Source organism: Rhipicephalus sanguineus, chromosome 8, assembly GCF_013339695.2.
Source record: "Rhipicephalus sanguineus isolate Rsan-2018 chromosome 8, BIME_Rsan_1.4, whole genome shotgun sequence".
Taxonomy (NCBI): domain Eukaryota; kingdom Metazoa; phylum Arthropoda; class Arachnida; order Ixodida; family Ixodidae; genus Rhipicephalus; species Rhipicephalus sanguineus.
In genome coordinates, this window is record NC_051183.1 from 152,374,543 (window position 1) to 152,518,721 (window position 144,179).

General features: G+C 46.9%; 2 protein-coding genes and 1 pseudogene across 2 annotated transcripts; 1 reads left to right on the forward strand and 2 right to left on the reverse strand.

The window, feature by feature from the left end:
• Positions 1 to 11,362: 11,362 nt before the first annotated feature.
• On the reverse strand, positions 11,363 to 16,400 carry LOC119403005 (vacuolar protein sorting-associated protein 4A-like; annotated as a pseudogene).
• A 3,975-nt stretch (positions 16,401 to 20,375) lies between these two features.
• On the forward strand, positions 20,376 to 45,811 carry LOC119403597 (vacuolar protein sorting-associated protein 4B). The gene is made up of 3 exons (XM_037670523.1): positions 20,376 to 20,677; positions 36,334 to 37,378; positions 45,677 to 45,811. The coding sequence occupies exons 1-3, from the start codon at positions 20,376 to 20,378 to the stop codon at positions 45,809 to 45,811; spliced, it is 1,482 nt and encodes a 493-aa protein (XP_037526451.1).
• Positions 45,812 to 46,397: 586 nt separating this feature from the next.
• On the reverse strand, positions 46,398 to 90,875 carry LOC119403598 (vacuolar protein sorting-associated protein 4B-like). The gene is made up of 3 exons (XM_037670524.1): positions 90,796 to 90,875; positions 55,166 to 55,646; positions 46,398 to 47,009 (listed from the first exon to the last, which is right to left on the reverse strand). Exons 1-3 carry the CDS (start codon positions 90,873 to 90,875, stop codon positions 46,398 to 46,400), a joined length of 1,173 nt encoding a protein of 390 aa, XP_037526452.1.
• Positions 90,876 to 144,179: the final 53,304 nt, after the last annotated feature.

A 144,179-nucleotide genomic window follows, 5' to 3' on the forward strand; every position in this document is an offset into this window, starting at 1 on the left:
AAACATGGACACAAGAGAGAAACCAAGACACCACTAACACCAACTGGAAAGGTGGACAGTGGCACAAAATAAAGTAGACACAGAAACTTATCTGTGCATGCCCAGGCAAGAGGCGATACCTATCAATCTGGCACGCGCGATAGTCTACGTGAGAGATAACTGCTCAAGCATTTGATTTCTTCTTTATGCTAGTTAATCGACGGTTGGCTCTCTTGTGCACTGCCATTATCGATATGCCAGGCCTCGACAATTGGACGCATTTCTTCATTCATGTGCTTGTACAAAACTGCATTCATCGAATTTTGGCGTGCATTTACGCTCTCAACAATGTAAAGGTAGATTAGGTGATGAGCCTCCAGTTAGTGATCTCAGCGTTTTAGGTGTCTTGACTCTCTTGTGTCCATGTTTGCATGCCCCATCTTTTTAACATGTATTCATATAGTGCGTAAGAGAAATAGGTTATCTAGTGAGTTATTTGGAAAGTAAGTTTAGGGCGAACACCAATATAGCAGTGTAAATTAAATTTAAGCGATGAATGCATCGGGCTGGATTAGGAAACAATATAATGGCGAAATATAGCCGTTTGCTCTTTGCTTATACTTGTCTCAGTTTCTTGTCTCGTATGCTTTGACAATGACCAGGTGTCGTGTTGGATGCTACCTATTGGTTATGAGCTATACATAGACAAAGCAGAGGCTGTTTGGATGCTTTCTAAACAGCTACCTCATGGGGAGAGAAAAGTTCATTTGGGTTATGTGAGGCATGCTAAAAAAAAAGTCGACTTGTTTCTGATGTTTTTGTTTTCCTGGCAGACATTCTACACGAACTTTCCCAAAGGCGGAAGGAAGGCACGCACAGATGGACGCACAGAAATCATGGGGCTGCCGTAGAAGCTGTGAATGAGCATTAACCTGTGAGTATGTGTCTTAAACATTTTGCTGAAGCCTTTTATTTTGGCTGAACATTCTTATCGATGCTTTGTATTCCCTGATTTGTAGTGCAATATTGTTACACCCTGTTGCTTTCACAACAGAGCTCTTTAGTCTGGTACAAGGCCCAAAAAGTTCGACCTAGATGACCAAATTGCGGCAGCTAGTTGTTTCCACAATTAATGCATTAGTGTAAAAAACGCAATAGACGGAGCACAAGAAAAAGGAAGACACAAACACTGCTGTGCTCGTGTGCCTCAGTCTTCTGCACTGCTTTGTTTACGCTCTGTCATACCAACACACACAAGCATCCATTTTAGCTTATGTAGTAGTCCAGCTCATACACTTGGTAACGTTCTCCAACGGCAGGATTATCGGATATCTGGCTTGTGAAGTCAATCTAAAGTGCATGCCTGTTCGTGTAGACTTGTGTGCATCCACCATTGAGATGGAAATGCAGCTGTGTTTTAATATTTTAGCCAGTATAGCTCGTGAATGGAATTTGGAGCTGTGACAGCAACACTTTTATAGGGGGTGAGTTACTAAATTATTGTAGACTTGTGTGCATCCACCATTGTGATGGAAATTCAGCTGTGTTTTAATATTTTAGCCAGTATAGCTCGTGAATGGAATTTGGAGCTGTGACAGCAACACTTTTAGAGGGGGCGAGTTACTAAATTATTGTGTATTTCTCAATGTTTGCATGTTATAAAAACATAGCTGGTTAAAATTAGTCCAGATTTTACGCTATTTCTTAACATATGACCTTCCGTACTGTTCGAAGGCATTGAACCATATGAAATGCTTTGTGCCTTTGTGTGTGTGCCGAAGGTTAGGAGTCATTATACTAGAGATAGATAAAAATAGGTCAGAGGTTAAAGTAAATTTTTCGCAATCAACTTCTTGTGGGCAGTTATTGAGAGCAGGGTTTTGAAGTAATTTAGCAATACAAGCAGATTAGTTCTTCATTTTAGTGTCTGACAGTGCACACTGTTTTATTTTAGTACCTATTTGGGTCATTTCATGCCAGTGTGCCAGGTCGTTTTTTGACCATTTCCAATATTTTGTAAAACTGGTGCTGTTATGTTTCAGTGTGGGAAGTAGTCATTCAAGCGTTATTTTCGGGGAAAGAATTGCATGATGCAGCAAAGACCTTTCAAACTTCGCATGCAGAAATGAAGCTGTGTCAGGCAAATTAATTGACACATGGCTATTGCGTCGAGCTATTACTACAAAGCATTTGTTTCTTTAACATAGTCATCAATCTTTCATGACTATGATAGTCGAATTTATTTTGATTTCAATTTATTCTATTTGCAGTCGTGAGGAAACATTGCAAAATGCACCATTTTTAAGTATATTGTAAAAAAGACAATGTTTCATGTGAAATATATTCACAGTATGCGTTCAGTGCATATACCAAGGGTTGAAAATGCTGCTGGCAAAAAGAAGCAAAAATGTCTTCAAATTGGCACTTGGAAGAAGTAGTGTTTGAACCCATATTGCGGGCTCTCTTTCACTGTGTAGCAATCCCAGCTAAAATGTTGCCTACACATCATAGTGTGCTTTCCTCGTGCGATAATTTAGACAAAGTTTTTAAGGTGTAATATTATCTTCAAGCGAAAAATAATTTTTTCAAATGAAAAATAACAAGGCTGTGGGAAGTTTCTTGGAGCTTTGCCTTCACTGCACAGCACATCATTGTTCTTGCATGGTATTTCAGACAGAAGTATTGCTTAAATCTGCAACATTTAGACTTGCACTATATGAGCACAGGGGCACCCGCATGAATCCTGTGCCAATGTGCTGTGCAGCGAAGGTCAAGGAACGAGACTCTGTGCAGGCTAGGGATTATTCACTTCAGTAAATTTTTCCTTGCTTACAACCAAGCAGCATATATTTTTTTTAAATGGAATATAAATTGCCAGCAAAGTATACCACACAATAATGTCTTGGCAACATTTCTGTTTGGAATGCTACTTAGCAAAAGCTAAGCTGCAATATGGGTCAAAAGCTATTTTTTCCGACTGTCCCTACTGAAAATTCCTATATATACAGGACCCATACATATGATGTTATTGGATACAGGTCGTATAGGGGATACAGGTTTATAGGTGATATAGGTTGTATAGGTGATATAGGTCGTATAGGTGATATAGGTCGTATAGGTGATACAGGTAGTATAGGTGATACAGGTAGGTGGATTATATGGGTGTTACAGGTGATATGGGTAATATGGGCCGAATCAGCGATTTGGGTCACAAATGACGTGCAGCAAAGGAACATATTGATAAGGACATGCCAGTTTATGAAGCGTATAATAAAAGCAAATATATACAGCAATTCAAGCTGTAATGATATCTCGCAGCAGTCTAATTATAAGAATGTAAGAATTCACTGTTGCACTTACATATATACTTAAAGAAAAACGATCAGGCAAGAATATTTGGTAACTGATTATTTATTTAAATCTTTAAGCATTTCAGCAATAAAACGGTTCATCTTTTTCAAACGTTCAGCTCCCGGCACTTCGTTGGGCTTCTCGGCCACATACTTGTTGAAGGCATCTGTGGAATAATGAGCAGGAATGTGAAGGAATTTTAAGCACTCATAAGTCCACATGTATGGTAAAAATGAATGTCATTACATTAAGCGAAATTAATGAAGCATGAAATACTCGCTTGCATGAAATACTCCTTCTTAGCCCCTAGTTGACACAGTTAGCAAAAACAGGTGGTGTACACTATTGTGTACATAGCGTGTCATAGGGTTAGAAGAGGACGGTTTAATGATGTAAACCACAATAGTTACGTAGTTTCATACTGATACAACATCCAACGCACAATACTTTTTTTCAGTTTTCATGACTTTCGAGTAGAACGTACGAAGGCAGTGAAAATGATAAACTTACCTTCAAAGATAATCAACAGAGGCGCGTGATTTGGATATCCAGCAAATACAGAAAATGTTGATGGCACATCATGGTGACGGTATCTGTCTCGGCAGCTTTGCAGAAGGGAAGCTGCGATGGAGTCTTGCATGTAGGCTGTGGTGTCCATTTTTCCGCAGGAAAGTTGCGATGCTAGGTCTGGTGAACAACCGTTCCGCCGAAACAAACTTCCATGTACGGCCACAATTGCAGCACATGAGTGAAGTATGTTCTTCACTCTTTCGCTGATAGCCTGTGCACATCGCGGTACTCGATGTCCACGAAATCAGAGCAAGAGAGATCGCAACTTACGAACACGTCCGCACTCGTGACGCTGGTGAGCAATTCTGAAGAAGGAAGTGCGGCGCGGAGGGATACACAACAAGAACTAAAGTGACCGTCAGAAATTTACACTGGTGTAACTGCCAATAAATTCTGCGAAGCTTATTTGTGAACTATCAAGTTTTCATGGCGAAATATTAGCACCCTATAAAATACAAATTGATCTTTTCTCGCGTTATTTTCTTGATCGCAACAGTAGACGGGCCTCCTTGCACCTGTGCAGCGAAAGTTTGCGACATGCGTTCTCAGAATTCTTCTCTTCCCCCCTCATGGTCTCGCCACGTGCAAAGACTACCGCCCGCGACTTACCAGACAGGCGAGTTTCGGAACAATAGGGCGCGCCTTTTCCCCCCACGGTCGGGAGAGCAGCTTAAAAATGCACGACCGTTGAAAGACGCGTTTGTCGAATCCGCATTCTTTTCGCGTAAGCCGGCTACCACGACGTGTTTTATCCCCATTTTTATCGTACTTCTCATGAATAAATAGTAATAAAATAATAATAATAAAGACACTGCCTGTCAAAGCATTGAATACACATTCCGATAAACATTGAATCAAGGGTACTTTTGCTAATTTTGGAAGGCAGCATTTTAGCGAATCATTGAAGCAAATGCACGTGTCGCACTTGACCGCGACACGATCCGTCTACACAGTTCAGAAACACGTGCGCCGCACAGTCAGTGCCTGAAAGCATATGCTTGCATGCAGTTTTATGTAATGCAATGCTGCTCCACTTAGTGCTGTAACTGTATCCTCAAGTTTGGTTTATGCCTAATTCAGGACCCTTATTAACGAACGTGTCTTATAAAAAAATGGAAAAATATGCGTAAGAGAAAACTGCAGCCAATAGTGGTGCTGGCCATATGACGCGCGCACACACACACACACACACACACACACACACACACACACACACACACACACACACACACACACGCGCGCGCGCGCGCGCGCACACACGCACGCACGCACGCACACACACAATAAGTTTTGTGAATTCTACCCCAGAAGCTAATGTAGGTGTCAACATCCCTCATTGAGAGCGCTCAATACTAGGTCAATTAAATGTGTAGTGACCGTGGGTCAATTAAAACTTTCTTAATGTATGTCAATTAAAAATAAAATGAGTGAGAGTCAACTGAATATTTCAAACCTAATGTCAATTCAATGTTTATTGAGGGCACTCATTAGAAGCTGCCGTTTAATTGACCAGCTATTGAGTCAAAAAGGCCTCGGTTCGGGGTCAATTGACACGCAAAGTGCATTTTTGTAAGGGGTGCGCGTGCAAAAAGATGTTGTACGAGGTGTAGATGAAAGCAGATGATAATGTGCTGCACTGCCACTTGTCAAGATAAAAAAAAAAAAGCCAGCTGGTTCGAGAGCTAGAGTGAGATGAAAGGGAATTTGAAAGATAACATTGAGAATTAGGTGCTGTCCTGCCACTTATAGAGATAAAAAGGCGAACTATTGATCAGGATGAGATTGTGACAGGTTTGAATGAGAGCGGATGAAAGAAAACAACTCCTGTGTTGATCCTATATGCCGCCATATAGGTCCTGGCCGGCCCTATCTGTATCCTATAACCGCCATATGGGTCCTCTGGAGGTCCTATTTGAGTCCTATATACCGCCATATGGGTCCTCTGTAGGTCCTACTTGCGTCCTATATACCGCCATATGGGTCCTGTTTAGGTCCCATTTGGATCCTATATACCCCCATACGGTCCTATACAATTCCTATATTTAGTCCTGTAAGTCCTGTATAAAACCATACGGATCCTGTATGAAACCATATAGGTTTTTTCAGTATACAGTTTGGGTGGAACGTTTCTGATTATTTTGTTTTTATAGTAGTTTTATGACAAAGTGGATATCTATTTACTTAATTATTTATTACTTGACAATACTGCTGACACCAGTAAGCAGTATTGCAAAGTGGGCTACAGTGATAAGTTACACATAAAATGATCTTGCTAAGCAAAAACAGGAGCATAACATATAAAAAACACAAGATAAACCAAGAACATCTATACAACCGTCTTAAGGAAAATGATAAGGGAACAGCACAAAATACAAAGGCAGTGAACTTTGGAAATCAACCTTTGGTATTCCATACGAAAGAATTAGTCTTTCTTCTGATAAATGTTAACATTAGAACTTCAGCATTTTGCAGTGTTTCCTTATGGCTGAAAAAATGTAACTTGAAATGCAAATTAGTAAACTATTTTAGCCATGAAACACTGCCACCTTCAGATTAAAGAAAGAAATATTCTGCATTAAAACGGGAACAAACAGCGCTGGACACGGGACGAAGAAAGAACAATAGACGAGGGTGCTGTCGCCTTCGTCTACCTTTTTTTTCCGTCCCGTGCCCAGCGCTGTTTGTTCCCGTTGTAATCATGTACTAACCAGCCCAGTTAGGTGCTATCCTGAAATATTTTGCTCTAATTGCTCAAAGCAATAACTTTGTATAAGTTATCTTGCATGACGCAGTTTCACATCTGTAGATGGATGGATGCTATGTGTGTTCCCTTTAAAGCGAAGCATTGACATGCAAGTGGCCAAGCTCAATTTTTGAATTGGCTTAATGCCTTTCCTACCTGAATTAAATTTCTTTCCTTAAAAAAAAACTTATAATAGGTAGCTTATTTTTCGTCATTGTACAAAAGACCCTGCAAGTTTGTTTTTGGCTGTTCTCGCTGCTTTTCCACTACCAATCCTCCATCTGTCTTTTACTGATTTCTCTTGTGGATGTGTTCATCTTTATCAAGCTTTCTCTAAGCCTAGGGCTTCATGAGAGCTAGTTCCCAATACGTACATGGGTGGACATTTTTACATTTATTTAAAAGGTGGTTCGTCATTTCCATATCTCTCTCACAATCAGTGCATGTGACGCCTACTTACTGGATCTCACTTTATGACTGCATATTCTAAGACAAGATTAACTCGCTTCAGACATTGCACTAGCTTATCATATGCTTCCCTCCTTACTTCGTCCTTATTCTTGCGATAGTTACTCAGAGCTTTTCATTTTTAGTATTTGCTATCCATTAAATCATCTCCACCTCTCTTACATTGCACCTAACGCTTATCGTGCATAAAGTTTAATGCATGCTCTCAGCATCACGAAATTTCGTCCTGGAAATTAGCACTTGACCACAGGTATGATCTTTTTAGCAGCATGATCTTTTTCAACAGCAAAAGAGTTCGTTAAAAAACCACCTTTTATACTTAAAATGGGGATGACTAATTCCATACCTCGTTTATTAAAGTTAACCTCTTTCAATTTCCTTACGCTTGTTCTTTGTGTTGTGCTTGCCTCATGGTTTGCAGTCTTTATGGATCTGGTATATTTAAAGAGTTGAATAGCCGGTCACCTGCTTATGACACTGCAGCTTAAGTATTGCACCCACTATCATTGCCATAGTAGCATTTGGTACAGTAGAGGTTTGTAATGAATGTAACGAGATGTGCAGCTCATGAAATAATTGTTGAACAACGAATGTTGTTGGAGCTAGTGATTCAACAAGAGGACTCCTCTTCAGAGGGGCAACGAATTGCATCAAGGTTGCTGCAACAACTTAGACACATCAATTTGTTGAAACATTGGCTCCAACAACAAGCTTTGTTCAATGGTTTGACATTTATTCAAGCCGCCATCTTCAGCTCAACTTTTGTCGCGTTAAGATGTACAGGATATACAACTGTCATGTTGTTTTCTGATAGAATTCAAGAGCTATTGACAGCAAGCCTTGCTTCTCAATTTAATTCTCATCCTTTACGTTTACGCTTTAATCTTTGTCATCTTCAGCCTTATTATATGTGCACTGCAGCAGTAGCCCTTCGCAGTGGTCTACAATTTGCCTCGTCTTGTGCGAGCCGATTCCATTTTATACATGCGCAATTCTTCATTTCTTCACCCACATAACTCTCGGCTTTCTCGGCAGCATTAAGTACGAAAATTGTAACTGTTAAGACTTTTGCTTCAACATCATGACAATAATTGAATATAATTGGTAATGCACGTAAATAAATACTCTTGCAGTTAGAACGTAGTGTGTTTAACCCTGAGTTCTTGTGTACTATAGCAATAAGTCTTCGTGAAATCATGCTGCTTGTTCTTCATATAATTAGAACGAGTCCAGAAATATCTGCAAAATACCGTTTCTGCTTTTTTGATTTCTGAAACAGTGATGCTAAGGGAGGCCATGTGCACATGCACCATGGCAATGTTTAAATGTGTATAAATTCTGAACATTGCTGTTGCTCTAGGTGTTTTCTTTCACTTCCTTTTCAGACGTACAGAAAGGAGCGAAGTGGAGCTGTCCATGGGCCGTGCACACAGTTTCATAAGCAGGCTTGCAACACTTTTGACAAATATGTTCCTGAATACATCTGCCAAAGTGGCATTTAAAGAAGCATGTAGTAGTGTACTTCACTGTTTATTTGGCATGAAGCAGCAGGTATGCTTCCGTCATCAGCAAGTTCACACAGTACAGTGCATCTACACATGGCATGCTACCCCCACATCTACCAGCTCGGGATGTGTAGCTTGATTGTAAAATGTTTACTTTGACTTAACACAACAATTATTAACAAAATGACATGAAAGTTTTGCCACCTATGCAGGCGACATTCTCAGTATACGCTGCCAAATATAAGCGGAGTTTGACCAGTCCATTAGTCGCACATTTCCTTGTAAACATGTCGTAGAGGGCTGCTGTTGTTGTTGCAAGCCAATGCGCCGTGATGAATGAACCATGATTCCAAGATTTTTCTTTTCCTCCGACCTTTGTACACGAGGTAGCATCGTCGAATTGATTAGGTCAAAGTTATGCCTTGTCATTCAGCAGCGTTCAACAAGCTCCGTCTTAGAACATGTTGCATGGGTGGTTTTCGCAACATCCTCTTTGTGTTCTTTAACCTTCGATTACCTTCTTCAACCCATTTCGCCTATGCAAGTTGTGTCGCAATCCCCACATTGTACTTCATAGATGATCCCGCTCTAATCTTCGGCGGTGTTTGTGTATACCTTGTCCTTAGGACATGTGTTCACAAAGCCCAAAGACCGCACACCTGCGGATGATTAGAGCAGGGTATTCTACAGAGTACGTTGTGGGGTTCATGACACCACTTACATCGGCGAATTGGGCAGGAAAATGCCAAAGACGTTCAAAGAACACAAAGTGGGAATGTTGCTAAAGCCACCCATGGAGCGCATTTTAAGACAGCTTGTTGAATACTGCAAGATGACAGGTTATAGCTTCGACCTTAACGATGCGACGATGCTGGCTCAGGAACGAAGGTGGAGGAAAACTATTGGAACTATGGTTCATGCGTCATGAAGCATCTGCTTGAAACAACAACCACAGACCCATACCGAACGTGTACGTGGACGTATGTGGCTAGTGGACTGGTCGACCTCCGCTCACTTGTTGCCAGTGTATACCGAGACTGCCACCTGCATAGGTGGCAAAGCTTCTATGGGATTTTATGGTGCAGTTGTGGTACAAAACAGTTATTTTGCATTAAGGAAAATGTGCCGTATTATATTGGACAGTACGCGCAGACCATTCTTTAGTATCTTAACGTAGGAGGCACGTAAGAAGACCTTCTTTGAAGGAAATTGTTTTATTCTGGTCACGGAACAGTGCTCTCATTCAAACAAAGTGACGGAGTGCTTTGTTTTATCTGTGGTAACGAAAGCACTTCGTAAGAAGACTCCTTTTTAGAGAAATCGTTTAATTCGGATCGCGGAAAAGTGCTCGGCACCGCTATACCTTCAGCTTTGTCCGTGTTTAGGGGCCAGATTTTTTGCAGTGTACTGTTTCTTTTGATTCTCTTTTATCTAGTGCCGCGTCACTGCATACGTCATGGCGAGACTTTTGAATTCTTTAAGGTCGATACGCCACGTGGTGTCGTTCATGCGAACTAGGCCGCTGGTGTCCAGAAAAGCTGCATATGAACGTAATGAAGCCTGCAAAAAATTTGGGGGACGCTTAAGCTTCGTACTGAAGAGATGCACGCGATATCCGGCATCATCCTCATCGCGCTCCGTTTCGCTTGGCACTATGTTCAGTCGCCCAGCTATGACATACCTACAGTGAAGGTAAAGGTTTCCCCCCTCTTCAACAGCACTTTTAGGACAAACACTACGTGTGTGTAAGAGTATGCGCGCACTAATGTGTATGCCCTTTGTAATGGGTGGCATGCTTTAAACCAGCAGCAATTACGCGCGTGATACTTTTTCGAAATTGCGACGCACCCGCTACGTACTCGCAAGGGAATACGCGCAGTGTGCCTTTTGTAATGGGTGGCCGGCTTTAAACCACCAACTCGCTATGCAGTTCAGATTGTGTGACGCCCGATGGCAATGTACGCTTGTACCAGATTTTACTGCGATATTACGTCTCGTACTGTGACGCCTGTACGCTGGACGCGTATATGTGTGAAGCACGAAAGTGAATTTGAGTGCAGTTCCAAGCAATGGCGTAGCTCTGATAAAGAAAGAAATACAATGGCATAGCTCGGTGGTAGAGCCCCTGCTTGCCATGCAGACGGCCTGGATTCGATTCTCACATGAACCGAATATTTTGTATTTATTTTATTTGCATTTTTCTCGATTTTCTGGTCACGGACAAGACGAGTTTTCGCTCACAACCAACGACACTGACACCGACGCCGACACCGGCATTTCTGCGAAAAGAGTTCTTTAACGCTATCGCGCTAAAACTGCCTGTGGTTCCCGTTTTCGACTTGCACCGGCACTACAATCGTCATCGCGTCCACCAACCAGTGTTGTGGGCTTCCGACATCAATGGAAGAAGACCGAACGCGCATTAAAAAAATTCCTTTTTAAAAATTTCTACTCACTTTCTAGAGAAATCTGCAAGGTTGGACACTTCCGACGGTACGCTTTCTATAGCGATAAAAAGAGAAAAGCGATGAAGGGCGGCAGACAGGCTCTTTCATAAACAAACCACAGTCTTGTGCACCGGCATGTTATAGAATTTCAATGGAAGAATAGAAGCTGCGCGGGCTCATTTCGTTATTATGCCATTTCATAACAAACAAAAAGAAAGCCGGGATACGTTAGACAAATTCGATGCTTTTGTGCTTTCTGTTCAGACGTGCGCATTTATTTTGTTCATCTGGCCTAATCCGCATGCGATTGTGAGTTCACGACGTTTCGCTGTAGCCATCTTTTCTGACAATTCTTAGATTTTTTTAGCTCTCGGATGTGAAGGCTTCAAAAAAGAAGTGAACTACGAAGCTGTTGGATTTTTCTGTCGCGCATTCGTTTTTTTTTTCTCCGTCTAATTTATCTTCCATCAGTAAGATGGCGCTGCTTGTACACTCAGCGAGCCACCTCCTCTAATTGGCCGTGGGATTCGCCGCAATGAACGCCTTGTGCTTCGGCTCGTCTTCTTCGGAGAGGTCAGGCTTGATGATTGCGCTCACCTTGTCCATGTCTTCTTTGACCATGTGGCTGAGCCGCTCGGCGTCTTCCTTCATGGGGATGTTTTCGACGTTGTTGAAGTTGCGCGCCAGTGCGTACCGGATGATTCGCAGCAACTGGTAGCGAGAAAAGCGATTCGTGTTCTTCGCCAGGTTCTGGATGTCGCCATCTTTGTACGTGGGCACTCGAAGTTTTCCAAGCTCCGCCTTGATGATCGCCTTTTTGTGCGTCCTCGCTATCTGGAATGGGAATGTTGATCTTGGCCTGGAACGTTCCCTTCATGTCGTCCGTTATGAGCCAAGGCATGAAGGACGTCGCAATAACGATCTCCTTATATTCCTTCTTATCGGCCAAATCCTTCATGTATTTTTGCAGCTCTGTCTTAATGGCTTCCACTACGGGCTTCTTCGCGTCCGGGTACTCCGCCAAGTACAGCTGGTCCAGACCGTCCAGAACCAGCACTCCGGTGTTGTGCTTCTTGTAGTTCCTCGTGAGCATCTGTGTCATCTTAGCAGGGTCGTGAGACAAGCCGCCGATGATAAGCTGGTCGATGTCGACGATGAAGATGGACTTCTCGGGGTACTTGACGTAGATGGACTTGGCCAAGAAGGACTTCCCTGTACCGTGAGGTCCGTGAAGTAGGATCGTCGATGCGGACTTTGCCTTCGGGTCATTCAGAATCTGGGTGAAGACAAGCTTGGTCGCGTCAATGCCCTGGATATCCTTGTCGAAGTTCAGCTTCTTGCCGGCAATGACAGTTCCAGCAGCGGTGCACCATGGAGGCAGCACCTACGAGGGGAACATAGAGATTACTCACTCCTATACATACCTAGTGCTGCTAGAAATCCGTTGCGTTCAATACTTGAAATCGGTCAACTGCTCATAAATTTTAGTACCTTTGTACCTGAAATCAGGCTATCTTTTACCGACAATGATATAACTAGAAATTTTCAGGCGGCATTGTGCTCTTCATCAATGATGACTTTTGGAAAAAATATTATTCAAGACTTATGCAGAGCAAGTCCAAGGATGAATATGCAATGGAGAAAGATAACGTTGGGAGGCCCAACAAAAGGAGAGTTCGCGATTGGCAACCACATACTGGAATTTGTACAAGAGGTTGTTTATCTAGGTGAGCTGCTAACCTGCACATGCAAAAGCTAACTGCTCATGTGACTGCTTATTTTCGAAGTCTCTGTAAGAGCTAACCTGCTCATTCACCGAACAATTCACCGAAAGAAATTCAGCGAACAATAAGGATGGGCAGGTGCATATGCAGTAGTAATTCTCAACTGATGATCGCAAGTCGCAACTATCAGTGTAGCGGGAAGCGTACAATGATTTCATTTGGTCACTTGTAATATATAGGGCAGAGACTTCGAGAATAACAAAGAAACTAGAGAACTAGTTAAGGACACTGACACTCAGAACCATTACTATGAATAGTTATGGACCACGCAACGTGCTATCCAGCGTATAACAACAGGCGTGAGATTAAGACATAGGAAAACAGCAGAGTGGCTCAGAAAATAAACAAGGGCAGTCGATAACCTACATGACATTAAGAGCAGTAAGTGGGCCTAGGAACCTCACTTAACGAGAAGGACAGATAGCCGATGTTGAGTTAGGGCGACGGAACGGATACCAAGAGATGGCGAACGCAGCCGAGGACGGCTGAGTTGGTTGGTTGGTTGGTTGGTTGTGTCGGGTTTTCTGGCGCAAAAGCGACCATGGCCATATTGCGCCAAACACAAGGTGTCTTTAAATGTACATGGAAAGTTATGAGAACAGGTTCTAAAAGCTTTTGCTGAAGAGTCTTAAAGTAGTTGTAGTTCATGTACAGCTTTCAGGAATCTGATGAGAATTTTAGAACGAGAGCTTGGACATGTTGGTAATCCATCTTAACAACTATAGCGCACCGAATGGACAGGAACACAATGGAACGACGTGGATGGAGTGCTAACTCTAACAAATTATTTATTTACGAAGCAGACACATGAAAATATAGGAAAAACTAAGCAACGCACGCAGGCGTATATGTACGAGATTATTAATTATCATGACACTTGTGAAGGACGTGTAGCCAACGATAACATGAGAGTACAAAAACATATTTATAAGATTACCAGGCCATGTGGATGCAACCATCTCCCTCAGGTCACCCTTCCTATCACCTTTAAAAAATCGAATTCTTTTCTTGTCAGCTCGATTGACGGCGCGCTCACACACATGTTCCCCAAGATCGCCATCTTCGCCACCTCGATGATTTCCCGTGTTGTCTGCGCTGTGCTTCGCCCTGTGACACTGCGCTGTGAATACATGGGGACGCATCCACAGTTTCTGCAATGAATAGCGAGATGGCCCGCACTTTCAGTGCGCACGTTACTTGCGTGCTCACGCAGCCTGTCATTCGCGCACCTTCCCTGTTTGTCCGATGTATTTTTTGCTACGCGAAAAAGGAAGCTCATGCACGACGTTTTGCTCGCACTGAATAGGGCATTCTTTGTGCTTTTTCTAGCAAGTGGGCTTCTCAGAACCGTAATAGCTAGCCAAGAGGCTATCGACGCTTATGATGAATTGAAATTTGCCAGTGCCGTCTGCACATCAGCGAAGGGTTTTCTTGAATTTGTGTCCGTGTATCTGTAGAGTGTCCAATCTGTGCAAGGCGTTTAAGACAGCAACGGAGCGCAGAATAATTATACAGAAACAGCAGCTCCGTACACTTACACAAAGCGCACGGGCGACGTATACACACTAACGCAGTGATGGTGCCGCCACGTGTAAGGTCGCTCTCGCGGCCGATAAGAGGGCAGTTTCCTTCGTGATTAAACAACGTTAGAAGCATCACGAACGTGCAGCGTCTTTCGTGTTAATATAATAATATCTGGGGTTTAATGTCCCAAACCACGATATGATTGAGAGGCGGAGGGCTCCGGAAATTTCGACCACCTGGGGTTGTTTACCGTGCGCCTAAATTTAAGTACACGGGCCTCCAACATTTTCGCCTCCATCGAAAATGCAGCCGCCACGGCCGGGATTCGATCCCGCGACCTTCGGGTCAGCAGTCGAGCGCCATAACCACTAGACCACCGTGGCGGGGCGCGTGTTATATGAGCCACGGCCGCTATATGAGGCTTAGGCTGGCTAAGCGAGGTGTTGTGGCGCTGCTGTTATATAAGAAGCTTCCCATAAAGAACACATATACGACTAGATCGCATCCTTCAACGAAACATAAAACACTAAGCAATCTAAAAAAAGGGGGAGGGGGAGCGCTTAAGCTTCGGCTTTAAGAGTTGAACGCGATTGCGATATCCGGCCCCATCCTCATCGCGCTCTGTTTCGCTAGCCATTATGTTCAGTCACCCAGTCAGCCACACACACACACACACACACACACACACACACACACACACACACACACACACACACACACACACACACACACACACACACACACACACACACACACACACACACACACACACACACACACACACACACACACACACACACACACACACACACACACACACACACACACACACACACACACACGCGCGCGCGCGCGCGCGCGCGAAAGGTAAAGGCTTCCACCGCCCTCTTAAAGAACAATCTTACAACATTGTGCCCAATACATGTGTGTAATTGAATGCGCGCCCTAATGTGTGTGCATGCTTTAAACCAGCCGCAGTTACGCGCATGATATTTTTTCGAAGTGGCGATTCACCAACTAACTGTTCGTAAGGGAATACTCGAAGTAGGCTAATGTGTTTGTGCCTTTTGTTATGTGTGGCCAGCTATAAACCACCAGCTCGTTATATAATTCACATGGTGTGACGCCCGATGGCAATAGGGAACCCAAGCTCAAGTTTGGGCGCGACGCTCGCGTGGCTGCGCTTTGCGTTACTGGGGGCAGATGCTGCCCGCGAAGGCGCTGCCAGAAGGATTTGCCAGCGGACACGTGCGCGCATGCGCTCCTCATTCGGCCCAGAGCACTGGTAGTCAGCAATAGTTATATTGTGGCGCACCACAGATGCAATCCGAGAGCTCTGCGCGTGCGCGGAAGCGGGTGCGGCAGTGTCGTGGCCGTGGATGCCCCCAGTTGCGATAAGAGCAGTGGCGCCGCTCGACGTTGCTTTGGAAGCCTATGCACGCTTCTAACACGTTTTACTGCGATTTTACATCTCGTACCGTGACGCATGTGCACAGGACGCGTACGTTTGTGACGCATAAATGTTAGTTGCAGTACAGGTGCAAGCATTGGCGTGGCTCTGTGTTAGAACACCTGCTTGCCACTCCGAAGGCCTGGGTTCGATTCCACCTAGGGTACATCATTTTTTTTTGTTATTTGCATCCATGGAAGTTTTCCGTCACCGGCAATGTTGATTTTTCGCTCGACGAACAACGTCGACACCGGAATTTCTGCGACAACGGCTCCTTAACGCTCCGCTCACCTGTGAGAGCAAGGCGGTCTCAAAAATCCTCTTCAGCTCGGCAATTCCCTCTCCCACGACCTCCTGCTCGGCGGCGTCGCCCGAGAACTCCTTCAGCTTCTGAGCCCTCTCGACAAACGGAGCGCACGTGTTGCGTATGAGCAGCGCCGCGTTCAAGTACGACTCCATGGCCTTGCGGTAGAGCCGGATGGCGTTGGCGAACTGCTTCTTGCCATCTTCGACATTCGCCTGGTTGGACAGGTCGACGGCCGCCTTGATGTCGTTGATGAGCGTCACCGGGATCACCATGGCTGTGGATGCCGCGCGATGCTTGCCCTCGCTGCATGTCTAGCAAGACGCGACGCGGTCGCCGTCGGTGAATTCTGGAGCCACGATGCCGCAGTCCTGGCTCATGACGGGACAGGGCGCGTTTCGCACTTCGTCGTTTTCCGCGAGTAATGGTGCTGCGATAACAGAGCGCTTACAGCAATAATTTGACAGGCGTTAATCGGCCAGCGCTTTCCTATAAGCTGTGATTTTATTTATTCTTTTCTATTACGCAGAATGGCTCCCATAATCAGTAGGCAGTACGAATAAAGGGATTATAGGTGCCCCACGTTTGCTAGTTGCACAAACGTGAGGAAGAAGGGCTCAACTACTCAAGGCATATAATTATTAGCGGTCTGCGAATACCACATCTTCAACGTGGAACACATTCGAGTAATGAAAATGAAGTGTGCATCGACTCGAACATTTTTCGAATGTTCTCGAACAGGAATACTACAACTAAATGTCGCAAAAACAAAAATTGTCACAAACCAGAGAAGAAAAAGTTTGCACAAATTATGCCCTCTACAACACTATGCCTGGCCCCATATACAGTAATTCAATGAAGAGTTTTAGTGTGAGGCAAGCCCGTAGCCAGGAACTTTAAGAGCAAAGCCGTCCTTGGTCGAGCCTTTCATGTCCGGGATCCGTGGTAACGATTCTGGGCATCATAAAAAGATATGCGCCACATACATTGGGAAAATCCCACTACTCACCACTTGTCCACTAAAAATGAAGGCAACAGCCCAACAAACGGGTATCATCATCATAAACGCGTATGTGCAACGTAAATTGGGTAAATTCCACTACATACAACTCCCACTAAAAAGGAAGGAGGCGGCAGTTAGCCCAACAAAGGGCGTGCGCGTTACCACAGTCACACCACTGTGACGTGATACCTTGTGGTTATGAAAGGTTGTGGCTATACTACAACCTGAAAGCTTAAAAAAGCGTGTTCAATAAAAAGCAGTGATGCAACATATCAGAACAATCTAAGCGAAGGCTTCTTTGTAAACCTGTCTATAAGAGTGGCATGGTCAATATGCAATAACAATACTACGAGCCCAAAGCTGAACAAGGTGTTTACTAAAGAGCAGTGATACAACATACCTGAAAGACTTGCAAACATAGAAATGCATTAGCCTGACGAAGGGAACGCCACGAGCTTCGCTGTAACATCGGTGTTCGCGAAGCGGAGCTGGTTGAACATTATTTGGGGGAGGGGGGGGCACTTGCTTAAGGTCTTGACTGTTTGAGACAAACGCCTATTTTCAATTAAAATTTTCGGTAAAACACCCCCCTCATCACCATTCCGGGGGTTCGGGGTGGGGGGGGGGGGAGCCCTAGGCCACCCCCTCTGGCTACGGGCCTGGTGTCAGGTGCCCCAGCGCTCAGGGCCCCAAGCACTTGCGTACGCGCCGGGTATCGTACACAAGAAGACATGCGCTATATGCGTGTGTCCCGAAACGAAAGCCACACGAAGGTTGCACGCGCTGCAGCGCCAAGAATCATGAAGTCGTCGACATACCGAAAGACCTTCGCCCAACCGGTCACGCCGACGGGATTTTGCAGTTGTCTGTCATAACGGACCGCAAGCAGGTCGCTCGGAATCGGGGCGACGCACGACCCGATGCAGACGCCTTCTTTCTGCACATATTAGTGGCTGTTTGACGACGATCGAGCTGAGGTACAGGAAAAAAAAAGTCGAGACACCTGGAAACACTTGCGCCGACGGAATTTTGGAAGCGCGTGGCTCGGTAACTTTCTATGCCGGATCAGACTTCTGGTTCTAGCTAGCTAACTCGCACGTCATACAAGTAAATCGCAAAATGTTGGTCGTGACCACCTTCAGGTTTGTTTTGCCTGTGGCCTCCGCGGTTGCCGCAGCTATCTCGGAGGCTACGGTTTTGCCTTTGATTGTACCTCGCGAAAGTGGACACGCACGTATCCCCATTTGCAATACAAAACGGAAGACGACCATCGAGAGACCATTTGAGGATGCGAAATGAAACAACTCCAATGCACAGGAAACGGGATATAAATTAAGGGAGAATGCAACTGAAAAGGCGAAAATACCGAGGCCATTAGTCCCTGATAAAGCGAGGTTTGTACCACTGATCGTAAGATACGTAGCGAAGTAAATTGATCGTGTAAGTACTTGATCGCTTTGACATTACGTATACACCCGATTTTAACGCATTTAGGCGCTAGAAAACGGACGTCGGAGGGCTGGCCTCGAACTCGATGTCGTGCGATGCTCGCTTTTACTTGCGAGTTGCAGCGCGCCGGAATAACTAAAACTTCTTTTGTATTGTACTCGCAGTTCGTTTTGATCAGCTTCCTGTGTTTCTGAAGCGTGGATTGGCGCAGGAAGCTTTCCAGGTCCTTGATTTTCAAGAAACCGTGCCTCGACACCAACGAAAAAGGGGGGGGGGGGTAATATTGTGGCCTATGCACATTCGCTTGCGGATGGCTCTCTTTGTACTACCCAGTTATCCCCAGGGTTGCGATGAGGGCGCTGTTGGCGGTGTTTTTCGGTGTTTTTGGCGGTGTTTTTCTCTGTTGGCGGTGTTTTTCGCTATTTTAGCCCTTCAAAAACTTCCAGCAAATTATTCGACAGCTGTTATAGTGACTGATTCATTATCTGTGTGTTCATCCCTCACTTCAAGTTCGGAGTCAGCTATTCTAAACACATTCAGATCATTAATCCCCATAAACATTCGCCTAGTGAGGCTCATATGGGTTCCAGGTCATCGTGGTATATTTGTAAACGAGATGTCTGACTCACTCGCGAGAGTATCCCTTGAAGGCCCAGTTTTGTCAGTTATGCTCCTTACAGCTTGTGTCACAGCGGCGAGGTTCAGAAAACTTTCTCTTTTTGAAGATTCAGAGAAGATTAACATACCGAATTCAGAATATTCGCACTTGCATTTTGCATGGAATAATAAATGGTTTCCCACGCGTAAATTGGAAGTATCCATCACTAAATTAAGATGTCGTATTCCACCGCTTAATTACTACTTAAACAGGTCTGGTCTGGTCCCATCCTCTTTGTGTCCCAACTGTAACGAACGCGAAAATATCGACTATTATCTACTAAGATGTCACCGTTTTAAAAATAAAAGAAAGAATGCTTTGAAATTTTATTCATAAAATTAGGAATACCACTAAGTACTTTAAATATCCTCTACTTTGGGGCTGCTTCATTGGAATTCAGTGAAAGGAACGTCTGCGGGGCCCTCTGCGTATTCCTGATTGACACAATGAGATTACCTTTCTAATCCATTGTTTATCAATTTATTGTTTCTCATCCGCCCTCACCCCCAAACCAAAATCTTACTTAATTCTTTATTTCTTTTTCTCGTATCACGAAAATCGCCTTATTCTACTTGAAAAAAGCCACTTTTCCCTTTCCCTGATTTTTTTTTACGCAATGTCCCAATTGACTGTAACCGCCGGCTTCTTGGCCAATCCCCCGTTGTGAGTGTGAGCCAAATGCAAGAAACAAGCAAGCAAGCAAACAACCGACTGTTAGCCCATCCCGCTTAGTGGGTCGGTGCCAATCGTCCCAGGAGCATCATCAACATCAAGCTTTACACTGCCCAGGTAAATTCGGTTGCATGCAGCGAAGAGCTTTGTCTGGCGAAAATTATTTAATATGTCCCCCAACATTCAGTTTATACTCTTTCGCATAATTATGTTTTGAAGGACGTTGATCGCTTCTAATCGGCTTCAAATACAATAACCGCCAATCCCTTCCAATAGCAGTCGGTCAAGATGCACGTTAAACAAAGCTAGGCACTTTAATTTATACCAGAGCCCGCAGCACTAAGGCGTTCCTCCTCATCTACCGCGCTTTTCACGACACAGCACCTGCAGTTAGGGGTTTTGTTTCGCCCTGCGTCTCAGTTCCGGAATCGCAGATATAAAGGCGCAGAGGACTTACCTGACTGCAGCATGAACGCCGAAGAAGCGGTTCGAATGGCAGTCGACTACGGCCGCCGAGCCGAGGCCGAAGAGGAGGCGCAGAACTTCGCCGAGGCCTTCCGCCTCTACAAGCAGGCTCTGTTCTTGTACTTTGTGGCGGCACGAGAGATTCGCGTCGAGAGCAGCGGGTACCTACAGCGCACGCACGAGTTCATCCGCTTCCTTGGAACAAGAACCGACGGCGAGTACTCGACGGCCAGTTCGAGTCCGTCGCCCACGAGCCAGCCGGCCCGACTGCTCAGCAGCGGGAGTAGCCTCACTCTCTTTCCGGCGTAAGTCGCACTTGATCGACCTTCTAAGGGATCACTTGACAACGTAGACATAAACGGGCTCTGCGACACATAAATTAAGCGTGCCGTTTCTTCTTCTGGTACTCTGTAGCGCTTCGATATCGCACTGTGATTTAAGTAGCCGAAAAGAAAATATACTCTTATTTTGAATAGAGTAAAACCTTTCGCTTAGGGTGCCGCGATACACTCGATCGCCTCGGCGCGCAACGAGGCACTCTACTTGGATGGATGCTATGAGCGCCCCGTTGATAACGGCCCGGTGACGTGCGCCCCCAGGCTCGACAAAAAAACAAAAAAAAACACTGCTATTCTGTCTCATATTTTTTATTTTAGTTGGCCTAATAGCCCATTTACTTCGTTTAATTCGATCTTACCGTAGGAAAAAAACAAATTAACAGCCCAGCATTCTGCCCGTTACGGCAGAATGACCTTATGTTCCCACTGTTTATCTTTGTCCTTTTTGGCTACTTTGCTGCCACCAATACTCTAACCGCCTCGTACTTATTTCTATCGCGGACGGGCTCAGCTTTTCATTATTGTCTGTAAAACCCAAAGCTTCATGTAGGCTCCTGCCCAAAAAACACATGAGTGGATATCTCCACATTCAATCAGAGCATGCTGCATTGTTTACTTAGCTTCCCGCAGCATGTACATTTTTCTTCGTATTTACTAAATGTCGCTTTATAATTACGCGTTCTAAATCAACCCGACCTCGCATCAAAGAGTGAAGCACTTCCCCTAAATTATTGTAAAATGCATCCCTCCTTATTTCGTTTCTGCCTTTTCGGTAGTTACTCAGAGCCCGTTTTTTCTCCACAGCTGCCGTCCAGTAAATCCTCTCCGCCTCTCTGACTTTTCGCTTAACGCTCTTTGTTGACATATTGCTTACACTACCAGCCGTATATTTACTAGTGAGGCTCCTAGTTCTTTTTCTCCACTTTGTGTCCACGCTCTTCCTATACAAATAACGGAACACGTTCTCTGCCCATCTACTCTCCTTCATATTCCTTAGCCTTTCTTCGAACCTTATTTTGCTCTGAGCCTCCCTTGTTTCAAAGCCTGTCCATCCCATATCCACCCTTACAGCCTCATTTGTTGTCTTCCCGTGAGCACCCAACGCGAGGCATCCCACAGTCCTCTGATTTACATCCGTTCCTGATTGCACATCTGCCTTCATGCACACAACCGGGTTCCCAAAAGTAAGCCCCGAAACCATTATACCTTTCCACAGACCTCGAAGCACCTCGTACCTATTGTATCTCCACAACGCTATGTGCTTCATTATTACGGCATTCCTCGTTCCCTTTTCTGCTGAGGCATTTCCTGTGTCTCCATGTACCTATCACCCTCATTTACCCATACTCCGAGGTACTTATATTCGCTTACCTTCGGTACTTGTTCGCCCTGTATTGACACCACCTGATCATTGGGATCATTGAATACCATCAGTCCACATTTTGTTCCACTAAAGGGACGCCTTCAGCGTCCCTTTCGCATGTATCCATCAGCCGCTGTATACCTCCGCTGTCCGCAAACAGGACATCTTCAGCATAAAATAAACCAGGAAGCTGCTTGTACTTTTTCTACAGTGACACCTAGTGGCGTTTCCGGACACCAGAAGTACTGTTTGGTCATGTGACAGAGACACCAGTGGCTGGCGTTTTGATTGGCTTGGTAAGCCAATTCGGATGTAACACTGGCATGGTCCCATCTACGACACACCGTTGTGCGCTAGCACATATAAAAACATTGTTTATAGTTGATCAGATACTAAAGCGTTTCCCAAATTAAATATCATGTTTTCAAACTACGTCCGATATGCAACGGTTCGCGAAGGCCACCATGAGGCGAGATTTTCGGTATATCTCAATAAACAGCAGTACTTAATAGCAATAATAGCAGTACTCAATAAATAGGGCACGGAGATTGGAGGCGACCAGTGAAGTCGCTAAAACAGTCAATGCGAAATGAAATGTTTTGAATCTTAAAGACTAAAAACTCACACGGTCCCTTATGCATTCGCCTAAGAGGACTGGAAGGTGAAAGCTATCTTCTTCTCTTAACACGAAAGTGTTTAATGCCGGGGTCCACGAAGACATTGATGAAGTATTTCCGTCAGGGAGATACGTCATCAAAATTAACGCCATCAAATGGCAAACAAAAAGTTCCGTTCACAGGAGTCGAACCAACGACCACTAGGTACGCAACGATGCCTGGCGGGCGTTTAGCCCACTGAGCTATCGCCAAATACAGCGGAGCCTACATGAACGCGCCTTTTATCTTTCACACTTTCCTCTCACAGTGCTCTTGGATGAATGAATGGATGGATGGATGGATGGATGGATGGATGGATGGATGGATGGATCGATGGATGCTATGAGCGTCCCTTTTATAACGGGGCGGTGACACGTGTGCCACAAGGCTCGAAAAAAAAACAACCAAAAAACTTCGTTCCCTCTGCAATGAGCTCCGGTAACGCGCCGTTGCTACGATCGTCACATTCGGCGCGTTTCGAATAGGAGAAGTGTAATTTTGTCAATGGTTTAACACACCGCGAGGTGGCGGCTTTAGCCCAAACTTCGCTTATAGCATTCATCCATATCTAAAAATAGCTCTCCGACGCTCGCCTGGCTGTCGCACCGCGTTCCCGCTCGCCCTGTGAGAGCTAAAGGCCATGCTAGAGGGAAGAAAGGACGCTCGTCGCGTTTCTCTTGGCGTTTCACGACGCTTTAAAGAAGTGCATATCGAGTATGAGTGTTTACTATGTGCTCGTTGATGCCATCTTGGCGCGGGATTCACCAAATGCGGTGTCCAGGTATATCTTGATAACTTCAGCTACCGCAAGGGTTAAATCGTCATCATGGACGTTAGTCCTGGGTACTAAGATGTGCCACTAGGCGTCAACGTGGGCGCATCCACATCAAGCGGTTCTATATCTGCCAAACAACAATAGACTTTCTACAAGCTGTCATATACCAATGCATTATAAACAATCAGCGACATCGAGGCACCCTAAGACTACCAGAAGCTGGCGCTGAACGGCCGCGCGTATTACGAAGCTTACGAATTCGTGTTTGCATCCGAGTTTTATTGCATTCGTGCTTCTCGCACGCTTTCACAGGTACACGGGGGATGGAAAGAAACGCGAACATAGCGGCGCGCTGTTTTCATCATGCTTTAACCATGGTGGCAATAAAAAAATGCTAGATGGTTTTTTATTGTGTCATGGATGACGTCGTCTTTTCATCAGTCAACCAGGCTATAACCCCCTGAAAATAAATGTGAAACAGCAAAGAATGCAGATGCCGCATGTTCGAGTGTCTTTCCATCCCCGCTGTAAGTATTCCACAGGCAGTCTGTCAGGCCGTGCTGCCGGTTCGATACTTACACACGAGTTTGATGGTATTCGCGTTTTATTTTCTCTTTAAGGCTGTTGCAACCACGCCAATGCCTTAGTATGTCATACTGTTGTGTTCCACTCTGCAAACGGAACTGAAAGAAATCACGATTGTCTTTTTTTTTATTTCCCTTTATTGTTAAATTTTAAAAGATCTCACAGGGTCCTTTATGCATTCATCTAAGACGACTGAAAGGCGAAAGCCGTCTTGTTCTTTTTATTCCACTCAATGTATTGACCATTCCCTGCCTCCCTCCGAGATATTTCTGCGCCTAACGTGGTTTTCTTACAGCCTCAAGGATCAAAGGCAGTAAAAGCTTTCTGCACATCAGCGGAGGCATGCACTGCCTCTGTGATCGGCCCATTTTGACCAAGCGAAGATGTAATATGACGACGTCACGTTATGTGACGTCACGATGATGTCACAAAATTTTATGATCTGTGACGTCATATGATGACGTCATCACGTAATTATTTTTTGCTTCACTCATGCTGACGGCGCCGACGGTCAATTAATCGCGTATGATGAGGCATCTAAGACTTTCGCCTTAATGCACTGTTCGGCTGCCATGAAATTCTAGCTGCCGCTGGTGTTCAGTAGAGGTGGCTTGCAGTAATTAGGCGGAACAATTGATCTCCTTATACATCTTCAAACTATACTAGAATATGCAGACCCGAAGATATCATAGAATATAGGAAGCGGCGGCTTAAGAAGGATGCAGTAGCGTTTTGCAGACTACCTTCACGTTTGCAGCCCACGGTAACAAGTGAACCAAGCATGGCAAGCAGGCCCGTAGCCAGGAATGTTTTACAGCGAAAGCTGTTATGAGATCATTTCACCGGCCGTTTTTGGCGCCGTAGTTGTCCGTCGCCGCCGCCGCCGCCGCCGGTGTCCGTAACCAGTATCGCTCGAAATAAGAAAAAAAACGAAATAAGAAAAAAATTCAGGATGGAACGAGGTTCGAACCCGGGCCCTCTGCGTGGGAGCCCAGTATTCAGCCTCTGAGCCATGCCGGTGCTTGAACCTGCTTTGCAAAAAGGTCCTATACAGGCTTCATGTTGGGAAGGAACCACATTAGCATATGCAATATAGCGTGGTAGAAGAGTAAAATAAGCACCAAGCGTCGCAGAACGCGTCGCACAACACGAATTCTGTAACCAGGCGTCACACAATGCTAATTGCGCAACGAGTAGGTTGTTGAATGCTTCCAACACATTACAAAGGGCTCTGCCATAATTCTTCATTCTTCATCGTCATCAGGCATAGCATCAACAAGGTACGCATAATGCCTTACATGCGTTTAGCAGGTACCACGGCTCTCCGTAGAATGACGAAAAATGGCACAGTGCCCGCTGCCCTACTTCTCAAAAATTACAATGATTGAGAGCGTAGTGGGTTCCTCGCAAGTGCACTTGTATTGGTTGCCAAGGAAGCCCATAAGCGCATGATCCATTTACTTGGGGTCTCAGTGAAGTTCTTCGCCCCCCCCCCCTTCTCTGTCTCTCTCCCACGTCAACGTATGTTATACAGCATGACGGGAGAGAGAAATAGCGACCGGGCGTCACCCAATGCAAATTACATAACTGGTGGGCCGTTTAAAGGTTCCAACCCATTACAAAGAGCTGAGCCATAATTCTTCATCGTCATCAGTCGTCGCGTCAACAAAGTGCACATGATGCCTTACAGACGTGCAGCTGGTGCCTCGCTTCTGCGCAGAATGACGAATAATCGCTTAGTAGGTGCTTCCCAACTTCGCAAAAATTGTGATTTATGGCGTAGTGGGTACATTTCTAGTGTACTTAGATTGTAGCCCCAAGAGAGCTTACAACGGGCTCTAGAAACGCCGCTCTTCCAGCTTTCGCTGTGACTGTGCTGCGGTTTCAGCGCAGGTCTGGCGTTTTTTTCGGAGGAGGGGGGGGGGGGGGGCACTTGCTGAAAACCTTGACTATTTCAGAAAAACACCTATTTTCATTATTTATTTATGGTAAAAACTTATACTTCACCAACATTTCGGGGGGGGGGGGCTAGTGCCTCCCCACCCCCGTATCCAGGGCGGGCCCCTGGATACGGGCCTGATGGCAAGTATCCTTGAACGTGACCGTGTTGCGTCCGAACAGTGAACGAATGCATGCAGTACCAGTGGAAACGCTGTGTGGCAATCGCCGCCATGTGCATGCAGCGCTGCCATTAGGTCCCGAAACTCAAGAATCGGAGCCCATGGACACCACATGCGCTACCGGCAAAACAACGGACAATCATTATGCACAGTGTCAGAATAAATGAGTGCACAAGGCTGAGCAGACTGCTCCATGCGACAAAAGCGTCCAGGTCGACAGCCATTCGGCCTCTAGGTGGCTGACTCCCGAAAAGGCCAAATGGAAGAGAAAAAAAAGATACCTGAGGAGCCGGATACTGAGGCTACAACAATCCGTCGAGAAATACAAAGACGAGCTCAAGCAACTGACAACAGGCCTCGCCATTTTTCACGCCTTTCACATTGGCTCAAGTTGAGAGTCGGCACTACGACTTTACACTTGAATGACAGCGTCTGTTCACACACATCGGTCAGTGCTGCAGGAAGCGCGCGGCATATGCAGCTGTTTTTGTTTGTTTTTCGTACCACCATGATTTAACTGGTTTAAGCTCTGAAATGGTGGAATCACTTGGCATAGTTCTTTTTCTGTCACCAGCTGTTGCTTTCTCCTTGTGGCAACAAATGTAATTCTCAAAAGCTTTACGAAGGGAGTGGGTGATCACGTATATTCCTGGAAGCAGTCTAGTGACATTTCATGCTATTTAGCGCATGAACTCCAGGCTTGCGTATAATGTGCTACACCAGTAGACGGTAGCACGCATCGGGGAACTTTAAGCGCCCAAGCTTTCAGTATTATCTCTTGGCAAATGCTGCTTTCGAAAATCGACTTTCAGACAGTCAAAAACCGACTCTCAATCAAGCGAACGTAACGGTGACAAAACAATTTTCCGCGCTTCACTGGCATGCGCTCTCTGGTATCGGGCTAGCAGACGACGCGCGAGCGTCTCGATCAAATAACAAGAGTATGAAGTTGGGCATGTTGGTAATGCGTAACTGATCACGTAGCGCAAAATTTGCCACAGGACAAGAGAGGGGGACGAAGACGAGCGCTTACTTCCAACAAGGTTTATTTCGAGGAGTGTACACATATATACTCTCGAAATGCGAAAAACAAACAAATCATTCAAGAAGCTCACAATTGCCATGCGCGAAAATCTTACATTCTTAGGAAAGATAATTCTTTTTGACAAAGCCCGAGAGAGGGAGTGCTGACGCAGTTCAGCCCTAATCTACAAATCCTCTCTGCCTCGATAATTTCTCTTGTCGTTTCATTTCTGTTTTTTCCCATGATAACGGTGTCACGTAAAAGCGGTTTGCAGCCACGCGTGCTGCACTGCAATGCCAAGAAACCATTGCGACCATTTGTTTTTAGCATTTCGAGAGTATATATGTGTACGCTCCTCGAAATAAACCTTGTTGGAAGTAAGCGCTCGTCTTCTTCCCCCTCTCTTGTCCTGTGTCAAATTTTGCGCTACGTGATCAGTCGATCAAATAGCCGCGACAGACACATGCGTTCGAAATGGGCTCGTTGCCCAGAACGACAAGTGCTTCATGATTCCACTTTACAAGTTTTCATTATGCTTCAAATAACGCGAATACAGCCGAAAACTGAACCACACAGCAGCTTAGAATGCAGCCACGGCATTCGTTTCCGCGAGCGACAACGCGACAGCGGGTCTACTACGGTGGCGGCGCCCGGCGGCTAAAAGCCACACTAACACCGACGGTCAGTTCCCATTGATCTCCGCTCCTTCGCCCAGGCACAGAAAGATAGAGGAGGCGATGAAACAATCAACTACTTCTCTTCATTATGCCTATATGGTTAGGTAGCGCACTTTCGACGGGAACAAATGAAACAGAAAGGACACGACTAATAACCCTAGATTGTGCATGGTTTTTTATAGTGTACAAGCTGCTCGTGTTTCGTTAACTTTGGTTTTTGTATCGCTTGAGTGTGCGCAGATAGTTTGGTCCTAGATAAGAATACATTGACTGTCGGTTTATCTTCACACATGCATAACTTATCCTTTCACAGGAGTGTGCAAACTTTTGTCTTTAATCAGGTGATATTGAGGGTTGGTTCATTTCTGTGTCGCTCGGGGGTGCTTGGGTGCATATATATTGAAGTATTTTTCCTGAAATAAATTCAGTTGCGAGTGTAGCGAGTGTCATGTCCTTTCTGTTTCTTTTGTCCCCGTCGAAAGTGCGCTACCTAACCATAGAGGCATAATGATCAGTCACCAACTAGCCCAGCTCTCAACCTTATTCAACTACTTCTCTGACGACACGTTTCACTTTCGTGTTATACCGATTCCTAAGACGGAGAAATCAGCAATCTTTTGAAGACGATAGTCTTTCTTGGGATACTTGAACGCAGAAGTTTCTGTCTGTCTGTCTCTCTGTCTGTCTGTCTGTCTTGTGACAAGATTTATCCACCCAGCCAAAGTTTAAGAACTTGATGAACGCCCAGCCATGTTGAACTGGTCGCTGCGTTCGTACTTGTGAACATTGTCGATAAAAAAGCAAATATTACGCATGTCTGAGGCGCAACGTCAACACGTAAGTCTTAGGTGGTGTGTTCCTTTACTAGAAAATACATAGATACGTAATTCTAAAGACCCGGCCGAATGGAATGAAATAGGCCTCAACCAGTTCTCTTGCGACTGCGTCACGACTTCGCTTTAAGATTTTTCTGGATGAAAACAGGGGCACACATGCACAAGATTTACAATGAAATGGCAGATGCGAGCCTGTACCATTTTTTATGGACAGCGCATGCTCCTGTAGCCGAATATTAATGCATTGCCCTGTTTGGCCGGTGTAAACATAGCCACAGCTAAAAAAAAAAAGCAAGACTCAGAGTCCTGGCTTAGAACGCCAAGAGAAAAGAACGACGCCTGTAGTCATACCGTACACTCATACAGTCGCTCATAATCTTAAGAAGGTTGCTTCAAGGTTCAATGTTCCTGTGGTCTTCTCGGCGCCATGCAAATTGTGCAGCATTTGTAGGCGAGTGATGAAACCTGGTGATACGAAACGTCGCTGCGATATTAAGCATGAGCTTCCTTTTGGTGAAAGCTGCTTCGGTGTGGTGTATTTGATTCAACTGATTCAACTGATGCGTGAGCCAGCCTTCAATCGCTCTCACGGAAGCTGAGATTACCTATTTACAGCATACGTGAGTACTTGCCTGGTGGGGGATAAGATTTTCTGTTTGGTTTTTGTGGTTTTTTGTTTTCTGTTTTTTTGTTTGTTTGTTTTTTTTTTGTGCTTATATATGACACGTTTCTTCCATTAAAATTTCAGTTGTTAGACAGGGCTTGTGTCGTGCACTTCCTTGTGTTTTCGTGTTCCTTTTTTGCGCTGAACATGGCGAGTACGTTCTAGCCCAATTTGCCACCTTACTTCCGGACTTACGAACGATGTCTCTCATCGAATCCACTTAAAAATACGATGACGGGAACATGCGGTGCAGCTCTTGTCGCACCATAGCCTTTATCGTCTTGCGCAGGTCGTCAGAGCGGAGCCCTCGGATTACGGTGATGTGTGGTCTGGAATGACGACAGTATTGCTGCTTGCGCATGTCCTGCGTCTTCTGAATTGTGGCTTTAGCGATAATTTCTTGGACAATGTTCGGTGGGTTCCGCATCAGTCCCTCGAAGAGCTCCTGCTTGACTCCTAGCATGAGGAGGCGAACTTTCCTCTCTTCGGGCATGGCAGGGTCTGAGTGACGGATTAGTCTGGTCATGTCTTCCGTGAAGAGCGCCACGTTTTCGTTTGGCAGCTGCACACAGGTTTCGAGGAGAGTCTAGGGCCTCTCATTGCGGGCGATGCTCGGGAACGTAGCGATGAACGTGGTGCGAAAAATGTCTCACGTTGTCAGGGTTCTCTCTTGGTTCTTGAACCAGGTCCGAGGGGCGTCTCTTAAGGTGAAGTAGACATGCCGTAGCTTGTCTTCACTGCTCCAGGTATTGAAAACAGTCACGCGGTCGCACGCCTCGAGCGAGCTTTCTGGGCCTTATAATGACGATCCGCGGAAGGTTGGCGGCTCGCTAGGTTGTAGCACGACTGTCGCGGGCGGTGGCACAGTGGCTGTCATCACTGCCGCAGTCGTGGTCTTCCGGGTTTTATTGGTTAGTGACCCGTGCTCGGCGGAACGCGCCGTCCTTTATATTGTAGACATCGAACATTCCAGCGTTATCGCTGGTGTTCGCGTGAACTTTCGAATGAACTTCACTATTCGCGCCCTCCATTGCTGCGCTGTCTGTGCCGAGCGCTGCTAACTGTTTTCGTGGGCGAAACACGAATACGTGAAAATAAAGCTAAAAACGCGTGTGGCGATATCTCCGCCGTAACTGTTCTAGATATCGCAAATAAATTGAATGCCGTATGTTGCCAATTACGGCTTTTCTGGAAGCGGTTCAAACGGCGTCCAGCATCGTTCGACCCACAGACTTGCATACAAATGCCTGTAGAAAATAAAACCACGAAGCGTTAACTTTATTTACGTCACGGGGAATTTACAGGCTGTAAAACAAGTTATCACGCAGATTATATTTGGTGAGTTTCGTAATGCTTTTCTGAAGCAAACTTGTCGCGGTAACTAAATGGCTATTGAGCGTTGTTATTGAGCGTGTGCTAGCGAATTCGAATTTCGGCCGCAGTGGCCGCACGCGGTTGGAGGTACAATAGTGAAGTATTACGCGTGTTTTAGTTGCGTGTTAAATAGCGCGAATTGGTCATAGTTAGGCCACAGGGTCCAGCACTATGGCACCCTACCGTGTTGCTAAGGGATGCTAAAGCTCACAATCTAATACGTCTGTGGTTGTTTACAGAATCTCATGCTGCTCTGCGCTATTTTTCTAGAAATGCACATGGTAAGCTGAATTTTAGCTATTTTAAATTGTCTACAACAGGACATTGTGATTTACCATGTGCATGCAACAGACCAATAAAACAGGCCGTAAACTTTTGCTGTACGCACATTACATTGCTGAACAGTGTAGCTATCCAATGCGATAGCATAGATACGATGACAAGAAAGCTGTGCTCGCAGCAATATGCGACAGCCCGCTTCGTTTATTATCACTTCAAGAACGCCAATAAATGCATAGGGTAGATTCCATAAAAGTTGCCTGGCATTACTGTCGCATTGAACATGAACTGTAGGACTGCTTTATTTCGCGAGTGTTAAAATAATATAAGCCGTGGTAGTTAAAACAGTTTAAGAGTCGGGCTACAACTAGAGGCAACGGTTCCGCCACTCCTGCCGTCACTATATATTTTGTTTTTATTTCAGTTATCGCTTTATACGCTAGAAACATATCGCGCCTTGGCTACTGAAAGCCCGTAATACACAGAGCTTTCTGTCCTGAAGAACACTTCATTTCTTTTTTGCGTTCGCGTAGCATCCCTCACAAAAATGCAGTTAGCGTTTTGAATTGACAGCCTGTCAAGTTCTTCATGAGTCTGTAGATGGTCAATTAAACGCCAATGTCTAGTGAGTGCACTCATTAAACATTTCATTGAAATGAGGTTAGAAAGCTTCAATTGAATCTCACTCGTTACATTCTTGATTGACATACGTTAAGAAAGGTTCAATTGACCTACAATCACAACACGTTTAATTGAACTGGTATTGAACACTCTCAACGTGGGAAGTTTATAACACCTATATTAACTTCAGGGGGCAATTCACGAAACTTGTCGTGTGTGTGAGCGCGCCTCTTCACATTAGTCGGCCGGCGTCTCATATGACAAGCCCAGCATCAGGATTCGATGACGTTTTGTCACACACAAACTTTTGCGTAAGACGTTTTCGTCAATGTGGACCCGGTATCATTTATAAACCAAGCTTTACATTACAGTTGTCACACCACTTCGTGGAGCAGCCATGCATAACATAAATCTACGTGCAAGCATATTCTTCAGGCCGTTGACTCTCTGCGCACCTGCTTCGGAAATATACATATGTGTGTGCATATGTATTTACCAACTGTATTGCTGCATTACTGCAGTAATACAAGTACTTAACATTTTTACTGGACGCAAGGATGCTGGTTTGATCCCAGTTGTTTTATAATTTTCGAATGTCAGTTGTATTTACAATCGACAATCGATAGCGAATTCGATTGTCGATTGTATATACAATCGTAGTTTCGATTGTATTGTCGATTGTGGTCAACTTCTTTCAGCAAATGGACTGCTTGGACCAGGCTTCAATCGTAATGATTTCAGAATTTTGGCATGTGCGATACTGCCATCTAAACAAAAGAACAGCATACAGTGTCGGAATCCTTAAAACTCTGAACCCTAAACCAAGACAGCAAACACTCTTCAACGCAGTTCCCATTAGCTCAACACTTCCACCACACTGTTTGCACGCGCAATTCTGTATAATTGCATCACAAATAATCTTCACGTCCTTTAGAGCATACCCGTTTTCAACCTCCACGCGATACCCCTCGAAGGACGTTGAAAAGTCTCAGAGGTTCGACGACGAAGAGTTGCTGGTTCAGCGTTCGGCACCTCAGTACATCGCTGGCATTTATTGAAATTTACAGAACTGTATTGGTTGCCGCGAAATTTACGCTTGCTGAAGAACTTATTTACCTGCAGCATCTCAACTTACCGAGAGGCACAATGGACACAAGGTGTAATGAAGCTAGGATCTAAAAGTGTTCGAACAGATGCGCTCCCAAAAACAAATGCGAATGAAAAGGCGCACCAAGTCTTCTGATTGCCTTAGAAGTTACCCGACAATTTATTATTATATACAGCTGACTACAGGCAAGCGTTTTGGCTTTCGTACAGGAAGCTTTTTTTTTTTTAGAACAATGGACCATAAGCACGGAGCGCATGCGAGGAGCGTGTCCGGGGTGCGTGTTCACTCACTTTCGGAGAAGCTGTTTTTCAGCCATAAACAAACACTTCGTAAGAAAATTACGAATGTGGAAAATATGAAAAAAGGAGCACGCTTCCCGAATTGCAAAAAAAAGTGATATTTTAAAATTTTGCCTCACCTTGTGCCCTTAGAGGGATCCTGAAACACTTTTGACGATTTTGTAAAAACACATTCAGCCAATAAAGCAAGTCCTAATCACCATTTGCCGACTGATTTACGCTCTCTGCGTCAAGTGTACTACAAGGCTTTAAACATGCGAATCGCTACAGATCGCAGCGGGTCAGCCGAACGAGTTTTCAACTTATATGTCCAGTCTACGTCACTGAACTTCCGGTCGGCAGCGAGCGTCGTCTGCCTGTGTTGCGCGACCAGTGTTTATCTCGAAGTTTCCTTTCTCGGACACCGTGGATTGCCCTAGTTGCGTTGTGTACTGCAGATCTAGCGATTGGCGACTTGTAACGCTGCGACATTGTGTAAAACATGTAAGGCGTCTGGCAAGCGGAGTCGCTTTAGCTTGTCGGTACAATGAGTGTAGGGCTCTCGCTACGCGATAAGCGCCAGAATCCACGCATCGGCGGCTGTAACTTCAACCCTGAATACACAACACATTGCCATATGTTCGCGGTCATCCGTGATGGTTGTGAAGTACTTTCTTTCTCCGCATACTCCTTGGCGTTTGCAGATTCTCGGCGGACAGGACAGTAAGAGAATTAAATCAGCCTCGCACTAGTGGTGCCAAGCCCGAAGGAAATGCGGAGCTAGGCGGCCTTCTTTGTTTCTCTTAATTTTTCTGTTCCTTTCTTCATCTCTTTCTTCCTTTTTTGTCCCTCCTGTCTATTTTTGCTATGTCTTCTTTGGCTCTGTTTATTTCTATTTTTTTCTTCCTATTATATATATATATATATATATATATATATATATATATATATATATATATATATATATATATATATATATATGTATATATCTTTCTCTGACTTCCTGTCTTTCTGTCTTTCTTTCGCTTTCCGTATTCCTTCCTCTCTCTTTCTTTCTATGTTATGCTTTACTCTCTCCCCCTCCTTTCTCTCCTCTCCTCAGATCACTGCTCCTCACTTCTCTTTCCCACCCCCTTGGTATTCTATACTATACAAGGTTAATGAAAACCAGCAGATAATGAAGCCAAGAAAATCTGTCTCTTTCTCTCTCGCCCATCAGGGTTATTCCATACCACGCCGGACAAATCGGCGCACGTTTTTTGGGAGCGAAGCAGAAGATGAAGAAGAGGACGTACATTGCGCGTGCTGGTTCATGATGATAGTTTTCTGCTTGTGGATTACAACAAACGGCTGCCGTAAACAACTGTGTTAAGAGAATCTTTTAGCAAGTTACGGAAATACGGTACGCGAATACGGTATTCCAGTGAAGGCGCGCCAACAGCACAAAAGCTTTTTCAAAAGTTACTGTGGGGTTGTCACGCCTCATTCTTGCCTGTCAGCTTACGCATTGCTAATAAGGAACATGTCGTTCTGGGGACGCACTGTCACTGGAACTGGGAGCGGCTTAAGCAAAACGAGCGAGAAAGGAGGAGCGATACGGTAATACCGTACCGTATTTCAGTACCGTATTTCCGTGACTTACTAAAGGACAAATAAAAACAGCTGGTTGTAGGGCAATGTGGTTGTGTCTTCTCGGTGGAAGTTATAGCCGCAGACGTGTGGATCCCGACGTTGATCGGATAGCGAGAACCCGACGCCCACTGTACTATCGAGCTCTGCGACTCCACTGGCCAATTGCCTTACATGCACCTCCGTGCACTTAGTCTCCGTTAATCGACGGCGCGCCAGGCTTGCTGATGGCATTGACTACGCAGCCCATGGAGAAGGTAACCCGTTCAGTGCGCTGCCGTGGCCAGCGATGGCAGCGCACTCGATGGGTTAGAGGAAGGCTGTACTGAGAACGAAGGGAACATATTGCGCGCAGCTACCTTGATACAAGATGCGTCAGCTAACTGATGGTGCGAGCGATTTGATGATGCAATAACGTAAACGCTCTCAAAGTGTGACAAAAAAAAAACTTTTCAGGGTTCATTTAACTTCATTTTGTGGCGCACTGTAACATATGACCATTGTGCTGAAGGCAATACCATCTTCGGCGAGTCGTTCGACAAGCCGCTCTCTGCACGCCACGTCCAAAGTATATTAAAGCGAAAGCCTTATAAACCTCACTAAACATGAAATTTGACCGTCGGCGTCTCGCGTCCTGCGGCGTCGGGGACGAGTGGAGCAAGAAATCATCACGTGATGACGTAATCATGACGTCCCAGATCGCAAAAATTTGTTACGTCATGTGGCGAAACACCACATAATGCACTTGTAGCACAGTCCTTTGGGCGGCGAACAAAACAGGAGCGCGCGAGACCTCAGGAGTAGAAAATAAAGACTGCGCTTCGCAGTGGCACGTGAAGCCACGGTGTGTGTTCCCTGCTGGCGTCGATTCTGGTTCAGCCGTCTCGCTCCTTCGCTCCTGTGCCATAAGCCGATATCGTCATCACATGACATTTTAGCTTAGTCAAAGGTGGGTTCATCACGGAGGCAGTGCGAAACTAGGTGATGTGCCTCCGATCCTGGAGGCAGTGCGAAACCACGCTAGTTGCACAAAGCTTTCGGAGGTAGGCGGGAAGGACAGGATGAATACATCTCGGGAATCTACATGACCGGCTGTTCATGTAGACTCCTTAATAGATCGAATGAGAATAAAGAAAGATGGCTTTCGCCTTCTAGTCATCTTAGGTGAATGCACAAGGGACCACGTGATTATTTTTTTTCTGTGCTCGAAATGACTGTAACGGAAAACGAAATTCAACTGCATTTGTTTACTGAAATTTCATTCTTTTTATGAACATGAATGAATAAATAGATATTTAGTTATTTTAATTCAGATCAATTCATATGAAAGAGAGAAATGAACATGTTATAGCAATATTTTCGTCAGAATAGACTATAGAGCACCTAGCCATAATGTTATGTAAACTTGACGCATTTACAGGCAGTTCTGAAAGGGTTAAGTAATCTGTTGTGCACATTTTTTCACAGTCTTCCCCAACATAGACGCTAAAGCACTAGCGATTTCTTGGTGCCTTAGACATCGTGAATCAATGATTTATTCACGCGTGAATATGATCCATGTTTGCTTCTTTGCAATATCTAACACTGTGCGGCTCTGTAACCTGACGCAAGCTTGTGCGCGCATGTCACTGCAGCCCCCACGGGCACGAGGAGCACAAAGTTTTCCACACGAGCGGCGTCGTCGTGCTTGGAGAGGCGCAGGTGCGCTGGTCGGACGTGTTCGGCCTCGAGGTCCTCAAGAGGGCTCTCATGCTCAATGTTGTGTACCCCGTCAAACACCCGACGTTGTTCGAGAACGCCAAGCCGCTCTCAAGTCTCATGCTGTACGGTCCGACGGGCAGCGGGAAGTCACACATCGGTAAGGCACTGGCCACCGAGTTCAACGATTCGACCTTCTTCTATGTGATGTGCCAGCACTTTGCCTCCAAGTGCCTCGTCGGAAACGAGAACCTGACCGTGAGCACACTGTTCGAAATGGTCCTCAACCACGCACCCAGCGTCCTCTTCCTGGACGAACTTGACGCCCTGAGTGGGACCGGAGTGAGTGGCGAAAGCTCTGGCTTTTTGTACAGAGTGAAGGCTGACTTCCTAAGTCTCCTTGAGGGGATACTCTTCAAGCAGAAGGTCACCGTCATTGGAGCAACCAAATCCCCGTGGGCCGTTGACCCCGCGCTAGCGCGCGTGTTTCGAAAGTGGGTTTATGTTCCGTTACCGACGGACGAAACACGAGAACTGATGCTGCTGAACGGTCTTAAGGATGTCCGCCACCAGCTGTTAGATGCAGACATCTTCTACCTTGTGCAGAAGACGGACGGGTACACGTGCGAAGATCTCACGCTGCTTCAGAGGGAGGCCAAGATGGAGGTGAGACACAAGCTCAAGTCTTCCACCCACTTTGTCAAGGTCGAAGGGTACAGGAGGCCCGGCAGTGCATCGAAGACCGGCGATTTCCTCACGCCGTGCTCACCGAACACTCCAGGTGCGATCAGGTTGTCCTGGAAAGACATCCCGAAAGAGGCCCTCTTGGAACCGGAACTCAGCTTGCAAGATTTCGAGGCGGCCCTGCAGAAGTACCACGCTTCGGTGACATCCAGCGAGCTTGACAAACTGGAGGCGTTCAGAACCAACCAGGAGTCAAATGTTCACACCGTCCTGAGGGTCGACATGAGTGCCTTCAACGTAGGTCACGTGGCTAACGAAGAAGCTGCAGTGGAAAATTAAGGCTCGCTCTCACCTTCTTGAGCCTGAATAAAACTTGCTTGTCATGCCGCGAAACCAATCACACCGCGCCATCACCTTAGAAGACCTACGAGCTTTCTGATACTGAACTTCCTAATCACTATTAGATTTTTGACGTTGTAATGTAACTGATTATTGTTTGCATCCCCGATCTAAACAGGATCAGCGGATCACAAAACTGACTGAAGTGAGAATGAATGCGACAGTTCGTCATTCGTTTAGATTTTGTTCACATTTTATGTCAACATGAAAATAGGCGTAAATTTTGCAAATGCGGTACAAATACACTAGAATAACACCGGAGCCAGAGCAGCGTTTTGCGCAAATTGGGTACTCGCACAAGCTGCGAAACGGAGTCACCCATCGTGCATATCTTCTACGTGCCTAGCAGACACATCACGGGTACGTTATTGATTTCATTTTTTCAATATGTTTTTCTTCAAACACAGCTTCAAGCCTGAAGAAAGTGCGGAGCTGTGCTGCCTGCATTGTTTCAGTCTTCTGTTTCTTTCGTCATCTCTTTCTTTACTTTTCTCTCTTATTTCTGTTTTTCTTTTTTTTTCTTTTACTTCTGTTTAGTTGTTTCTCTATCTCTATCTCTATCTATTCATTTTTCTTGCTCTTTCTATCCTTCTTTTTCTCTTCTTTCTCGCTTGTTTCTCTTCTTTCTTTCTTTTTTTTTACTCTCTGTAATTCTTTCTTCCTCTTTGATTATTTATATTTCTGTCTTCTCTTTCCGTCTTTCTTTCTCTCAATTTCTCTCTCGTTCTTTCTATGCTATCTTTTACTCTCTCCGCTCCTCGTTTCCCTCCACCTCACGTTCGCCTCTCTCCTCTTCCCACCCACTTCACTTTCACACCCCCTTGCTGTACTATGCCATACAAGGCTACGCTATGCTCTGCTAGCGTACCTGTACAGCCGAGTGGTTACGATGCTCGCGTTTGGACCGTGTGTACTCGGGTTCGATTCCCCCTTTCCAAGAATTTTTTGAACAAGAATGCCTTTGAGGGGAATCGGTTCCTCGGGACAAATAAAGTTCATTGACTGGCTGACTGTCTGTTGCTCACGCCGGACTAATCGGCGCCCGTGTTGTGGCAGCAAAGCAGAAGATAAAGAAGAGGAAGAAGTCGAAGAGAGCGCGTGCCTGTTCATGATGATTATCATTCCTGTTCACGCGTCACGGACCAACGGCGAGCTTAAATAGCCCTGCTTTTAATTGTAAACGTCACAATATGCAACACAGAGAGACAAACAACTTTATTTAGGTCCTGAGGAGCTTGATAGAGGGTCGACTAGGTAGGTCCCTACCAAGCCATTGGCTAGTCCCATGTCGGAACAGATAGGCCATGCCTCTCCACTCGTTCACGGGCCCTTTGGACAGCCAGGAGCTGGACGTCTTGTCTGGGGTCTGTGATGGCCGTCGTCCAGTCGTTTTCTTGGTTAAAATCCCGTAACGCAGGGCACTGCCAGAGCATGTGATTTAAAGAGCAAAATTCAGCCCCACAATCTGGGCATAGTGGAGCAATGTCGTAGTGGAGCATGCTCAGAAATCCCTTAGAAGGGTAGGACCTCGTCTGGAGCGTGCTTGCTTGGGATCTATTGGGCTTATAATTGGGGAAGGGAAAACTCTGTCTCTCCCCTGTGTAATGTGATATGATCTCGTGACATGTAACTAGAGGATCACTGTGGACTAGCTCTCCCGAACTCACCTGAGACACCATTCCGTCGCGGCATATAAAACCTCGTGCACGGTCGTGGGCTATCTCACTGCGGTTCAGGTGACCCGGTAGTACGTCTGGTCCCATGTGATGAATAATAGGTTATCAAATTTCAAAATAGGCAAAAAACTGCTCGATGCTGCTGGTCTCCGTCCTATCTTCGATAAGGGAGAGACCGTGCTACTTGGTAATCAAACAAGGAACTCCTTAATTGTTGACCCTTTTCCAACAAGCGTTCATCCCCAACACAATAAAGGTTGAAGGTTGGCGAGGGCTAGGGCTTTCTTATAGAACGTATCATGAACGGAGACCTTTAATGACGCGGCGCGGCACGCCAACGGCAACAAGTTTTCCGTCGCAATCGTCAGGGAGAGCTTCTCTCGGCAGGTTCGGTGATGACCTCCTTGGTCGACCTTGGGGAACAGGCTGCTATATCTCTGGCATTACTTGACACAAAACGCACTAAGGTGTGTCATCACCGACTTCCGGGCGTCCGTTAGAGCTTTCGCATCGGGATTGATAGCCAAAGAGGCAGCCAGGATTCTCTACGGTGAACAATATGCAAGCGTGAGGTAGTATGAACACCTTTAAAGCGGTCCTGCAACTCTTTTTCAGCAATGCCAGAAAACTCTGCCGATCGGTAGTCGAAGCTCCTGAGAACACGCAAGCCAAATATCATAGTAATAAATAGTGAGAAAAAACTTGTGACAAAGGGAAGAACAACAAAGGACGAGCGCTGACTGCCAACTGAAGCATTTATTACGCATAGCTATGTTTAAGTAACGGAGCTGCATACCACGTGCACCTGCGGGTGCGGTATATTATTGCGATAGCAATTATTTGGACACTCACGGCTGATTTTAAATGCGAATGCATTTCTTAGTCGGGCTATGTCAGGCATCCGGTCGGGCTATGTCAGGCGCCCGGCGTTGTCCGCGGCGCCCTCTCCCATAGCAACAGCTGCGGGCGCGCGCGCTTATCCTCGCCCCTAGCAACCCGAGCATGTGGTCCGAGAGAGTGTAGGAGAGCGTAGGTGCAGTGTTTCGCCGCTCCTTCTCTCGCCGTTCGCTCTCTCTCCTCCCTGCGCCCCACTCTCCCGTCCGCTCGCGCCTCACTCTCGACCGTTCGCTGGCTGGGCGCCTCTCAAGGCAATGGCAGAAGTCGGTGAAGGCGAATGTCTGACGGCAACGGTACCCTCTCTCGGCGCAAGAAATGCATTCGCATTTCCTCACGATTCCCTTCGGGGAGGTGGGGGCATTTTTTGCCGTCGCCGTCATCTCCCGGATATGTATATGTATGTATATATATAAAAGACACAAAGAAAAATAAGCCCCGCCACGGTGGTCTAGTGGTCATGGCGCTCGACTGCTGACCCGAAGGTCGCGGGATCGAATCCCGGCCGCGGCGGTTGCATTTTCGATGGAGGCGAAAATGTCTGAGGCCCGTGTACTTAGATTGAGGTGAACGTTAAAGAACCTCAGGTAGTCAAAATTTCCGGAGCCCTCCATTACGGCGTCTCTCATAATCATATCGTGGTTTTGGGACGTTAAACCCCACATATCTAAAAAAAAACATGGTTGATCCCTCCGTCATAGGAATCGGAATAACACGAAAGTAAAGCGTGCCCTTACAGAAGTAACTGCATGTTTACTGTACATTGATATAAGAGAGTTTGTACAATGTATATTGATGTCTGGCAGCTCATGGCACCGTTTAACGTGTATGCACCCACTTTGATGATTAGTGGTACATCTCCATCCCGACGACTAACGCCCATGTTAAATGATTAAACAAACCCTTGTGGTAGCTGTAGTAGTTAACCGTGAAAGCGTAATCAGAGAACGAGGTGGGATAGCCAGAAGAGCGTCGCATATTGGACGCAGAACTTGGTCGCCGTCCCGCGGGATGTTAAAATATGATTGAACACTACGGCCGGACTAGAGGGAAACGCAAAGCGCGTCGTGCCGCCTCGGTAGCCCGGCCGCGATTTTTCTCGGGGCGAGCGCGTGAGCGTGGAACGCAGGCGCGCGTCGCAGAGCTACTTTTGGTTTGTAGTAGCGTGATGCCGACGCTTTTACGACGCTTGGTCAAAGGTCGCCACCTCGCGGTGTGTTTAGATATTGACGAAATTCAACATTCTATTGAAAACGCGCCGAACGGGACGGGCGCGTAACGCGTTGCAGGTGCTAGTCGCGGAGGCCGCAGCAATGACGAATTGCTTTACCTTACCACTCCCAGAGGTCAACACCACCCAGACTACTGGGAGAGTGGTAGATATAAAAGGCGCGTTTGTAAAGTCTACGGAGTCTGTGACCGTGGCGCAGTGGATAGCGTGCCCGGCATCTGTTGTTGCGGACCGAGCGGCCGTGGGTTAGATGCCCGTTGACGGTACATTTTTTCTTTGCCATCTGATCGTGTATATTTTTTCGACGTCATTTCCGTGACGGAAATACGTCACTGAAGTCTTGGTGGACCCCGGCATAAAACACTTTCGTGTTAAAAAAAGAAAAATAAAGCAGAAGAAAAAAATTCCGAACCACCCAAGCGCGGATTCGAACCATCGACTCCCCCCCCCCCCCGCTGCATTAGACAACACGGCCATGCCCCCCCCCCCCTTTTTATCATTGTACTGTTCCCTGGCTCAGCCATGCCCCATGCCTGCGCCGGCGAAATAACGGCGAGCTATTTATATGCACCATTTACCGCTGGTGGTAAGCAAATCTAGGAGGAGATTGAGCGTGTTTTCTATCACGCAACGCTCCTAATTTTCATTCAGTTTGAAAATTGCGCTTGAGATGTGCACGACAACGTGGCCGTTTTCAGTACCCACTAGTGATGTGGAAGAAAAAAAAAACAACACCGGGCACACCTTACATCAGACGCCCTCGTGTGGCAGGAGACTCAGGGGGTTACTCCACGCACCGCAGTTTAAAAGAAAAAGACATATCTAAGAGCATCTGATTCTCCATTGTCGACGCTTGCAGACGCAACGATCCTAATTTTCTTTCAGTTTGAAAACTGCCCTTGAGACGCGCACGACAAAGTGGCCCTTTTCTGTACCCACTCGTGATGTGGAAGGAAAAAAAAAACGAAGAACACCGGCCACGCATTATGGAAGTCTTTGCAGACACAGCACTCACAAGTTCCACAAAATATCGGCACTTAATATATCCCTGGCGGAGGTCATTTTGTCAAACCCGTAAATTGGATGAATTACGAGGCTGCGATGTCGTGTACCGAGGCTAAATTTCTATCAACACAGGTCTGCTGAGGCACCTTCTCCACTGTGCGCATTCTGTGGTGAGCTGGAAACAATTGATCATTTCTTTCTGACCTGCAGGCGATATACTACTGCACGAAAAACCCTTTTGGAAAGACATTTACGGGCTGTTGGAATGAATTTATCTGTGCCTGTGCTTTTTGTCTTTTGGAGCCTCTATTTCTGGGTTCTCCAATGCGAAGGTTTGCGTGGCCGTGAGGGATTAATTGATGCGGAACAAACGAGCGCTATGGAACGGGGACATAGACAAGAAGCACACAGGACAGGCGCTCAACTTTCAACTGAGGTTTATTGAGCAAACATGAAAAATTTATACCAGCAACCAGCAAGAGCGATAACATTTGTCACTCATCCACCCGATAACAAAAGTGCCGAGACCTCTCCAAAAAGCCACTTCATGGCCGCGCACCAACGCTGAATCAGCTTCCTACCGCTCAAATGCGGCAGAAAACGTCCAAGATTAAGGACCATGGAACACTTGCGTTAAAAAAATAAACCTCCAAAGACGCATGCGCACTCACCAGGGCTCAACATCGAAACCCATAAGGAAGCTAGCGCCATCTAGACTAAACAGGCCGTCAACGAACCATCCTAAAAGGTGGAAACAAACTACTCATTCAGGAAAAACATGTTTTGTTGGCTATAGACACTGCGCATATGGTGAACGGAACTCAAAAAAGTTCTTACCCCAGAGCTGCGTAAGTAAAAGAAACAGTTTTTGACAACAGCATAAAAAATCAAAAACAAAACTTGAACACATACGAGTCGCGTCAAAAACGATAAGAAAACCGACAATAGGTCATTAACAATACTTAAACAACAAGGAGCTGCGTCAGAACAACAGTGGAAAACGAAGTAATTAAAGAAATTAAAAAATAACCCGCTTAGCTCTAGTAATAAGGGCAACAGCAACAAAACAGGTACGCCAAGGAAAGGAAGCTTACAGATAACCTTCTAGGAAAGCGACTTCCTTGTCACAGAGTGTGATAGAAGGTACACCGATACACTTATCACCGGACTTGTGGATATGGTATGCTTCCACGATCTCCATTTCTGTTCTCTCATGTGAACGCTTGAGAAAGGCAGTGCGCGCAAACTCCGGAATGCAACCACACCTTTTACAATGCTCCGAAAGGGGCCACCTGCGTTATTCTTGACAGACAAACTATGCTGTCTCGCCCTTTCATTGAAACATCTCCCCGTTTGCCCTATCTATACCTTATCGCAGCTCAAAGGAACGCGGTACACAACGTTCGCTGCGCATGCAGTGAAATGAGTGGCATGCCGCTTGGAACACTGTGTGCGACCACCATTAGAAGCGAGGGAGCAAATTTTTTAGAGTTTGCATGGCGCTGAGAACACAACATTGACGTGGTACTTCGAAATACCTTTTTGCAATTTTGGGAAATGCGATGGATATAAGGAACAGCTACGGTTTTCTGTCTTTCATTACTACTAATGTTAGATGTACAAGCGCGCTTCAGCTTCTGCAGTAGGGACTCACACACAGTATTGACCAACGACGGCAGGAACTCCAATCGGTTAACTCCAATCGGTTAACTAGATAATTTATATTATTATTCTTCTGTGTCAACACATGTATATATTTTAAAAATTCGGGCATTGATTTATTTTACTTTAATATTGTTATTTATTTAATTATATATTTTTCATATTTGATCAAGCGTAAAAATTTCCTATCAAATTCATAATGCTTCTATTCTGTAACCTCTCTTCTAAAGTATTATAACATTTATAAAACCACTGAATTCATGGCCAATCCCCCACAGTTGGTGTGAGCCAAAGTTGAAGGTGAACAAGAACAAGACCTTGCATCAGACGCCCCCGTGTGCAGGAAATGAAGGCGGTCACTCCACGCGCCACAGTTTAAAAGAAAAAGATATATCTAAGAGCATCTGATTCTCCATTGTCGACACTAGCAGCGCGTTACTGAAGCACAAAGGCGTAACAACTGCGACATTTCTTAGTTCACGCTTGCCCTGTGCATGACTGTGCGTTCTTTTCGGGCGTCCTTCTTAGTGCTTCAGCAGCGCGCTGCAAGTATCGAACTGCTTCTCGTTCTTCGTGTGACATTCTAATTTCTCGCTATCGCATTAATTGCTTCGCCCTTGCGGCGAAACTGTGACTTTTTATAGCGCAGCTAGCGGCCTGGAACTTACAATTGATTCTCCAAGTGAGCTAGAAATCGTGCCCCCTTCTCCCGCCAAATGACATCTCAAACCCAAATGATCACGCCATAAACTCGAAGCCCACGGCCATTGGCTGATTTGAGCAACGTGAGCTGCATAGTTACCGCGGCCGCCGCGGGATGCCGCCACGTTCCCGCGCGTCCACTTGCGATCCCACTACAAGTGAGCCGAGCGTTCAAAGAAAGAAAAGACAAGAAAGTGCTGATGGTCGTGACGCGCGCTGACGAACGGACGCACCTCCTTGCCCCCTCGTCATATCCTCTCCTTCCCCTGCGTAGCTCTCCTCGTGCTCGATTGTAGGAGAGGGGAGACAAAGCGCTTGAAGCGTGCGACAAATCCTTGTAATTCCGCTCGTACTTGACGGATACAGAAAATGTTCGCGGCAGTCGATTTGCGAGGCCATAAGCTCTCTCAATGAAGGAATTTGATGATTACAGTCGAACCCCTCGATAACAAAATTGCTGGGAAGCGATTTTTAAATGCGAATGCATTTCTTAGTCGGGCTATGTAAGGCATCCGGCGTTGTCCGCGCGCCTCTCCGCTCTCACTCCCTCCCCCATAGCAACATCTGCGGGCACGCACGCTTATCCTCGCCCCTAGCAACCGGAGCAGGTTTTCGGGCGGAGTAGCGGAGAGTGAGTGGAGAGGAGGAGCGCGCTCTGGCGTGTGAGGGCGCTCGCATCGTGGGAGCTCGGCGGAGCTCCCGCGTGTGTGGAGAGAGTGCAGGTGGCAACATCCCTGATGTGATTACGAACGCACGTAGGAAGCGTTCGTTGAAAGAGGCGCCCAAAAGGGAGACACTTGAGCGCGTCGATGCGTCCAGCTTTACGCCATTAAAATTACTACGCCGCGTACTCTCGGCGCAAAAAATGCATTCGCATTTCCTCACGATGGGAAACGATTTTTGTTCTTTCTCGTGAGAATTTCAATCTCGCGAAAATAAAAAAATAAATGCGCACACGACTTGCTTCGCACAACAAAACTTTTTAAACAAGTGGCTGACCTTTTTCTGTTTCTCGTTGCTTTGAAGGAGCTTGACGGCACGAGCCTCGCAGCTTACTTCTCTTTGCATAGCCTCGTCGTCGTCGTGGGCGCCGAGAAAAGTCCGGGATGCCTTCAGGTCCGGCCGGGTCCTGTCTCACCGTTGGAGCCGATCCTTAGCTGATCTTGGACGTTGGAGCTGGACAAGGCTCTCTCCCAAGCTCGTTGGTGGGCTAAGGGTTGGAAAGAGCACTCACACCCTCACGTGGTAGATCCTGTTTTTATGTGTAATTGTCGACTGACCCTTCTACTCTGTCTGACGATGCAAGACGCAGGACGAGAAAGCAACCAACACCAGCTTTTTCTTGTCCTGTGCATCACGATTCATTATATAATCAAGAATCTCGATAGACAAACAAATTATTACGCCGCTGTACTGACGCACGGCCCTCATGCGCGCATAGCATGTGACTCGTTTTTGGTACTGTGCGCGCACCAGCATTCCGTGTCGGCGTACTAGAATGTGTTCGGATATTTTAGTTTTATTCTTTCACAATGCTTCGAATCTCGCCCAAAGAGATAAGAGTGACTGAAAGACGTAAAAGCAATAAATATTTATACTTGTAATGGCAACTTAGCCATCGCCGCTGATATAGCCCGTGTTAAAAGAAAACACATTTCTGACCAGTAACTGTCCCATTATAAGACAGATTCCCTGGCGGCGCAAGAAAAGAACACAAAAGAAAAAGCGCGACCGGGATCATAAATAATCAGCAAATTGTACAGTTCCGCACCGACGATCTTGAGTAAGTCCTAACAGCGGCCCCACAACGCGGTGGTCTAGGCCTCGGATTCTGCGCCAGCACCTTCGTCATGGCCGCGATTGCCTTCTGCAGTTCTACATCGACAGGGAAGAGCGGCGTTGTGCTGGGACTGGCGGGCCCAACTTCCGACACACTGGACAACGGCGGCGTCGTTTCCTCGTCCGGCTGAACCTCACCGACGCAGGAGCAGCAACGCGCGGGTTCTATGCCGGACACCTTGACCAGGTCCACGAACCGCTGGTTCAGCTTTTCGCGAGAGTCAATGTGATAGAAGGGGCTGCGCAGGCACATGGCGAGTTCCGTACTCGTGAAGCCTTCCGTGGCGTCTGCGATGTCTCCGAGGGAGAGAGAGGACGCGTAGCCGTCGGAGCCCGACAGCAGATGCTCCGTGATGGTGGCACTGCACGTGTGGTCGGGAAGGGGTACGTAGACGCGGCGCTGGAACAACACCTGCACGTCGGATGTGAGCAGCCAGGGAGCATTGGTGACGCCTACCACGTACCGACGGGCCACTACATCCGAGTCGTCGAGGACTTCTTGTATGCAATCGGAGACGACCTGGGGTGCGAGAAGAATCGTAACATTGAAAAAGAAGTGAGTGTTTGTAAACAGGAGCCAGCCGCGGAGCCTTTAAAAGGTCCTGCACGAGGCTGGTGCTTGTGTGCGGTGATGGATACGTAAATCGCTCAAAATAATATAAGAAGCCGCGCAATGTTATTGTGCAACACTTTTCTATTACGCGACTACTGGCTCCTCCCTCATCAAGGTACACAAAGCTCTATTTCCAATGTAGTGTGCAAATTATGCTCAGCTATCATTCAATGCAAATCATTCAGTGCATGCGCCTTAGAGGACAAAGCTCTTTGGGTTACGTTGGGTTTACGAGTTGTTCTCCATACGTCTCCAACATTGCGAGCACGTCAACCTTGTAGGCCTGTCTCAGTCATTTTGCATAGGGGTTTGTTTTAAATAAAGTTTTCTCTTGTCGAGTCATGGGCAAGTGATGTGTCACGTGGGTCAGAGCACTGCTGCAAACATCATCGTTATTATTAAATAGTATGGACGACGGGGTATCAGAGTAGGGTGACAACAACGCTGCCGGTTCTAAACGCGGCAGCAGCGGGTCGCCCTGGAACTGCAGTGGTGATAGTGCTCTCCCTCTGCCTCCAATACGAGAGATAATTGGCTGGAAGTCCATTCTTGAATTTAAGCAGATGATAAATATTGAACTATTAAAATGACTTAGGAATGCAGCATAGGTTATTAGTGGGCGTAAGTGCCAATGCAGACTTTAAACACGAGCCACAGCTCGAATGCTAACGTCACAGTCAAACTACTCTGTGAATACTAATAATTAATTGGAGATGTGTGTTTGTCGTTTTTACTTACTTCATTTGTTCTGCGCCGATAACCATAGGTAAATAAATCGCCAACTAGCTCAGCAAGAAATCCTCCACGAGAAATCGACTTTGCATATGTTAATTTACTAAGAGTGTGTCTTACTACACTATCGAATTTTTATCCGTTTTCATGCAATATGTATTGTTTCTAGAGGTGTCTAGGATAAAGGAATTACTTTAAGATACCAATATAAATATCCTTTGAAGGCTTCTCATATATGAATGATCGCATATGACATCGAGCTCTCCACGACACGGTCATTAAGTTTGCAGTTACCGAGTGCGATATCGGGCTCTGGACACACGCAGCACCGGTTCTTTTACATCCCCAGGCGTAATGCAGGATTGTTCTCTTCCTTACCATATAAAACTCCAAAGAAGCGTACCAAAAATACAGCCTTAGAAAAGTGGGCAACTCGTTTTGGAAGTCACCGAATGCACTGACAACGAATCGTACGGAGACAGCGATACAACCTTGTCTGTCACTACATCGACTCCAAATGAAAAAAGTTGGTTTGTTTCATCAGAAGAACTTCTGTACGTCATGGATAAGACATAAATAATGATTGCAGCGTTTCAGCATTGCTTATCTGTTCCAAAACCCTCCTCAGAAGGTTGTCTATTACATGTACGAATGTCGCATTCTATTCTAATGTGAGTGCTGAGTTAGTGCTCATACGAGTGTATGTGCATACCCATGCCAAGCACCATATCGGTAACTTCTCTCAGTAAAATAAGAAAAAAAGGATACTTGAAGTGTTGACAAAACCTATTGAAATGCTTAAGTTGCAGTGGCAGAGGGTTAGATTATGATTGGCCAAAAGGTCTCTAATGACAGTGTATTATGTGTTTGTATGAGTTCTTTTTGCCCACTTGTGCACATTGACGTCCTGCAGGTGTGATTTCAGGCTACGGAACTCGACGAATAGATGGACATCGCAACCGGATATTTCCTGTCGAAATTTCACAGCAGGCAGTTACTCGTTCTTTCAATTTTATTTCGTATAAATGGAGGCAGGCCCAAACGAGGAGTGTCAGTTTCCACTTGAAGAAGATTCGCTGCACAAGGAGGCGCACACCAAGTAGGCAAATGATGTACTCATGTACGCATGTACCGTGCTATCGCCGGAATACCAGAAAACAAGGCGTCTGCATGTGGTAGTCATACAAAATTATTATGAGCGCTACATAAAAAAATGAAGAAGAAAAAAGACTGAAGAAAGAGTGCATTAGAGCAACTTTATAAAATACTACCATGAGTTCTGGAATCTGAAGTTCATTATTAAAATAATTCATATTAAAACAATACGCATACTGGGTACATTGAGGGAATGAATGTTACGCGAAGCATAATCGCAATGGGCTAGCAGTCTTGTCATCATTGGGTGTTCTGTTAAAAGCGCTACCTGTGGGACGCGTATTTGTATATCATTTCTGTGCCTATGACTACAGCAACAAAATACACTGACTGCAAATATTCAGCGTGGCGACTGTCGTACCAATGCTGTTATTTTTTCTTTATACTCAGCTGAAGAAATGGTTCGCCCTGTTTTCTTGCAACCCAGGGCTTTTACGAAGGAGGTGCAGTCACGTCCTGTCAAACAGTGTGAAAGTGCTTCATTTAGTACGAGTGGTTTGATATATCTTTTTTCATGTTGATACTTCCAGCCCTTCCCTTTTCCCTTCTTTCTTGAGGCAGCCTCAGGTGGCGCCTTACGAAAGATGAACAGTCGATAGTTTGCATCCACTTGTTCAGGTTGTGTTTTTTCTGTGATTTCGTAAGCGTCCCATCAGTACCGCCCATGCAGCACAACACCCCGCAACATATGAAAATGCTAAGAGCAAGGTGAAATAAATTGGACAAACTGAAAGTGCTCAGATTTAGCTTTGCTATACAATCCTGATGAACACATTGGATTCACAGCAATGAAGGCTTACTACCAGTACGCCTAGTTATAATAAATTTGGCCTTACGATTTTTCGCAAACACATAAACACAGGGACAAGGAAGCGCTACACAAGAATCAGTGCTCGTTCTTGTTTTGCTCTGCCTTTTTACAGTATTTTAACGCGGTAACGTAAAAGAGCTCGTTTCGCAGCACTTCTCTCGTTGGCATTGGCGCCGTTGATATTGAGCGAAAAATCGTCCTGGTCCGTGAGCAATCGACGCAAATAATGAAAGTCATGCGACCGAGCGGTAATCAAAAACACGGCTTCTTCGTAGCAAGCAGGTGTTCAACCACAGAGCCACGTTAATGCTTGAAACTGTTAAAAAAAACTCTACAAGTGTCTTCATTCATAGCGAGGGTCTCGTCCTGGCAGACTTAATGCCTTCAGGTAGTATGCGAGGGATTATTGGTCAGCTGCCAGCTCGTAAAAAAGATCACGTGCTACGTGACGCCAACAGGCAAAAAAAAGAGTGTTCCACACTCGCCGCCATGGCTGCGATTGGCGCTGACTAACACTCCTAGGTTTAAATCAACATATATATACCCCAGAAAGTGGACGGGAGGATGACCGCCGCCGTAGCTCAGTGGTGGAGCATCGGACGCGTTATTCGAAGGTCGCAGGTTCGGTCCCTGCCGGCGGCAAGTCATCTTTTCGGCCACTTTACTTTCTTCACATTTATATTTTAAATACTACAGATAACAGCCCCTGTACTTTCCTTGCGTTATTGTCTGTTAGTTCTCAATAATATTGTGTCTAACAAAGATAAACGAGCCCTTGAAAAATCATCTGCTTTCCTTCATGCAGTACGTGTAGTCACGTTAACGCGTGTAATATTGAGTGGCCCCAAACCAAATTATTTTGTGGGGACCTGTACACGTGCAAACAAACGAAAGCGGTTGGTCCGTCGTAGCATGATAATATTTTATTTTTTATTTATTTATTACAATACCCACAGAGCCTTTGGGCATTACAGTGGGGGGGGGGGGGAGTACAATACAAACATAGCCAACCAAACGCAGGTAATTGAACAAATGTGCAGCGGCAAGTAGCCAAATTGACAAAATAAAAGCAAGAGAGCAAAACATTTTTGTACGAAAAACACACAAGCAAGTACCCCTCAGGGGATCAAGAGGACTGCTTACAATACGAGTTCTGTAGAGAGGAAGCAAATACTTCAGGTGAGATAACAGTGGCAATGACATGACTCATGAGGCAGTTTGTTCCACTCGCAAATTTTTCTGTGGGAAACGCCATCCTAAAATAGTTTGTCCTACATCTTATCTCCTTTATCTTGTAGGCATGATCAAGACGGGTTGAGACGTAATCACTATTGTGCAAGTAAAAATCCCGGTTTATACCAGTGTTGTTATGGAATATACCGTGAAAAATGTTAAAGGGGTGGTGCCATCAAATTTCGAGGCTATAACAAGCCTGTTGTGGGTTTCCTCTGTATGCAGGGACACTCCACACGAAGGGTCGGACACAGCAAACGTGTAGAATATATTTTAATTCATTTCCAAAGTGTGCCTAAATGCCCATTCTCCCGATCGAAACCCATCGCTAGCGCGCCAACACTGACGTAGATCTGTAGGATGGGCAACGAAAGTTGTAGTGACGTCGCACCAAGTCTGCTGTAGTAACGTGAGTGACCTCCGGACCTCCGCCACTACCGCAACGTACGTACCGGCTGTAGTGAACTAGAATATATTCTAGTTCACTATAGTACCGGCAAAGCATCGGTTGCTACATCATTCGCCGAGTTTCGATCGCTTCCTGGCTATGTGCGTCACAGCCTTGTGTAGTCACGTGACCACGCCTCCTACACTTCTACGTCACTGCCCAACCTCGGCGCCCAGAAACCGAAACCGAAAGTTGTCCAAATCAAAAGGCGATATTAAATTATTTAGCGAGAACACATGAATCTTGGTGCGTGCATCATACTTCCTGGAGCTATAGGAAACGCTTACAGCAAAGAACGCGCAAGCCACAATTTTAGTGGCACCACCCCTTTAAGCTTAAGTATTGCCTACGCTGCTGCAGTGACTCCCATCCAAGGCTTTCCTTTGCACTGGTCACGCTAAAGTGGCGGGTGTAATTGGTATGAACAAATCTCACAGCTAAATTTTGAATTCTTCGGAGTTGTCCGAACTATATTATCAATGCCAAATGGTATCAGAAAATCTTGGAGGACTCTTGAGCTGTGACTTCAAGAGTAGAACGCGATAGCGTAATCGGAGCCCGTGCGCGTCGCCTTCAGCCGTGCCGCAAGGCACGTTTGTGCCCGTAACATTGGTCGTTTCAAGCTATCCTTGAATGTCTAGTGCAAGTACAGTTGCAAAGTGCCCACGACGCCGTAACTATTCGTTTTGGAAATTTTCGAAGTAACCACTGCGCGTCCGTAAGGTGCAACGTGCACCTGTGCAGCTGCACACTTTCCAGTGGGTGGGCAGCTTTAAACCACCCACTCGTTGCGCAATTCACATGTTTTGACGCCTGGCGCGATTCTACGATTCTGACAGGCAGTATTACATGCGTCACGGAGACTCGTCTCACCACATGACATTCTTATAGCGTTTTTTACGAAGCAGTTTCAAGCACACGACTTTTTTTAGAGGACCGAGGATTGTATATGTCGTGGGGTTCAAGTTATTTTTATCTGCAGAAAGCCAAAGACAATAGATCAGGTACTTTTGCACTGTTGGTCTACCTCTGGGTTGTTTTACAGAGTACGCGAAAAAAAGAACTTCCTTTACATTTACCCGGAATGAGCTTTTACCAATAGAAAACGAGGATGGGCTGCCTTTTGAGCTAATAATGCTTCTTGTCCTCTATTGCCCATGGCGGGCTAGAATGACCGGTTACAACTGCGACCCTGACAGACAACCTGCACGCGTGCTTTCTCGCGAGAGCATTTCCCAGTACAATGATGTTGTCAAAGGGCAAGAGATTGTTCCTGAAGGGATTTCCAGGGATGAGCCCCCGGCCTACCAAAAAGAATTTTAAGAATGTAACTAGCAATATGTTTGTCGACTGTCTTGCAGCTGCTGTAGTTGCTGTTTGACATTTTGACCGCACAAAAAAGACGAGGACAGAGGGAGGTACGACGACACGGGCGGTAAACTTTCAACTCATTTTATTCAGTGAAAGATGTAGCAATATATAGCGAGGCCAAACGCAACTAGGCCAAACGCAAGTTCTCCTAAATGCTGTAGTTGCGTCTGTTATTGTAGGAAGTGCCCGCTATTCATGCTTGTGCCGTGTTAAGAAACCGGTATTAAAGAACAATAACTGGTGTGGCTTCGTTGTAGAACACCTGCTTGCCCCGTGGAAGGCTTGGGTTACATTCTCACTAGGGCCGAAGCTTTTAATTATTTATTCATTTGCAACTATCTCGAATTTTCTCTCACGCACAACGGCGGTTTTTCGCTCACAACCGTGACAGCACTTTCACGCTATCACGTTAAAAACGTCAGCTCCATCTCATCTTTAGGGTAACCTGTTAAGGAGGAAGCATTCACTTCACGTAGATAGCCTTCATTCGAAATCTCTAGGAAGCCATTCCTCCGCTATTGCGTTCGGAGTATCCGCCATGTACCTCACCTATGAAACTCGGCGAACATTATTTGCAAACGCTGCTCACGTTCTGCATTAGTGCCTGCAGACAGGGATCAGCTTTGAACGTGCTTGAAAAAGAAGGACACAGTGAGGCATGCATAAATCACAAACGAAAGCGCGGATCAGCTATTGAGCCTAATCGTTTGGCATCAGTGGATCTGCATGATGCCCTCTGCAAGTTCTTTACTTCTTTCATGGTGCTGAATGTCACAGGTTTTATCCCTCCGGATCACTTCATAATAATAATAATAATAATAATAATAATAATAATAATAATAATAATAATAATAATAATAATAATAATAATAATAATAATAATAATAATATAATATCTGGGGTTTAACGTCCCAAAACCACCATATGATTATGAGAGACGCCGTAGTGGAGGGCTCCGGAAATTTCGACCACCTGAGGTTCTTTAACGTGCACCTAAGTCTAAGTACACGGGCCTCATACATTTTCGCCTCCATCCCGGATCACTTCATAAGTACTGTTCCTTCATTGGCGCTCGACCATCTATGATTAGTCTGCGCTCGTCCTGTGTACTACATCTATGATTTATTGTAAAAAAATTGCCAAACGATGAACTCGTAAAATATTAGGACTGCACCTTTGACTAGTGGGATGGGGTTCATGGTGGAAGAGCTCGCGTAGTTCGTTAAACCTCGCTGCAGAAGCAAAACGTCCTACGCACAGGAATAAAAGGAGCCCTAATGCATGAAATGCAGTTACCTGGTTATGTGCTCCGAAAGGGGTGTTGAAAAATGAATAAACTATCTACTTGTAGGGTTCTTAGCCTTTATTGCAGGAAAATTAGGAACTAAGGATGTGCTCCCCTCATAATGCGTCCATATCGACTCGCCCCAAGTAATCCCGTGTGGTCTTCTTCCCTCTAAATACGGCAGAAGTTCAGTGTAAGATGGAAGCTTGAAGAGATGAAAAATTCTGGAACCCGGGGTGTTGCTGGAGCCTTCATCGCTTATGCCTTCGAACGCGAAATCTGCTCATGCGTTAAAGAGACTAGAAATTTGTACAATTGTAAGGATTAGTTCGGGGTTTGTTTGGCTTTGTCACACGGCTAACACGCTAACCATGAAGGCTTTAAAACTTATCGTACACGAATGCACTTGCAGACTGTACCGGTGTTCAGTACAGGTAAGGTTAAGAGAGTGAAATACTTCCACATATGCGTGCCGACATATATTTGTGAAGTAGATGTTGATGATAACTTTACGTAGTCCTGCTTTCGTCTGTCACTGCTATCACCATGATCACTTCCATGAAAATGCCTCGACAAACGCAGACTTCATTTCCCTCACATTATATGTGTAGTTGTTAGCCAACAGATGCTACCGACCGCTTTCGCTGCCAGTATTGTGTACGAGCGGTACATTGATTACATTTCACTTGTGCTCACCTACGCGTTTCCTTGTGTACTGAATGACACTGGCGTAGCCAGAGGGGCGATCCCATTCCCACAAAATTTTATATATGTACACGCACACATACACACACGCGCATGAACATACATAAAGAGAAGTCGAAGGCTCTCCCCCCCACTCAACTCCAAATAAATTTCTGGCTATGCCCCTGCATCTCAATATCTTGACTCTTGACTATGGGCAGCCTCGTTTTCTATTAGCTTGCACTTTTTAGTCCTAAAGGTGCTGGCCATTCAACACAGACGACGAACCATTTATATGCACGTGAAACGTTTAGTGTGTGCAATGTTCTCATTTAAGGGCGCACCTTGGATGCGTCCACGGCTGCCGCATTGCATATCTCGTCCACCCTGTCCAGGATGACCACAACGGGCACCACCGCTGCGGAGGCATCGAAGATGCTCCTGACGGCCACCTCCAGGTTGTGCTTCGGCTTGCGCAGCAACTCCGGCACGTACACGTAGGACACGGAACACACCCGGATGCCGCTGCTCAGGGCTCTCGCTAGGCTGTGCTTGCCGGTGGCCGCAGGGCCCGATAGTAGCACGGTCCTCCAAGACTTCTGCCTGCCGCGAGGGGGCGTCCGGGAGCCGCCGAAGCTCGGGATCTGGAAGAACTGGTAGAGCTGCCGCAGGACGTCCGGAAAGCCGACGTCGACGCAGCGGCCGCAATGTCGTCCCAGGACGACGAGGCCCTCCATCTCGCAGACGTAGCGCTTGTCGGCGGTGCGCGCACGGCTGGGAGGCAGAGAGATGCGCTCCCATCGCTCGGGTGAGGCCACGTAGTGTCTGGAAAAAGTAAGCTCTTTCAAAAGCTACACTTACAAATTAAAGCAGATACTGCGTGCACTGCTGGAATCTTCATACAGCGTGACTCTTTCGCATCATTGTCTTTCACCCAATGCTGAGAGGGTCACATGCGCACTATGCAGTGAGTAAGCTCTTTGGCTGCCCCTATGATCTCCTGGGTATTCCGCAATACGACTGGAGTAGAACCCCGCTGATATGTTTCTAAGGGTACCGTAAAAATAAAACGTAAGAGTCGGGAAACGCAAGAGCCGAGAAACGGGAAAAAACAGAAATTACAGTAGTGATGAGAAGCACACAATTTTATTTCAAGCTTTTCGCTTGAAGAAATCGTGCAGCATCGCCTAGCGCATTTTCTCGTGCCCGATCAGTACAGGGCCCATCTAAAGCACCTGCAGTGCCATCTGCAGTGCAAATCGCCGGAACAAATCCAGCGTTGTTACGGCCCACGAAGCCGTTGGCTTCGCAAACAGGATGATTCCTGGCAAAAAAAAACCGATCTCGAAGTTCAATGCACGAAAACCGATTTTTAACTCCCAAACACGTCATATACGCCATGCTTAGACGAAAAATACAGATCTCAGAGACCGTGTTTCTGTTGGGTGGAGTTAAAGATACATCATAGATGTCGCCCTCGCCGCTTCTGGCGGCCAATTCGATCGTCGAGCCACCAAGTAGACCAGGCCAAGTCACGTGAAAAGTCAGCATGGCCGCCTGGGCCATCTCGGAGGGCCGGTTCGCGACGTACAACGCGGGAATGATCGCACAGTTGCGATGTAACAGCTCGCCGCTTCTTGCGGCCAATTCAATCGTCAAACCACAAAGCGGACCAGGTAAAGTCACGTGAAAAATCAGCATGGCAGCCTGGGCCATCTCGGAGGGTCGGTTTGCAACGTACAATGCCGGAATTATCCCACACTTGCGATGTAACAGCTGGGTTTCCAATGCATGGGATACGACGAGGGTGGCGATGCGGGCTTGTTGGTTGGTCATACTTGAATGAGTTGAGCGCATACGAGGACACGGACAGAAGGAAGAGACGTACACACACTGGCGCTACTAACAACAATGGTTTATTTCATTCTCCTGCCGATTCATATACCAGTTTTGCGCACGACAGTCACGTGAACACTCTTTCATAAAAAACAACAATTTGATAACAACCAGGGAATTCACCTCACGAGAAGATAAACAGGGTGCACAGGCAATGACAAGCAAATTTAATGATTCATGCGCAGAAAGTGTAATTCTTTAGCACTCAGGGACATTGAGGGATTGCTAATACAAGCGTCTCCAAGATAATCGATTTGTTCGGCTTCAATGATCAGCCTAGTAATTTCGGACCGGTTCCTGCTGACGACAACGGTTCCCTGAAAGTTCGGTTTGCACGCACAACCATGGCAGTGTTGCGCCAGGAAGCCGTCAGGTGGGAAGTTGCCCACTTTATTACAGTGCTCACCAAGCCGGACATTTAGGCAGCGGCCAGTCTGCCCAATGTAAGCACGGCCACAAGACAGAGGAATGCGGTATACAACGTTAGTCACACACTGCACAAAAGGTTTTCTGTGCCTAATGGAGCATTCATACTGAGATGTCTTATCTGGATTAGTTTTCTTGCACAACTTACTGAGTTTAAACGGGGCGGAAAAGACAACACGGGTGTTAACTCTGGCGGCTATTTTTTTGAGATTGTGCGATACTTGATGGATATACGGAACGACTGCCACGTTTCTATTTTCAGGCGAGGGGCGATCATTGGTGCATGCACTGTAATGCCAGCACCAATGATCGCCGCTTAGACGGCGCCAAGCTTGCGGTGGCAGCCACATTTCAATAAGAACTAAATGAAAACAAATAAAAACTATCTTTAACTTCTTTTTTTTTTTACTCTCATTCCTAGCGTTCTCAAACATATCCAGTTCTAGCTTGAGGTAACGCAAGGAGCAAACGAGCGTCACCCAAGTGGGACACCAAAGGAAATTCGGTTTATTATGCTACCACAATATCCTGTTCCTACCCAAACATAATGGTTCCCGCTAGCTGAAAATAGAAACTCGGAAAGCAGCATGCTGCTCCAAAATCCCACCGGTACGGCAGCGCAAGAAACTAAACAAACAAACAAACAAATAAAAACACGATGTTCTTCATGCATCGTGGGCGCGTCTATAACGGCCAGACATTTGGCGTGGCACGTCTAGAAAAACTGCCAATTCATTGCCAGTCGTCGCCGTCGAGATAACGCCGACAAACAGCGCTCTCTTTTCTGCGCACCGAGGTGAAGCGACAGTCTCGGGGCGTGTGCACTGTTTCTTTTGATTCTCTTTTATTTAGTGCAGCGTCACTGCATACGTCATGGCGGGACTTTTGAATTCTTTAAGGTCGATACGCCACGTGGTGTCGTTCACGCGAACTAGGCCGCTGGTGTCCAGAAAAGCTGCATATGATTTCTGTGTAGTGAGACTAGGACCGTACACAACTCAAGCTTGTCGCGTAACCTATGAACGACAGTCCCGAAGTTATACATCTAACCACAACGCGCAAGTGCATGAGAGCCTTTTTTTTACCACCGAGCCGATCAAAGGCTATATCCACATGAGATTTAATGCTTTAGGACAACGCGAAGTGCACTTTGCAATGGGCTGGAACCACAGAGCGGCACCTACACTGATATGACTCGCGAACGGAGGGTACGACGACCACACACAGCACTCCCGACAAGTGCACTCGCTGATCTTATTACAGTACATATACAACCGATCAAGGCCAAATGCTGCTTTACATAGTGTTAGGCTTACGTACGAGTGGTGAAAGTTGCACTAACGCACAGAACAAACCGCCTTTTGAGGTCCTGCATGACAACACACATGCAAACACAACGCGCACATGCGCACATGCAAACACAACGTGGCTAGCAGACGACGCAAGGAGCAATCCACACTAGGCGCGGTTCAGTCAGGAGCCGCCAGGTGGCGACTCCGCTCGATCTCGCGGTCAATAGAGAAAGATATGAACTCGCCCTGAACTCCAAGCACTCCCCAATGCTTCAAGCCCGGACAGGAGGGGGCTCCACCCCATCGAGGCAGAAATGAACTTGCCCGCTTCGCTCCGGCTCACAGTCTACTGCTTCTACTGCCTTCACCTCCTCTCCCTTAAGCTGGTTGAGCGTCGCCTGAGTATACGTGGGGCTTGCGTTGCTTGCGTGTTATATTGTGTAACTATTACACATTGGTGGTTATACTGCTACCTTTGGGATGTCATAATGCCGGGCAATCGGAAGAGGAGCGCAGTGTGGTCGCTGTTCGCTGAAGATATGAAAGCGAAGACTGCAAGGTGTAATAAATGTGGCAAGCAGTTCTCGAAGCCTACGACGGAGACTTCACCGGAGATATCACCAGCTGCATGCCCGCCCTATTCACGTGCCAAAGGGTCATCTCCCAAAGAAAGGTGGTAACGACGAAGGTGACAGTGTTGAAGAACCCTGACGGCACCAATCCGCCTCTTCAGGTAAGTTATCAGTATCCCACTATTTAGCAGTGTTGTACACGTTCCTCTAAAACAGGAACGAAAGCTCGTTTCTCATTCCTTCCCAATATTGGAACGAGTTCCCGTTACAAGTTCCTCTTATGAGAAAGGAACTCGTTCCAGTTACATTTCGAAAATTGGAACGTGTCGTTACATTACCGTTACATTTGAATTGTTATTCAAAATATAGTTCCCGTCACTGCCGTATAATCCTGAGCCGAAATAAAGTGAGCAATTTAAAGCTCACATCGAGCTACAAAATTTTACAAATTTTACATCGCCAGCAGCAGGTTACATGTAGATAAAAAGAACCTAACGAAACGCTCCTAGACCAACTTTTCATAGGCCACCGGTCATACTACAGACATCTCTAACTACAACTTTCGTGTTCGTCTATTGCAAGTGCAACACACGAGGCACTTTCCACGTCGCTCTTCAAATGCAGTCAGAATACTGCGCTTCAGATATTCAAATAGAAATTCCCACACATGCACTAATATAAATAAGTTTCTTACACAGGAAATCGCATTGAAAGGAACAATACATAGGCGCTTAACGAGTGCTGCTCCATTATCGCAGTGGGAGTAGAAAATAATGCCCAGGATACGAATTTGCAACTTAGTAAAGTGCATTGTTTGCACTCAGCAAGAGTAGCATCTCGATCGATGTTCGTATCCGACAGACGAACCTGTTTTCTCGTCAGCACTTCGTTGCCAACGTTGAAGAGCCTTTCACCAAGCGCTTGAGGGTACTGCCGTGTTTTACACAAATAGGAACAAAGTCAACCGAGGTCGTAGGGGCGAGGACAGGCTCAGCGGACGCAGCAAGAATGTAGCGCTGGATGTACGTGTATCGTTTATTGCATGACAGACGTTATCGGTGCGGCGGCTGTCGAACTGAACTATAACAGAAGTTATAGACCAATAGCCGCGAAGATAACTGGCATGTTGAAGGAATGCCTGCCCGAACGAAACCATCGAAGGCACTGAACAGGCGCCACTGCAGCACCCGCGTGCACTGCGCTTCGGTCGTCTTCCCCGCTATCAACGCAACCGGGTGTCAAAAGACAGATTTGTCGATAGCTGCCGGCGGCATCCACGATATACTGAAGGGACGATCGAGCCAGCCGCTAAAGAGCACGCGACGAGAGAAACATTCCCAGGAACTGGGCCCAAGCTTCGCAGTTGGCAGCGCGCGAACATAAAACCAATCAAACGTCGGAAGTGTACGCTGCACATGGCAAGGCGCTCACTCCCAAGGGGTAGAACCAAAGTGTAACTGCGCCACCGTTGCGTTGGGGCCGAAGACAATTCATGCGCAGTGGGAGGCAACCGCGCGGGATTTAGGTGGTTAGCATGTCAGTGCTTCACTCATTTTCTGTGGCCTCTATCGTTGTGATTGGCTCCTCTGTGCCATTTCGCATCAAGCACCAGATTCGCGACGATTATTCGCGCCGTTCGAAAACTCCGCGGAACCACGCGTATATTAGCCCCGAGAAGTTGGGGTGGCGCCGCCTGGCGGGAGGCGTGGATGACGTCACGGCAAGGACTCTTCGACGCCCGCCGTGACGCGCCGGCGTATCGCGCGCTTGCTTCGTGCGCTGTTCCGCTATTTACGTTCGCTTTTTGCCTGTCTCAAGCTTCAGATGAGTGACGAAGACAGCATCGTTAATCTTCCTAGTAAAACGACAAAAAGTTTTATGCATTTTTTTGCAGAGTCCCCAACGGTGCCCGCGCGCCGTCGTGCACACTTTGAAAGGGGTGATCAGGTTTGTCGTTGTGTCGCGCTGCTAACTTCGGGGATGGGTCTGATTCCCGACCACAGCAGCCGCATTCCGACAGGTGTGAAAAGCAACATTTCGCTGCTTAGATACGGAAGCACGTTAAAGAGTTCGAGGTGGTCAAAATTAATCTGAAGCGTGTCTCACACTCGTGTCGTGGTCTTGACACGCAAGACAATATTAGGTTGCGTTGTTCACGGGCGATTCCTTTAAAAAATATGATGGCTTCGCCTCCACAAGTGTTATTTGCATCAGACGCATCTGTGATCGGCGGACAGCGTTCTTGCCCGTGTGCCAAGCCCCGCGCACGATTACGAGAGCGATTGAGCCTCGCAAAATATTTCAAAAGCGCTCGCCCGAGAATACCGCCGCAGTTGTTGTGTTTGTTTTTCTTGTGTACTCGCTCACTCATCATGTTGTTTAGTTTCACGTTTTTCTCGCAATAATTTCGGGGCTTCATTTCACAACATAAAAAAGTTGAGTTAATTGCGGAAACTCCTTATTGCTGTCAGATTCTGTCTTCATGCAGCATCGTAGCAGCGGCGCTGTTACACTTGTATACGTACTAGTTTAGATAGCCAGCTCGTAAATTGATTTTCTTTGCATTTGATATACCCCTGAGCATCATCAACCTTTATGTGGACATGACGTGCGAGACCAATAATTCACTCATTAAGGCGAAGGACGTTTAAGTAATACGTGGGCCATGTCACTGAGAGTGCCATCGAAACAGCTCAAAACGCTCATTTCGACTTTCAGGCGTTTGTTTTGCAGGCGATTGCTATCAACAGTGCTCCCACGTGAATTTAACATCACCGCTTGTGACCTGGCGGTTGATCGGACCAGTAGTTCAGCAAATCAGGGTATACGGCCACATAATCCCAGACGAGTGTTGAGAAGAAATGTTTACATAATCCAATATACTAACAGCTCAGATTTTCCGTAACCATTGTGTGCGTGGCAGTATTATTTTGTTTAATTTTCCGGATGTATTAAGTGATTCTTTACGATAGACAGATTCATCTAAAGTCTCCTGTAGCAGAAAGCGCAATTCTGTCAAATCGCCTAGATAATCTGCAAAGGCAGACATAACTTGCACGATAAACCACAATGTAGTTAGTGAATTGAAAACGTCCTAATTTAATTTGTAATCTTCGGGAGGCGTGTTTTAACCGTGGAGTCTACGCCAAGTTGTAATGAAGTTAGAACCATTAGAGTAAATTATTTAGCACCGATGTCTTGGAGTACGCGGTGAAAACAACGAACGTCTTGCTCTCGTTCATCACCATTTTCACGGTGAAGCTTCCGTTCGGACGGGAATTCGCCCATTATAACCTATATTATCCAAACTTTCTACAGCCTACTAAACTTTCGCTAATAGTGTAAACTTCCGCCTTCTACCTTGGGAAATTTGCATCGCAAGAATGAGCAGTAATCACCACCGTATCGCGAAAGAGCGGGTACGCAGCGGGCGCAGAAAAAGGCGAGCCTCGGCAGCGGAGCAAGCGAGTCCTTGCCCTGACGTCACATCGCCGCGACTGCCGCGCCGCCAGTGTTCGTTCTCGGGGCTAATAGGCGCCTCGACTACGTTAAGTCGTTTCCTTCCCCCACTTTTCGTCATGCTGACAAGGCCACGGGAACGCGCAGCAGAACCGCCCGAATATGCAGCTCCCCCCCCCCCCCCCCCCCACAAACGCACACACAGAAAAGCTACTTTCGAGATGACCGAACAAAAAGGTCCGCGAGGTAAAAAAATTGCGTGCCCTTGCCTGGCGGCAGCCTTGCAATGGGGTTCGATAATTCTCGAATGTCAAGTAAAAGTTCGTCAAGGTGAGTCTACACTCCAGAACGGCCCGCGATTGCTGTCAGACTGGCTAAGACAAAAAGAACAAAAAAATCAGCTGTTCTTCCCGCGCGTGGTCGGTCTTGACATCACGCGCTTCCCTGCGCCCCCGGCGGGCGCCAGGATGCAGCATGGTCAAGTGACAGGCGAGCGGTAGTTTCTTGCGCCTCACGCTGTCGCCCGTACGCCCTGTTCTGCGTGATAGACTGTGTGTGGGCGCCTGTTCAATGCCGAGGAACGTTTACTGAAGGAACGCCGTTCCCTATGCCGTTCTTACGTAAACGTAACGAGTTATCGTTACAGTTACACCGATCCTCAGTGGAACGGCGGCGTTCCTCCGTTTCTCCAAAAAGGAACTAGTTCCTGGAACGTCGTTCCGTGGAACGCCGTTCCGTACAATAGAGCTATTTAGCCAACAGCCATTTCCGGACGACGGGCCCCTTGTGTCCAGTGTGTGTCCAGGCCCGTCGTCGACACTTTCGAAAGCGGGAATTTTCGATCGTCAGCGCGTCTGCTGAAAATATTGGGGTCCATATGAAGCACGAACGATGCCTCTCAAACAGTGGCGGATCCAGGGGGGGGGGCGATTAGGCGATCGCCCCCCCCAAAGCTATAAGCCAACCCAACCCCCCCACCCCCGCTTTTCACCTCACCGAAGGCCATTTTTCAGAACGTAGAATTTTTTCAGGTGGTCGCTGTGTCCATCCCAATCCGAGACTAGGGAAGCACCCCTCACATAGCCCAGCGCTTTTGTTAAGAGCGAAACAGGCTTTCTAGAAAAGATTTCTTCTGCGTCCTGCATCTTTCAAATAGGCACCGACGAGCACAAGCCTCAACTATTTTGCTAAAGCAACTGCTGCCTTTATGGAAGCGAGCTAAAGTTTCCTCCCCACTCCCAGGGCCATCAGCTCTTCAGCAAAGCGAGGGGTCTTCAAATTCTCCCATCTTTTTCTCAGAGACAGGAGTCTGTTCTGTGTCATTCAAACTGGCAGCTTTCGTCCCACCACGGCCGGGCTAGACTGCACGTGCGCGCTTGAGCGCGCACGTGCAGTCTAGCCCGGCCGTGGTCCCACAAAGCGTGCAGAGCAAGTTACCTTTTAGTCAACCTTCAGCGGCTGGTCCAAAAAAAAAAAGAAGGAAGGCAGGCGGTGGTGCTGTGAATTATATTCTCCGAAGTACCGAGCAAGCCTCCGAGAGCACGTGCGCGGGGTATGATCGAGCGCGACTCCGAAAGCTCCGTTTGACCGTCCTTAGGCTGCGGAGATAGAAAGGGCATTTTCTGGCAACACGACCGGCCAGAAAAAAAGGCAATGGGGAGGAGGGGGCGGGGTAACAAAGGGAGGCTTACTCCGAAACTACGTTCAAGGAATACTAGAGCTCGCCGTTGTGGGAATACTCATTTATCGAGCAGGTGGCCTGCCCTTCCCTCTTTCACCCTTCTCTTACCAACAACACTGATACGTGTTCCCCAATGTTTAGCGGAAATATGCGTTTTCTTCTTCATCAAACCAATACTGTTCATTCATTAAGTGGCAGCGCCAACCCAAGACAATGAACGAGAATGGAATGCAAGGGACCAGACAAGCGCCGACTCGTTGCTCAGTTTACTGCGGAAAGGCAGTTACATGAATATGCAAACTCTAGTAGCGCACGTGAGCAAGGCCATACAAAAAAAAGGTATCACATTGTACAACCAATTTGCAAAATAAAGTATTTTGTCTACAAAAACCACAAAATAATCACGTGACACTGCCACGGGAAAATTCTTCGTTAGTAAGCTTTACAAAGGCTCGCTTACGCAGTTATCTGAACGTCTCCTGATATGTAAGGCTTCTGTTATATTACGTGCAATTTTGTTTCTGTAAGCAAAGAACATCTTTGAATCAGGCCAAACTGGCTCACAAATTTGACACTCTTTTGCAATGATCAGCTAAGTGTGAGTAATTAATTATTTTTGCCTGGTGGTTGTCCATGCTGTTTCAACCGGCTGTTATTATACCAGCCGGTCTAAACGATGTAAACATTATCGTAAGTTGGTGGCTACATGTAAACTACATCCAGCTGAACTGTCTAATGGTCCTACCACCTGTTTTTTCTCTTTTTTTTTTTCTCGGAAACGTTTCTGGCCGGTCGTGTTGCCAGAAAATGCCCTTTCTATCTCCGCAGCCTAAGGACGGTCAAACGGAGCTTTCGGAGTCGCGCTCGATTATACCCCGCACACTTGCAAAAAGGTCCTCCCAAGTACACGGTTATACATGCACCGAGGGGGAATTGACGAATGCCTGCTGAATTTTGTTGAATGGACTGATTCGACACGCTCAATTGCTCTCGCAAGCTTGCTCGGCGGCACCTGCCTTGGACCAGTATTTAAGCAGCAGCGCAATACTGTCAGAGGGTACTCTCAGTGAGGACTCTCAGGTGCCACTGTAGAGTGTCAGCTCCGAAGTCCCATTTTTCGTCTCCGCCCAATCTCCATCGTGGTCTTCGGGCACCCATGGAAGGAACCGTTACTCCGGCCTACTAGCACTTGGAAGATTGAACCGCCGGTGACCAGCTTTTTATCCGAGTTTCCTGGGTGCCTACTGCGGCGACCAATGCGTAAGTTTTTCAAAATTTTGTTATTATTAATCCTTGCGTATGAAATGCTGCGGGTAAAATGTATGGTGCTGTCCTTTGTGTGTCACCTAGCAAGGTTTTAATGAAGTGAAAGCCATATTTTGCGTTTATCAGGTATCAAATATTGATCATCCCTTCACATCACTCTACTTCACTTTATTTTCCTTACAAACGTCACATTTGAGGTATTACATGAGAAGTGGGGTTTACAAAGTTCTTCAAATTCGTGGCTCCATACATTTATTAAGTGGTGCTAGATCTTAGTTTTATTGTAAATGTTGTTGAACGGGTGATTTCGGCAATGTCGCGGGGCAGGCCGTTCCGATCAGTCGTAGTCTAAATTCCATGGCTGTGCCGTACGAACATAGGTCGGCAAACTCACTCATGAGTCGACTCACTCAGACTCACTCAGACTCATATCGAGACGTGAGTCTGAGTCTCAGTGACTCCGGGTGAGTAGAGTTTTTGTGAGTCTGAGTCCGAGTGAGTTCGGTCGGGAAAAATTTTGGTGAGTCTGAGTCCGAGTGAGTCCGGTAGAAAAAAAATTTGGCGAGTCTGAGTCCGAGTGAGCCCAAAGGCCAAAATATATTGCATGAGTGAGTCTGAGTGAGCTCCACATTTTTTGCCGACCTATGGTCCTGTCTACTCAACTTCAGCATTGCTATCAGCCTTATGTCGTCTCACGTTTATACTCACGTATAGTCCCACATACTTCAACGCGCTACCGTTCATAGGTCTCAATATTTATTGATCAGATGCGTGAGTTGAGGAGGGAGAGGGGGAGGAGTCGCCTTGACCTCTCCCCCCAAACTTTTTCACGGGAAGTTACTGATAAAAATATCTCGTGTTTTAGTCATATCATTCAATAAAAAGGTCCTTATTGAACTACAAACTCAGATAACTCGTATTTGAAGGTACGAAATGAAAAGATGCTAAGTAGCGCACCGATTATGCGAGATATTGGCGTTAAAGAGCATTGACATTATGCTAGAAAAAGGCTAATTATAGGCTAGCGGACACATGAGTCGACTCACTCAGACTCACTCAGACTCAGATCGAGCCGTGAGCCTGAGTCTGAGTGAGTTCGAATGAATTATATTTTGGTGAGTCTGAGTCCGAGTGAGCCCTAAGGGTAAGATATGTTTAGTGAGTGAGTCTGAGTGAGCTCCACATTTTTTGCCGACCTATGCGTACGAAGAACTTAGAATGGGCTAATCGTTCGAGTTATTACTATTCACTTGCTAGCCCAGTAGTGAATTTCACTAACCCGCATTTTATTATCTTCCATTGCCAAGACGGTAGTGCTTTTGTGACTAGTAAACGGTTAGTATTAGGTTAGTGATGTTGCCGGCCTTTGTTTTTTAAGAGTTTAGCTGCCAGGAGGGGACAGGAGAAAATGGTTTTGATTACTTCCCGAAATTTTCTAAAGTTAAAAATGCGATACATTTGCGAAAAAAAAATGGCGAAGTCGAGTGTTGTGCTTCAAATGCAGTGTTTTCTTGTTCCTTTTTTAGCTAGTTACGGCACGGCCGGGCTAGACTGCACGTGCGCGCTCGCTAAGGAAAGAAGCGTGCGCACGTGCAGTCTACCCGGCCAGGCCTCCCAAGCTCGGCCAGGGGACGCTGCGTCGCGCGCGTTTCGCCGCCTTTCTTGCAAAAACCGGTCGCTGCTCTCCCCGCACCTGCCTTTTGACTGCGCTGTCTCAGCACGTTCACGCACCCTGCACGCGCTTTTCTCTGCTCGCCTTGCACGTGCAGCTTCACTTGTCGCTTGCTCTGAAGGTTTAGAAAGGTGGAAAAGATGGAAAAAACGTTTTCACGGTTTTGTATCACTCTAGATACCTCATTGTACTTCTTGTGTATGACTCATGAATGATGAGTGTCGCTCTACTTTCCTATGTACAAAGCTCGGTGAGACTTCGTGTAAACGTACAAATCGCCGCTCTATGCTGGTTAATGCTGCTTGCGTGATTTGCATTCTCTCTTGTGTTCATATTTGTCGCCGATATTACTCAGATTCCTGCGTAAACTTTTAGGTTTTTGTGATATTACAAGATTTGACCATGCCCACCATGTCAATAAATTGTTTTCAAAACTGCACGTGGTTTTCTACGAGATATTATTTTAGATAATGAAATGGCACTGAGCAATGCAACTGAGAACAAAAATAATGAGCATTTGGTTACTAACGTGAAGTTTTAAAGTTGGGCAACGCCCCCCTCCCCCCTCTCCCCCCCCCAACAACCAACCGCCCCCCCCAAAGCAAGCGCCTGGATCCGCCCCTGCTCTCAAACAAAGAGATATCGGTTTTAAAGCACACATAAAAAAGTCGATTAATCGATTAATCGATTAAAACTTTCCACCGAAAGCAAATAATCGATTAAAGGCTAAATCGGTTAACGATTAACGATTAATCAATTAAAAATTTTAATCGACCATCCCTAATCAACTAGCGACGCACTAGCGGCAAATCTGTAATCTGCTCGTGGTGCACGTAAACAACGATGAGTTAATTGTCGTCCAGTGACCCCGACAATGATTTCTGCGATTTGGCTGCATGCAGGAAGCAGAGACCGCAAACTCAGGGGAAGTGTGTTGACTAGTCAGGATAATGTCCATTGCAGTGGGGCTGGCTTGCAGATGCTCAGCGACAAAAACTTTAAAATCAAAGTTAAATATTTTGTACGTGTTGTCTGGCTGTGTGGAGAGCGTTGACACTGTATACCAAGGAAATGAAAGTCGGCCTTGACTCGGACAAACGTGTACTGCCTGATGATATAACTCAACACAAGGTGGATCGTTTTAACAATTATTTTGCAGACGTCGGGCATGCTTTGGCTTCTCAGTTTCCTGACACTACAGATCACACGCGTCCCGAAAGACGAGTTTCTGATAGTTTTGCCATGTTTGATATAGAAATGCCCCATATATTGCAGTAGTAAAAAACCAGACTCCGATAAAGCGGCTGGGCTCTATACTATTACAGTTAAATTAATAAAAAATAACATAGACATTCTAGCGGACCATTTGCTGCATATGTTTCAACACTGACGGGACTGTGGTATTCAGCAAGGTGGCAAGTTGGGCCAGTTGGTAAACTTTATATACAGTTGGGTATTGGCCGCGAGGAGTTACGGAGTCGCCCTCTATCGGACGCGCCTCGATTGCGTGCTAGGTAGGATACCGTCGGCGCGCTCCCCATAGGTTTTGCTGTCGGCGCTCTACAAAAACACCTCGCGGAAGCCCTCCAGGGCATTTCTGTAAGTACTATCGAAAGGAACTGTGTTCTTTACTGTCAAAATAATCATTTTCGAGGAACTGAAAGCACAAGATAGTCTACAGTTGCTGTCTCTTTGCAGAAAACCGAGCACCCGCTTCACGCGGTCACCGCGTTGGAGACCCCTGAACTGGTATCTTGCATGACAGGTAGTCATTCGCTGAGTGCAAACTATGTGAAATATCTCGTTAGAGTAGACTGCCTGTATAACCAAACGGAGCATAACAGAAAGAAGCCTCAAGCCAGCGATCGCACGGGTTCGCGACGACTGGCGGTGCCTCTGCAGCGCATGTATGAGCGTCTGCATGTATGTTCGTACTGATGGTTTCGCTTTTGCTACGAGCGCGTTTTGGCACCACGCTGTGAACTATATGAGAAAAATATGAGAATTTTTGAGTACACAAACAACTACTGTTGCGCGGACGCTATCAGAGCAGTTCAAAAACAATTTTGTTACAACTACGGCTTCGGTGCGCATGGCAACTTTGTGATGTGCGTCCCGACAATTCAGTGTTTTTTTCGGTTTAAATTCGTGTACGTTTCAATATCATTTGACAAGTTGTCTCGCACTGCGTATTGATCTGTCTTCTCAGCGGGCAAATGCCGCTGCTTCTGTTTCTTTATTCAGTGCATTCGTTTTGTTTGGTGCTCACACAAAACGTGAGAAAATGCGACGTCCTTTTTTAATGCTCCTTAATTATCGATCCCTTTGCATTCCAGTGAACTTGCCGCTCTCTGTCATCAACAAATTCATAGACCAAAGCTTCACTACTTCGAGATTGCTGGTGGAAGGACAAGCAGTCTACGAGACCGAGCATGGTAGTAGCATGCGACGCCAAGGAAACGAAAGAAAATACAGTAACGTTTGCCTGACTTGTTCTGCAAACGTCGGCTGTGAACTAGGGCCCACATGAACTTGAAATAGCGGTGAATAAAATAGAAGTCATTGCAGCAACCAGCAGCCGCAAAACAGGATAGTAATTATTTGGCGAGTACCCCAGCAATTTTGGCAGCAGTATCGTGTCTAAGGCCAACAGGGTGGCATCTTTCCCACATAAATAAATGAGGCTCCAAGAAAATACATGGGGTTGGAGAGGCCCAACGCGAGCTTGAGAGTCGCACAAATAAATTTGGGCTTTTTAGCACATTGTGTTTGCGTCAGGGGAACGCTAGCTCTACTGAAAAAATGTTATTGCCAACATAAATGCAGCACACAGCCGCAGCATTTGACTCTCGCTAGTCCACCAGCAAACGTCGCGTAGCCTACGAAGGCGAAAGCCTTAGATGCCTCTTCAAGCGGAAAGATTGACCGTCGGCGGCGTCAAGACGAGTGACGCAAAAAATAATCGTCGCGTGATGACGTCACCATATGACGTCACAGATCTCCTAAATTTGTAACTTCATTATGGCATCACCATGACGTGACATAAAGTGACGTCACATGATGACGTATTCACACGTCATGGTCGCTTTGCATTGCCTCCGTAATCGGTCACGGAGGCCGTGCGAAACCGCGTTAGGTGCAGAACGCTTTTGGAGGGGGGCGCGGGAGAATCAATACATCGACCCACAAGAAGAAGAAAGTGGCTTTCGCCTTCTAGTCATCTTTGGCGAATGCATAAGGGACCCTGTGTGTTTTTTAATTCAACGTATGTAAACAATGACTTGCGCATCTGCAGCAGATTTTGTGAACGCTGAGCACGGGGCCGACGATCAAGAGGTACGGGAGGGTTCTGAGATGGTATCGCACGTGGTTATAGGTAGGGCCTTTTCCATCTTGTGGCAGATAAGCATCATTTGCCGGCGGGAAGCGCGCGTGAGCCATCGTCTCAGTGCGCGCTTTCTGCTACTCGCCGAACATTGTAGGCCCGGCGCCGTAACGAAAGTCTTCGTGGCGGAAGTGCTTGTTGCGCACAAGACTCGTAGCCGATGGCTACTTGCCGGTTCTTAGCTTCACAACCCATGCTTCACGCAGTATCTTGTCCCGCGGTTACCGGTGCAGGCTGACACTGGGCTCCGTTACGTAAGCCCGGCACTGCGGCACCGAGCGGTAGAAACACATGTTCGTCGCCTTCGGAGGCAGCCGCTCTATTACAAGGGTTTCAATTGAGTAGAAAATGAGAGAAAACTTCCGAATTTCAACAGACCGCAGCGCATGTGGCACTTGAATCTCGTCTTAAAGCACGCGGCAGTGCTCCACAAGCAGCCGACGCGGCCGCTGAGACCACGTGATCCTGCCAAGCACGTCACGCCGACGGTGGCGCCGGCGTTTCCAGTGGTGGGCCTCGAGGCCAATATACCCAAATGAGCCTAAGTTGGGCAAAGTCGTCCCTGTGTACAAAGATGGAGACCGATCAAATGCCTCGAATTACAGGCCGATATCTGTGTTAAGTGCGATTAGTACAATGTTTGAAAAAAATACTATCAGTGCTGATAAGATCATTTGCATCCAAACACAATATAATTTGTTCAAACCAGCATGGTTTCCGAGCACACAGATCTACATCTACTGCAGTTTTGGTATTAACCCAACAAGTTAACAAACCCTTGAACGACAATAAGATTGCCGTCGTAGTTTTCTTAAATATAAGAAAAGCTTTCGATTCCGTGAACCACAACATCATGTTAAGCAAGCTTCATGGCTATGGCGTCCGAGTCAAAATTCACCAGCTTCTTAAATGCTACCTATCGTAGTGATCGATGGTGTCGTGTCCTGTACTCAATCAATAGTCTCTGGTGTACCACAACGCTCAGATATTGGACACACTCTCTTTTTACTGCATGTTAACGATTTCCTCTCATTCCTACCATATTCAGAAGCTTTTATCTACGCAGACGATACGACACTGATCTTTGTTGGTGACAGCTTAAGCGGTATCAATGGTAAAATTAACGAAGAGTTACGGAGACTACATTTATTGTTTAAACGAAACCACCTAAATATCAACATAGATAAAACTAAATACATGGTATTCCACTCTAGGAAGAAACAGCTCGATTTTGCAAGGTTCAACTTCGTTCTGGGTACTGCACTGCTACAGCGAGTAGCCTCGTGTAAGCACTTAGGGGTCAGGTTTGACTCGGATATGAACTGGAAATCGCATATAGAAAAGACATGCTCCAAGCTACCATATGGTTTTCACACGCTACTAAAAGCGCGTGAATATTTTGGCGCAACTATTCTGCGCCTAGTATATTCCGCATTCGGGCACAGTCACTTGAGCTACGGCATAGCATCATGGGGCAGTACATATAAAACCCATTTGAAATGTATTAGCCGCCTGCAAAAGAGGGCAGTTAGGATCATCACATTTTCAAACAGGACGGATACTGCAAAACATCTGTTTCAACTTATGTATGTACTTCCGCTGGACTCTGTTCACGTGTCCAGTGTTGCTGATATAGTGCATAGAATAATAAAACATGACTCATTTCCATTAAGCACCTTTACGTTACCCGCGCGCTGTACAAGAGCTGCAGCGAACTGCTTTAATTTATCGGTTGCCTGAAATACCTACGGTCGAAGGCTCATAGAATTTCAGGGCGCTCTCATTTGGAATGCCATACCGACTGATGTGAAAGTGGCGAATTATTTTTCAGTGCCCATGAAGCGCTTCATGCGCAGTTTCTAAGTACTACAATTGCATAAGTGTTAATGAGAACTAACAGACAATAACGCCAAGGAAAGGAGAGGGGATGTTATTTGTAGTAATTAAGATATAGATGTGAAGAAAGTAAAGTGGACGAAATGATAACTTGCCGCCGGCAGGGACCGAACCTACGACCTTCGAATAACGCGGCCGATGATCTACCACTGAGCTACGGCGGCGGTCATCCACCCGTCCACTATACGGGGTATATATGTGCATTTAAACCTAGGAGTGTTAGTCAGCGGTCGCAGGTCGGAGGTCGGAGGTTCTGTCCCTGCCAGGGGCTAGTTCTTTTCGTGCACTTTACTTTCTTCACATCTATATCCTAATTACTACAAATAACATCCCGTCTACTCTCCTTGGCATTATTGTCTGTTCGTTCTCATTAATATTGTGCCTAAGAACGAAAAACGAGCCCTTGAAACTCATCTTCTTTTCTTCATTCATAGCGAGGGTCTCGTTCTAGAAGACTTGATGCCTTGAAGTAGTATGCCAGGGATTATTGGTCAGCTTCCAGCTCGTAAAAAGATCACGTGCTACGTGACGCCAACAGGCAGAAAAAGAGTGTTCCACACTCGCAGCCATGGCTGCGATCTGCGCTAACACTCCTAGGTTTAAATGCGCATATATACCCATAAAGTGGACGGGAGGATGACTGCCGCCGTAGCTCAGTGGTAGAGAATCGGACGCGTTATTCAAAGAGGTTTGGTCCCTCCCGGCAGCAAGTTATCTTTTCGTCCACATTACTTTTACATATATATCTTAATTACTACAAATAACAACCCCTTTACTTTCCTTGACATTATTCTTTGTTAGTTCTCATTAATATTGTGTCTAACAAAGAAAAACGAGCCTTTGAAACTCATCTTTCCTTAATTGTATAAGTGGTTATTTTGGGTGCTGTTATTCTCTGTATAATTGAACCATGTGTTTTTTTAATATTGGTATCCAGTTTGTTGTACTTTGTCGCTGCTGTAACCGCTTGCGCAATTATGTAGGCATGTCACACAATTGGTCCCGCTGCTCGCTAGTTAGGCTATGGGACCAAACAAGTGTTTGCGAAGTTTTTTGTTACGTGGATATCAAAGTTAAAAAAATGTATATTTTGTGGTGTCTCAAATTCGCGTAAGTACTCCTTTAACTTTGCGTAAAAACAAGGTAAATTCACTGCTGGAAATGTAGTTGCTCAGCACAATTAATTGATTGAACACCACTACCATTGAGAAACCTGTCGCATACAATGTTACTGTTAACTATGCCACCGAACACGTAGTCACATATGAATACTGTTGCGGAGTGGCCTACTGCAGGAGCCGACGAGCGGGTAGCGGTCTGCCGGGCGGAGATGTCGAAACGTAGGCCCATGGACGTCCGGAGCAGAAAGCCGAGGCAGAGAGCGACTCGTGATAAAGAAACTTAACACAAGTTTTTTTACATAATGATAGTCAACAGAAAAATGTGTCGAGCGGGAGCTTGGCGGCTCATTAAATACAGTTGGTATCCCTAGTTGGGGAAATCCCTTAACTAGAAATGTCCAATGAGTGTACGAGCGACCGTTTGAAGGGAACGTCGCTCCAACGCCCCCGGCCACCGCTTCCACGAGGCCGACGACTTAACCCTCTCTCCATATGCGCTACGAGTGAAGAGAGAGGGGGTGGTTTGTTCCTTCTTGAAGCTGTAAGTTTTGACGAACAATGTCAATAGCGCACACATGTCGACCACTATTCACAAACACAGGTGTCACGAAAAACACGCCGGCAGAAGCACTAAATTGAAGATCGTCATTGAAGATCGCCTACGCGAGCCCTGTCCTGTGAGGAATGTACATGAGGCGACGGCTGTGTAACCCGGCGGACAGCTGGCGCAACGGGAAGTAGGACCGGGAGAGATCGTACGGCGAACAAGATGTGACGTCGACAAGCCGGATGTTCGCGACTTTTTCGCGTATTTCAAGTTATGACATACCTTAACGTCCACGCTATAAGCAATGAGCGCCTCCTCTATAGAAAATAGAGGAGGCGCTCATAGAAAATGTACTAGCCTTAGCTGAAACCATTCCATCCCTTTCATAAACGTTTTCGGCGTTTCTGTACCCTGGTGCACTCCTTAGTCCTTATAGGTAAACATTGTGTTTCGCGCGCGACGAAGATTTCGTTTAAAGTGCAAGTTTGTACATATGCGTGTTTGTACTCGTAGTAGTATTGTTCCTGGCGAAAGCAATTATGGGAAAAAGTTCATCTAGATGCACACTGGAGTCGGGCTTTCGCATGTCGTAATTTCTTCAACCCTAATGCACGTAGGACGCGAGATAGGCATTGAAGGAAGACTGGGTCCACCCAGAAAGTGTCCTCGACACGGCACCCACGATCTGCGCCTTCTTGCGCCTGGCGTAGCACGTCCGACAATGACGTTTCCCTTCACCGCCATCTTCAAAGGAGGAACTTCTGTTAAGTAAGTGACTAAGGTTACCTCCTCAGCAGCGTTGCGCTCAGCAACAAAATTTCTGACAGACGCAGATGCATGTGTACATTTTACGACGATCTGTTTGAAGAGGCTGAAGCAGTTTTCAAGACGGAGCGAGTTTCCTCTGGCATAAAGCTCACGAACAAGGCGGTATCCAGATCATTTATACTCCGAAAGTTCCGCTTATACCTAATTTGTTTGTTGTGCTTCTTTAGATAGCGCCAAACTCTCGTCGTAAAATGTACAAATGCATCTGTGTCCGTCAACAATCTTGTTGCTGACCGCAATGCTGCTGAGGATGCAACCTTAGTCGCTTACTTAACGGAAATTTCTCCTTTGAAGATGGCGGTGAAGGGAAACGTCATCGTCGGACGCGCTACACCAGGCGCAAGGAGGCGGAGACCGTGGGTGGCGTCTCCAGGTCACCTTCTGAGTGGACCCAGTCTTCCTTCAATGCCTTTCTCAGGTCCTGTATGCATTAGGGTAGAAGAAATTCTTGCATGCGAAAGCCCGACTCGAGTGTGCATCTAGACGAACTTTTCCCCAAAATTGCTTTCGCCAGGAACAATACTACGACGAGTACAAACATGCATATGTACAAACTTGCACTTTAAAACAACTCTTCGTCTTTTTTCTCTCAATCTGATGTTTCCTGAACACGAGAGAACATACTTAAGACCTAAATATCATAACAATCGCAACTATAGCTTTATGCTCGCTCACTTAAGTGGCTGTGCGGGAACGTCAGTTTGGGCACATCGGCGGCTTTGTAACTCCGACCTTACAAAAAGAATGCAACACATTTTTACAGATTAAGTTAGAGGACGCACTAGGCTTTAACTCTGGGGAGTTTAAATAAAATCGAAGATGGCTTTTTCTAAATTGCATTTTAAAGTATTGCAATTTCAGAGACATGCCTTCACTTCAGCATTTTTGGTTTGCGTTTGACATCATTCTCGCCAATCAGATTTGGCAAAATTGTTTCGTATTTACCTAATGTGTGGAAACATGGAAAAATGTTGGAAATTCTAAGTACTATAGAGGCGAAGCAAAAAAAATCTGAAACTAGAGCAATATTGTGCAATGTGTCGTATTTGAATTTTTTAAAATAAAATACCTGCGACAAAACTGCAAGATAACAACATTTTGTAAACGTACGTTACTCGTAGTATGCTAAGAAAATTTTCTAGACTCACAGCTGCAGTAGTTATGTTGTAGTACCTGGGTAAAATCTCATTTTCGCCCACTTCGCAAGAAGAAATGTGCATCTTGTACAACTAACAAGACTACTAATGAAAGACAGAATACCGTAGCTGCACCTTATATCCATCGCATTTCCCATAATTTGAGAAAAAGTTATTTCGAAGTACCACGTCAATGTTGTGTTTTCAGCGCCATGCAAACTCTGAAAAATTTGCTCTCTCGCTTCTAATGGTGGTCGCACGCAGTGTTCCAAGCGGCATGCCACTCAGTTCACTGCATGCGCAGCGAACGTTGTGTACCGCGTTCCTTTGAGCTGCGATAAGGTATACATAGGGCAAACGGGGAGATGTTTCAATGAAAGGGCGAGAGAGCATAGTTTGTCAATCAAGAATAACGCTGGTGGCCACCTTTCGGAGCATTGTAAAAGGTGTGGTTGCATTCCGGAGTTTGGGCGCACTGCTTTCCTCAAGCGTTCACATGACAGAACAGAAAGGGAAATCGCAGAAGCATACCACATCCACAAGTCCGGTGATAAGTGTATCGGTGTACGTTCTATCACACTCTGTGACAAGGAAGTCGCCTTCCTAGAAGGTTATCTGTAAGCTTCCTTTCCTTGGCGTAGCTGTTTTGTTGATGTTGTCCTTGTTACCAGGGCCGAGCGGGTTACTTTTTAATTACTTCGTTTTCAACTGTTTTCCTGACAGCTCCTTGTTGTTTAAACATTGTTAATGACATATCGTTGGTTTTCTTATCGTTTTTGACGTGACTCTAATATGTTCAAGTTTTTTTTATGCTGTTGTCAAAACTGTTTCTTTTACTTACGCGGCTCTTGGGTAAGAATGTTCTGAGTTCCGTTCACCATATGCGCAGAGTTTCTAGCCCACAAAAAAATGTTTTTCCTGAATGGCGGGGTGTAGTTTGTTTTCACCTTGTTAGGATGGTTCGTTGACGGCCTGTTTAGTCTAGATGGCTTTTGCTTCCTTATGGGTTTCTTGGTGAGTGCGTATGCGTCTTTCTAGGTTTAATTTTTAATGCAAGTGTTTCATGGTCTTTAATCTTGGACGTTTTCTCTCGCCTTTGAGCGGTAGGAAGCTGACTCAGCGTGGTGCGCGGCCATGAAGTGGCTTTGTGGAGAGGTCTTGGCACTTTTGTTGTCGGGTGGATGAGTGACAAATGTTATCGCTCTTGCTGGTTGCTGGTCTAAATTTTTCATGTTTGCTCAATAAACCTCAGTTGAAAGTTGAACGCCTGTCCTGTGTGCCTCTTGTCTATGTCCCCGTTCCATAGCGCTCGTTTGTTCCGCATCAAGTATGAACCAACTAGCCAAAACACAAGTCTTGCTAAACGCAAGAAGAGGTTCCGCTGAGTGGAGACATCCAAAATTTTTTGACTAAGGCAATTTCGTGGCCCTGGGGACTCGAACAGCAAAATATAGTTTATTTTTTTCAACGAAAGTAAAGGGGCTCCGCTGAGTATAGTTGGACCCCCCTCGTAAAAACTTTCTGGCTACGTTACTGGTCTCGACCATCGTCTAAAGACTCTTTCTTCCGACAGAGGGCGATTGTCAAGTCTGTCTCGCAGATTTAAAGGATCTTTTCTGGGCGCGCTGAAGCGGGAACACTCACACAGAAGATGGACTATCGCAACCTCGCAGCTACAATTGTGTCATGAAGGATTTTTGGCCATTGTTATGCGAAATTAATAGGCATCCATGAAGGCACAGAAGCCTCTTCCCAGCTCGATGTATTATTCAATGAGCTCAGCTGTGGGTTTTTCCCGCCCATGGTATCCCCAACCAAAGTGTTACATCTGCGACATCTTTTTGTAATGTAGGCATGCAAGCTAAACTCTGCGCGAGTTTGTAGATGTTGCAAAATGGTGGAGCAAGCCAGGCAGGTGTGTTTCGTAAGCACTCACGAAGCCCTGTCAGCACCGATTGTAATATTTGAACTATCAGATTCAAATAACGAGCAGAAATTCGCTACTGAGACGTCCTGCATGTATGCGACTACTACACAGTGTTTGGGTCTCCTCTCTCACATTGGCTTTGGCCAGGCGCTTTCTTGTCTTTTCCTTCTCTGGACGGCTTTGACCACAACAAATTCTTCGTCTAGTTAGGGCGCTGTTTTCTACCTAGTGAGCCGTGCGGTATTATCGTTGTAACGCACCAGCACTGCAGCACAAGCGCTGCGCATGGATGAGTGCACCGAAGCGAGCCGTCGCGTGGCGCGCATGCTCCGGGCAGCCTGCCCCTTCCGGGGCATCAACTGTGGGCGTTGGGGGACGTGACCGTCGTGGCTGATGGGCGGCACGCGACCTCACCTTTTTTTACGCGGCGGTTGCACCACAGCGGGAGCAGCAGTCACGCAGCGAGTGCTAATCGTGGTGGAGAACCTTCGTGACCCATTCCGATGCCGGCTTTCGCGCGCCAAAAGGGTTTCGCATGCCAAGAAGCAGCATGCCGGGTGTAAGGCTGTCCGTATTTCGCTAAAATATCAGCGCCCGCATCTATATGCGGATGCAGTAAATGAGTATCTGTCGGTCGACCGCTGCGACCTCACCCGAGAGACACCGGTTTTTGAGCCTACTAGTGCCGCATTGGCACGGTTCAATCCTCGTGACATCGTAGCATAAATTTATTGCTTTTGAACAGCACAGCTCTTTAGGTTCGGAGTAAGGCCGGCGTTGCAGACATAAAAATTCGGCAGATTCCACACCCTCTGGGAATCCGCTTCCCGCGAAGCAGTCAGGGAGCAGTTCTATGCTGCCTTTCTTGGCTTTCAGCCAAGCGCTACGAGATGGATCGACATGCTTTCGTAAGTGTAATAGTTGTGTGCACATCGTGGACTTACCAGGCACGTCGACAACACTGGCGTTTAAATGGTAACTGATAGTCTGACGTAACGTCAGCACTCACGTTAGAGCACATACGTCAGTATTATCGAAACGAAGTGCACTTTACAGTGTGATGGTGTGAATATCATACGGAACTTTCGTTAGCGTATAACCCCGAGGTCGAGCAACGCTTGAATATAGCTTCATAGTACTGAAACGGTGCCACAAGGGAAGAAGTATGCACACGAGAAAGAGGACACGAAAACACAAGCGCTTACCCTCAACTGAACTTTTATTCACATGCGCAGAACATAAATACATACCCACGCGTGGCCTCACACAGATAACAAACCCGTACATAAACGTATGAAAACAGGAGTGAACAAACGAAAAACCAAAAACAAGAATAATCTACCCATTCAAGTATAAGATTGCTGTGTTCTGCAATGATACCGACGGGAAGCTTATACATGATTCTGTTTCCTTTTGTGTGTACCAAGCCTCTATAATCTCTCGAGTTGTCTGGTTATGATGCCGTGACACTATGCGAGTTTCACTGAACGGCGGGAGTGTGAACATCCACACTGCTGACAATGCGCAGCCATATGCGATAGGCCATCGCCACGTACACCCGAATCATGTTCTCTTATCCTAACATTAACACACCGTCCTGTCTGGCCTACGTATGCGGCGCCGCATGACAGGGGAATTCGGTAAACAACACACGTGGTACACTCGATTGCTTGACACCGGTGCTTCACACCACAGCCTATACTGTTCTTTGCTTTTTAAGTGCGAATGCACTTTATAAGCGACCCTGAATCCGCCGTCCCATAGCAACGGCGCGAGGAGCGGAGAGGAGCGTCTGTAGCAACGGCGCAGCGACGTCACGCCCCACGTGACAGGGCGCGCTCCGCCCCCCGCTCCGTGGCTGCGCGCGCCCCGCGCATTGCCTGTGGTGATGAAGGCCGGCGGCGAGACGCCGAACAAAAGCGTGCGAAGCGAGCCGAGCACCCCGAAGCCGATCTGGCGCGGGGACGCGCGATGCGTGAGCGAGCGCGGGCCCTCGAATTCGATCGGCCGGACGCGCGCTTCAAGCGAGACTTCCTGGACCGCAGCTTCGGATATAGCTGCGCGGTGTGCGATCGACTGTGGTTCGACAACAACCTGAGCCCCATCTCGGGCGTGCGCAACGCCGCCAACAAGTTGAACGCGTTGCGGGTTCTTTGGAACGAGTTCGGAAGACAGATCATCATCACCAGTAAAAGTGCTTTGCACTTAAAAACGGCCAGACCTCCGTGGGTCGGCTGGCGCGTGCTCTCTCGCTGCTGTCTCCTTCGCTCGGCTCTGCAGTTTAGTCGCGCGCGCCCCCTCATAGCATCACCCCGTGCTTCGCACTTCCTCATACTTCCCTTCGGGGAAATGCGGGTTTTTTTTCATTTCTGTTTTCTTGTTTACACGACGGCAAATTCCTCCCAATTTGTTGGGCACCGAAAACACCACATTCACGTTGTATCTGCCAGCTACGTTTTTTAGTCCATGCGTCCACGCGAATATAGCTTGCTGAATCATACGAATACGAATCTAATGTTTATTAGACTGCTATAAAAGCAGAGCAAATACTCTAACCACGGAGCTAACGTGATATGAGGCCTGTATCGTAGGAGTACATATGTAGTGTTTATTGCTTTTTAACAAAAATTTGAGAGCCCGCAACGCAACTACAATGGACGTTGCACCGACATTACGCCTGCATATGATGTTTTTCCAAAGCAGTTTATAGATCTGGCGTGGCGCTGTGGTAGAGTACCTGGCTGCCAAGCAGAATGCTTGGGTCCGATTCCTGCTGGGATCCTATTTTTCATTCTTTGCATTCATCGGGTCGACGCTGCCGATGTCAGTTTTTCCTAACACTCTCGCATTTAAATTACCAACGTCTGTTCTCGCCGTTCCTGGGTAGACAAACTGTCAATCACCTGTGGCGCATACCCGTACACCGCGGCCCGTGGGAAACGGGTATGTGCCATACGTGTTGGGAGGAAAGGGTTTGACGACGTACGCGACAGGATTTTCACGTTAATCATGTCATGATCAGAGAGTCATATTGGTCAAAACCTCTTACCCTCCCATGCCAATTTCGGTCTACACCAAGGTAAGGAGGCCATCACGAGAGCATCCAGGCATAGGCGGCTGGATAGATAGACAGATAGATACGTATAAACGCTCAGAGTGCCTTGAGTTCTCTAAGAAATGCTTCGCATTTAAAACCCGGCGGGTATGCGCCACATAAAGCGAGTATGTGCGAAGAAGCTCATAACATAGCTTAGCCATGCTATTCATGGCAAAGGGGTTTGAAAGTGATGTGAGGGTGAGGAAGAGTTATGTTAGGGTGAGGAGGAAAGAAAGGAGGTGGGGAAAGGGTAAAGCATGGCATAGCCTTGTATAGTATAATTTAGGGTGGAAAAGGGAAGTGTGAGTGAGGAGGACTGATGTTATGTTAAGGAGGAACCAAATGAGGAGGGAAGAAAGGCGACGGGGAGAGGCTGAACCACAGCGTAACCATGCACAGTATTGCATAGCAAGGCATCAGAGAGAGAAGTGAGGGTTAGGAGGAGAAAAAGGACGATAGAGGGTAATACTGAATTGAATTGATTCATTATTTTCATGTGTAATGCATGAAGGATAGCGAAATTAAAAAAAAATGGCCGCGTATCTGCGTGCTTCTCTGCAAATGTCGTCTAAAGACGATAGAAGAGGCGCTGCGTGAGATATGGACGCCACCTGGCAATACGCCGGGAAACATGAGTGCTGTGTTGCGGGCTGGTAGTCCCGGCGCAGCAGCAGGCGAAGACCGGCGGTGACCAACGCGACCGGCGGGGACGCCAGCCAGCCCGAACACGCGGTTTGGCGCGAAGCGCCGAAGCAGAAGAAACGTCCGCACTCAACGAGTGCTCTCCACACACTCTTTTATTTACACGTCGCCAGGGTAAAACAGGAATGCCAGGGCGGAGCGCCATGGCATACGTACAGAGCAATACAGAACTGAAACCGAAACACAACAATGAGCTCGTGCAGAGCGCACGGAGGAAGGCAAGTTTCAGCGCAGTCGCATTTTCAGCGCAGCTTAAGAAAGTAGGGTCTTTAGAATTACGTATGTATGCATTTTCTATTGAAGGAACACACCACCAAATACTTACCTAGTGATGTTGCGCCTCAGATATGCGTAATGTTTGCTTTTTGATCGAAAATGTACACAAGTATGAACCAAGTCAGCCGTTCAAGATGGCTGGCCCTTGGGCAAGTGGTTCAACTTTGGCCGAGTGGCTGAATCGAGTGACGTGCCGACAAACAGAAAGACAGACAGACCAAAATTTCTCCGTTTATGTATCCCAAGAAAGACTATCGTCTTTAAAAGACTATCGTCTTTAAAACTGCACTGAAGGTGCTTGACTAGCTCCCGCTACCTATAGATATTGTTACGTGAATGACTAGAGGCTTGTTCTGTAAATTATAAACAAGATATTGTTACAAGAAAACGTATAATTACAGATATATACAAGCAGAAATAGTGGCTGAGACAATGGCTGACCGGAGCCTGTCCCTTCAGAACTTCGTCGTTGTCCCTCTTCCAGAGTGGGTCCCACTACTACCTCGTGCCCCTGACCCACTGCTGCCTTGTGACAATACCCCGCGGCGTAAAAGCGCCGACCCGGCGCTTGTCACGGAAGTAGTGAGGTTGACGGCACATACGGTTTCAGTCTTACGACGTGCACAACAGTGGATGGTGGTGGCGTTGACTGCACTGAAACGGCGACTCGCTGTATTTCATATGTGAGGTCAGTGACTTTCCGTAGGACTTTGTATGGTCCGTCATAGCGAAATAACAGCTTTTCGGAGAGACCGATGCGACGACATGGGGTCCACAATAGGACAAGTGAACCGGGTTCATAAGAGGCATCTCCGTGTCGGCGATCATACAGGTCTTTTTGTGAGGCCTTAGATACTGTGAGGCGCTCTCGGGCAATCTCTCGTGCTGTGTAGGCTCGTGCAATGGCATCGAGAACGTATGTGACAGGCGAGTTTGAACCAGTGGGAAGCAGCGTGTCAAGAGGGAGGGATGGCTCACGTCCATACATAAGATAAAACGGGAAATAGCCTGTGTTGTCATGCCTGGAGGAGTTGTAAGCGAATGTGACGTAGGGTAACGTTGCGCCCCAGTCGCGGTGGTCGGCAGAAGCGTACATCGACAACATGTCGGTGAGAGTGCCGTTCAGGCGCTCTGTAAGTCGATTAGTTTGCGGGTGGTATGCTGTTGTGAACTTGTGGTTCGTAGAACAGGAACGAACAATGTCCTGGATGACTTGGGACAAGAAGTATTGGCCTTGGTCGGTGAGAAGCTGTCGAGGAGCACCGTGATGCAAGATGATGTCATGCAGTAGAAAGTCGACGACATCAGTAGCGCAGCTGGTGGGAAGAGCGCGGGTAATGGCGTAACGTGTGGCGTAGTCAGTCGCTATGGCGACCAACTTGTTCCCGGATGCAGAAGTGGGGAATGGTCCGAGGAGGTCGAGCCCGAAGAGGTAGAATGGTTCGGCGGGGATGTCAATAGGCTGAAGGTGGCCGGCTGGAAGCATTGTTGGTCGTTTTTGACGTTGACATAGGTCGCAGCTGCTGGCGTACTTTTGCACAGAGCGATAGAGGCCTGGCCAGAAGAAACGGCGCCGGACGCGATCGTAAGTGCGTGTGACTCCAAGGTGACCGGCGGTAGGTTCATCGTGGAGCTGGCGGAGAACATCTGCCCGCAAGTGGGAAGGCACGGCGAGAAGGCGTTCAGGGCCGTGGTGGCACATATTGTAGCGGTATAGAACACCGTCGTGAAGGCAGTACAAGTTGAGAGAAGTGCTCAGAGTTGCGGAACTCAGACTGTCAATGATGGGACGTACAACCGAGTCGCAGCGTTGCTCACAACCTATATCGAGGAAGCTTGATACAGTGAAACCTCGGTGATACGAATCTCACGGGACCACAAAAAACATCCGTATCATCCGAAATTCGTATCACCAGAAAGCATGTAAAACTAGCATGCGACAAAAGAAAGCTGGCGTACACTTTCATTTATTGTTTTTCAGGGCTGCGGCAACGTCAGGAAGAACCCTGAATGATTGTCAGTTAAGTTTTTAGATGTCGGCAATCATACCAGCACTCGTAAATATACGGTCCGTACGCGCGTATTTAATTAATGAACCAGGTGCGTTGTGACCCGCGACAGCAGTAGCTCCTTCCAAAAAGGCCACAAAATTACCGAACCACGGTCCTGCGTTCTGATTTTGTTATCGCGTAGGTGTTGGGGATGTTTTTTGGTAGGTTTACGACCGTGCATGCAGAAGTGTGACCTCAACGGTCACGCAAGTTGACGTTGTGAGGCCCCACTCCTTTGCCAAGACCGTCCTCGACTTCTTTTGGTCCTCGTCCGCCTTTAGAAAAGTGTTTTTCTTACACCGTAATTCTGACGATTTGGCGGTGCGGCGCGAATGCCCACGCTTGCACGTGCTTGGCGCGTCTTCCACGACAGCGCGGACAGCATCTCTTCGTGCCTGGGCGGTGCGTACGTTCGTATCAAACGTCGCTGGGTGAAAATCACTTCGCAGCAACCGTACTCCATTACATTGCAGGCAATGGGCCTTGGCCGGGACCAACGAAAAATTCGTATCAACCAGAAATTCGTATGAGCTGTGATCGTTTCACCGAGGTTTCACTGTATTGGGAATACCCCAGCATAAGTGGCTCTCTCTGCGGTGTCGGGCGGATCCACTGGATACCGTGACAGACAATCGGCGTCCCGATGGAGCTGGCCGGATTTGTAAACCACCGAGAAGGTGTATTCTTGAAGGTCGACGACCGAAGCGGCCTGTGGGATCTTTGAGCGAAGAGAGCCAGCACAGGGCGTGATGGTCACTCACAACAGTAAAGCTGCGGCCGTATAGGTATGTGCGAAACTTTGCAACTGCCCAAACTAGCGCAACGAACTCTCGGTGATTGAATAGTTCTTCTCCACTGAGGACAACAGTCGGCTGGCGTAGGTGATGACGCAGTCCGGTCCGTGTTGGCGCTGAGCGTGAGCAGCTCCAATCCCATGGCCACTTGCGTCGGTGCGAACCTCTGTCGGGGCGGTGGGATCAAAGTGGGCTAATACAGGAGTAGTTGTGAGGGCCGTAATGAACACCGAAAATGCGGCAGCTTAAGGCGAACCCCAAGTAAAGGTGACGTCTTTCTTTAGTAGTTCTGTGAGAGGACGCGTAATATCGCCAAAATTCTGGATGAAGCAGCGGAAATACGAACACAACCCGAGAAAGCTGCGGACATCTTTAGCCGAATAGGGTACGGGAAATTGTGTCACTGCGCGAATTTTGTCGGGATCAGGCTGGACGCCAGCTGCGTTAACGAGGTGACCCAGTAGGTACAGTTATTTCCCGACGGCAAAAACGGCATTTGGGGGACCGGTCCGCCATTGTCTTAGCCACTATTTCTGCTTGCATATATCTGTAAATATACGTTTTCTTGTAACATTGTTGGTGGAGGTGCAGACGAAACCACATATAGCATAGCCATCTGTAGCATGCGCACGCTCGCGCGAAAGAGAAGTATTCTTCCTCTTGTTCTACGAGAGCCTTGATGATGATAATAACGCAGGCGAAACCATATATACCATAGCCAACTGTAGCATGCGCACGCTCGCGCAAAAGAGGTCTTCTTCCTCTTGTTCTTCGAGAGCCTTGATGATGATATTAACGCAGGCGAAAACACATATAGCATAGCCAATTGTAGCATGCGCACGCTCGCGCAAAAGAGAAATCTTCTTCCTCTTGTTCTTCGAGAGCCTTGATGATGATAATAACGCAGGCGAAACCACATATAGCATAGCCAAATGTAGCATGCGCACGCTCGCACAAAAGAGAAGTCTTCTTCCTCTTGTTCTTCGAGAGCCTTGATGATGATAATAACGCAGGCGAAACCACATATAGCATAGCCAACTGTAGCATGCGCACGCTCGCGCAAGAGAAGTCTTCTTCCTCTTGTTCTTCGAGAGCCTTGATGATGATAATAACGCAGGCGAAACCACATATAGCATAGCCAATTGTAGCATGCACACGCTCGCGCAAAAGAGAAATCTTTTTCCTCTTGTTCTTCGAGAGCCTTGATGATGATAATAACGCAGGCGAAACCATATATAGCATAGCCAACTGTAGCATGCGCACGCTCGCGCAAGAGAAGTCTTCTTCCTCTTGTTCTTCGAGAGCCTTGATGATGATAATAACGCAAGCGAAACCACATATAGCATAGCCAATTGTAGCATGCGCACGCTCGCGCAAAAGATAAATCTTCTTCCTCTTGTTCTTCGAGAGCCTTGATGATGATAATAACGCAGGCGAAACCACATATAGCATAGCCAACTGTAGCATGCGCACGCTCGCGCAAGAGAAGTCTTCTTCCTCTTGTTCTTCGAGAGCCTTGATGAAGATAATAACGCAGGCGAAACCACATATAGCATAGCCAACTGTAGCATGCGCACGCTCACGCAAAAGAGAAATCTTCTTCCTCTTGTTCTTCGAGAGCCTTGATGATGATAACGCAGGGAAATCCAGATATATCATAGCCAACTGTAGCATGCAGCGCTCGCTGCACTCTGGCAGTGTGCTTCGATGTCAATAACATGAACGAAGAAGACAAGGCGGTGGAGCGGAGGGCTCGCAAGGCAGCATCATAGGAGGCTCGCCGCCAAGAATCTGCGGTGAGAGCTCGCGAGGCCGCAGAGAGATGTCAGCGTCGTGCGGACCTGAGATATAAGCCCGCGAAGCCGAAGCAGCGAGGAAGCGGCGGCAAGAGAACCTCGAAGAGGTACCGGCGCGGGATGCGGTCGCCAAGCGCCCAAAGCTGTCGCTACCTGAAGTTGCTGGCGCCGACGCGCGCTTCAAGCGCGATTTCCTCAATCACACGTTCGGCCACAGCTGCAAGGTCTGCGACCGCGTGTGGCTCGACAACAACCTGACCACGATCGCTACTATAACAACGTGTGACGTCTCTATATGACAGTAGAGGAATAGTACGGAGCATTCACGGTTTACCCGATTATCTCCGAGCCAGCTCCTCAATCATCATTCACTTTGTGGATATGGCGTGATTTTTTAACACGAAAGTGTTCTATGCCGGGGTCCACCACGGCTCCACTGACGTATTTCCGTCACGGATATGACGTTCTGAAATATAAAGACTAACAGTGAGCGAAGAAAAAACCAGAAGAAAAAGTTCCGTCAACGGGAATCGAAGTTACGACCCCTCGCTCCGCAGCGCGCAGCGCGAAACGATTCGGCCACGGACGGCACATTCTTCGCAATGCTAACGGCGAACTATTAATATACACCATTTGCCGGTGGCGGTACTCAGAGGTTAGTGTTACAGTGTGTTTTCGTTATCACTAGCGAGATGGCGCGAAGGGCTCGAAGGGCGCGCTTTAAAAGTCGCCGCCGTTGTGACCAGCGCCCGCCTCTACAGGGCGTGGTCGCTCGTGCGTGCGCTTATCTCGTGATTGCGGTGGTTCGTACGTCTTGCGTTGAGAGCACGAAGGTCACTTGGCTCACTGCAGCGGCCGTGTTTGCAAAAGGAGCGCGGTGCTCACGCAGAAATAAGTTACAAATGTGACAGTTCGCTCTCATCCTGTGTATGTTCGTTCCGTGCGTCCTTTCTGCTTGAGCAGCGCGTTGCAAGTTTCGAGCTGCTTGCCGTTCTTCGCGTGACATTACAAGTTGTTGTTGTAGCATTCATTCCTTCGCCCTTGGGGCGAAAGAATGCACAACAAACGCTCAACTACGTCTGTGAAGACACGTTTCAGTTTCGTCTTGTACCGATTCCTATGACAGAGGGACCAGCCATGGTTATTTTTTTTAATTCGGTGGAACGCCCGCTGCCCCAGCAGCCAAGTCCTGATATGTGCTCCCAAGAAAGCGCGACGCTATGCCGAACGTGCCTGGTGTGAGCGAGGGTTTAGTCCACGTTTTAGGCCATTACGACTTCAAAGTAGCCCAAGTTTCTACGCAGAAGATACGTTATAGGCTGGCAAATGTGAAACACAAGCTTCCTAAAGAAAAGCGTCCTGGCGTCTTTTAACGCATCCTTTGCAAATACTGTCAATGCGGATATATCGGCGAGACGAGAATTTTGAACAACGGCTAAACAACGTGCCAACGACGTTAACAAGAAAAAAGTGTCTTGAAATGCCTTGGCAGAAATCTTAAGCCATCAAATCCATTGGGATAACGCATGATTTTGGAAAATGAGAAAAATATGTCTTCAATACACCACTTGCAATCCATTCTGATTCAAACGACCGATAATACATTAAACCAAAATGACAGAACCCTTCGCGCTATCTACACCCGCTGCTTACGTCACATTTTAAAGCTTTCATAAGCATCGCTTTAAACGTCCTTGTTTTCATTGTGAACAAGGCTCCCGTCAGTTGAAGCGAAACGTCTTTTTCGTTTGTTTTCATGGTCAATGTCCCTTCTTTAACTTTAACATGGAAGTGTTTTAGGCAGGGGTCCACCAAGACTTCATTGACGTATTTCTGTCATGAAAATAAGTCAGTGAAATAAAGATGACAAAGAAAAACCAGAAGAAAACGCTTCATTGATTGATTTGGATACCCGGAAGCCGAACACACGACCTCACGGTCAGATACGGTAGGCGCCGGGATCTCAGGCCAATGCTGAGCGCAATGCGCTCAGCCCAAAGCCGGGCGCTCAGCCTACGCGCATGTAGGACGCTTCACAAGCGCGCCTCATAGCTCTCACACCTTGTCCCTTTCGCAGTGACCTTAGTTGGCGGTATACGGGGGGGGGTGCCGCCGTCTGGGATTGTTGAAGGGAAGTACTGTATCGGGACACTAACGAGCGCCGACAGTGAGCCCTTCGGTAGTTTCAGCTTTCGGTGCAGCGAGAGACGCGCCAGCGTCTCTTCGCGCTCCCGGCTAAAGCTACGAGTTCTGTCTCTCGCGTTGTTGAAGCGCTTTGCGGCGTGGATGAGCACAGGCGTAGGTTATCCCATTACTGTGGAGTGCACACTTTTGCGGTTCTCCACGCAATGACGATGCTTTGAATGAGTGCATACCGAGCACCATCGTTATGTCCTTGTTGACGCCATCTTTGCGCGGTGTTCAGCATATGCTGCGTCCAAGTGTATGTTAACTACTTCAGCAACCACAAGGGTTAAGTCATGATCAGTCAGTGATTCATTCAAGTGTCTTTCTTGCTGCAGCACTTCCGTGACAAGGAAATGACGTCACTAAATTCAAGGCGGACCTCTGTATAGAATACTTTCGTGTGAAAACATTAGGTTCAGATGACGCTCTTTTCATCACACAGCTTCTTTTTATCGTTGGTATGCAATGGTCAGTGAAGGGTGGAGCGATTTGGGGCAATTACTTTCCTGTAAATTTTATTTTCGAAATTTGGTCAAGAATCTAAACTGCGGGAGTGGTACGTTAGGATTAGTTACTTCGGCGCATTACTTATTAAAAACCGTTAAAATGGCCCATATACAAGAAATGGCGCGAATACTAAGCTCGTTTGTACAGTGTAATTTCCTGTTCCACAATATGCGACAGATTTCATTAAGCCAAGGTCTCTATTTTCATTGGCTGACACAGTTCGCGGAGCGTTACATTTAAATAAAGTTGAAATGACGTTTTCGAACAATTTCTGATGTAGTGATCCTACGAAGGACGGCAAAATGGTTTCGGTAATAACATGTCCAGATAACTATTTCTTTTATCATAGTTAGCTTTCATTCAATTGCGAGTATGTTCAGCGGTGTCAACTATGAATTTCACAGGTACATAGACATTAAAATGAAGTCGTGTACCATCGCTAAAACGTTGGAAGAAGAAATTCGATTCACTCCTCCGAAACGTTATTATATAAAGATTCTTACAAGTAACGCAACAGCGCTCTATTCTGATGTGAACGTAGGTGAAAATGCTAGTGCTCTGCGTCAACTTGCACGCATTTTATGCAGAAGTTGGGTACATAGAAGTTTAGGCGCATGAGTGATTCTACGAGCATTAGTTGTATGAGATTTTCCAGGCTTTTGTAGTCGACCGTTTCGTGTATATGGCTCCTAGAAAACAGTTCCATGGCTCCAAGGGGAACAATTCAGCGAAGGAGTCATCTGGTATTATAAAAACCGTGCCGCCAAACTATAGTGTTCCAAGTTTTACGACAAAGATGAAAATTGTTAATTCGGTTTAAAATAGGACGTTTCTAGTCGGTAACTAGAAGAATAATAAAAATTGAAGTAGAAGAAAATGTCCTTCCACCTAGTGTACGTCATTTAAAAAAAATAAAATGAAGTGTAGGTAAAGTAAATGATTGGGCGAGTTGGTACGGCATGCTAGAAAACAAAACATCGCAGAAGACGGGACACCAGGAAAAGAAGGATACAAGCTACAAAGCTAAACTCAACGCTGTAGTTCGTATGATTCTTTTCTGATGCGCTAGGAGCAGCCGTGCGCTAGGTATGCAGAAAACCGGGCGTATTTCACGTCGAATGTGTGACATCACGCGCAAGCAAACGAATCTTTCCCGCATCGTCGGTTCTTGACGGTGGAATGGCTTCCTGCATGCCATTTCAACGAGCATTTCCCAGCAACATTATCGGCACATTCCCTTTGTCATACCCTTTGTCCTTTTACAGCTGATACATTTGTCTTATTTCCAATACTAATTGGTCTTGCGTCCCACGACGTAAAGCTTGGGGACACTGCAGGGTTGACTTATAGTCTGTGAATATCGTTCATTCAAGTTCCGTCTCGACAATCCCAATCCGAAACAACCGTATATACTCTGCCGCCTCTGGCTTGAAGTACCATTCTCGAACAGTCCGGCTTACCGAATCGGAATGGCGGACAGTGCTGCCTCAGTGCCTGTGATCACTGTGACAGTGAGGAAACCATTGCGCACGTCATTCATCGTTGTCCTCGCTACAGCTCCGAGAGACAACAGCTCTCAAAAATGCCAGGTGCCCCTTTGCGGGAAGTAGACTAATGGCGCTAGATATGATGAATATTCAATTTTTTTCATTGCAGTACGAACTGCGGTAAGCCATTGATGCGGCGAACGAGAGCCGTTGGCATTGTTTGCTATGTTTCAGGACTTCGGCACCACGCTTCAAAGTTATAGCTTTGAATGTTATAGTACTCTCTGAGGATAGCAAAGGTAAGCTTAATCGATTAAATTGTGCGTTGTAGCTTTGTGTTTGGTAATACCTAAATTGAATCGTAAATGCTCTAACGTATCGTATAACTGATGCTCGCTTAGTTAATTATGACCATTTTAGCGTCACTTCAAAACGCCCGCCTAAAAACCATAAGAAACTAGCGCCCCATGTGGGGCCGCGCCAAGGTTCACGTGCACTATAGGTGTGGTGACGTTGAAAGCGCAGTTTTCAAATCGGGGCCCCGCGCGTGGTAGTGATTGATACGATGTGGCTGCCTCGGTATGGGTTAAACCTGCCATGTGCGTGTCCGCTCACGAAAACAACCTCGAGAGAATGAATGAATGAAACCACGTTTATTCCACTTTGAAATGCGCCGAAGGCGCTGCGGTGGAAAAGGGGGGTGGGTTATTAGGGTAGAAGGAAGTGGTAGAGCTGCCTCCGCTTTATTAAAGGACGTTCTGGAGGCAGCTAAGTGGGGGCCGCTTGAATCTTGTGACTGTCGCGGAGCCGATCGCCGACCGGTGGTGCCGCCGGGTCCTGGAGGAACAAGAGGAGTGCTCGCCAGAGCTCGATGGCCCGATCCGGAAGTGTGGGATCCGGACAGGCCCATGTCCGGAGAGAGGAAGGCCAGGGTCCCCGCTTTATGGTGGCCAGGGCACGAACCCGGGGTTGGATGTAGAGGGGGCACTCCCAACACAGGTGGTTGAGGTCCGAACGGCAGTTGCATGTGGAGCAGGCACCGGTTACGGGTGGTGGTGTGCCACCCCTGTGAAATCGGTTAAGCAAGAAAGGAGTAAGTAGTGTTCCTGTCTGCATTCTCCGAAGCAACACAGACTCGTCGTGTGAATACCTTCGACGGAATCGACGGTATCGAGAGTGGATTGCCCACTGCTGTGAGGTAAGCGGCACGACGTTGTTTAGCAATATGCTTTTCTGCGATCGGATCTGCTAGCTCGGGTGTGGTAGCTAGAAGAGGAAATTGAGTATAAGAAGCTCTGGCTAGCGCGGTGGAGAGATGAGCACGCGCTAATCTGTGAGCCTTCTCGTTTCCGGGGATACCACAATGTGCGGGGACCCAGAGGATGGTGACATCGTGACCGCATTCGCGGAGTAGGCTCGCCTAGTGCCGGATCTTCTGCAGTACAGGGTCTGTATAAAGAACGTTAGCACATGCCCGATGGGCAGCCTGTGAGTCTGTGTACACACGATGATGAACGGCTTCAGTTTCAGATGCAGTTTCGAGGGCCCACTCCAAATAATCTAGGATGGCCACTAGATCTGCTCGGGTGCTGTACATCGCTTCTGCTGATACATGATGGCGTCGGTTCTGATTTCCGTTTGTCTGGTCGTACCACGCAGTGGCATAACAAGTGTTACTGGTGCCGTCTGTAGGAAGTACAGCGTCCGTGCATATAATGTGTTCAGTCAAAGGGAGGGAACTCGTAGCCTTAGCATGCCTCCTGGCGTAAGCGAGGCGCCGCACTCGCTGATGAGGATCCATATTGAGTGGAAGTGGCTTGCCATCGGTGAGTACCGTGATTTCCCATGGTGGTGTTTTGTTGGGCAAAATGGAAAGTGTATGGACGTCATACCCGAAAAGCATGAATGTGTGTCGTCCGGCGTTTGTTGCACGAAGCCTCGTCTCCTGTGTTTGGATGTGCACGTCGACGAGCTCGGACAGGTTGTTGAGCTTGCTACAGCTCTTGAGCGCATCGAGGTGTGTGTACCTTGGAAGTCCAGTAACAATGCGTTTGGCCTCGTTGAGTAACCGGTCGAGCGCGAGCATTTGCGTGCGGTTTACCGGATGATACGGCAGTCCATACATGATACGAGAGACGGGAAAAGCTTGAGCAAACTGCCGCATTTCACGTTCGTTGACTCCACGAGTACGGTTAGAGATTCTGCGTAAGGCGTGCAGGATTTGTTTGCTTGTCTTCGTAACGCGTTGGAAGCAAGTGCTCGCTGTGCAATTCTCATCTAGGTGCATACCGAGTATTCGGATAGTAGATTTCCGCGTTATGGGTCGATTACCGATATAGAGTTTAAACGACCGCTTTTCTTTCTGTTTGACAAAGGTGCATCGGCCCCCATGAATGACGACGAACTATGTCTTGTCTGGGGCGGTTTGTAAGCCTGTTTCCAGTGCGTAGTCGTGAATAATGTTGAGGGCTCTTTGTAAGACATCCTCCTGCTCACCGATGGATCCTTGATGTGTCCACACTGTGACATCGTCGGCATACACCGCATGTTTCAGGCCCGATACGTCGGCAAGGCGTCTTGGTAGCTGGTGCATAGCTATATTAAACAGAGTGGGTGAGATCACCGAGCCCTGAGGAACACCAACGTGGTTCATTCGCACGGCACTGGCGTCTTGGCCAATTTCGACTTGGTAGCTTCGTCCTTCTAGGAAACCCGCTATGAAGTTGTACATTTTCCCTCTAAGGCCAAGGGCACGTGCCTTGTTCATGATCGTACTGTGTGGGACGCCATCGAATGCCTTGCGAATGTCCACTCCGACAACAGCCCGTGGGTGCACCGAATTAGGGTCGAGGACATCATCTTTTAGGCGGAGGAGTATATCTTGAGTGGATAGCCCTGGGCGAAATCCGTACATTGTTGGGGCCAAAAGCTCGCGATCTTCAAGGTACCACATCAAACGAGTGTTGACCATGCTCTCCATTACTTTACAAACACACGAGGTTAAAGAGATCGGACGGAGGTCGGATAAGGTATGCGGTGGTTTACCAGGCTTAGGAATGGGCTTGACCACCGAAAACTTCCATGTGGAGGGCAGAATCCCAGTATCCCAGATGCGGTTAAACTCTTCCAGAAGAGCGCGTTTATGCTCAAGGGGCATATTGCGTAGATGAGCAACGCACACCCCATCGGCTCCTGGAGTACTACGTGCGTTAGCGTGCTGCAAGGCGTGCTCCAGCTCGAGCATGGTGAAGGGACTATTGAGTGGCTCGCTGTCTTCAGAACTTTCGTCTTTCTGGTACGTGGTGTCTGTGGGTTGAGACGTCTGCGGGAAAAACACTTGAGCGGCCTGTTCGGCGAGCTCCTGAGCGCTGATGCCTTCCCGGAGGGCCACACGAGCCGCGCCGTTGTAGGTGTTGCGCTGTCCGAGAAGAGAGCGCAGGATGGCCCAAACCTTTGATGTGTGGGTCTGCCCGTTGATGGATTTACAAATTACCATTCAGCGGTCTGACGCGAGCGTAGTCGTATATTCCTTGATGGTACGCTGTATTTTGCGCAACCGTGCTTTGTGGTGTGCAGCGTGGCCAGACCGTCTGTACTGGGCGAGAATCCGTAGCCTTTTATTCCATAAGGTAAGGAGATGTCTGTCGGGCTCTGGATGGTCAAAAGGAACCCTCAGGTTCTTCGTGGCTTTCCGCTTTGCTGCGCATAGCTGTGATACCAGACGGTCGATGTTCTTGGCTGGAGGCTGCTGCTGCAGGAACTCGCGGTATTTGTCCCAGTGTGTGATGTGACTTAGCCGTGTAGTGGCGTTTGGCTTCTTCGTATTGGCGTAGCCTGTGCGAAAAATGTATCAGTATCGGAAAGTGGTCGCTTCCCATACAATCGTCCATCACCTCCCATCGAAATAGCTGTGGACGGGTGCTCCAGGTAAGATCTGGTGACGTGTCTGCTTGGCGAGCTGTCTGTGCTAGCCTCGTGTGTGTTTGGGGCATATTGAGAAGTGTCAGCCTGTACTCCGAGGCATCTTGCATGATGCGCCTGCCACGCGGGCTACATTGGTTGTATCCCCAGGCGACATGCTGAGAGTTGAAGTCCCCGCACAACAGTATGGTGTCTTGTGGATAGAGCTTCTTAAAGTGGGCGATGAAGCTGAGATCAACCGGCGCCTTATTAGCTTTATTCCTTGTGTTTTCGGGCACCACGTAGACGCAGAAGACGAGGAGTAGCCCGACAACAGAGCGAGAGGGGTGATGAACAATAGCCTTCGCCGGGTGCCAGTCGTGGTATTGTGTGCGCCCCGCAAACCTTCTGTGACGTCCGCAATACTTGTTTTACTCGTGGATCGTCACGCGGGGCCTCGATCTACGTCATACCAGTGGGATGTCGCGAGGTGCAGCCAAGTCAGATGAAAGCTCACGAATACTTTAAAACCAAATTAAAATATCTTAAAGGCAACTTTCGCCGTTAATAATCGGCCAGAAGTGCCCCCGTATACAGGAAAGTCAAACAACACAAACACCTCGAGGTTTCAATTTTAGTCTCAGGGGTCCTTTAAATATGTGTTGTATTCCTCGTCTAAACAGTCAGAATGGCAGTGCCAGGTGTGGCGAGTGACAGCTGTAAAATGGTAGATATATCCAATGTTATGTTCAATTGAAATTTAGCGTAACAGCTGTCAAAAAAGTATGCAACAATAACGCAAGCTTTATACAGGTGACTATTAAAAAATAGATTCTGTCATACTAAAAGTCTAATGATTTCAAAAATAACGAGGAAAGAGTTTTTGACAATTTATGCAGTTGCGGTTTTCAGTACCCCTCCCGCTTTGTACGTTGCGGACACATTTACACTTCAAAGTCATCCCCGGGGGTTCCTGTGTCGTGCTTTTTAAACCGAGGCACGTTCCTTGCAACAGCGACACGTATACTCCGCGTAGCAAGCTACCCGAATGCACAAATGGAGTACAGCGCACCAAGCGACTTCTTTCTCAGCGTGCATCGCTAAGCAGGTCTCCCTGCTCACAAGTCCGACAACAGCGAATCCAGTTCTCAGCCGAGGTCGGATTCGGAGATAACTCACGCTGAGATGGCCATTTCTAAACTGGCTTCGTGTGCTACCACTTCTACAAACAGAAAATAATGCATGCGCGGTGTGACCGCCACAATCAACGCGCTGTGGTTCACCGTAAAAGCAACTGTCGCCTCCCACTCAAGCATGCGACGATTACGACTGTCGCAATCCTTTTAGTATAGCATCCACACTCAGGCCGCAGATGTGCCACACTTCCGAGAAATAAAAATCGGAGGGCGAAAGAGATAAGCGCAAAGTATCGCTTGCTCTATCTGTTTGCCACCGCTTCTTGAATTTCGCCCTGTTCCTGTATCTCGTAAAACGCGGGTATTTCAGCAGACGGCTCACGCGATGAGAGACTTCAAAAAGCGCGCTAATGACACTGCAGAAGACGCGCGGTGCCTTTAACTGCGCACCGATCCTCAGGGCTCGCCGAGAACCCTTTTCGGCACGGAAGATGCGAATCTATTGGAACTTCAGGTGGAATAAAGGTCTTCGGAAACGTCATTACTTACGTTGTCTCGTGGTGGAGTGGATACATATGCAATTCAAACACCTCTGCGGGTGGCCGGTGCACGTCAAGCACCGAGACGAAACAACTGTAGGCAAACACGACTGCGTGAAGCCAGTAAGCAAGCGATAGCATCGAGGAATATAAACGGCGACCGGAAGGACCCTTTTGGTAACTTCATTGCTCCGCTATATCTGTGTATCAGTCTTTCACGCACGCTTGGAGCTGCCTGCAGCTGATGAACTTGCTGCCTTTGAAGCCTTACCTTGATATCTCTTAAAGTGGATTTGCTTTCAGGAATCGAAGGAGAGAGACGCCTTTAAAAAAAAGGAAAACAGTGGACAGTGTGCACCGGCTCCATGCGACACAGCAGGGATGCCAGTTTAACGGTGGATATTTAAAAGAAGAAAATCCTAGGCCCAGATTTTTGTGGTCTGCAGCTTGAAGCAACTCACCAGCACCATAGCCCTCCACTTCTGTCCAACGCAGCACGAAGGCATTTTCCAATAGACTCCATAGCACTCTTTAATGCCAAAGCAGATTTCACTTTATATCTGCTCATTTGTTAATTTCGTTGCTCCACCTAATCCTCTGCCGACTTGGGCTGCTCTTCCCATCTCTTTTTAAATATACCGTAGCTCTAACTGACCATGAGTCATCAGTCCCCATGGCATGACCTGGCCAGGTCCATTTTTAATTGCGAAGAATTTCTTGGTGAACCAATGGCACTTTATCTATCTATCTATCTATCTATCTATCTATCTATCTATCTATCTATCTATCTATCTATCTATCTATCTATCTATCTATCTATCTATCTATCTATCTATCTATCTATCTATCTATCTATCTATCTATCTATCTATCTATCTATCTATCACGTAATTGTGCTCACGTGGTCGTTTCGGTAACTTGATATATATATATATTATAAAGAGGTTTATTAGCGGCGACGATACTCGACAGCGACAGTCAAGGCGGGGGCCGACTGTGCGCGAGCTGCACTCTGTCCGAAGAGGGCAACCCACTAGAAGGGGCCGGAGAGGACGACCCACTTCAGAGTTCCAATAAGCTTCGCTACAATTACTCCGGGTGCGAAAAGGGAGCCGCCTGGCGACCTAACAACTTGTCACAATGAGTGGATCATGGTACACCTTGAGGCGCTCCACGTTTACAATGTCGCGCCCTCGACGGCGCATGTCCGAGGATGGATCTATTGGTTCGATCAGGTAGTTTACAGGGGATGTGCGTTCAACAACACGGTAGGGGCCTTCGTATTTGGGCAGTAGTTTTGAAGAGAGGCCAGGTGCAGTGGTAGGGATCGAGAGCCATACGAGCGCTCCAGGGAGGAACGTCGGCTCAGAAGTGATTCTGTCACCGCTAATGCTCCTCTGCCGCTCTTGGTCCTGCGTAGTGAAGGTCTTGGCAAGGTCGCGACATTCTTCAGCAAGTCGGGCGGTAGCAGAAATCGGCGCACACTCAGACCGATCCGGCTTGTATGGAAGGATTGTGTCGATTGTGTGCGAGGGGTGCCTGCCATACAATAAGAAAAGGGAGAAAAACCAGTGGTGCTCTGAGCGGCGGTATTGTAGGCGTAGGTGACGAACGGCAGAATGGCATCCCAGTTGGTGTGATCGGCGGCTACGTACATGGAGAGCATGTCGCCGAGCGTTCGGTTAAATCGTTCGGTTAGGCCATTCGTCTGCGGGTGGTAAGCAGTAGTTTTGCGGTGAACAACGTTGCACTCTTTTAGAATGGCTTCGACGACTTCCGACAAGAAGACACGGCCTCGATCGCTGAGCAGCTCCTGGGGTGGACCGTGACGTAGCATGAATCGGTGGAGCAGGAAGGAGGCTACATCGCGCGCTGTAGCCGCTGGGAGGGCGGCAGTTTCGGCGTATCGCGTGAGGTGGTCTACAGCGACGATGGCCCAGCGGTTACCAGCAGACGTCAGAGGAAGTGGTCCATACAAATCGATGCCAACACGCCCAAATGGCCGGTCAGGGCAAGGTAGAGGTTGCAGACCTGCCGGCGACAGGTGCGTTGAAGTTTTGCGGCGCTGACAATCGATGCAGGAGCGAACGAACTTCTGCACGTAGCGGTACATCCCTCGCCAAAAGTACCGTTGGCGGATGCGGTGGTAAGTTTTCGATACCCCAGAATGCGCACACTGCGGATCAGCGTGGAACGATTCGCATATGTCAGAACGCAGACTTCGGGGTATTACTAGTAGCCACTGGTGGCCGTCGCCGCTGTAATTTCGTCGGTGGAGGAGGTCGTCGCGAACGGCGAAATGGTGCGCTTGACGACGCAACGCGCGAGTGGATGGTGTTGTCGATGGATCAGTCAGCAAGTCTATCAGTGAGGCAATCCAGCGATCCTTGCGCTGTTCGGTAGCGATTGTCTGAATGTCAATGGAAGAAACGGCAAGGGGAGACACTGAGCTGTGGGCATTGTCGTCAGGCAAGGGAGAGCGCGACAGGGCGTCGGCGTCAGCATGCTGGCGTCCGTTGCGGTACAGTACGCGGATGTCGTAGTCTTGCAGGCGGAGTGCCCAACGGGCGAGACGGCCTGAGGGATCTTTCAATGACGACAACCAGCACAGCGCATGATGGTCGGTGACGACATCAAATGGGCGACCATACAAATAAGGTCGGAACTTCGTAAGGGCCCAGATGATTGCCAGGCATTCTTTCTCCGTGACGGTGTAATTGGTTTCGGCTTTAGTAAGCGTGCGACTTGCATATGCCACGACATATTCCGGGAACCCAGGTTTGCGCTGAGCAAGGACAGCGCCGAGGCCAACACCGCTGGCGTCCGTGTGTACCTCTGTGGGAGCCGTAGGGTCGTAGTGGCGTAGTATCGGAGGAGACGTCAACAAACGACGGAGCTTCGCGAAAGCGGCGTCGCACTCTGACGACCACGTATTGAGAGGCCCGTTGCTGCCAAGGAGCTTTGTCAGCGGCGATATGATAGTCGCGAAGTTTCGTATGAAGCGACGAAAGTAGGAACATAGTCCTACAAAACTACGCAGTTCTTTGACGGACGTAGGTTTGGGGTACTCCGTCACGGCCCGAAGCTTGGCCGGATCGGGGAGAATTCCGTCCTTGGACACGACGTAGCCTAGTATTGTCAGTTGCCGTGCTGCAAATCGGCACTTCTTTAGGTTGAGTTGTAGCCCGGCGTCGCTCAAACGCGTCAAAACATGCCGCAGGCTTTGAAGATGCGTGGAGAAGTCCGGGGCGAAAACGACGACGCCGTCGAGGTAGCACAGGCACGTGTGCCATTTCAAGTTGCGCAGAACGGTTTCCATCATGCGCTCAAAGGTCGCGGGTGCATTACACAGCCCAAACGGCATGACGTTGAATTCGTACAAGCCGTCGGGTGTGACAAACGCTGTCTTCGGTCGAGCGTCATCAGCCATGGGGACTTGCCAGTACCCTGAGCGCAAATCGAGCGATGAAAAGAATTCTGCTCCTTGCAGGCTGTCAATGGCGTCGTCTATTCGAGGTAGGGGATAAACGTCCTTACGGGTGATCTTATTGAGTCGTCGGTAGTCCACACAGAACCGCACAGAGCCGTCCTTCTTCGCAACAAGAACGACAGGAGACGCCCACGGACTGTTTGAGGGTCGAATAACGTCGCGGCGAAGCATGTCGTCAACTTGCTCGTTAATTACACGACGCTCTGCTGGAGATACGCGATATGGACGTTGCCGCAGTGGTGGTTGGGCGCCAGTGTCGATGCAATGGGTGACAGCAGACGTGCGGCCGAGAGAAGTTTGCGCGACATCGAACGAAGAACGCAATTCTTCCAACAGGCATAGAAGCTGTGAGCGCTCGACCGACGTAAGGTTGTCAGCAATCGAGGAACGAAATACATCAGCGGATGACGAATCAGATGTGGAAACAGCACTGAGCGTACGGGAGCTGGCGCAGTGCGTGTCACCCGGTGCGTCCATAACTTGTGAGTCTTCGAGGGGTTCCGCTCTGCCGAGACATTCCCCTCGCACCAACGTAACCATGAACGGGGATGGGTTGGTCACAAAAATATCCGTTTCGCCCTGAGTGATTTCCACGGTCGCAAATGGCACCAGCAAGCCTTTCCTAGTGAAAACGGGGTCACATGGAGAAAGAAGTGCAACGGCGGCGCGGAGACCGGTGCAATAGACGGGCACAGCCGTTGAAGAATTTGCAGGAAGTGTGATGTCGTCTTTGACGAATACCTTGGTCGCAGCGGATGAACTGTCTGCCGGCGTCAAATGTGAGAATGGTGAGAGCTCTAATTCGGCTGGTGCGCAATGAATGACGGCGTCGTGGCGGGCAAGAAAATCCCATCCCAGGATGACGTCGTGAGAGCATGAAGAAATTATGATGAATTCGACGGCGTACAGAGCGTCCTGAATGATGACACGGGCTGTGCATACTGCCGTCGGGTGAATACTTTGGGCACTGGCTGTACGGAGGGAGAGCCCGGAAAGTGGCGTCGTCACTTTTCGTAGCAGGCGGCTTAGTTTAGCGTCCATAACGGATACGGCGGCTCCAGTATCGATAAGCGCAGATGCGCGAACACCGTCCACAAAAACGTCTATCACGTTCGATGGGCTTCGCTGAGGGCTTTCGCAGTTCGATAGCGTCGCAGCCCTTGCCTCGTGGACTGCGACGACTAGTTTTCCTGGTCGCGTGGGACCGAACGTGGCCGCATCGGTGACAGCGAGCGGCGTCGTGGTGACGGTGAACGGCGGGTAGGTGCAGCTGGGCGAGACGTCGGCGACGGAGGCGTAGGTGGGTCGTAATACGGGCGGTTCGACTGGATGGTGGCAGGCGACACGTCTCTAGGCGGCTGCACGCGATTGCAATAGCGCGCCACGTGGCCGGCGTAACCGCATGCGAAGCATATGGGGCGGTTGTCAGGTGTGCGCCATCGGTTCCCTGGGGCACGGTCCGTCCATGGTGCAGGACGGGATTGACGGGGTGGCAACTGATAGGACTGCATGGTGGGCTGCAGTCGTGGCCTGTGCGTGACGTCGGCGTAGGCTACCGGTACATCCGCTTCGAAAGAGTGAGGTCGAGCGGAGGCTTCAGCGTAAATGTGTGGGTCAGCCGTAGCGATTGATGGGGGCGGTCTTGCGACAACTTGGGCGTAACTCAAAGGTGCAGGAGCCGCATGGTGCTGGTGGTACTCGGGCATGACCTCCGCGATTTCCTGCTCAATTGCTCGACGGAGGGGAGGCAGAAGGGTGGTCGACGGCTGTTGAGCGTACCTAGGGCGAGCAAAGTCCAGCAGAGAGAACTGGCGCGCGATTTCCTCGCGCACGAAGGTCTTGATCTCTGCGAGCAACGCGGAGTGGTCGGGTATGGTCGACAAGCCAGCGAGCTCGGCGTCGCGTGACGGAGAGCGGCGGGTCATCGATCGCTGCCGGCGCAGCTCCTCATAGCTTTGGCAGAGCGTTATGACCTCTGCCACTGTGCTGGGGTTCTTGGCGAGCAGCATGGTGAAGGCGTCGTCATCGATGCCTTTCATGATGTGCCGGATCTTGTCAGAATCGGACATGGTGGCGTCAGCTTTCTTACAGAAATCGAGGACGTCTTCAATGTAACTGGTGAATGATTCACCGGCCTGCTGAGCGCGTTCACGTAAGCGTTGTTCGGCCTGCAGCTTACGAACGGCAGGGCGGCCAAACACGTTGATAATGGCGGTCTTGAAGTCGGACCACGTCGTAAAATCGGATGCGTGGTTGTTGTACCACAGGCCCGCCACACCCGCGACGTAGAAAACCAGGTTAGTCAATTTTCCGGCCTCGTCCCATTTATTGGGGACACTCACGCGCTCGTAAATGGCGAGCCAGTCCTCCACGTCGGTACCATCGGCGCCAGTGAAGACGGGAGGGTCGCGAATACGAGGGACACCGGGACATGTCGGTGCGGGCGGGGTCGTTTGCTGGGAGGCGTCTTGAGGCATGGTAGGCGGTAGGGTACGGGATCGAAGAGCCAGGGGCATCGAATGAGGGCCGAAGTTGTTGTGAAGGCTCAGCACTCTCCACCAAATTATAAAGAGGTTTATTAGCGGCGACGATACTCGACAGCGACAGTCAAGGCGGGGGCCGACTCTGCGCGAGCTGCACTCTGTCCGAAGAGGGCAACCCACTAGAAGGGGCCGGAGAGGACGACCCACTTCAGAGTTCCAATAAGCTTCGCTACAATATATATAAATTCGCATGGCATGACATAGTAACATGACGAGCATTATTGATTAGAATATCATAATAATAATAATAATAATAATAATAATAATAATAATAATAATAATAATAATAATAATAATAATAATAATAATAATAATAATAATAATAATAACGTTTATTTCCACCAATACAAAGTTGATGGAGGGGGTGAGAATAAAAGCGACTGTCCGCTTGACTACGTTCTCACCCCCCTTTACATCAGACAGAGGCGGTGGCGGCAACAGAACACAAGATCTGACGAGGGTATACACAACATTCTGGAATCTAGCAATAACAGAAATTCGCAACAGCAGGCTGCGGTGCTGGCAGAAAGAAAAAGAAACACAATGCAATAAACATGTATACCTACAAACATAGATCATGACATGCATGTCCTGCAAATCACCTTCAAATTATCTGCATCTTTGGGATCTCGCGGAAATTTCTCTTGAATATCGCATGTGCGGAACAGCGTGCACAATCTCGGCAGGTATGGACCTCTTTTCTGAGGAACGAATGCCCGGGGTGTCGCTTTCTTTTTTTGCATCCTATTCCTCTTACTCGGCATGGTTTTGTTTCCTGTCCAAAGCAGCCGAGTCATTGGGCCTCCAATGTCCAGGTCACTGCTATACATCCGCTCTCTCGTCCACATCGTTTTTCGTGTACCAGTTGCTTGGCAGTCAGCAGCAATATTTCCCTCCGCTTCACTGCGCTGGTATCATGACGCCGCTATAGATGGATGTTCTCGGAAGTAGATCTATGCATTTGTTCTTATTTTCGAAGTAAGTGCCTAGCACGTACATTAAATGGACACTAAAGAGCAACAATGAATTGGTTTAGATTGATAAAGCGTTCTCGGAGAACTCTCGTGTAGTTTATTTCACCACCATAGGTTTATTATTAGAGGAGAAAACAAAGTTCAAAGTTTCTTTTTTAAATTTCGCGCCGAACTTTGTAACTCGTGACGTAAAAGACTTCAAAGAGCGTTTAACGTATTTTGGCGCCACTGGCTCGACGAAATTTCCACAAACTCGTTATGTCAAGTCTGTGGCCCCCTCAGAGGACAATGTACTTCCATTTAACCGATTAGGAACTACGTAGGCCCAAGCAGGCGCCGTCAAAAATATGTGACGTCACGGCAAATGGTGCGGGAATTCCAAGGTGGCATCGCCACCTGTGTTTTCTTTTTGCGCGTTTTCTCGCTTATTAAGCGTCTTCTCGCGGCAAGCGTGGTGTGTTTGGTATCGTGGAAGACTACTTTACTAATGCGAGAAAAATCGTTTTGCTCATTAGTGTCCCTTTAAGAAGAAGTGTTTCTTCAATAGCACTGCAAAAGCGTCCGAAGGTGGACTAAGTGGGATAAACACATTTCCGTAATTAAGATGAGTCAAATGAAGGAAGGAGCTGAAGACGTCGCTGCCATAAATGCTTCCGACTATCAGGCGCAGCGCAGCAATATTTCGTGCGAAAAGAGGTCCGTAAGAATAACAGGTGGGGGGGGGGGTTATCAATCAACAATTATCCGGAAAGGTTCAGTTGGGACCTTCGTCGGATTGTCGTCGAGTGGAATATTGTTAGAGCTCTCGACAAACTTTTCACAAGAGCTATTAGATATAAGAGATTGAAGTATCTCAGCCTCACATGGAACATTTCTTTTTTTGTTTTTCTATTTCTATCGAACGTGTTACTGTGTTACTGCAAACGTGATTTAACTCTTGGTTCTCGAACTGCTTCACGTCCTCTGAAACAAAGCCAGATATTTAGCAGTACTAAAAACCGGCCCAACAGCACGCGGGTCGCATTGAGTACGACTGTTTGCGAAAAGGATTTTATAATGAAACAAAGATTTTCTGTCCTTGTTTTCATGCATTGACCTTCTCGAAAGCTGCGCGCCGTTGTGTGGTCACCATTGCTAGCAAAATGTCCGCAAATCGTAAAAGCTGACCGTACTTTTGAATGTCGACCGGTTGAATACCTTTACTTCAGTTTTCGTTTTGTTCGCTGTGACGTAACCAACACGTGGATACCAAGACACGAAAGCGGAATGGCGCGGCTAGATAATCGGAAATAACGGTATTTCATCCCTTCCCACCGCGGCGGCATCGAGAGGAAAGATGTCCTTTCTCGCGCCAGGTCGTACAAATGGGGGACATATTCCAAGAGCGTGCCAAAGTGGCCTTTGCCGGCGGTCCACCGCCTCTGCGATCACTTTGGAGAATGAGGTTGCGATTGGTTGCTGGCATCGAAACCCCGCCCACTTCGATTTTCCGAGGTTGCCGTCCCTTGCTGCAACGCTATTGGAGGTCTCGCAGCGCAGCTTCGCTAGCACTGACGACCTCAGCGAGACGGTGCGGTACAACTTGGTGGGGGAGGGAGCGCGAAGCGTCGCCGCCGGCGCGTTTCGCGTCCGTGAAAAGTAGTGTCATGGCATCTTCAAGTTAACTTCTACCTTGTGCAGGAAGCACGCGACAGGCGTTGCCATTAAAGGACGTGTCTGCAATAATCTCCGTGTACAGTATATCTCCGTATATGGTAAACGGAGCTATATTCCATGGCTCCGTGCATATTATCCGTCCATGAACATCTGCTTATCATATGCCTCCACCCACGCACATTGTAGAGAGAAAGTCGAAAGAAGAAGGTGGTGGCAGAGAGAAAGAGTGACGAAGGCGGCAGAATATATGTGAACATCTTGAATAAGCAGTGAAAGGAATTACCGCCCGCTTTGACGTTTTCGCTCTCCTGCTGCTTGCCTATAGTGTGAACGCGGTTGAATAGTTGTTAGCAAACGTCTGGACTATTGTGAAGCACCGCGTGCGTTATGCGCTTGCCAAAGGCGTTTGTATCCTGTTTGGGGCACAGGTAATTTATTTCTGCAAAGCATACAGATTGTAATCTATAAGTAAAGGTGTTTCTAACTTGTATACTCGCTGCTACCGAAGTGATAAAGAAACAAGTGAGGCTATGTTTGCCCCTTGTGGCATCTCCGTAGTTGATAGACCGTTTTTATGCCCGATAAACGTTGATACGCGTCTCCGTAAATACCTTAAAGTTATTTCTGTCCCAACATATCTCCCACTTCCAGTTACAATCATAGTCAGTTGTTCAGACGCCTAGAATGTACACAATGCATTAATCGTCACAGTGGATAGAGTACGCGTTATTTATTTGCCAGATTAGATTTACCATGGATATATTCACCTTCAGCGGCGTATTTTTACTATTTCTTTTTTTAGAAAAGGGATGAGGGAGGTGATTGACCACTGGTCGCCCGTAATTGCCATCGTTGTTTCGCTTCAAGTTTTTGCCTTAAGTAAGTGTTTAAACCGGGACAAAAACGCAAAGACATGATATAAGGGCGTTAGAGACGAAAACACCGACGAATTGATAAAGAGACCGACGGCACGAAAGAAAAAGGGTAGCCCAGGCACAAGTGGTCAGTTGTCCGGCGTAAACCCTTCTCCGTTTTGAGCTCTTAAATCATGTCATATCTGCCCCAAATCGGCTCTAAAAGCTCATTTTAAATGCGTAATGATAGAACGTATGCCAGCTGTAGTAGGCATATTTTTCTTTGCAGGGTGCAGTGAAATATTTGGGTGTCGGGAGGGTGTTTCTCCTCCCTGAATGATACAGAAGAGGGCGGCGACATCGCGCGCAATGGAGACGCGTTAGTTTCCAAAACAGAGCTGCTCGAAGGGCACAGCGTGCGAAAGCCGATTAGGCCGAGTCAACTTGGCGCAGGAGCAATGTTTCGCAATAAGGACGCATGAGCGAGACACGCGAACCGAGAAGCGGGTCGTCCTGCCGCCACACGCGTTCTGCGAAAGAAACAGCTGTTCACGGCACCTGATAGGTGCGAGGCTGTTACATTCGACGGCATCGAGAAGGGGCACCGTGCACGGTGGCAAGCGCGGCGCCGGGTTACAGTGCCAGAATCTGTTATAATAAAGTGAATCGAGAGCGTGTAGATGTGAGGGTCATTCGCTCTGCTCGGTGTGCTTTCGTTTTGCTCCGGGAAATAGGAGACTTCATCAGGTGGGTCGTTCGGTTGCTGCCAATAAACGAAACTTATTTCGTCTGTGTGCTCTTTGCGCTGTTCTTCCACAATGTTCTGCCACAAAATTATTTCTTCTAATGACGGTCGATCCTAGATGAAAAGACACGCGACGTTTGAAGGCGAGACAAGGTTACCTGGCTTGTATAAGAGTGAAGCGATGTTAGAAGTCCCGGAAAAATTACGCATGTTACATACAGTGTAGGTTCATTGCGGAAGAGTCTAGAAAAAAACAACAGAAAAAAAATGTTTCGCTTTCAGACGCGTTACAAACAATCTGTTTACGTGGAGTCCAATTCTGAATTCAGGTAACAGGAGTGATAGAAAGCTTGCAGAAAATTCACAGAAAGGTTGCATCGATTTCTTTAAGAGAAGGCTTTGAGAATCTGAGCCCTCGATCGTACTGGACGTGCCCCATTCACGGGCGGAAATGCTCCGTTTGTCGCACGACATTCCCTGATGACACTGTCATATCTCAAAACAACGCTTCCGCAGAGTGCATCGCGTGATCATTTCTGCAAAAATAATGGTGCCCATTACCCAACTGAAAATTTCGAATCTATATCACCTCTTCCTGTCTCAAGACTTTGCCTTCAACGACTCTGCCTTGTCTTCAACGCATAAGTATTAGAGAGGGTTTAGGATAGCACTTCTAGTGTTGCACAGGCAATGCTTATCGCCTTAGAGCTCGGTTGGCAACAAACACAATGCGGGATGAAGTGAAGTTTAATTATTAATGAGTTCAAACAAAACAGCTAAACACACAGAAAAAGAAAAGACACGAAACGAGCGTTGCCGAACAATTGATATTTAACAATCACAAGACTAAAAAAGCGGCAAACTGCGTCCGCAAGACTCCAGGTAACCTGGAGAAAGTGCATTAAGCATGCGCGTTCACCAATCTAGTAATCTATCGTCAGTATTTGTTGTTACCTCGCGTACTTGTTGTCGTTAATGGAGGGTGTTCGCCCGCGCATCACGTCGCGTTCTTGTACAACGCTTTGTCTGTAGTTTCTCCTTCGTGATCAATGCTATACGCTTGGTAAACGTAATGAAAACCACTGACAAAGTGTAAAGAAGAACAGGTTGAAGTGCAGCAGAACACTACGCTAAGCGAAGCTGATATTAGACAAGGATGATCTCTTCGTATTGCCACTTGAACAACATAAGGAACTCAAAAATGAAAACCGCTTGTGGCAAAATGTTCGTGATTCCAAAGAATAATTATTGTTGAGGTTTAACGGCCCCATTCATAATATCATTATGAGGGACGCCCTAATCGAGGGCTCCGGAAATTTCTACCACCTGGGGTTTTTAAACGAGCACCTAATCTCCATACACGGAAATGAAGCGTTTTCGCCTCCATCGAAAATGCGGCCGCGGCGGCCGGTCGAGCGCCAGAACCCCTAGACCACCGTGGCGGATATGATTCCAAAGAACTGCAGAAACTATAAAAAAGACCTGAAAGGGGGAGCCTTCCAGATTAATTTTAATCATCTATGTATGTGATTCTTTGACGTGCGCGAAATGCGGGACACAAGGACACTGCGCATTCCACCTTCACTGGGGATACCGCTATTGTCGATGCTAATACCGGAGAACAACGCCGTCAGAGTTATTCGTAAATTTACTTACCAAGCCGACCGGTTCACAGGAGCGTCTCCTTATTTAGGTATTCAAGGCGATCCCCTGAAAAGTACTTCAACCTTCTTGTTTTGCTAGCAGTTTGCCTTTGCAAAAAGTGAAACCAGTTTCTGCTTCAAATAGCTTGTTCCCTGCAGTTGGCACAACACCATAACGTCCCATCTTTAATGGGGCGGGAGTGGGCCATTGTAGTCGCCTCAGCACGAACACCTATGTTACAAAGACCCTCAGGTGTGTTGAAAAATGAGGAGATTGGGCAACCGAGTAACTCTCGATGCGGATTTGTTGGTGTAACTCTGAAATGTTACGACTTCAGTCCTTTTTTTTTTTGATGCGATATTGATGGGAAGGCTGTTTTCTACAGCGTCATCACTTCACAGCCTGGTTCTACAATTTCTAGAGGGGCAGCCCTCTCTCCCACTTGATCGATGCGCTTCGATACATTCACTCTATCCGATCAACTGTGCCATAGGAACCGTAGATGCCTTGTTAGCACAATCAGCTTAGGGCACAGGGAAATGCAAGAAACTGGCACCGGCCAGGGCACCCAGTTTTGTAGGAGAAGAGAAAAAGGAAAGTGACGGGGCACAACCGATTATCCGCGGGCAAAGAGTAATATGGCGCCTTTTGCCTAGAGACCGTAAAAAGCGTCAACCGACTAAAACGGTTCCTGCTGAAGCAAGCGTAAGGTAGTTCTGCGAAAATATACGGAAAGCCATCGCAGAAGACGACGCATGTGGCACTGAGTCACAGATATACGCTGAAATATATAGGCTTCATATGCTCTTGCGGTTCTTACGTCTAGGCATAATGCACACGAGGCGACAGCGGTTTCGTCACGCTAGCCACTCTTGTCTCTGCAGTAATCTCATTCGCCACGAAAGGACATTGCCACCCTGTCCCGACCACGCAAAGGTGGCACCCCCGAAGATGGAGAGGTGACCCGAAGCATCGGCGTTAGCGGCGAGGTCGCCTCTCCGTGATTACAACGCTATCAGCTTATCGAGATAGCTCCCAGGCACGCGCCTATCACTTCTCCACCGTTTACGCCAATCTATTCCTAATGAAGATGTTGTTTTCACCAAGAGATATGAAAGAGAACGTGCTTTCGGCCACCATGTCAGGCCGTCTGCCTCAAAAGTACACCAATAGGCAAGAAACGGCGTCAGAGAGCACGAGAACGCTCTCGTGCTCGCTGGACGCACCAACCTGTGCGTTACTGATTAGTTAATTCTCTCTGAAGAAAGTGCAAGTTCCAGCTATGCTTTCCTTGGTGCTCTGACGCCCCGGACGTTTGCTCTGCTGCAAGCGGGGATTGCGCCACATCGAAAGCATGTGGCGTGGGGTCTCCATATCGAAGATGACTGAGCGTTTCCTCTCCTGATTTATCTTTTGCTCCAATATATTTTTTTTTGCAAACTGATGAGCTGTAAGAGCTGCCTTCTCCAATTCAATAAGTAAAAGGCGTGAAAAAGAAGTCTATCGTAGAAAGCCTATGGCGTCTCCGAGCGCTAAAGCCAACGGAACTGCCATCTAATCTTGTCCGCAATCAGCGCGGAAGGGCAAATTGAGTGCTCACCCCTAAGAAGCGATAAGAAGAAAAAGAACACGGCTGAGCGATGTAGGGCAGTTAGAAGGATTTCATCAAGATGAGGAGACTGAATTGTGCAACGCAATTCTTTGAGGCCTTGTGAAAAAACGAAAAAAAAAAGAAATGTCACAGCGCGCCAAGAACACGCAGAAAAGAGACACATTGCACACAGGCTTTTATGTGGAGCTAAAATTGTATGCGAGGAAGCGAAGCCATGCTCAGAACTTCTAATAATGATATTAAGAAAATCTTGAATTACTTTCTGTTGGCTTATATACCGAGGGTACCGTTGCATTCGCCCTCATGCCCTGCCGGACTACGCCGGAAAGCCGCAGCACCGTGAAGTAAACCTCACCAGTCTAGTACATCAAGCAACTCTCCTCATTATTATTACGCGATGGGTATATACACCGAGGCATGTGTCAGCTGACGTGATGGATGGATGGATGGATGCTATGAGCGTCCCCTTTATAACCGGGAGGTCACAAGTGTGCCACTGGGTTCGAGAAAAAAAAGTCTTTTTACTTTTTCCTTTTTTTTCATCTTGGCCTAATGCCTCTACTTTGATTAAATCTTAGTACAAGAAAAAAGCACGTAAATTCACAACCCAGCTTTCTGCCCTTTAAAGCGCAATGTCCTTATTTTTCCCACTACTTATTTTTGTCCCTTCTCTCTAATTTTATGCCACCAATACTCTAACCGTCTCTTACTTATTTCTATAGCGGGCGTGTTCAGCTCTCCATTGTTGTCCCTAAAAGCCAAGGCTGTAGGCTCGTGCCCAAACGTACACTTGGGTGGATATCTCCACATTCAATCAGAAGATGCTCCACCGTTTCTTTATCTTCCCCACAGCATGCGCATTGTTCTTCTTTAGTGAATCTCGCTTTGTAACTAGGCATTCTAAGCCAACCCGATCTGGCTTCAAACAGTAAAGCGCTTCCCCTTGAACTATCGTAAAATGCCTCCCTCCTTATTTCATTTTTGCAGTTTCGGTAATTACTCAAAGCCGATTTTTTCTCCATAGCTGCCATCGAGTAAATCCTCTCCGCCTCTCCGACTTTTCGTTTAACGCTCTTTGTTGACATATTGCTTACACTACTAGCCGTATATTTACTAGTGAGCCTCCTAGTTCTTTTTCTGCACTGTGTTTCCATGCTCTTCCTATACAAATAACGGAACACCTTCTCTGCCCATCTACTCTCCTTCATATTCCTTAGCCTTTCCTCGAACCTTATTTTGCTCTGAGCTTCCCTCGCCTCAAAACCTGCCCATCTCATATCGTCCTTTACAGCCTCATTTGTAATCTTCCCGTGAGCACCCAACGTAAGGTGTCCCACAGTCCTTTCATTTAAATCCATTCCCGATGGCACCTTTGCCCTCATGCACACCACTGAGTTCCCAAAAGTAAGCCCCGGAACCATTACTCCTTTCCACAGACCTCGAAGCACCTGGTATCTATTGTATTCCCAGAACGCTCTGTGCTTCATTTTTGCATTCTTCTTACCTTTTGCTACCGAGGCTTTTTCCTGTACCTCCGTGTATCTATCGCTCATTTACCCATACTCCAAGGTACTTGTATTCGTATACCCTCGGTATTTCTTGGCCTTGTATTGACAGCGCCTGATCACAGGGATCATCGAATATCATCACTAAGACTCGTGCCTAATTGAATCTGGGTTATATAAACGCAACTGCTGAAGACCACATTTTCCTACCTAAAATTAAAAAAAAAGACAAGTCACTTGGCAAAATAACAACGAGAAGGAACATTACAACACTCGATGTATTTGATCGCCTTTAAACCACAACGGTGGTCTTCTTTGCCTTGTGGAACGTGTAAGTTCTGGAAGGTCTCTTTGAACTGCTGTCTGAACGGATGGCTGTTGTGGTTCATAGTCTTCATGATGTGGCTCGCCAAGCGATGTCGCTGCTTCAGGCGAACAGCTTCTTCCAAGTGCCGGTGGTGTCGAGGGCACGGTACCAGTCGATTCCAATTCCAGGTACGGTAACCACAATTTTATAAATGTCTTGGCCACATTGGTCAGCGACTGTCAACATGCTTGTGTAGCTCACAGCAGCCTTAGGCACGTGGTCTCGCAACCTGATTCGTACCGGTTGACCTGTTGTATGGTGTACTAGAATGGGGTAGTGTGCCGTCTTCGCAGGAAACCAATGGGAGTTTGTCCCGCGCTAAATTTAAATCGGAATTGCGAAAATTTGTACCGTTTGTGAGTCAAATGGTCATGTAACACGATTGGAACAAAATATATTTGCAAGATTTAAGCACTTAAACACATTGGTTGCATTATTGCAATAAATAAAGATGCTTCTGCGTGGTCTGAGCTTGCTGAATTCCTATCGCACAGCAGCGTCCCGGATCGTTTGCATGCTTACTGTTTTGATTGCAAAAGGCATAAAAAAAGCACATCGCTGTTCATTCCATGCACATGAACGCTTGTTCAGCTATCGCAGTAATTTCAAGTTATGCGTCGAAACACACGGAGAGGTCCAGAAGCTAGCATTAACAACATCAGGTGAGTTGTACGACCACCCGTCACCTGCATCAGCCAGAAGAGCAGTCGCAAGGTTTTGGACAGAAAAAATGCAACGCTCAATGACGAATGCTGCTCCATTCCTTTACTCCTCAAAGGGGTGCCAAAGCGCAGGAATGCAGCTAAATGCACCGCGATGTATTCGGGGTGTTGCATTTATCCTATGTGAATAAGTTGCGTTGCAAAAATGCAATGTTGGTGCATTGCAATGGCATACTATTGAAGTGCAGCCGCAGGGCTTCGATAGCGTTGATGCGGGGAATCTCGGTACTGCCCTTGACGTCGTGGAAGAGTATTTCAGCGTGCCGACCTTGGAGGATGACTGGCGCCGTAAAACACCCCTTGGTGCTTATTTTGCGGCGGGAAAAATCGTCGAGTGCCGCTGATGTCGGCTTCATAGGAGGGCATTTCAACCCTGAATACGGGATGGCCGACAGAATCGGGACAGCATAGAAAACATATGGGCACATCTTGCACGAAAACTTCTGCATGTATTGCTGCTTTGTTCTGGCGGGCGAGAAGCAACACGCTGAGGTCTCCAGATGTACTGCAGGTGTCGACTTCTCGGACAGCGAGTGCCCGCTCGTCTGGTATGCTGCTCCGACAGACACGCTGGATATGTCCTTGTTTGCCGCATTTGTTGCATGTTTGATCCCGCGCCTTCAATTTCTTGGAATCTGCAAGATGCCGTGAAGACTCGCAACGCAAGTACGATTTGTGCGGCGACGGTATTCGTGCTCCTGTATGGGATGGCGTGTGACGTTTGTCCACCTTTTGGATGCTCGCAGCTGATTAATGCAGCTCGAGTGAGTATATTGTGGCTTCTTCGACATTACTGGAGATAGCCAGCGCACGTTCAAGTGTAAGCGAAGTTCCTTCCAGAAGTAGGCGTTTCTGAGGAACATGGTTGCAAGTTTTTTGCTACGAGCTGGTCACGAATGAAGTCGCTATAGTTTGCTCACCGAAGTTGCAGGTCAATTCCCATTCGCGCAACGCCGTGATGAATGTTGCTTGTGTTTCCCCAGTCAGTTAAGTGCGCTGTCCGAACCGATGCCGCTCCACGACGATGTTCATCTTAAAATTAAAGTACGCGTCCAACGTAGCCACCGCTGCATCGTACTCGCCGCTCGTGCCGCTCTTGCCGCTCGTGCCGCTTTCTTCTTTTTCCACTGTATGCGGCGTCAATGGGTTCTTCTCTGGAAATGCATAGTACAAGCGTTGGTATTGCACCCTCAAACAGCACAACAGCAAAGCTTTACGGCGCGCATGTGGGTGGCCGTCGCTCCCCGATGCCAGGAGATAATTCTTGAAAAGGCCGTGGCACTGCGTTCAAGGAATGGCAGGCTTCCCGGGCGTCGACAGGAACTCGGGCGGCTTATGCAGGCTCATTGCTTCAGGTTTCGGTCACTTCACCACTCATCGCCAAATCTTGTATCCTCCTCCACGCCCTGCCGGACTACTCCGGAGGGCCGCAGAATCACGAATTATACCGCGCCTGTCCAGTCAAGCATCAAGCATCAAGCAACTTTCCTCATTATTAATACGCGATGGGTATATATATACACCGATGCATCTGTCAGTTGACTTGATAAGGCGCGCGCCTTGTGCCATCCGGGTTCTATAAATGCAACTGCTGAATGCCACAGGTACCTTCTCATGCAGATCTCCCTATTCAGTGCCAAATACGTCTCAAAAGCAGAGTACTACAGACAGTGCTGTATAACTTAAATGGACGTCAAGCGCTAAGAGCTCCAATGTATCGGCGGCGTCCTATACAAAGCTATCGCCGCGTAAAACAAACTGAAATGCTGCCTCACGTCATTTATCATTTGAGTGTTTTCATCTTTTAAAATATCGTGAATGCTCTTAGTGAAGCTTTCTACTCATGTTTTTTTTTTTTCAAGTTTTATATGTCTTCTACAACAGGCTGGTCATCACAACAGAGCAACGGGGGCATAGCTCGACTAAAAGAAAAAAAAATGGAGCTCACTCTTACTCACTCTCGGAATATATTTTGCGCTCAGGACTCACTCGGACTCAGACTCACGAAACTTTTCCTCAACCAGACTTCATCGGACTCAGTCTCACCGAAATATTGCTCACCCGGACACTCTCACAGACTCATTCAGACTCAGATCGACTCACGAGTCGATTGAGTCTGAATGAGTCTGAGTGAGTCGACTCATGAGTGAGTTTGCCGACCTATGAAAGGGGGTCTATATAAATACAGATTTTTACGGTGTAATTCAGAATTAAAACAATTTTCCGGCCATGTAGAATGCAGGACAGTTCCACGACGAGCGGAAGGTGCTTTCAATATTGCCAAGTGCCGGATGTATTAAGAAACAGTCGGCGCGTCACGGTGTGGGAGTTGATCTAGATGAGCAGAGAATTGTGCTCCGACGTCTCTAAGGCGTCTCTGTCATTACACTTTTGTTCTAATTCCATCGTCGTCATTTCTTCGTTTCAATAAAAGGGTCCGCATATTAAAGTGCCCCTAGCTTTCGCTGAGTTGGGTATTTCCCGGTGAACACCTGTCCACATGTTCACCTCATGTGTCCATGAGGGTTTATTAGGCAGTGTCCAAAGTGCTATTGACGATTCTTTTGAGGTAGCGTTTCAAAACGCTTCGGGTATTTTGAGCGGCCAATTGCTAGAGCTGCTCCAGTTTTAACTTCGATCCACCTTCCTCAAATGGGAGGACAGATGCTTCTTACAGAACAAAGGTATCTGCATAGGTTCGTGCGTAACACCTGCCCTAAACGGTTTATATTTATCTCGGCTTGACAAGACACTTGCTGCTGATCTCATAGCAACGTAGGTGATAAAAGCTTTTAGATTTGTGGATGATTTTTTGTTTCTTTTAGAATGTGACCCGGCAGATTTTAATCGGAAAGCAGAAAGCGTTATATCTCTTGCTAGAAAATTCTTTTAGCCCTTACAAATCACACATGAACTTCCTAGCCAAGCAAACATTCGTTTCCTCGATATTGGGCTCTTCTTTCAAGAAAGCCACGTTTGCTGGGGCTATGAACCACGGGCCAATGAACCTGTTCTGCCGTTCACGTCGGCCCACTCGGAATCGGTCAAGAGCTGTGAGCTGTCGCCAATCTTTGCGCGAAAGACGCTTTAGGAAAGTCTTGCTCCCCCCTAAGGAAAGGTGTTTAAACCCGCAAATTTCACGGCTTTCAGAAGCAGGGTATCCGAGGCTCCTAATCATGTCCGTAGCGGAGAAGCTCCTGAGCAAACTCAGGGCATCAAGCTCGAGCGATCTCCCCACTTCCCGAGAGGACGGACAAGGAAAAAAGAAATCGGCGGTGATTACGTGCATCCACAAGTTTACTCAAAACACTAAAAAGATTGCCCAAAAAGAAGATGTTACAGTAGTCTTTTCCGACCCACAGAAACTTGCGAAGGTGTGCAAAATGACAAATCCAAATGGTAGAGGAAGGAAAAATACGCCAGGCCTGCGCGGAAAGCGCAGCACAGTCACAGCGAAAGCTAGAAGAGCGGCATTTCTAGAGCCCGTTATAAAATATCTTGTGGCTACTAATACAAGTACATTAGCAACGTACCCACTACGCCACAAATCATAATTTTTGGGAAGTTGGGAAGCAGTCACCACGACATTATTCGTTATTCTGCGGAGAAGCGAGGTACCATCTGTGAGGCATTATGTGCACATTGTTATTGCGGTGGTTGATGACGATGAAGAATTATGGCCGAGCCCTTTGTGATGGGTTGGAAGCTTTAAACGACCCACTAGTTACGTAATTCATATTGTGTGACGCCCGGTCGTTATTTAACTGTGCCACCACGCTTTATAACATAGAATTCGCGTTTGTGTGACGCCTGGTTGTTATTTTATTCTTCTACCACACTACAATACATATGTTAATGTGGTTCCTACAAGACAAGAAGCCTGTATAGGGTCTTTTTGCAACGCAGTTTCAAGCACCGGCATGGCCCCGAGGTAGAACACTGGGCTCTCACGCCGAGGGCCCAGGTTCGAACCTCGTTCTATCCTGGAAATTTTTTCTTATTTCCTTTTTTTTTTCTTATTTCGTGCGATAGTGGTTACGGACACCGGCGGCGGCGGCGGCGGCGGCAGCGGCGGCGGCGGCGGACAACTACGGCACCAAAAACGGCCGTTGAAATGAGCTCATAACAGCTTTCGCTGTAAAAACTGTACAAAGAATCACCAAGCGGTATATGTGGGATGCAATGAAGGCCTTGTCCCTCTAACATGTAACCGTTCGTACGTAGGACAAACTGGTCGTTGCGTAAACGACAGGCTTCGCGAGCATGCTAACAACGTAAAAAACAAGACGAGGGGGTGCTTTTCACCTCATTGCAACAGTTGTGGCTGCTCATCTGAGTTTCACAAGTGCATCCTAATCTGACACGCCTCATTATCGAGGCTCACCAAATCTCGTGTTTAAAAGCAAAGTGCGTAAGCCAGGCGTGTATCTCCATATCGGACAAGGAAATCGCGTATCTGAGTGGCACGGCGCGTGTTTGGTGACTGGTTCTGGTTGATGTGTGCTTGCTGTAATGCACAATGTACTTCTCTATTTACGTATATAAGGTCACGTCATTGTGCTCATAAAAATGTCGATAGTGTGCGCTCCGTGTGTCTCTCTGTGTTCTTGCCTACGTTTTTAACGCGCAACAGGGTACGAGTAATGTGTCCACAAGCTTTGCCGAGTGCAACAAACCGCTCAAGGGAAATCTCTCGTCAACATCACTGAATGCTCGGTCTAAACTGCTGGCCTTAGTATAAAGCGTCAGAATATTTATGTTTATTAAGTTTGTCATCGCATAGTTATCTAACAGACTATCAGCCAGATGGAGCACCAGGAAGCATGCGCTTTCACCCTCTCGAGCTATTTAACTAGCTGGAACCACGTTTTTTACATATTACGTCAGGCTAGGCTGCAGTATGGCTCAGTATTGCGAGTGTTTTCTACGTATCCAAGTACCCATGCGCATGGCTCAAGCACGAGCTGCCAATTGAATCAACAACCCTGCGTTTGAGCATCAATGTGCGTGTGGGCATGCACTAGAGATGCTGCGCGGTCTGTCGATCAGCAATAGTGGCGCTGAAGATCTCTGTAGATCACGTTGCAGCACGCAGGGTCTCGTATGAAGCATAACACGCAATTTTACACTGTAAAAAAAGCGAAAGCCTGAATAACGAGCTGGCGTGTATTAGAACGGGGTGCGGACCTTCGCAAGCCTATCTATCTATCTATCTATCTATCTATCTATCTATCTATCTATCTATCTATCTATCTATCTATCTATCTATCTATCTATCTATCTATCTATCTATCTATCTATCTATCTATCTATCTATCTATCTATCTATCTATCTATCTATCTATCTATCTATCTATCTATCTATCTATCTATCTATCTATCTATCTATCTATCTATCTATCTATCTATCTATCTATCTATCTATCTATCTATCTATCTATCTATCTATCTATCTATCTATCTATCTATCTATCTATCTATCTATCTATCTATCTATCTATCTATCTATCTATCTATCTATCTATCTATCTATCTATCTATCTATCTATCTATCTATCTATCTATCTATCTATCTATCTATCTATCTATCTATCTAGCGCCTACGTCTGGGTGCTCTCGTGATCGCCTTGGTATGTACCCAAATACCAGAATCGCCGTGGACAGTATGAGCTATAGCGTATGGCAGCGCACATGGGATAAAAGCACGACACGAAAGAAAAGACAAACACAAACGCTGCCACACGCTATAATTATGAAACAACTAGCCCATCACTACATTTTAATTGAGGGTGTGAGTCTCGCTCCGCATCGCAGCGCGTTATAGAACTAGGTCACGCGCCATCCGTTGTTTGTAATACTAATGGTAAGCTATTTATATACAGCTTTTTCAACGAAGAAACAGCGCTAGAACAGGACGAAGTCGTGAGCAGCGCCTATATAGATTGACCCTCCGCGTGTCAGGCTCCTCCCAACACAAACACGGCGTCTCAGCGCCGTGTTTGTGTTGTACCAACCAGCCCAATTCAAGACATTAATACAGTTTATTTATATGCACCATTTACCGCTGGCGGTACACAGAGCTCTGATGTGCTTCCGCGTGTGCACTATCACTAGCGAGATTGGCCGAAGTGTGCGCTTTAAAGCAACACTTCGGCCAATCAAGCAACACAAGTTTGAGCAGCGGGTTTCAAGTGTCGAGCCATGACCGTTGTTAGCTCGCGCTCGTCCTGTGTGCGTCGCTTTCCTGCGTCATTCGCGCTTGAGCCGCGCGCTGCTAGTATGGCGTTCTTCGTGTGACATCTCATTTGTTGCTATCGCATTCATTGTTTTGCCCTTGCGGCGAAACTGACTTTTTTCAATAAATTCTCATTAGAAAGTCAGCGCTTGTCTTTGTTTCTTTCTTACTCCGTTGTCCGCTCCTGCGCTCTTTGTTGAAGAAGTCTAGAACGAATTAATCTTGTCAAATGCTAAGTTTTAGACTACCTTATCACTTCAACACAAAATGCATAATAAAACGAAATATATTGTGCGATATAATCAACATGTATCTTAGTGCAAGTGCTTATGTGCAAGTGCTTATGGTGGGATGTTTTTCTTGTATAAAATTGTTTTTTCTCTTTCACTTCGTGCTATGCGCATCCAGTTCCGTACATGCTGCTCGATGAAATGATTCGTATATTACGTGCAATAAAGCTTTTGTATATATTGACAATTTATTTACTGTTTTTTTTTCTGTTAGTTCCTGAGCTGTTCGTATACTGTATCGATGGCCACTTGTATTTATGAATATGTATAATCATGTGGTTTCACAGTTCAGATTGTGATCATTCCATTATTTCTGTTTTGTAGTGTTAAACTGTGTTCCTCGTTTGTTGTTTTCTGCTGGTTGAAAAATGGGACCAGGGACGAGCTTTCCCGGTTCTTTGTTCATAGTCTTCCACATCGGTTGTACAGTACGCATGTCGAAACAAATTTGAGTTTGATTTGTCTTTGATTGCTTCGCTGCTCCTCAGTTAGTGCAGGCCGCCGAGAGACCGACTGCAGTCGTGAACACAGCCGTAAGCGAGAACTTTCGCATAAAGGCTACCAAACGGGAAGACAATTCTAAGTAGAGATTAAAATAATATTAGCAAGATGTACGACACGCTTTTGAAGCGTCCCCACATTTGCTTGCAATTTTTTTCTTTCGCTTTTTGTGTTATTGTACCTCTCTGCCCTTTCTTTCACGTTATCCCATAACAGTTAGGCGCCCCTTTTCTCAGCCCTATTTCTAGAAGTTCAAAGCAATTTATGTGGCTTAAACAAGAATTCCAGCTACTCTGTAATGCTTATTCATGTCGTTCATAGTAATCATGTTTTAGAACAATGCACAAGAGACTTCTCAGAGTATAAAATATGTGCGCACTGTGGCTAACTTGTCAAAATTGCTGCTATCGTAGAGGAAGTTATTTTTAAAAAGCTTGGCGTACAAATAAAGGATTTTAAAATTGTGGCTTATGTGTGGCGAATTTTGAATTCGTTCTCGAGTGCATCTCTTATTGTCATGACTCTTTTATTGTCGGAATCTTTCTGTTTTTATTGCACGTCGGATTAGACGAGCTGCTGGTGACTTTTAACGCAAGCCGGTATCCTTATACACTATTTGCACACAAGAACCTGTGAAATCACATTGCACACAATTTTTCGGCTGAAGCAAACGCAGAAGCCCTTATTGGCGTTTTTTTCCTGTAGAGTAATGCAAGGGGAATCCACGACTGTGCAACACAGCATTTGTGGATTGCGGCCCGAACTGTAGGAGAACGAGAAGATGACTGTTGAGGAAGCGCCACACGTACTCGATCCCAGTGGAAAAAACACCCACTTGTTACCCGAGGAGGGCTGTGCAACAAAGAGCAAGAAAGCCGCGCTAACCGGATACGCCAAGTTTTCTTATCTTAACGTTTCGATCGCGCATTGATACACGGTGAAGAAGTTCCCTCGTAAATCCAGTGCGTAGAATCTAAACGGCGCGAAGAGTGGCACGAACGCGAGCAAGCGGGAATCAACTTCGCCGTCCTAAAAGATATACACATCACCTCGGCTGTTATAGGCCGGAGGAAGCAACAGCTAGGCAAAAGGCACGCGAAACGAATAGGCCGAATGGCGACAACGCGATGGTGACAGGCCGCCGAATGGATGGGGAAAGCGAGACCACTTAATCGTGCCGCTGCGGGAACTTGGCACCGGCCGAGCCGAGTGAAGCGCCTCGAAGTTTCCGCGGGCAGCTACGCTCTGCACCGACAGGGCGAACGATAAATGGCAAGAGCCGCAGTTTAGTAGGCGATGCCCGGCTGCGCTATTGCTGTGGCTTGGCTGGCCCGCTGGCGGTAGTGCGCTTCGGTTACAGTGTGTGGTGCGCTGAAGCAGTTATTAGAAAGACGAGACTGCTGCTCTAGGCGAGGCGCTGCATGCTGCTCTAGGCGAGATGGTCAGAGATGAAACTTTCCAAGAGGGTCAGACAAAAAACCAATAAAAAACCGGAGGGAAACTTACACAACGCATAGAGATTGAATGAAGCCCTGTCAAGTGTAAGTTCGTTTTTCTAGTGGTACATAAAATACAAAAGAAAGTTATACAGAAAGAGATCCCACAGTTGGAAAGTGCAGCGGAACCTCTTGTTATTGGTCAGATAACAACATATAGTTAAATAGGCGTCGATTACAGTTTGTAAAATACACAAAACAGTTATACAATTTACTTAGTAGCGTTTGCTGTACGGCTAGTTGGTACATGGCTGAAGTTGAATTTGATGGTGCAAATGCTCGGGCAGGCTCGGCTATTGTCAGCGAGAACAGTTCCTGGCAGGTGAAGGTCAGTCGATATTTGTTAAAACAGTTGAACAGTCTTGCTTTTGATGATCCCTTTATGATTAAGAATTCCGGTGACTTTATTAAGTTTTCTGAAGATAACCGCTCCGCTGGGTACTTTTCAATAGATGCAGAAGAGCTGTTTTATTCGATACCCCATGGAGAGCTATTTATGGCGGTTCGGTCCTGTATAGACAAAAATGGGGAGGTGTCTTTTATGAACAATGCTAAAGTTCCGGTTGAAAGTTTTCTAGCTCTATTGGAATTTTACCTTCAAACAACGTTTATTTCCTTTCATGGTGAGCTGTTTCTACAGAAGAAAGGTATTTGTACTGGTTCACGTGTGGCGCCTGTGTTGTGCAACATTTTCCTTTCTAACATGGGCCAACACCTTGAAACCGCTTCTGTAAATGACAAGGTTTTGAGGGTGTTTCGATATGTTGATGATTTTTTAATTGTTTTCAGGAAACAACAAAGTTGTGGTTACCCTGATTGTGTTACCAACGTCTTTGGCACTTTTAAGGCACTTGGACAAGGGCTGAGGTTTACCCCCGAGCTCCCTACTACTGACAAACTGCAATTTAGAGATATTTTTTTCACGAATAACGAAGACCATGTCGGTTGGATGTATCACCCACGTGCCCAGAAGCAGTTTTTCTCATTTCATTCCGCCCATTCAAAAACTGTGCATTTTTAGGCTTGTTGCGGCGGGTTTCCCTTCCTTTCTTTTAGGTTGTGTCTGCGAAGCACTACCAAAGAAAGTTCGGCGGGATGTAAATGATGCTTTCGAAGGAAGCGATAACTAGATGCGTCCTGTCGTCATTTCCTACATGCACAGAGTAGCTCATTCCTTGAAAAATGTGACTTCTAGGTATAACGTACCGGCAGTATTTTCGGCTCCTAGAAAACTTTCTCGCATTTGTGCTGGAGTGTCGTCTGCAAAGAGACCTGACTGCGGCAAAAAACACGCGAAGAAAACGCGTTTCATAAAATGTTCAACTGGTGTTGTGTATAAAATTCCTCTGAGCAGCGGCAAGGTATACATCGACCAAACAGGCCGGTGTATTAATGACGGGTTAGCAAAGCACGCCTTGTCTATCAGAAATGGGACAGGATCTCACTTGCCGTATCACTGTAAGGAATGCACGTGTGAACCATTGCTGGGCGACGCATGCATTTTGCGAAACAGTAAAAACAAGGGGGCTCGGAAACTGGCCGAGGAGGCTATGCACATACAGAAATTTGGTGACCATTGTAGCAGTGTTCCTTCCGTGACTATTTATCGGAATGAGTATAGCTTTCTGGTTGATAGGGTTTGATTAAGTGGTGTTCCCAGAGATTACATTATTTTACTTTTTTGGTCTTGTGCGCATGCTTGGGGGTTGCTTGGAAAAATAAAATTTAGTCGCCAGTGTGCCCTTGCCCGTGTCCCGTGTTCTTCGTCCCTGTCCGAGCATTTGCGCCATCAAATGCAACTTCAGTATACAATGTAGATAAAATATGAGCAAGAGTTATTAGCGTAACGCTTTAAAGCAGAAAAAAAATGCAACGACGGAAATATACAAGAGAGATGCTGCCTAGAAAGCAAGAATATAAACTTTTAGTGTGCGGCGGTGCAATGGTAATGTATGGGAATTGTCAACAGGATGTTATTCCACAGTTTCACATTGGCCAATCCAACAGTGCAGTTGCCGTAGTGAGTGCATAATTTTAGAAGAAAATGATTATTTTTCTGAAAAGAACCTAGTAGTGTTAGGAGTAGCATGACCATTTCTACCAACGACAAAAAGAGTTTTGTCGGAGGAGGCGACAAATGATGATGCTGTTGTTATGCAAGGTTATCTTGTTTATTGTGGGGAGAGAGAGAGAGAGAAAAGGAAGGCAGGGAGGTTATCATTGTGGGGAAATTTAACTTCGTGTAATGGAGTTAACCTTCGTGTAATAAGCAGCCGATGTGATGATACGAATGGCGTTGTTTGTTGCAATAGGACTAAATGACAACGATTATGTTAGACCTCAGGTAAATGACTAGAGTCAGTCACAACCTACGAATAAATGTAAGCTCCGCCTAGCGCCGTCGCTGTACCACCTAGAGAAAGTTTCCACAGGATCCCCAACCAATTGCATTTGCACATTTCCGTGACGTCAAGCACCTTTCACGTATATCAGATGATTTTCTTATGCACACACGTGTTCGTGTTGCTAGATTTCGGTGAAAAACAACAAATTCCTAGCAAACTTCAGCACAGATTCTGACATCACTGCTCCAGGAAACCTAATATTCTAAGTACGGATTAAGAACTTTTAATCATTAATAGGCGTAGTATTTAGGTTAGCAGAAAAAAAAGTGCCCATGGTTAAAACGAAAACCACCCAGCACGACTCTCTTGCAGAAATGAATGCAAGGCGCGCCGCACTTTGGCAGGGCGGAGCTTGTATTTATTTTTAGTTCTTAACCGACTATAAAGATGCAGAGAGAGAGAGAGAGAAGAGGGAGAAAGGAAAGACAGGGAGGTTATAAAGAGGCAGTCATAGTGCGAGGTGAAGGGAGTGCGTAGACAAGCGCTCATTCACGTCCGCCGTGTTGGCGCTGCCTTTCCGCCACAGGGTCATTTTTTTTTTTTGCAGAATACCAGCTAGGCGGGACACAAACTTATCAATTGTGCACAATTCCAATTAGTGTGAGTTCCTTTGCAGAACAGCCAACAGGATACACTTGGTCGCGAATTTGTTTGTCGTATATAGCTGCGGTGGCATAATTCTGAACTTTGTATGGGTATAGCTGGGGCGCCCTGCGTGTACATAGAGCCCCTATAGCCATTTTCAAAATTCAAAGAAAATGTTTCCAGATTTCCTTCCTGCTTTAGTTTCGCAATCGCATTGTGGCTATATAAGTCTTTTTTTTTTTGTCGACGTTCTACTCCCTTCGACAAGCTAGCTTTGCGGTAATAATGCTTATGCATGTATATTTATTACTACCGAGTTGCGCAGAGATGGCCCGGGCAGATCAAAATATAGCAGCTCTGAGCCATAACCGGCTTCTCCATAAGCTTGTGGATCAATATAGTAAGTTTCTTTGAAAATGTTGACGATCTTATGTTACGACGCTAGTGATTGCCATCTCATGTTCACCTTGGTATTTAGCGTAATACGTTTAAATTGTTCCGAAGCTTTCCACTTGTTTTTTTCATATGTCAAGGTAAAACACGTGTCAAGGACATCGCTAATTATTACACCTAAATAGGTGCAATACTTAGTGATTAGGAACAGGAAAGCTGCCACTCGAGGTCTAATAAATATATCACGCACTGCCTGTCCCAAATGATAAAGAGGGAACAAACTAATTTAGGTTGACTCGTAAGAAAGAAGGAAAGACACCCTGTGCGGAAGGAAACAAGGTTGTTTCAGTGTTCTTTCATGCGGACGCGATAATTAGCCACAGTGGTGGCACGGCACTCAGTAATACCACATTACGCTCCAGTGCAGTTTTATCTTAATACATGGCTTCGCACATTTGATACGAACGCCTAATTCTACGTCGCGCCTACTTGAATGTAATTAGCAGGGAGGCGCCTTGAGACAGGAATTCGGAGGGAGCCAGAACGGGTTAATGGCGTGTGGCAGACAAAAGTGTTATTACCGGCATATCTTCGAACAAGTTTACTGCGCTCCCGGTAATCTGCAACCCGAATCTCATGAGGGGAATTGCACAGGACGACCAACCGCAGAAAAACTGCTGTAATGTTATCTGGGTAATAAGATCAATTATGAGTTGCAGTAGAGAATGCCGCTTTGGCACCTACGATGCTAGGAGGCTTTTCATTTTATTTTTTTAGGCTATATTTTTCAATTCTGCGGCAGTCGACTTCGTCAATTGAAGCTGCGTTTGTAGGAGCACTTTTTCCCCTTAAAGGAGACTTAGTGCGTTAAAGGATAGTTTAGCATGACCGAAAGCGTAGCGCGTGCACGCATAGACGCACACACACGCAAACACAAACGCACGCATACACGCTCGAATGCTCGCACAATTGCCGATGAGCATAACGACCATGGCCAGAAACAGCAAACACAGGAAAATGTGGAAGTTATTGTGCACTTGCAAGAGGTGTCCCGCTGCGTTTGAAAGAAGTTTGGTGAGACATCAATCCACAGTAGGCATTGTGTTCTTATTTCTTTCATAGTATCCCGTGTATGCTTGCAGTGATGTAGTGCGTGCAAGCACTTCGTGTAGTATCTTCAAAAACTCTCATGAGACGTTTAAAAATTCCACGCCGCGCCATATTTCACTGAAGAGCGGGAGTGGCACAATGAATGGTTTCGCTTTTTGCAGAGATGTTGGCATCACGGAAACCAGCCGCTGCATCAGCGACCGAGCCAGAGATCAACCTGTGAGATGCGTATTTGTGTAGAATAGTACGTGCGAATAATTTACCTGAACTCTGTGGAAGGGCGGAAAGTTTTTTTTTACCTGTTTAATTTCTTTGCGTTTATATGAAAATTACTACAATACAGTTAAAAAAAATCACAGCATATCCACGGAGTGAATGATGATGAGTGGGCGAAGCTGTGGAGGTTCATCGGTAAACCGTGAATCTTCCGTGAATTCTGCCCAGTACATCATCACCGACGTGAGATCGGGCGCGTTTATACTAAAGGTTCGATGAGTTATGACGACTTGCAGCGCACTTTAATTTTACATGTACGCTGTGAATTTTCATTGTTTAGAAAACCATTTCTTAGAAAACATCTGGCGTCTTTCGTTAAGCAGCTGGCGTCTTTTCGTTTTGCTTTAGAAACATCTGGCGTTCTTTCGTTTTGCTTTTACAAAACATCTGGCGTCTTTTGTTGGTTTATTTCATCAATCAACGGCGTTTTGAACAAAATTTTTATTGTTTATTCACGCACAGGAGAAATCTCACCAGGCACTACCTTGGAGGTAAAGAATGGCTGCTAATGGGAATGAGAGACAGAAGAAGTCGGCTTTTAGCTAACGCTGCGAATTTTTTATTGTTCAACAACGCACAGGAAAAATCTCCCACCGGCACCACCTTGCAGGTCAAAGCGTAAGACTGGTTACATACTACGCTACGAGGGACGAACGGGTGCCGCTATAAGGAGCTTCGCCCCTAAAACTACAAATACCGTCCCCTATGCCTTCCATGCGTTGATTGTGTGAATATGACATTAAACTGCGAATTACCTTTATGACATTAAACTGGGGAAAATTTTGCCATGCGGATCATCTTCTCATGAACAGACCTCTCGAACGCAAGAAATGTGAGGAGCTTGAGCGAATGAGAAGTGTGCGCAAAAACGAAGACACGCGCTCCGCACTGCTTCGGCCATCGCATATGTGACATTTACCAAATTAGCGATATTCAATTCAATTCAATGCGTTTGTTTTCTAGTGAATGGGTTGAGGGGAAAGACAAGAGGAAAGTCAAGAGATTCAGTGCCCTAACTGCTTTGAAGCTCAATATCTCTGTTAAAAAGTGTGCCCTCATTCGCGAAGAAATGACCACTCCAAAGGAGATGGTGAAGTACCACTTGCCTCGCCGAAATGATGTTCATCAATAACCACCGACATTCGGCGACGCGCTTGCCCCGACTGTCACCTTCACCACATTTGCCACCCAAGGTGGCCAGAGCGGATATCAAGGCAAAAGAAACCAAGGATTCAGAACCCACTACGCGAGTGGTTAAGAACTTAAAAACATGGCTGATCCCTCCGACATAGGAATCGGTATAACGAAAGTGAAACATGTCTTCACAGAGGCAGTTGAGTGTTTATTGTGCAAGTTTCGCCGCAATGAGGAAGCAATGAATGCGATAGCAACAAATTGGAATGTCACGCAAGAACGGCAAGCAGCTCAAAACTTCAGCGTGCTGCTCAAGCACAAAAGGCGCACGAAAAGAACACACACAGGACGAGCGCGAACTAACAACTGTCACAGTTCTTACTTCTTTGTGTTTGAGCAGCACGCTCCATTAGGAAACGTGGCTGCTGCAGCGACCAAAGTGGCCTTGGTGCACTCTGTAACTTCAGCGTAAGCTTGCGGTGAAAGCGCAAGACGTACAAACCACCCGCATCACGACATAAGCGCGCGCGCACGTGTGACCACACACCAGTAGGGCTAAAGTACAGGGAGGGGGGGGGGGGGGCACATCGCAACGAACGGGGCGACGACCTTTAAAGCGCACCCTTCGCGCCATCTCACTGGTGATAACGAAAACAAGTTCCTCCGACCTCCGCGTACCGCCATCGGTAAATGGTGTATATAAATAGCTCGCCGTTAGTATGCTGAAGAACGTAGGCTTGTGGCTGAGTCGTTTCGCACAGTGCGTTGCGGAGCGAGGGTTCGTGGGTTCGATTCCCGACGACGGAACTTCCTTGTTTTTTCTTTGTCATCTGTTAGTGTACATTTTACAACGTCATATACGTGACAGAAATACGTCGGTGAAGTCTTGGTAGGCCTCTGCATGAAACACTTTATTGTTAATAAAGAGAAATGATACGAACCAAGCGAATAAGTGTTGCTAAACTAGTACTGTACTCTTTATCCTCTTTATCCTGTACTCTTTATCCTTTATCCACGTCTAGATCAGTCGAACAAGGACTATTAAGCTATTGTGTGGCAAAGCGTACACTCGACCAGGGCGCAGAGACACTAATAAATTGAAAATATTGAATTAAAAATTTTACGAACCAGTCCTTCAGATGCGTCTTGCTCAAGGGTGCTGATGCGCTGTCACTGGAAGTTCTCGTCGACTTCGGTAGACGGTGACGGGCCCGATGTGCACGGCTGCGTTCGCTACTGGTATTATTACGCACTAGTCGAGTACGCGACATCGGCGACGCTGCCTAACTTACTATTTTCTGGTCAAACGTCAACTACCCTGGGCTGCCGTAATTTGTTCGGCACATACGTTGCCGCCGGCCGTTGACTGAAGCCTCCCTTTGCAAAATGTTCTACTTCAGTGGGAGAGTCAGTAAATAACTCTACAGTCAGCGACACGCGGATGGCCGAGGACATCTCCGAAAAAAATTAAGGAAAAAAAAACACCAAGCCTGCGCGGAAAGCGCAGCACAGTCACAGCGAAAGCTGGTGGAGAAGCGGCATTTCCAGAGCCCGTTATAAACTCTCTTGTGGCTGCTTATACAAGTGCACTTATAGCAACGTACCCACTACGACATAAATAATAATTTTTGTGAAGTTGGGAAGCACCCACCACGACATCATTCGTCATGCTGCGGAGAATCGAGGTACCATACCATCTGTACGGCATTATGTGCACTTTGTTGATGCGATGGTTGATGACGATGTAGAATTATGTCTAGCTTTTGTAATCGCTTGGAAGTTTTAAACGACCCACTATTTACGTAATTCGCATTGTGTGAAGCCCGGTCGTTATTTAACTCTCCCGCCACGCTTGATAACATACATTAACGTGAGAAAGAGAGAGAGGGGGAATTCTTTTACAGAGACCCTGAATGAATGGATCATGGGAGCCTTATGGGCTTCATTGGCAACCAATAGAAGTGCACTTGCGAGGAACCCACTACGCTATGAATCATCATAATTTTTGTCAAGTAGGGAAGCAGCCACTATGCAATTTTTCGTCATTCTGCGCTAAACGCCTGTAAGGCATTATGTGCACTTTGTTGATGCTGTGGTTGATGAGGATGAAAAATTATAGCAGAGCCCTTTGTAATGGGTTGGAAGCATTCAACAACCCACTCGTTGAGCAATTCGCATTGTGTAACGCGTGGTTACAGAATTCGCGTTGTGTGACGCCTGGTTGTTATTTTACTCTTCTACCACACTACATTACATATGTTAATGTGGTTCCTTCCCGACAGCCTGTATAGAGTCTTTTTGCAAAACAGTTTCAAGCCCTGGTATGGCTCTCTTTTTTTTTCGCTCTGAGGTGGAATACTCGGCTCCCAATCAGAGCGCCGAGGTTCGAACCTCATTCCATCATGGATATTTTTTCTCATTTCGTTTTTTTTTTATTTCGCGCTATAGTGGTTATGGACAACGGCGGCGGCGGCGGACAACTTTATTGGCGCCAGTATGCCCTACGGCATAAGTTAAATAAAAAGAAAGAGTTCAGCTTCGCCTTTACCCGCGAAACTGAACTCTTTCTTTTTATTCAACTTTTGCCGTAGGGCATACTGGCGCCAATAAAAAAAAACTACTGCACCAAAAACAGCGCTTGTTGTGATGTCATAACAGCTTTCGCTGAAAAAACTGTCTGCTGAATGTCTTCGCCCCTCATTCTCATTAATATTTCGCCCCTAACGTCACTTGTCTCACTGAGCGGTATATAGCGTGGGCATTTGAGTCGTTTTTTACTATGTTCATATGAACCATTCTCGTAAGACGGCTTGTCAAAACGCCATACTGCAAATCGACAACGCTCATTGGCGGGCATAAGACGAACCAATCGTTTGGAAGGAAAGTGGCCCGTTTCCGCAGATTTAACATAAAGTGCATCGAATCTGCATTTACATTTTATTTGTACATTGCTGTCACTGCTGAATAGACAGCAATAAAGCCCCTCTCACCTGAAGTGACTTAATATTCATCAGTTCGCACCGCAGTATGTCATTGTCGTCGATTATTGCCCCTTCAGTACACGTGTCTTCACGTCCTTGATTGGTTGTAGCATGAAAAAATAAAAAGAGAGTGGCAAAGGAATTATCACAGCACTCAATTGCCTTTTGAATTGCATTCATTCACAACTTTGGGCAGCACCCAGCCATAGGTAGGTCGCTTTCACAGGGGGCTTACGCGATATTGAGTCGCAGACCGTGAAATCACCCGATATCGTGAGAACGACGTAAAATGTGTCTACTCGAAATACCGCGCCATAAAGTTGAACAGCGTCCACCTTGCGTGTGGCAGTGTGGTATCAAATGCATCGACCGTGTCCCGCACCTCTGATCCGCCACAGATCATTGGCAGGGCGATACGAAACAGCACTGCCTTTGAACCTTTTTGCAAACTTTTTTTTCGGTAGTCGGCCAGCGTTCCTCATATAAGGCGTAAACGTCGTTATTTATGGCTGTGCGACTTTTCTGGATGCCGTTTCAACTGCAGGCTCGTAAATCTTCAGCCCATTAAGCCACCTTGGTTACGCAAGTGTAGTCCATGCAGTTTCATGGCGTATACCTCTCCGGGTGTCACGTGCGTGGCCGCGTCCTCAGCACTGAAAATAGCGTACTCGGCTCGGGTTTCATGGCAGCCACTCCTTCGCGTGATCTCAGAAACTCTAGTCAAGCTTTGAACAACGGACATGATTAGCGAATTATCAAGAGGCGTTATGGATACGTTCATATGGAGTGTACTTTATATTTGTAAGTAATTTCTCACTCAGCTATGAAGCACTGATTCCTTTACTAACATGTATTATACGGATTGGTTCGCTCAAAAAGCCTATCGGGTGTGCAGGGAAACACATCTGCCACGCCTTTATGGTGCAGAAATCCTTAGCGTGCACAGACACGCATGCGGTCATCGTAAATATAAAAAGAAGTCACCAAAGATTACACTCTTAGAAAAAATGTCGGCTTATATCCTCAGTAAATAAAAACTCCCCTTTGTAAGTCAAGGTATTAAAATGCGGGTTAGTGAAATTGGCTGCTATGGTTAGTAAGCGAATAGTACTAACTCGAATGGTCAGTCTGTTGTTACGTTGTTGGTAGTCGCACTAGCAACATAGTAGACGTGCTAAAACTACAAACTATACTCTGCGACAACTTTTCTTGGCACCACTGTGGAAGCTACAGAGCCAAAGTGCCTGCATGCGCGCGCGCCATGAAATAGTACCTATATTTATTTTCTAATTCGAAAAGTTACCTCGCTAGAATAAATAAAGATTTCATTATAAAAAGAAAACGACTATGGGAAGCCATTCGTGAAAGAATGTTACTGTAAACTTCAAGTTTGTTTCTGTCTTTATTTTTTGGACAGCACCACGTTTTCCTCACGCCTGCACCACATTTTCCTCACGCCTGCTCTCTCAGAGTCTCAGTAAACATGGCGTCCGCGATGCCCCCTGAACCGTTGGCCTGAACCGTGTGCGGCCGCAAACTCGCCGTTTCGTTCTCCGAAGAAGCTGTACTCTAAATGTGACAGAAAGTGGCTATCAAACCAGACCACGCAAGTTATCTGCAATGTCATCGCTGGAGTGAGGCGCCGTCAGCGTGACTTGTCTGCAAATGCAGTGTGCCGGACTGTCGCCGAGCTCACCGGAGTGAGTGAGCGAACGTATCAAGGCTGAAGCTCTGCGGGCCCCACTTGCCTCCCCGAAGCGCAAGAAAATGAATTTCTCAGGCCAAACTGAGAAGCTCATCACCGGCAAGACGCGCCTGCTGCGCTAACACGTTTGCGTTGGCAGCATTGCGGCGCAAAGTGCACAGCTACTTCATGCGCAATGAAATACCTACGGCCGAGAAACTACGCTCTCTGAAGGTGTGTGACCAGCGAAACTTGATAAAATAATCTGCGTCAGTCTCTTTTTAATTAAGCGTGAGCTCTCTTTAAATCTAAACCCAATTCAGCGGCATCATGGTACTTGCATTCCGAGCTTTTTCTCCAAATTTTTGCTACTAAAGTCGCCCCTCGCGTTACAATCGTGATCGCGTTACAATCTAGCAAATGCCGTATTCAGAGTGCGGTGTGCGCATGGTGGCGTTCATCATATTCCCATGTGTCATATTTTGTTGTCTTCTGGCTTCACCCGCAAAGACTGTTTGGAATGCTCCGCGCAGACCGCGATGCGATGTTCCAGAAGCGCCACGATTGTTTTAGGTATTTCTGTTAAGATTGCGCGCTATACGCGAATAGTCAGAGATTACGTGGCCACCAGGGATATCACTGGGACATTCGACAGAACATGTATAAAAGCCGACACGCTTTACGACTTGTCAGAATTATTGACGGACGACGCTATGACTGACTCGTTTCCCGCCCACAAGTTTGGTCAAATAAAGAGTTTCATCTTCGACACACCCACTGCTGCCTTCGTCAACGTAACAACCCTGTGACAATATACAGTACAGTAGGCAGATACATCTACGCACACTGATGTTCCCATTCTGCATATAGACGTGGTGCCCAACGCTCTAGCGATGCGAGCAAGCGAAACCGAAACTGGAACTGAAATCGGCTGCAAGATGCCGAACTACTTGTGTAGTAACACAAATGTGCGGATGCCCCGCCTCCGTAGCCTTCGCTCCAATGCCAAGATAAGTTGTCGCCGAGTATACAAATAAACAGCTAGAAGTTTTTTGTCTGTTGTGTTTACATGTGCCGTGTGCATTGCCATATCACATTGATTCTATAAAAATAGCATGCACAATGTGCAAAAAAAACAATAATAAAAGAAAACGGCACGACATTTAAAGTGGCACCAATTAATAACCGCTAATTTTCTTAAGTAATTACCACGGTAAATACAAATCACACCAACGTATATAGATGCATATATGGACCATAAAGTGAGAGAACACACACGCACAAACGGAATACCAGGGCAACTACGCGCGCGCCATCTATTCTAAGAGCCGCTTGACGGCTATTTATGCTCCTACTTAAGGAATAGCACACATCTTACCGGTTAAGATCCTACTTGACACGTGCTTGACACATACAATTCAGAAGAATAATCGGTGTTTTCTGCCCAGTATTCTGTGCCCTAGAGTTTGCATGTGTATGTGCCATCGCGTAGCAGAAAGGTGTTATTCCAAAATAATCAAGATAATTCAAGTTTCTCTGAACTTTGCATAAGACTGTCACAATTACGGCATAATATACAACGGCATCTACGAAGCATCTGGAAACACAGGTGGCTTAGTAGTTACCTGTATTCCATCTCACCACTACCGTTCAGCACTACCAAGAATACGAGGTGTAACCAAGTCACATGCTTGCGCATCAAAACATAGTCCTAGATATAACTGGGATGCAGCCTTACAATTGGCAGGGTTGAGACACTTGCGCTTCTTTGGCATGTGTCAAGTCACGTCGATGCGTGATATGTTTATTCCTCTTCGCATTTATGTCGTATGCCTTTAATTGCTGCATCAGTAACCACCGATAGCTCTGGTTACAAATCAAGATGGCAGCGCCCATGATGGCGCGACCGCCCGCTTTGATCCGAACTTGCGCTGGCTATTCACCAACTGCGCTGGTAGCAACACATAAATGGTGAAATGAGCCGTCGCTTTGCGCCTTCAAGAAGAATGGTTATTTAGGCTAGTTGTTAAAACTGCATATTGAAAGGGTTTGCAGCGCAAGAACGGTAGTGCTGAAGGAAAGGCGTAAAAGCGAGGAACGGAAAGCAAAAAGGGACGACACGAGCGATTTCCGTTCTTCGCTCTCACGCCTTTCCTTCAGCGCTACCGTGCTTGGGCTGCAAACCCTTTCAATATGCGCTTTGTGCCATCTCAGGCTGAGGAAAAATCATCAGGTACATTTCGTGGTTATTTGTGATCTAAGCTGTTTGTTTAGCCAAGTCTGCTAAGCCTAACGTGCCGGGCTTTTGATAATAATTCTTGGAAAACAGCAGCAGTGTCACGAATACATTGCAGTGGAAGCGTCAGCACGCATATCTAAAGCAAATACAAGCGTCAGTTTGTAACTTATGGGTCACATAGAGCACGATGACGACTTGATCGATTCGAAGTGGAGGGCACCAGCTGCAATGAGTGCAGCAATTTTATATCTCGGTGATGGCGCCTGTTCGCCCAATGCCTGCTAGCAGACGCCAGGGAGATGCTGAGCAGATGACGCGACGCGGATGAATACATATGGAGGGGCTAATCGCCCTTCCTATTGGCTAAGGGGCCTGTAGTCTTCACAGTGCTGAAGGGAACATGTGAGATGGAATATAGTTGAAATCGCTGAAAAAAATTTCCTTTAGTGACGGCAATATTTACAAGCTTTACTAGCTGCTGGCTAGTAAAGAGATGACACGAAGGTAGTAAAATAGGCTCGAAGCTGGTAAATACATGCGGTTACTAACTGTTCACAAACCTTTTTGTCTTTTTTTAGTGTGTACGCCAGTCCCTAACGCTGAAGTAGAAGGCAGGGGAATTCGGGCATCGGATGGGCTGGGCCTCTGCTCGTAGGGTTTAGCGGCACTCGTACTGATTTGTCGAAAGTGTACCAGTACGCGAGGTAGTCCCAACGCACTGCGCGTTGGAAGGATTGAATAAGTGAGAATGCAGCGAGGGCGCACTTGCACGTAGGAGTGGAAAGAGTCGGAAGCACGTCACGTGCCAAAGCAACGGCAGCTCTCGCGCTTCTGTGTACTACAACTACTCGCACCCTGCGTTCTATGAGCAGCACACTGCGCTCGTCGTCAGTCATTCACCCACGGGCCAGGACTTTTCTCGTTAAGCACTAGGACGTTGGCCAATACATGAAGAGCTGCATAAGAGCTGCGCTTGGCATCTGGAAACCCATAAAATTACCAAGAAACTCGAGACGACCCGCGGAGTTGACGGGCGAGAACCTCCTTTGGGAACTGTCTGAGGGATGCGTAAGCGTAGAGTTTTATTGTAAACTGCGGCCTTCCTTACAACTCTGTTTCCGGGCGGCATCGGCATTTTGTCTCCTTTCTAGCCCTTTCAGACGCCACCTATGAAGAACTGTCTTTAAATGCGTCAAAGCGATACAACGTTATTTCAAGGCACTCGGTATTTCATTGCAATAAAAAAATGCCCTAATACGTTAATTTATGTGTGTTATAGTAATTAATCCTAATTTATTTTAATTAAATATCTATTTATTCTGCAGTCATCCATGCTCTGCTTTTGCAGAAATATAATAAAACTTCAGGCTAAAATATAGTGCGAATTCGTTTCCTGTTATGTCCATTTTAAGCAAAGAAAAATTATGCTTTTGACGTGGCTCGCCGGAAGCGGCACGTCGAACGATTCGTCGGACATCGTATTGCCTTCAGCAAAGTGATCACGTGCAACCATACACGGCAAAAGGAATTTAAATGCAGACAAACTTATTATGCAGGAGGTTCAATTCATCCAAAGCTCAATGTATCTTGCTCTTTCTTAGCCCCTAGTCGATAAAACTGCAAAAACAAGTGGTAGGCTATACATAATTGTGTACATAGCGTCTCAAAGGGCTAGGGTTCGTCTGCATCTTACAAGGATCGCATGGGTAAATGCATTTTTTCTGTGAAATCTTCGCAAAACCTTATGTTTGCAGCTCTTCATGCCGGCTTTACATGTCCTGCAGAGGGATATTATTCCACCACCAGCACCGTAAAACCGCGGGCAGCAGCTGCGACAGGCGCCCCGCCAAAACAACAGTAGTGTTTGGTCTACGTGCTCGTTCTACGCACGCAGTGATCAGCTGGAAGCTAACTCAGCAGTGAAAAATCTGTAGACCCGCAGCACTTTCAATAGTGTGCACTTGGGTGACCCACTTACAAAGCAATAAGGTCCAATATCGCCACTAAATTGCGCGAACTCCCTCTAGACGTGCCGCTGACTGGCACCTCGTTGCTATAATAGGCTTCTTGCAAAATGTGTATTCATGCTCCACTCTATATTCGCGATTATTCGCTGGAATTTCACAGGCTATATAGAATAACGACATGGAATAAATCGTTTCGTGCTTCGCGATGACTGCGGCAATCTCGCCCCAATCACTACTGCGCGAACTCCTGCCCGTCGTTCCTTACGCGAATACGGAAACATTCGTCCAGTGGCGATTCCAGCGATCGACGTGAGAGGAGCCACCTACGTAAGTTCCAATGTGGGCCGCCATCTGCACACCACTTGGCACGGAAGCAGTTTGATCCCTTTCTTTCTTTCTTTCTTTCTTTCTTTCTTTCTTTCTTTCTTTCTTTCTTTCTTTCTTTCTTTCTTTCTTTCTTTCTTCTTTCTTTCTTTCTCTTCTTTCTTTCTTTCTTTCTTTCTTTCTTTCTTTCTTTCTTTCTTTCTCATTTTTAAGCAGCGCTCCGCTTCTAAGCACGTCACTGCGCACATTGATGAAGTGCGTTAATGGCACTTGGCTGCGCTGAGAGCACCACCTGGGAGGTGTTGATTGCTCCTGGCATCGTCCACGTGAATGTAGCTAGAGCCTCCCACCAATGTGACGAAAACATTGCCTCGTGTCCTGCCGTTGCGCAAGAATAGCATGTCCGTGACCCTGAAGAGGCTGTCGGAATTACCGCCTGTGATATCTTCCTTCGCTTTTGGAGGACACTAACTTTTTTATCGGCAATACACAAAATTGCACATTTTATTTTTCTTTATATCATAGCAGTGCCATAGCGATATGCCTTAAGAAGATTTACGAAGAGTCTCGATAGTCCTTGCACATCTGAGTGATATTCGAGGCTTAATTAGTATTCTGGACATCACTCAATGGAGAGCACTTGGAGCAGGCGTTTCTTCCCCGAAGGCTCACCTTGTCGTGGCTCATATGAAGTGTGTTCCACATGAGTGATGTATCGTGCAAGTGGTCACGTATGGTCCGCATAATCCACATAGTCATATGAGTAAACTATGCACTTACAAACACTAAAGATGAACTCTTCCGCACTCCACTGCTTCTGAGGCAGCAAGCACAATTCCGGTCGTTTTTAGTCGTTCTTTGTCATTGTGTGCGAATAATCGCTATTCATATGTCGGATAACAAGCTTGGCTAAAACATCCCGTTCAGAAAATTATAGCGTGGTAGGTTTTTTTTACGAATGTGCGCCCTTATCAGGAGCTTAGAAAACGTGCTACGGCTGAGCATTTTCATAAAGTCATAATCTCGGTTATCACAGGGCGCGAAATGTTCTTAGCAAATTTAACTCGACAACGGAAAACAATACTTAGGAGCATAAAGCTATGCCCTGGAGTCGCTGAACGCTTTTCTCAGCATTTAGCGACTCCACATGACGGCCATTGAATACGGTCGCTAGTAATTCATGTACAAGTGAACCTACATGGAGTAATGTAATTGTGTCAAAGATATGTAAACTTAAGGCACTTAATGCTGAGACATTAAAGAAATAGCATGCAGCTTGTGATATGATAACGGCACGCTTATTCGAGAGAGAGAAACAAATTTTATTGAAAACGGTAAATATAAGAGAAGTTTACTTCACCTCCTGCAGATGAGTCTTTAGGTCCTGGAGGCATCTTCGGCTTGCCTGATGACTTGTAGTTAGTCATCGCGGCCTGAGCGGATCAGCGCGGTCTGCACTACTTCGCGTTCATATACAGTTGAACCCCTCAATAACGAAGGCCCTCAAGAACGAAATTCTCGCGACAACGAAGAAATCTGGCGTCCCCGGCGAACTTCCATAGAGTTCAATACATTTTCCCCCTCTCGACAGCGAAGAGGTGTTAAACAGCACTCCTGCAATGACGAAAGTTTCAGGTAGTAATCCGCAACATTTTTTTCAATCCGTGAGCTAGTTGGGAACCCAGAAGTTCGAAAATTGCAGCACTGCTCATTCGACAAGTCGGGCGCATACGTTTCCGCCAACAATCATCGGTGCGACCATTGCTGTTTACATTCGGTCGGATGATGATGATAACAATGAGACTGATGAGTCTGATGGTGACAAGTTCAACAAGACGCTGTTGAAATGCATGAATTTTTGTGTGCTGACGCCGACCAGATCATGCACGAAGAGTTCTGTGACGATGCTATCATTGTATAGCACACTGAAACGCGGTTCCGAAAACACAGCGCGGTTTATTATTGTATCTCCGCCATTGTTCCAACTACTTCTTCTTTCTCCACAGCAGACTACCCACTACTAGTTTATGTCCCGAGTGCGTCGTGCCAGAAGAAGAAGAAAAGTATGCCACAGATAGGCCCCCCCTGCAGACAAGTGGCCGTGGGCACTTGAAGAAAAAAAATGATCAGACGGAGCTTGTCAGAATGGGTGCCGGCTTGATCCTTTCAACACTGACTGTGTCTTCATGCCCATTACGCAGGATTGTAAAATAATGTTCAGAACGCTTGATGACTGGGAAAGGACCGTCATAGCGAGGCTGAAGAGCACGGCGAGACGCATCGACACGAACAAAAACATGTGAAGATGTCTGTAGGTTTGCCGGCAGAAAAACGTCGTTCCTAGAGTGAGCTGAAGTTGGTGATGGGCGCAAGTTTTGCATGAAGACCCGCAGACGCTGGACGAAAGAAGATGGATCCGAAACACTCTGCGTAGTAATGGGGCTGACGAGGTCACCAGGCAAACGGAGTGTGCAGCCATAAACCATCTCGGCTACAGAGCAGGCAAGTTCTGGCCGAAGTGTTGAACGCAGGCCGAGAAGCACGATGGGGAGGTGTGACACCCAATCTTCGGCGTGAGGCTGCGAGGCGAGTGCTGCTTTTAGATGACGGTGGAGTCTCTCTACCAAGCCATTTGATGCTGGATGATACGCAGTTGTGCGAATACGCGCACAACCAAGTAGAGATGTGACAGAGGTGAAAAGCGCTGACTCAAACTGTCTGCCTCGATCGGTAGTCACCGTTGATGGAACACCGAAACGGCTAATCCAGGTAGCAAGAAAGGTACGAGCAACTGTTTCTGCCGTGATGTCAGGCATTGGAGCTGCTTCAGGCCACCTAGTGTACCTGTCAATACACGTAAGCAAATACGTATTTCCCCGACATGGAGGTAAAGGCCCGACAATGTCCAAATGAATGGTGTCGAAACGTGCATCAGGGAGAGGGAATTTTCCCCATGGAGGCTTGGTGTGCCGTTGAACCTTGATACGCTGACACGTTGTGCAAGTGCGAACCCAGTCACGAATGTTAGCGCGTATGCGCGGCCAGACATAGCGTTCAGTGACCAGGTGTTGCGTAGCTCTTACGCCTGGATGGCAGATGGAGTGGAGGGTGTCAAAAACAGCACGACGCAGCTGTGAAGGAACATAGATACGAGTGCAGTTGTGTGAAACATCGCACCAGAGCGTAACGTCGTCGTCGGGAAAGTTGACTTGTTCCAGTCGGAGGGAAGTAGAGTATCGGAGTCGTGGAAGCTCATCGTCTAATGCCTGTGCCTCCGCGAGCGAAGACAATGAAAGGTCGGTGGTGCCTGTCGTGGCATTGATGGTAATACGACTGAGAGCGTCCGCTGCACTGTTAAAGCTGCATAACGTATGTCTGTGGTGAATTCGGCAATGAAAGCAAGGTGCCGAAGTTCTCTAGGAGTGTGCGTGGCACTGCAGGAACGTAAAGCCGAAACAAGTGGCTTGTGGTCGGTAAGAATGGCAAATTGTCGCCCTTCAAGGAAGTACCTGAAATGCTTCACCGCAAGGTAGGCCGCGAGGAGCTCCCGTCCGAAAGTACTGTATCGGCGCTCAGTGTCGCGTAACTTGCGGGAGAAGAAGGAAATTGGAGCCCATGCACCATTAATCCATTGATGAAGAGCGGCTCCAACTGCTTCTGAAGAAGCGTCCACCATGAGGCTAGTGGGAGCAGTTGGTGAAGGGTGATGCAGGAGGGTGGCCTGGGCGAGTTTGGTCTTAACGGCGGCAAAAGCTTGATCCGCGACCGTGTCCCAGGAAAGTGCGGCTGACTCGGCTTGCGAAGTCGAGAGTAGTGCTTCCAGAGGCTGCAGCAGTGTAGAGCATGTAGGGATGAAGCGGCGATAAAAATTGACGAGTCCGAGAAAACGTCGCAGACTACGTATGGACGTGGGAGGCGGGTACTCGAGGATAGCTTGAACCTTGTCAGGTAGAGGAGTGATGCCATCTTTAGTGATCTGATGTCCGAGGAATGCTATCTCCGAGACTCCAAACTGACACTTTTCTACGTTGATGACAAGGTCGTAGTCACGCAGTCGAGTGAAAAGCTCACGTAGATGTGCCTTGTGCGTTTCAGCGTCCTTGCTGGCAACGAGAAGATCGTCGATATAGGCGAAACAAAACGACAAGCCTCTTGTGACTTCGTCTATAAAACGCTGAAATGTCTGAGCTGCGTTTCTCAAACCGAAGGGCATTCGTAAATACTCATAGAGCCCAAATGGGGTAATTATTGCAGTTTTGGGAATGTCAGAAGGCTCAACGGGGATCTGGTGATAAGCTTTCACGAGATCAATCTTCGAGTATACTGTTGTGCCGGTTAAGAAGGCAGTACAGTCCTGAATATTGGGTAACGGGTATCTATCTGGAACGGTGACTGCATTGAGAGCCCGATAATCACCACAGGGCCGCCAGTCATTGTTCTTCTTGGGAACCATGTGTAGCGCCGACGACCACGAGCTTGATGACGGACGAATGATCTGCAGCTGTAACATATGCTCAAACTCGTTGCGAGCAATTCGAAGTTTATCAGGGCCAAGTCGGCGAGGGCGGCAGTGAACCGGTGGGCCTGTGGTTACGATGCAGTGGGTCACAGTGTGCTTGGGGGTCTTATCCATTGGAGACTGCGTTGTAATCTCCGGAAACTCGTTGAGCAGAGCTGTATATGGTGACGTAGGCGGTTTCACGAAAGTGGGGTTTAGTGCCGTAGCGCGTGACAGAAAACCATTGACCGATAAACCGGTATAGCTATCCACCAGGCGACAGCGGTTCATATCCACGAGCAGATGAAAATGCCTTAAGAAATCGGCGCCTAAGATTGCGTAGCGTACGTCTGCTATCCAAAATAACCACTGCAGTTTCCTTTTGAGACCGAGATCAAGGGTCAGAGACTTCTGTCCGTAAGTTGCGATGACCGAAGAATTGATCGCTTGTAAAGGGGTAGACTTCTCGCGGAGACGCCGGTCAGTTTTGGACGCTGGAATTATGCTGACTTCTGCTCCAGTGTCCACCAGCAAGCGAAGACCTGTGGTTCTGTCGGTGATGTGGAAGAGGCGGCTTGATGCTTGGCCTTGATCGCCCGCCGCTGTTACTGACGATCGGCCGGAGCGTTTGCCATGCGCCATGAGCAGGGTGGCACACATCTGCGAGCCGCGGCACGAAAACGCCGGTGATAGTAGCATGTGTTCTGCGGTGAAAAGCGGTGCTCGGGCTGGTGGAGGGGCCGTTGCGGAGCAGGCGACGTGAGAGATGGTCGGTGTGGACGAGGATGGTCATTTAAGTATGAATGCTCAGCAATTGCAGACGCAAGTTAGCGACTTCAGCTGCGAGATCTTTTACCGTTTCTCGAAGGGAATCTGCTTCAGAAATCGGAGAGGTGTGGGCAGCGTTTATGACTGCCGGAGCAACGTCCATCATGTCATCGGCCATTTCTGCCAGCTCCGACAGCGTCTTATCCTGAGCTGGGACAAGAGCCATTCGCACGGTAGGTGGAAGACGCTGTAGAAACAACTCACGTAGTATGGATGTTTCTAAGCCGTCCGGCTGGTCCCCAAGCAGGTGCTGCAGGTGACGTAGAAACTGTGTGGGACGGCGGTCCCCGAGCTCTTCGTTGCACAGAAGTTGCTGAATGCGCCGATGCTTAGGCGGAACGAGTCGGTGAAGAAGAGCCTGTTTGACTGTCGTATATGGAGTGTCACCAGGCGGGCCCACGAGGATGTCGCGTATTTCGGCCATTGCCTGTGGCGGCAACGCTTCAACGAGGAGCTCATGCTTGCGAACTTCTGACATGATGCGATGAATGCGGAACTTGTTCTCGACTTGAATGAACCATAAGGAGGGATCGGCAAGCCACAGCTGTGGTAGCGTTATGGTAGTAGTACCTCCAACAACGCCCGAAGAGGGTACATGGCCGGGTGCAGCGGCAGCGGTACCAGGGCTGAGGCCGTCGAGATGCTCACGCTGCTCCATGGAAAGTCGCGTTCGTAGTCCGGGTCACCAATAAATATAGCACACTGAAACGCGGTTCCGAAAACACAGCGCGGTTTATTATTGTATCTCCGCCATTGTTCCAACTACTTCTTCTTTCTCCACAGCAGACTACCCACTACTAGTTTATGTCCCGAGTGCGTCGTGCCAGAAGAAGAAGAAAAGTATGCCACAATTGAAACTGTGCGCACAGAATACGAGAGTGACGACGAGAGTGAGGAAAGCAACAAAACGCAAGAAAGTCAAGTAAGTTCGCGCGAATTTTTTTATGCATTTTGACATCATTCGCTCTTTCCTCGGCGCCCACGACGACGACCACGAAGTCATGCGAAGTTATGCAAACTGTGATGCTCGAGCCGTCAGGCTCCTTCAAAGCAACGTGAAATAGAGCAAGGTAACCGATTTCTTTAAATAAATTTGGTTGAGTGACGTAATTGGTGTGCGCATTTTTCTATTTTCACGACAACGAAATTCTCGCGATAACGAACTCGCTTCCCCGACAATTTCGTTATTGAGAGGTTCGACTGTATATGTTCTTCGCCCCTTCACTACATTGGGGCAAGGCCAGATTATGTGTCTGAGATCGATCGATCGATCGATCGATCAATCAATCAATCAATCAATCAATCAATCAATCAATCAATCAATCAATCAATCAATCAATCAATCAATCAATCAATCAATCAATCAATCAATCAATTTATATTATGACATAAAGGGATGATTGCAGAGCATAAAACATAGAGACGAAGGTCCCAAAGTACAAGACTGCAACGGTGCTCTCGGTGAATGCTCCAAATAAAGAAAAGCATGGAATCAAGAAACCAATATTCTGATAAATAAATACAGCATAAAACAACACAAATCTAGTACAACCAAAAAAAAGTCGGATCAAAAATTTAACAAATACTCTTTCAATTATTTTTGATTGAAATGAACGAAAGTTTACATTTCAGTGATGTGGGTTAATTATTCCATAATGACATGGCACATAAGCGTTAAGATGATATACCATAGTTAGTGTGAACCTTAGTAAGCAAAAAGTGATTGTTAGCCGCAAACCCGGTTTTGTCAGTATTTACTAAAAGCTCAGAATACATGAAAATCCTAGAAAGTTTATTTGTTATTAGTTTATGCAGGAACATATATAAACAGAAATAGGCTGTTAACAGTTAGGATATTATTGCAATGAAGAAGGTGAGCGGTGCTACTGTCACGAGAACAGTTAAAAATAACGCGAAAAGCTCGTTTTTTAGATGTTGTAAGGATGAAAGATGACACTGATTAGTATTCCCCTACGATGCGATGGCGTAAGTGACAAGGGAATGTATTAAAGCGAAGTAAAGTGAAAGGAGTGCATTATGAGAAAAATATGAGAGAGCCTTAAGTAATGCGCGAATGCCGAATGCTGCCATTTTTCTAACGTGAGCAATGTCGTTAGCGAACTCAAGGCCAGCATCGAGGTAAACGCCAAGAAATGATACGCTGTCACTGATATTGAAATGAGAGTCAATTGTGAACCCTGGTGAAGAGGTTAACTTGCGTTGAGTCTATCTAAAACCATAAACTTAGATTTATTCGGATTAATAATTAAATGAGTTTCGTGGCACCCCTTGGACATGCTATAAAGCACACGATTTAATTTTATTACTGAATGTATTAATGCATCTATTTCACACGCAATTCTGCCTGTAGCACTCTGTCGAGAGCATTCGACAGAATGCTACAAGCAGAATGGCTTGTGAAACTGACAGTTATGGGAATAAACGGGAAAATAGTGAAATCGATAACCGCGTACCTTTTGGGCAGAACGCAATACATGGAAGTGGCACACTAAATCAAAGCCGCCGAACGTGACGTCAGCTGTTCCACAGGGGTGTGTGTTAGGCCCGGTGCTATTCTTAGTCTAAATTAATGATATTGCTTGTAAAATTGACGGAAAAATCACGGTAGGACTTTTCGCCGATGAGTGTCTATTTTACAAAGAAATCAATTGCCCGGGAAATCAGCAGTAGCTCAGTTGCGCTCTTAGTACTATAGAAAAAGGG

Coding starts and splice junctions, on each gene's coding strand:
- LOC119403597 (XM_037670523.1), top strand. CDS start 20,376: ATGAACGCCGAAGAAGCGGTTCGAATGGCAGTCGACTACGGCCGCCGA. Junction 20,678..36,333: donor AGCCTCACTCTCTTTCCGGC/GTAAGTCGCACT, acceptor ATGTCACTGCAG/CCCCCACGGGCACGAGGAGC. Junction 37,379..45,676: donor TCGACATGAGTGCCTTCAAC/GTAGGTCACGTG, acceptor GTTGCTTTGAAG/GAGCTTGACGGCACGAGCCT.
- LOC119403598 (XM_037670524.1), bottom strand. CDS start 90,875: ATGAATGACGTGCGCAATGGTTTCCTCACTGTCACAGTGATCACAGGC. Junction 55,647..90,795: donor CTGTCCGCCATTCCGATTCG/GTAAGCCGGACT, acceptor TACTTTTTCCAG/ACACTACGTGGCCTCACCCG. Junction 47,010..55,165: donor CAGCCGTGGACGCATCCAAG/GTGCGCCCTTAA, acceptor CTCGCACCCCAG/GTCGTCTCCGATTGCATACA.